Genomic DNA, 104,538 nt, shown 5'->3' on the forward strand with positions numbered 1-104,538 from the left:
CCCTAGATCTTCCTACAGCTTGCAGGTGCCACCTAGAGGCCCAACTGCAGAATGTACTGAAACAAGGGAATCCATTTGGAATGGAACACTGAGCGTGATTTCGTTTGAAATGTACTTAAATCTTTGTTTAAAATTCACCACTTGCCTCAATTTTGTTTTTTTTCAAAATACCTATTAAATGAAACAAAAATAATTTATGCAAAATATTTCACACTGTAAATTCATGTCAGTTTCCATTTTATTTCAGCAAGCACCTAAATCTTACCAGTTCATATGCCAATTTTATTTGGGTTAGTAAAAGTAAAATTTTTCCTACTAATGTTGGTTTTCAAAGTGGTTATGGTCCAATAGAGAACTTGGATGAGGAGGCAAGGGTAATGGAAAAATTTAGTGAAATCTCACCATGTTAACAGAACATATGTAATGGCATGAGTTATAACTAACTTCATAATGGCCTAAATCACTGGCATGCTGTGTCTCTAACTGCTCAGTAGTTATTCACCAAAACTAAAATTATGAAAGTGGTTGATATTTGGCTTTTACTCTTCAGTTTCGTCTGCAAGCAGTTAGTAATTCAGTGCTACACGAGACATAGCAGGGAGGCAGCTTCCAGGATAAATTCCTCTGATATCTTCCCATCTAAGCCCAAATAAGTCTAATAGGCCAGGGGTCCAAGCATAGGCCAGAAATGCAGTAGCAGGCAAAGATGTGCCAACATCTCAAAATGGAGGTCTGGACTCCATTTGCATGACTATAACTACACACGAACACCAGGACCTTGTTCCCTTCAAGGCTTTGTATTTGAAAAGGCTTTAAACACAAATACAGAAGCACTTGGTGATAATCCTATTTCATTCACTAGTTTGGACTGATTCTCTCTTCATTCTCTTCTATCCAACAACAACAAAAAATCTTAACACATAAGGTATACTGATTGTTCTCAAATGAATTTTCATAGCCTCAGATTTTAAAAGAATTTGCAATACATTGAGTAATATTATTTTCCCATCTTCCCCTTCTTCATGAACTATCATAATAGCAAGCAAATGGATGATATTTTTATTATTATATATTGATATCTTCAACAGTACAATATTAAATAAACATTATTTGCTTTAACTTAGAACAAGTACATTATATAGAGTTTGTATAATTATTGTAGGCCACAGGAAAACAGAATCATCCCCACGTGTATCTCTGTAGTTGTTAGCTAGAAATGAAAATAAAACTATATCTTGGTTTCTGTGCATTTCCTTAATTCCCATTCTTTCTCCATCATTAAGTATTTGGTGTTCTGAAGTCAGTTTGCTTGACCTGTCATAATGAATGTGATCATTTTCCTTATTCCATTAAGGAAAAAAACCTCCTAATACTCTGTACATAAATATGTAGCTCTTTCCTTTTTACATTTCCTTTCACTCTGTCCTGCACCTTAAAAGTGGAGATTTACTAAGATGAGAGAAACTGGGGAAATGAAAGAAGGAATCACTTCAAATTGTAGATATGCATAAGAAATTTATGTCAACAAGCCAAAATTTTGATGACAAAACTTCTAGAAAACGAATGCAAAGTGGGACAGAATCTATCTGCAGAAACAGGATGCTCAGTGTGGAGCAGAGCTAGGAAGGAAATATAAAGCAGACAGTTTAGTTAGATGGGTCAGATCCAAGGGACCTGCAAGACTTCTGTGATTCTGTATCTCTGAGAATGGCCCATACACAAAAATGTGCTCCATTCTACTAGGGTTTTCTCTCTTAGATACCAGTTTTGGAACGGATCCAGTCCCGGAAAGCAGTCACTCTAGTGTAAACACCGGGCTTATTAGGTTGTGCACATTCATCTCCCCAGCTCACTATTCCAGCAAGGTACCAGATATCTCTAGCATCTGGACTAACCAGTGGTCCTCCGGAGTCACCCTACAGGAGAAGGGAGAGATTAGTAATTAATAATTCAGTTCATTAAAGCAGTATTCTTTATTTTTCTAACGAGTTTAATGAAAGGGGTGGTATTCAAAAGTTTTCAGTGTTCTCAAATGCAGAAGAAATTCTCCATGTCAGGAATTCACATAAGGGAGAAGGTCCACTACCTGGAGTATTGGCTTACATTCATAGGTCAGTACACTGAGATTAGAGGCACCATGTCTTTGGATAACAATACTCTTATCTGGTATATCTGAGAAGATAATTCCTCATATTCCTTATCAGTGTGACATAGCTCCCAAAAGAATGGTGAGTCTGTTACTGATAAAAAGTGTGACATAGCTCCCAAAAGAATGGTGAGCCTATTACTGATAAAAAGCACAGACACTACAGTCAGACACCTGGGTTTAAATCTCCAGTCTGTCTCTTCCAGCTGGCTAAGACCTTTAATTTACATATTTAATTGTCTTAATAATACCTATCTCCAGTGATAATTTTGAAGATTATGTAAGACAGTAAGTATAAAGTGCTTAGCATGGAGCCTGGCATAAATCAGAACTTAGTAAATACATATTTAAAACCAGAAATTCCAATTGTTTAAGCCTTGTTAACTCTAAAGAGCTGTTTCTTTATACAGGTCATAAAAACAAGGTACAGGTTGATTTTTCCTCAAAATCCTGGGATCTCTAATATTGACCACCCATTAAATGTTCAGCACTCTATGGAGCTCTTAATTAATTACATATTATCTCATTAACTCATGTAATTCTGGCAACAAAATGTGAAGTTTCATTTTCTCCATTTTAGCAATAAGGAAACCAAAACTCACAGAAATTAAGTAATTTGCCTGATGGTACATGTTATTCAGGGGCAGAAATGAATTTGAATCCAGAGCAATCTAACTCAAAAGCCCAGATTTCTTCCCCTGCATTACATTAACTTCCTTGTGCAATTTCTTTTGTTCATGTAAAAATATTAAGTAATACTAATGGTAACTGAATTTGTAATAATGTGTCTGTAATTTTTAAATCAATTAACAATAAGTGTTTACCCATACCCTCAAACTCATAGGAGATGTCAAAAGAGTGTAAATACATGGGCCTTGCCCTCAGGTAGCACACAAATAAATCATTTTGATAATTGAAGCCCAAAGCTATATGAAAGCAGAGCAGATTAGGATGAAGAAATAGAAGATTCCAGAGATCACAAAATTTAAATCTATTTAAGAGAAAGGTGCAAATGAGTCTGAGAAAAAAGTAATTAAGGAAAAAAGATAGCAGTGTACTTAACAACCTTGCAAGTTGCATCAGGTGATGTCCACCAACAAGTATCAAAAGATAGTCTGTCCTGCTAAAACTAGTTAGCTTACACATGATTGGTGAATGGGGGAGTTATATCAGTATAAGCTAGAGATTGTGATGGTTTATATGTGTTTTGTCTTCAGCAGGGAAGCCAGAATAATGAGAGTAGAATTATAATCTTCAGAAGAAGAGGAAAAAGCTCTCACCTGAGCTGTTGCACAGGCAGAGGTCCTTGGGGCTCCCCCCCCTTTTTTTTTAAGATTTTGTTTACTTAGTTGAGAGAGTGAGTGAGAGAGAGCACAAGCTGGAGGAGGGGCAGAGAGAGAGGGAGGAGCAGACCTCCCACTAAATAGGGAGCCTTGGGGTTCTACTTAAAGAAAGTATTTAAAAAGTGCCTGTGCCCTGGACTTCCCCTGCCAGAGAAGCACACCACAGCCTCATTCCATTCAAGGATCCTGGCAGGTTGCACTTTCTCCTCTGCTCAGGGTTACCCTTTCATGTTCATTGTCTCAGCCCCAGCAAGCTGGTACTTCCACTCTGTCATTTCTGTGCATTTTTTAACAAACCCTAAGTCAGCCACCAGCCACCCTGGGCATTCTGCCTGCCCACACTCTCCAAGCTATTTTTCAAGATACAATTTTGCTGCTGTTGTTAATTCTCTGGGTACAAAGTTGCAGAGACTTTGAGGGATCTGTTGGTCTGTCTCTAGCCCTATTTTTCCATAAATCCTGTTCTTTTTAGTGAGTGGTTTAGTGAGAAACAGGAAGTTTAATCAAGAATGTACATATCATAACAGAAACTTTTGAAACTAGAAGCCAAACCAGGAAGCAAATTTAGTGATTAAGATATGAAGTAATGAAGGAATAGACTAGGGTGTTAAACAGAAAGAATGGGGACAGAGATACATTTGAAAGACATGGTAAAGGGGAAAAATATCTCCTAAGACTTAATTGATTATATGTGAAGAAGATCTAAAAGTAAAAGAAGACTTCAACAATAATGAAACCCAGTAACATAAAGGAGAAACTTGAAAATGGAAAAACAGATACAGACATACCTCACTTTATTATGCTTTCTTTTTTTTTTTTAAGATTTTATTTATTTATTTGAGAGAGAATGAGAGAGAGAGAGAGAGAGCATGAGAGGAGGGAGGGTCAGAGGGGGAAGCAGACTCCCCGCTGAGCAGGGAGCCCAATGTGGGACTCGATCCCGGGACTCCAGGATCATGACCTGAGCCGAAGGCAGTCGCTTAACCAACTGAGCCACCCAGGCACCCCTATTATGCTTTCTATATTGCACTTTACAGATACTGTATTTTTTACAAATAGAAAGTTTGTGGCAATCCTTTGTCGAGCAACTCTATTGGTGCCATTTTTCCATTTTGTGTCTCTGTGTCACAGTTCAGTAATTCTCACGATATTTTTAACTTTTTCATCATTATTATATTTACTGTGGTGATCTGTCATCAATGATCTTTGATATTACTATTGTAATTGTTTTGGGGTGCTATGAACTGTGCCCATAAAAGAGGGGAAACTAAATAAATGTGTGTGTTCTGACTGCTCCACCAACCAGACATTCCCCCATCTCTCTTCTTCTCTTTAGGCCTCCCTACTCCCAAAAACACAACAATATTGAAATTAAGCCAATTAATAACTCTACAACGGCCTCTAAATGTTCAAGTGAAAGGAAAGTTGTGTGTTTCTCACTCTAAACCAAAAGCTAAAAATAATTAAGCTTAATGAGGAAGCATGTCAAAAGCTGAGATAGGCTGAAAGCTAGGCCTCTTGATTCAAACATCCAAGTTACTAATGCAAATGAAAAGTTCTTGAAGGAAATTAAAATGGCCACTCCAGTGAATACATGAATGATAAGAAACCAAACAGACTTACTTTTGATACGGAGAGAGTTTTAGTGGTCTGGATAGAAGAAGAAACAAGTCACAACATTTCCTTAAGCCAAAACCTAATCCAGAACAAGGCTCTAACTCTCTTCAATTCTGTGAAGGCTGCAAAAGCTCGGAAAGCTGCAGAAGGAAAGGTCAAAGCTGGCAGAGATTGGTTCATGAGATTTAAAGAAAGGAGTTGTAACCATAACACCAAAGTGCAAGGTGACAAGGTAGCTGCTGATGTAGAATTTGCACCAAAGTTATCCAGAAGATGTAGCTAAGATAATTCATGAAGATGGCTTCACTAAACAACATATTTTCTATTTTTTTTAAGATTTTCATTTATTTATTTGACAGAGAAAAACCCTGAGAGAGCACAGGCAGGGGGAGCAGCAGAGGGAGAAGGAAAAGGAGAAGCAGGCTCCCTGCTCCCTGCTGAGCAGGGAGCCCGATGTGGGGCTCTATCTCAGGACCCTGGGATCATGACCTGAGCCAAAGGCAGACCCTTAACCAACTGAGCCACCCAGGTACCCCACACAGATTTTCAATGTAGATGAAACAGCTTTTTTATTGGAAGAAGATCCTATCTAAGACTTTCATAGCTAAAGAGGAGAAGTCAATGCCTGGCCTCAAAGCTTCAAGAACAGGCTGACTCTCTTGTTAGGGGCTTATGCAGCTGGTGACTTTAAGTTGAAGCCAATGCTCACATACCATTCTGAAAAATCCTAGGAACCTTAAGAATTATGATAGATCTACTCTTCCTGTGTTCTAGAAATAGAACAACAAGGCCCAGATGACAGCACGTCTGTTTACAACATGCTTTACAAAATATTTGTAAGTCTACTGTCAAGAAAAACTGCTCAGAAAAAATAATCTCTTTCAAAATATTACTGCTCATTGTCAATACAACTGGTTCTCCAAGAGCTCTGATAGAGATGTACAGAAAGATTAATGTTGTTTTCATGCCTGCTAACATATGGTTCAAGGGGTAATTTTGATTTTCAAGTCTTACTGTTTAAGAAATACATTTTGTAAGGCTATTGCTGCATGGATAGTGATTCCTCCGATGAATCTGGAAAGTAAATTGAAAATCTTCAGGAAAGAAATCACCATTCTAGATGCCTTTAAGAACATTTATGATTCATGGGAAGAGGCCAAAATATCAACATTAAATGGAATTTGGAAGAAGGTGATTTCGACCCTTATGGATGACTTTGGTGTTTGAGACTTCAGTGGATGAAGTCACTGCAGATGTGGTGCAAATAGCAAAGGTGGAGCCTGAAGATGGGACTGAATTGCTACAATTTCATGATAAAACTTGAATGGACAAGGAATTGCCTCTTATGGATGAACAAAAAAAGTGGTTTCTTGAGATGGAATCTACTCCCAGTGAAGATGTTGTAAAGATTGTTGAAATTACAACAAAGGTTTTAGAATATTATATAAACTTAGTTGGTAAGGCAGTGGCAGAGTTTGAGATGACTGACTCCAATTTGAGATAAGTTCTACTGTGGATAAAATGCTATCAAACAGCACCTCATGCTATAGAGAAATCATTCATGAAAGGAAAATCTAAGTGGCAAACTTCATTATTGTCTTACTTTGAGAAATTAACTCAGCCACCCCAACCTTGAACAACCACCACCCTGATCAGTCAGCAGCCATCAACACTGAGGCAATATCCTCCAGAAGCAAAAAGATTACAACTCACTGAAAGCTCAGATGATGATTAGCAACTTTTAGCAATAAAGTACTTTTAAATTATGGTATGTGCATTGGTTATTTTAAACAATGTTATTGCATACTTAATAGACTATAGTCTAGTGTAAACATAACTTTTATATATACTGAGAAACCAAAAAATTCATTTGACTCAATTTATTGTGGTAGTCTGGAATGGAACCCACAATATCTTCAAAGGATGCCTATAATGTTTCATAATGCCTGTTGAGTTTGACATGGCACATACACAGATTTTAGTCTTATACTAAACATTAAAACTTGTAAATGAAAATGGTTTCGGAGTAGGTGGAAGTGTGAGACTGAATTGGGCAAGAGTTTAATTCTGATTATGTAGTTTTGGAAGTCATTAAAGGGAAAGCTGAGTTCAGAGAAAAGATCGTTTCTTTCAGGGAGTATATAGAGAAGAGAGAAAAATTTCACCTAAGACCTGAGTCTTGATGGATAGTGAGTCTTAAGGTGGGGGGGGGGGGGAGAAAAAGAAACCAAAATAAGGAACCAGAAATAAGTGATGGGAGAAAGAGGAGGGGAAATCAGCATATTTCAGGATCATAGAACCCAAAGAAGAATCATATTTTAAGAAAGAGGAAATAGCCAAATGGCACTGAGGTGAGAAAGAGTAGGAGATCCAAGGAAAGATTTTTGCATATGATGTTACTGATGATTTTTGAGATCTTTAAAATATATGGAACTGGTCAAGTGTCAAAAATTGTGGACACTATGGGGCGCCTGGGTGGCTCAGATGGTTAAGGGTCTGCCTTCGGCTCAGGTCATGATCCCAGGGTCCTGGGATCGAGTCCCGCATCGGGCTCCCTGCTAGGCTCTCTGCCTCTGGCTCTCTCTCTCTCTCTGACTCTTATGAATAAATAAATAAAACATTTTTAAAAAATTGTGGACACTAGACATATAATGGGGAAAAAAACTGGTACCAGAGAGAGGAAAAAAATGGTTTCCAGAGATAGGAAAGCATGGTTTTGTAATCACAGAGTTAAACTTAGTTCCTTCTCTTTAATTCCCCAAATGTATAAGGAACATTAACATCTAATACCATCATAGAGGTGGCATTGTACAGTAGAGGACATATTTGCAGATGAAATTATATGACATCTGGGATTTACTTCAAAAAAGATCTGAAAAAATAGGGTGGGGAAGGAAGTGTTGAGAGGATTGTGTTAAGATATATAAGGATAAAGTAAAATTGGCCATGAGCTGGTAATTGTTGAAGCTAGGTTATGAGTACATAGGGGTTCATTATACAGCTCTCTCTACTTATGCATACATTTGAAATTTTCTGTAATAAAAAATTTAGAATACTAAAGAGGCATATAGCTGTATGTTTAATGTGCACTCCTCTCAGACTTTTAGGAAGGAAGTTGCCATAAATAGAAACTGAGATATTTGAATGGAGATCATAAATGATGATCACAAATGCAAAATCACAAGTTTTAGTAAAGTTAGAGGCAAATGTGATGAAGGAGATTAAGACAACAGAAGATCTAGAATATCTAAACTATGATTCTATGACTGTCAAGAAGCCAAATAAAATACAACTGATTCTTGCTATTCACGGCAGTTGTTTTTTATGAAGTAGCCATAAACCCAGAATTAGTGAATGCTGAATCATTGCCTCCTGGGGGAAATAAAGGGTTTGATTTCCATGAGTCTCTGGTCATATTTTCATCAACTGATCAACACATAACCATATTTTATGCATGTTTCTGTTTAAAGACACATTATTTAAGATATATTATTAATTCATCAATGTTGAACTCATAGCCAACAGCCCTGTAACTCATGCCTGAATGATGCTTACCTAACACACATATTTTCTCAATGAGTCACATCACTACCTTCTTGTACTTTACTTCGGCACTATACTTGGGGACTATTTTAAACAGCAAAGCCACCAACAAAAAGCACAAAAATGAGGAAAATGTGGCATTAGATGGAACAAAAAAGGGACACAAGTTTATGGTGTGAAAGCTGAAACAAGAAGGCAGTCCATCTCCTTTTTTGACCTCAGGTGGGAAGATGCGCATTGGGTGACTCAAATTTTTTGCCACTCTGCATATGTTCATGAATGATCACAAAAGTGCCTTGATGATTGATTTGGGGTTTACAAACAAATTTTAGCAAATAGGTGAATTCATAAGTACAGTATCTGCAAATAATGAAGATTATGTGTATATTTTCAAGTGACTTTTATTAAATTGGTTTTATTTTAGTATTTTATTCACAGGATCAACTTGAGTTTTCTGTAGAATTTTGTAATGGGACCAATCTATATTGTTCCATGTTTTCCTCCAGGAATAATCAAGGCTTCAGAGGAGACAAAGAAACACAATGAGTTAAGACTAATCTTGAGTGTTTGCCAGGAGTGTGGAGAAAGGTCAACTGGGTGAAAGAGTTTAATATAGCAGATTGAAAAATGCTGGATTGACTGACCCAGAGGTGAAGGTTGGGAATGGACAATGGTGAAGTCGGTCATGGATTAAGTGAAGTAAAACCAATGAAAGCAAACAACAACCACAACAAACAAACAAACAAAAAATAGGTTCAGTGTGTATATGAGAGAGAAAAAACATGAAAAACTGAAAAAAATTCTTAGAAATGATACCATACCACTGTATGGACCTAGATTGGAAAACATACAGAATAACATGTAATTTCAAAAACCAGTTTGAAGCTCAGAGGAGTGCACATTAAACATAAGATCTGTCAAATCACGAAATTAAAATTATAGGAGTATTTACAGGTGTACCCAAGGAATCAGTATTGGCCTTGATTCTATCAGCAATGTGGATGAAGACGTAGAGGTCATAGCTGTCATAGTGGGCAAAGTCACGTTGATGGTGCTAGCCTATATACTGGAAAGCAAAAGCAGGATTCAAAATGATGTCTATGCTCTGGACCAAGATAAAATAGAATTACTTATTTTTTTACCCAAACTAAATTTAAAAGATAATAACTAATTAATTTTTTAAAAACTGGACTTTAGAAATAAATATAAAAAATTCTGAAAGGTAGATAGAAGAAGCCAGGAAAGCTAGGAACCTTAGGACTCAAGGAATGACACAACAGTGAGGTCCCTGAATTTACTTTTTTGCTCCACTTATCCTGAACAGAGAGCTTAAAAAAATGTCAATCTAGCAACCTGCCAACAGATACAGATGAAAAAGAAGCCTCAAGAAAAGCTTTCTCTCTCCAGTCAAAGAAACAAAAAAGGGGCAAACTATGGAGAATAAAAAACTTTTAGATAATATCTGCTCTACTTCAGCCAAACACAGAAAAAACTGTGGCCCCATCCCAACCCCATCAGCAAAGGCAAAGTAGGGAGCCTAGACTTCTATCCATACCAGGCTGTAAGAAGGCCCACTTCCCAACCAGAGAAGGCTGAGTTGGAAACCAGACTTTCATTTCTGCCAGGTAATAATGAAACTCTTCTCTCTCTTTCTTGTGGGGACCAGCTGGGGAGCATAGGTTACAACCCAGGGTAAATGAGACCTACCTCTCTCACTCAGTTAGGGTGATGTCAAAGGAGACCTAGTGGAAAGTCAGGCTTTACCCACTGCCAACAGTAATGAGGCCACTACCCCATGATGTCTGTAGAGGCCACAAAGGGAGCAGTAACAAGGTTCTCCCAGCCAGAGTGATATCAGAAAAGCTTAATACAGAGCCTAAAATTCTACCTCCATCCAGCAGTAAAAAAGCTCTTCTCCCCTACCTGGGTATCAAAGGAGGATGAGTAGGAAATGAGATAGCATCTACCTACTCCATCCAGTGTTATGTCAGAGGAAGCATGCTAAAACAGAAGAATTTAAATAAGATCCAGAGTCTTATAATACTCAAAATGTCCAAGATATACCTGGAAATCACTTATTATACAAAGAACTAGGAAAATCTCAACTTGAATGAGAAAAGACAATCAACAGACACTGACACTGAGATGACACAGATATTGGAATTTTCTGACAAAATTTTAGAGCAGCCATGACAAAAATGTCTTAATGAGCAATTACCACTATGCTTGAAACAAATTAAAAAATAAGACATTTCAGCAAAGAAATAGCAGATATACAGAAAGATCAAATGAATATATTAGACTGAAAAATGCAATAATCAAAAAACTGATTGGATGGGCTCAATGGGACAAAGATGACAGAAGAGAGAATCAGTGATCTTGAAGATAGAATAATAGAAATTATCCAGTCTGGGGGTGCCTGGGTGGCTCAGTCATTAAGCGTCTGTCTTCGGCTTAGGTCATGATCCCAGGGTCCTGGGATCGAGCCCCGCATCAGGCTCCCTGCTCCACGGGAAGCCTGCTTCTCCCTTTCCTACTCCCCCTGCTTGTGTTCCCTCTCTCACTGTCTCTCTCTCTCTGTCAAAAAATTAAATAAATAAATCTTAAAAAAAAAAAAAGAAATTATCCAGTCTGAGCAATAGAATCAGGAATGGGGGAGAAAAATAAACAAAAGCTCAGGGACCTCTGAGCCTGTAACAAAAGAACTAACATTCTTATTATTTGACTCCCAGGAGGATACAAAAAAGAGAGTGGGGCTGGGAAAGCATTCAAAGAAATAATGGCTGAAAATTTCCCAAATTTGTCAATGGACATAAATCCGCACATCCAAAAAGCTGAGTAAAGATATTTTATTTATTGATAAAAATTTTTAAAAATTAAATAAAAAATAAGTAAAAAAGCTGAGTAAACCCCAAACAGGATAACCCAAAGAAATCCATGCCAAGACACATAATCAAACTTCTGATAACTAAAGACAAAGAAAAATCTTGAACACAACAATACAGAAATGGCAGCTCATCTACAGGGAAAAAACAATTCTAGTAATAGCACATTTCTCACCAGAAATCACAGAGGCCATGATCTAAATGCTGAAAGAAAAGAACTGCCAATCTCAAATTCTATACCTGACAAAATTATGCTTCAGGAATGAATAAGAAATAAAGAATTTGAACACAGAAAATCTGAGGGAATTTGTCATCAGCAGATCTACACTAAAAAAAAAAAGGCTAAAGGAAGTTTCTAAAACAGAAAAGGAATGATAAAAAATATCTTAGAAAATGGGGAAGGAATAAAGAACAAAATTATGAATAAATAAACTTGCCTTCTACTCTTGAGTTTCTAAATTATGTTTGGAACTTGAAGCAAAAACTTTATCTAATGCGGTTCTCAATGTGATGTAGAGGAAATATTAAAATTTACATCAATATTATCATTATAAATGGGGAAAGGTAAAGAGGTTTAAGGGGAGGTAAGTTTTCTATTCTATGCTCCATTCGAACTAGTAAAATCTCAACACCAGTAGATTGTGTTAAGTTATGTATATACAACTTAAAGGAACCACAAAAATTTTTCCACAGATAGCCTAGTCAAAAATACTAATAAATAAATCAAAATGAAATTCTTTAAAAAGCTACATAAGTATGATTCTATTTATATAACACTCCCAAAATTACAAAATTGTAGAGATGGAAAACAGATTCATGATTGGCAGGTATTAGTCATGAAAGAGTGATACAGGATTGACATCGGCCATAGCGACTGCTTTCTAGATATGTCTCTAGAGGCAAGGAAAGCAAAAGCAAAAATAAACTATTAGGACTTCATCAATTATTCAACAATAAAAATCTTCTGCACAATGAAGGAAACAATCAACAAAACTACAAGGCAACCTACAGAATGGAAGAAGATTTTTGCAAATGACATATCTGATAAGGGGTTAGTATCCAAAATATATAAAGAACTTATAAAATTCAAGGCCCCAAAAATGAATAATCCGATTTAAAAATGTGCAGAGGACATGAATGGACATTTTCCCAAAGAAGACATACAGGTAGCCAATAGACATGAAAAGATGCTCAACATCACTCATCATCAGGTATATGCATGTCAAAACCACAGTGAGATATCACCTCACACCTGTCTGAATGAGTAAAATCAACAATACAAGAAACAACAGGTGCTGGCGAGGATGTGGAGGAAAGGAGAACCCTCCTACACTGTTTGTGGGAACAAAGCTGGTGCAGCCACTCTGGAAAACATTATGGAGGTCCCTCAAAATGTTAAAAATAGAACTACCCTATGATCCAGCAATTGCACTATGAGGTATTTAACCAAAGAATACAAAAAATACAAAACTTAAGAAAAAAAAGAAAGTGATAGAGAAGTAAGTGTTACTATAAAGGAGATCTTTGTGGTGATGGAACAGTTCTCAATTGCAGTGATGGTTACACAACTCTGCACATGTAACAAAATGCCATTGAACTAGAAGCACACATTGCACCAATGTCAATTTCCTAACTTTTATATTGTACTATAGGAATGTGAGATGTCATGTTTGGGGGAAATGAGGTGAAGAATATATGAGAACTCTCTGTAAACTTTCTATAAATCTATAATGTTTTCAAAATAAAAAGTGAACAAAAAATTCTGCAGCATACTAATAGGTCAAACCATGTACCTGGCACGCATCTCTTTTTCCTTTCAAGAAGCCAGCACATAACATTCTAGGAGTTATGGCACCATTGTAAGACTGGGGTTCGTTACAGGTTTGAGTGTCTATGAGATCCACTTGTACTTGCCAAAGATGATTTTGACTACCACCTAAAGGAAGAAAATAGTCTTTATATTTGCATATATACGTATATTCTATAAACTTAAGAAAATCATAATTATTGGATGAGATGGCAATTTAGGATATGTCTTTTTTTCAGGTACAGTCATATTTTGGGGAAAAAAATTTCCTAACTACTTTAAATGAAAACATAGGTACCTATTAGAGAATCTCAAGTTGTTTAAGTGATTTCCATCCCATGGCAAATCTGAGAATGTAATTTCAGTAGGGAGAATGGTGACCTTATGATTCTCGCATCTTCACAATTGGGTATATTAATGATCCCCAATCTCTTATGTGGTTAATTCCCTAGTAAAACGGTCAGCCATATTTACTATTTCAGACACCTTACCAAACACCATTACTACAATAGTAGGGAGGCACTTGATAGAGTAAACTAAAGCAATGAAGGAATGTATGTGTCTTCTAAATGACCTAGTTCACAAATAGTGTCTGACTTGCCCAGGTCCATATGACCAACTGACCAACATATTTTAGCATAATGACATTCCATTCTTTAAATACCTTAGAATACCAAATTGGGTTACTATGGTTTGATTTCTCTTCAGATGCTCACCATCATTTTGCAGTGCTCCAAATCCTGTCACAAACATCTCATTGCCTGGGTGGAACTCATAGGATGCATCAGGGAGACAAATCCTATGTACTGCATTTGTGTAGGGAACAGGGCTAGAAAGCTCTGCAACTGAAATATCGTAGTCATGTGATGGGTACTTATATTTTTCATGGACAAATATCCTTCGAAGGCCTTGCTTCATCTTTGGAGGCTTTATTGTTACTCCAAAGGAAACAGTCCATCTGTCTGGGTCCTTATACCTGAGGAAAAAGTACGAAGAATAAATTTCACTTTACCATACTACCACTGTAATGACTTATATTAAACAATTTAGGTTGCTGGTGTCAATATAAGTTTTCTTTTTAAAATGACAGTTTCTATATAAAGAAACAAACTCTAATCTGAGAATCAGGCTCGGGAGTAACATCAGGTAGAAAAACCACAGTGGCATGTTTTTTAGGAGACACATGCCACTCTGCATCTGAGTTGCTCACCCCAGATCCTAGGGCTTTTTGACATTTCTAGGAATCAGTGACTCCAAGAGACATATGGAAAGCATATTTTATACAGAATGAAAGAACTAAATGTATTCTACGCACCATGTTCCCTACCCACAAACATACACATTTCTCTGAAAACTGAAAAAGCTACACATAAATATAACTAAACATAACTATCCTGTGTACATAGTCATTTTGCATTGGGTTGAAAGGTCTCTATTCTTTGGAATACAACTAGTCAACTTACTCAGCTGAATTTGTTACTACCAAATTTCTTCATACTTAATTCTTTCTTGCCATGTGAAATTTCCCCACTGAGATCAAACCTTCCATCTCCCATCCCCATCTCTGATAAATATAAAGCAGAGAGATATGGCTCTTTGACATCAAGCTCAAAGTCAAAAAATGATTTTAAAACTTCTTTAAAACTCCTGCTTCCTTTGACAAATTATTATTTATTTATCAATGGATAATTTATCTCCGTGTACTTTGATGCCATTTCCATTTCCAGGCTATTAAACCTCTTATTAAGGTTTATGAGTGTCCCACTCTTTGTGATGTATATTTTATCTTTATATTAAACTCATCTCTTTCCAACTTCATGAGGTATTTCCTTCCTGCCAAGCCCCAATGTACTTTGCTTACAAGTCATTCACAAGCCAGTCATTCACAAGCCAGTCATTCAGGACTTACATTCTAAAGCAGTGAGCAGCACTCACAAGCCATGTGCTATTAATTAAAGTTGCTCCACAGCGATGGATTCCATCCCACTGCAGACTAGCTTGCCATGGCCATTCACCTTCTTCTACCTGTGTCCCACCGACGATCCTGAGACTCTGACTTGTAGTTTTACTCCTTCGTGTCCCACAGCCTGCCAAAGAGAAATGATGCCTTACCTAACAGTTACTTTTAAGTATCAAATTGTGTCACTATCTCAAATTTCTTTTGAACTTTGTGCTCCAATAGTATCAGATATTTTCTCTTGTTCTTACTGTTTCTTCAACTATAGCGGTTCACTAATTTAACAACTATTCATCTTGTAAGATTGAAGTCAATCATTACGTCCTCTAGGATGCCTTCTCTAACAGTTGCTCTGCCCACAAACTGGATTAGTTATTTAATTTAATTTTATTATGTTATGTTAGTCACCATACAGTACATCATTAATTTTTGATGTAATGATCCACGATTCATTGTTTTGGTATAACACCCAGTGCTCCATGCAGTACATGCCCTCTTTAATACCCATCACTGGGCTAACCCATCCGCCCACTCTCCTCCCCTTTAAAACCCTGTTTGTTTCTCAGAGTCCAGAGTCTCTCATGGTTCGTCTCCCCCTCTGATTCCCCCCCTTCATTTTTCCCTTCCTTCTCCTAATGTCCTCCACGCTATTCCTTATGTTCCACAAATAAGTGAAACTGTATGATAATTGACTTTCTCTGCTTGACTTATTTCACTTAGCATAATCTCCTCCAGTCCCATCCATGTTGATGTAAAAGTTGGATATTCATCCTTTCTGATGGCTGAGTAATATTCCATTGTATATATGGACCACATCTTCTTTATCCATTCATCTGTTGAAGGGCATCTTGGCTCTTTCTACAGTTTGGCTATTCCGAACACTGCTGCTATGAACATTGGGGTGCATATGGCCCTTCTTTTCACTACATCTCCGTCTTTGTGGTAAATACCCAGTAGTGCAATTGCTGGGTCATAGGGTAGCTCTATTTTTAAATTTTCTGAGGCACCTCCACACTGTTTTCCAAAGTGGTTGTACCAACTTGCATTCCCAATTCCCACCTTCAGTGTAAGAGGGTTCTTACACAACCTCTCCAACATTTGTTGTTTCTTGCCTTGTCAATTTTTGCCATTCTAACTGGTGTAAGGTGGTATCTCAATGTGGTTTTGATTTGAATTTCCCTGATGGCTAATGACGATGAACATTTTTTCATGTGTCTGTTAGCCATTTGTATGTCTTCTTTGGAGAAGTGTCTGTTCATGTCTTCTGCCCATTTTTTGACTTATTTGTTTTTTGGGTGTTGAGTTTGAGAAGTTCTTTATAGATCTTGGAAATCAGCACTTTGTAGTGTCATTTGCAAATATCTTCTCCCATTCTGTGGGTTCCCTCTTCGTCTTCATCATAATCATCATCTCTCTCTCTATATGTGTGTATATATATACATAGCTATATATGTCTGTCTCTATTTGCATGTATATATGCTAATATAGTTACCAGTACTAATTATATTTATACTAGTTATACATATTATATATACACTATTTAAATATATTATTTATATATAAACATTGTTTATAACAGGTTTATATATATATACACACTAATATAGTGTATATACACTAATTATAATATAGCATATATATACATATATACCTTGATTTTATATATACATATATTACATATTTATATATATATATAGTTTATAACAGGGTTTCTCAACCTTGACACTATTGACATTTTGAGATAGATAATTCTTTGTTGTGGATGACTGTGCTGTGCATCACAGGATATTTAGAAGAATCCCTGGCCTATACATATTAGGTGCCAGTAGCATCCCCCCTGCAATCATGATAACCAAAATGTCACAGTGGAGCATGACCCTGTGGGGGTCAAAATTACCCCTGTTTGAGAACTACTGCTTTAGAATTATGTGTTCATGCATTAGTCTCATACATCTAGTCTCAGAGTATGAGCTGCTTTAGGCAGGGATTATATCTCATCCATTTTATATCCCTTTTGCCTAACACACCACTAGCACACAACAGTTTCACAATAAATATTGGTGGCAAGAATATACACCATTGAGGTAACAATTATTCTTTGGTCTCATGTTTAATCAAGTTTGTGAATTAACCAATATTCTAAGCTGGTGAGTAGCGTAATTCCTTTCATCTTTTAAGACAAATATATTATGTACTAATTCCATAATTATCAAATGTATTCTCTAAATCACGGTCGGGTACTCTACTGTAGAGGAAGGGAAATACTAGGCCTAGAGTCAGTACTTTTAAAATATAGGTGAAGATATTATCTGGGCCTTCAGTAATTTTATTGATATACACCCCAGCACCATAATTGCCTGAAATTTCCATAGTATGGGATTAGTAACATCATGAAGATTTTATTTAGTGTAGAGTAACAGTAAGTTTCTGCCTGTAGCTAAAAAATACCAACATATAGATTATTTTTATATAATCTTTAGGAAACGTTTGTGAGAATGTATTGTAGATATCTGCAGTTAGAACATTGAGTCTTTTCTCCCTTCTTTAACACTTATACAACTCACTTCCACTGCACATCTTCTATAGGCACCTATATATCCACTCCATAGTTCTCCCAATTTTTTTTGTTCTTTAGTAATAAAATGTGCCTCAAAGATAAGATAAAGCATCCTGAGCTGTACATAGACCAATCCAATTTTATTCTGACCCTATAATATCACACAAAGTAAGCCTAAGTGATCTAGTGTTAACTTTTTTACATTCAGGTAATGCAATTTTAATGAATATATCACACTTACAATTGTTCAGAAAGTTGTCTGTTTCTGTCTTGTTGATTTCTGAAATACACAGAAATGGTGAATAGAACAGGGCCAGCACATCAGAATTTCATAATGCCTCTGAATACTTCAAACAGGAAAGGCTGGTTAATTCCATTATAATACAGAACCTCTAGGTTGTAAATAAATAAATAAATAAATAAAGCAACACTGTTACATTATCATAGAGCATGTTCATTGCCTTGGGAAAAGGGAGATCTGAATAGTGTTTCTTTAACTTTAGCATGGATAATAGTCACATAAGGAGCATCTTTATACTGTCAATTCCTGTTTCTCTTCCCAGTAATTCTCACTAAGTAGTTTTGTAATGAAACCCAGGAATCTGAGTTTCGTACCAGAAAATAAGATGCAGTATTTCCCCCTCTTGTGGAAATACTATTCTAAATCATAGTATTGATTCCCTAAATGCGATGATATTTTTACTATTATTTCAGGTTTTTTCTTTTACTAAATTCATAGGAATAGTCCCATTTGTATAACAAACATGAGTGGCAGGTCCATAAATCTGTCCCTCATTTAAAAATAATGTTACCCCTTTCTAATCTTTCCTTCTGCTGAAATTTAGAAAGACAATTTGCCCTCTTTTCTACTCTAGCCCATGGCTCCTTAGCTTATTGACTTCTAAGCAGTCAGGCCCTAACCCTATGGAAACACTAAGCCAACCAACAGATACATAAAACTCTAAGTATTTGGGCATCTGGGTGGCTCAGACAGTTAAGAATCTGCCTTCGGCTCAGGTCATGATCCCGGGGTCCTGGGATCGAGCCCCGCATCGGGCTCCCTGCTCAGCGGGGAGCCTGCTTCTCCGTCTCCCTCTGCCTAACCTCTTGCTTGTGCTCTCTCTCTCTCTCTCTCTCTGTCAAATAATTAAACAAAATCTTTGGGAGAAAAAAAAATTCTAAGCATTTAATGTCTTGATTCAGTAGATTTCCAAAGACCAAAACTGTTCTCTTTGAATATGGCATAATAGGAGTTCTAAATACAAAAATTTTATTGTTAATTTTTCTTTTAGTATTTAATAGTATTGATATGCTAGAAATCTATATTCTAGAAATGCTTCTTTTTGACCTTCTCCATTCTGGCTCTTTTTGGGGAAAATGGCTCAAATAAGGAAGTGACCATTTTTCTCAGTAAATATTAAATACCATCACCACGGATCTCTCTGTTTCAAATATCCTGTTCTTCCCTATCTCAACCTCTTCCTAGAGAAAGTTCTGGCTTTGCATGTTGATGCTACGCACAGGGCCAGCTTAATGGATGTATGTCTACATTGGGTCCTGGACTCAGCATGACTTTCCACTTGGCTTAATGCTTACTGTCTTGAAGTTCCTGATATTTTTTTAATTTCATAACTTGTGCTTTAAAAATTAAGTCTATAGAATAATGGGGCATGGCATGAGCAGAGGAGATACACACAACATATGTGTCCATGGATTCTTGGCACCCCATTTGCATACATCATTTGTGATACCCTATAGATATCTTGGAACTCAAGAATTCCAGGGGACCACAATGTTCAGCAAACTCAAATGATAAGATAAGTGTGTGATGTCTACCACTAAGGAACCAGGGAGCACTGACAGTCCCAGGAAGCCATGTTTTCTGTTTGAAGCAGAGCTTGCTTAGAACACAGAAAGAAGGCAATAGCATTCTACTAGACATAATTATTGGATGACCTTATTATATCCTCTCATTCTCCCATTTCTTCTTTATAGTAGCCAATAGCTTCTGCTGAAAATAATGGCATAGAAGGACTTTTCAGTTCTTCTTCGCTTAAACTGAAGGTAGAGAGCAATGGTAAAATGTGCACATATCAACAAAGGAAATAAAAATTGTCAAGCTAGCCTTGTATGGTGTTTCCATTGATCTGGGAAGAGTCAAATTCATGCATGTGTGAGCTGGGAAATACAGTTGTAAAATTTTCATAATTCCACATACTTAAATGCTTTTATATTTACTTTTGAAATTAGTATTTTACAATACGAAGATGAATAATACAACTCTTGCTAGTAATTTAAAATTTTAATTTTTTCACTTAGGATGGCATTAATTAGCAAACAAAAATACCATGACAAGTCAAGAAAGACTGTAGAAGAAAGAAAAGTCATATTTTAATACTCTTAATCGCACATTTTTGTTGCTTTTTGAAATGAGTCCAACATTTTGCACTAGGCAACATAAATTATGTAGCTGGTTCTAATTACTCAAGCCTTTCTTCCTAAGCAAGCAGGGTAGGTGATCAACAGGTCAGGCCTTTAGTTAGGTCTATCACCTTTTATGTTAGTACCCTATGTTACACTTTCTATTTGTTCCATATCCAATACTGTGTCCACGAGCCACATGTGCCTAGTGAGCTCTTGAAATGTGACTAGTCTAAACTGAAATGTGCTATAAATATAAAATATACACTAGATTTCAAAGCCTTAGTACAAAAAAGAAAGAATATAAAATATCTTAGGAATAATTTTTCTATTGACTACTTGTTGAAATAATACTTTGATATATTGGGTTAAATACCAAATTATTTAAATAATGAATTTCACATGTTTACTTTTGCTTTTTTAATGTGGCTACTAGAAAATTTAAGATCATATGATTGGCCCACATGATATTTTTATAGCATTGTTCTATAGCACACAACTTGACTCTTAACCAAACTTTTACCTCCACTGAGGATCTCCTATGTTTCTTTTTTTTTTGCTTTAATCTCCTGTTTCTTACTTTCTAGTAATGAGGACCTATCCCTGCTTATTTAGTTCCCCTACACCCAACAACAACAAAAAACTCAGACTTTTAAAATTAGTTGTAATTTATATTACAAATAAATAAATAAAACAAGTATAAATAAATTATAAATTTTTCATTGGCAAATGGGCTAAGGGAAGAAGTTATAACAAGGTATATCAATGAAACTTGAAAGCAAATATGTGGATGGCATGAACCTTTTCACATATCATACTCTCAGAACATAAAATGGAAGCAAAAAGAAGAATATACAAAGCCATTTTCTTCATTTATAATTGGCTCCTGTAGCTGAAGTGTAAGGCCCAATAAAGGAAAAGAACTCAGGCCTGGAGGTAATGACAGACTTGCATAGGAGACCTAAGTTCAGGGTAGTATTAAAAATAAAATACTTCATTACGACCAATTTATCCCAAAGAAATCCTCCGTTGGTGGCAAGACTCCATAATTAAAGGACATCCAAAACAATTTTTAAAAATCAGTGCCTAGGGGGCACCTGGGTGGCTCAGTCATTTGAGCTTCTGACTCTTGATTTCGGCTCAGGTCATGATCTCGGGTCACGAGATCAAGCCCCACATAGGGCTCCATGCTGGGTGTGGAGCCTGCTTGAGATTCTCTCTCTCTCTCTGTCCCTCCCCACCTTGCCCCACAAAAAAATCAGTGCCCAAGACCAAAATTAACATGAAGCTGTTCTATGTAAGAGAATTAAACTAAATAAGAGACATAAACTTACTTTTAATTTCAACTGATTCAGGATCTAATTTAGGGGGTCCTACAGCATCTTGCAGCTTTTCAGGTAGAACACGTTGAAGAATTTTGTCAGTGGTTGCAGGATCCTCAGTAGAGCGAAATCTAAAAATCAGCAGCATATGAGCCAACACTCCATGTTCCTCTTGACTGTGGGCCAAAAAGATAAAAAGAAAAATATGGCTTTAAAAGATATAGTTTGGAATTAGATTTATGGTAATATCACAATCTATTTTTTTCTTGATCATCCATTTGAAACTCATACATAAAACAAATCCATGATGTAATTTAAAAGATCCAATTTGGGGCACCCGTGTGGCTCAGTCGGTTAAGCGTCTGCAGTCGGCTCAGGTCATGATCCCAGGGTCCTGGGATTGAGCCACACATGGGACTTCCTGCTCAGCGGGAAGCCTGCTTCTCCCTCTCCCTCTGCCTGGTGCTCTGCCTGCTTGTGCTCTCTCTCTCTCTCTCTCTCTCTCTCTCTCAAATAAATAAATAAATAAATATTTTTTAAAAAGATGTAAAATTATTTTAAAAAATCAAAATAAAAGATCCAATTTATTTTCTTCTATATTCCTATTGTTTACCACATATAAAACTTCCAACTCAGCCTCCCTGCTAGTAAGCTAGTACACTCATGGTCTCCCTTAACATCAAAATATCTACTTATTAATATAAAAAGACACTCTATTGTCAACCATTTAATACTATCAAATATAACGTGTGGCCAATATGAAGTCAACTCTGGCTTTGGTTTTTCAGGCTTAATTCCCAGTGACTTAAATCCAATGATATCTCCTAAGCGACATCATGCTCTCCTAAACAACTTCTAATCCTAAGGATATTAGAAAGCTTAACCAAATCATCTTGACGTCATGTGATTATATTTTCAAGATAGAGCATTAATCAGCCTTAATGTGGTTAGAATGAATTATTTCTTGGCATCATCCTTGACTTCTCTTTCTCATTCTCAGTCAGCTACTCTATCCCCTTTTCTTCACGTACAATCAGTTCTCAGAGAATCTTACTTCTCACTATACAATGTATTGACTCCTTATATAAACTGTAAAAGGGAATATAAATTAGAGCCTTATTTTTAGAGGTCGGTTTTATCGGTTATACATTTGATGATCCATTCTCTCTGATACAGCACTCTCTTCAAATATACTCTTGCATGTGCAAAGAGATTTATACATATGTTTATCATAATTTTGTTTTTAAATCAGAAAAAATATGTAACAACTCAAGTGTCCATCAAAAGGGCATTGGCTAAAACAACCCTGACACATACTTGTAGTGAAATACTATACAACGAATTGTTGAGAAGATGTGTTATTTGTGGGAGTGGAATTGCTGGAGAGGGAGTTTTGTTTTCTATTCTATGGAATAGTATGTTATTTGAATTTTATATAATTTTGTATTACTTTTGTAATCTGAAAAAACAAACTGACTTTAATGAGATTATTGTTATATATCTCACCACCTTTCACTCACTCAGCAACCCTGTACAACAATTATTTATTTTGTCTTCTTTCTCTTAAACTATTCCTATACTGGCTGACTAATAGAAATAAAAACAAACAAAACCCTCTTTCTACCCCAGTTATTCAGTTTATCTCTCACCTTCTTATCACAGCAAACCTTCTTGAAAGGATAAATTACACTGCCTCATATTTACTTTCTTGCAGTCTGCTTCCTCCCCTGAATCTTTTCTCTACACTAAGTGACTTCCTTATTGACATAGCTAATGAATTCTTTCCAGTCATATTATTTGGTCTCTCAGGAGTATTTTTTCAATGCTAAAACTTTTTGTCTTTCATGTGAATGGTGCCTTTCTCATGATTTCTCTTTTTTCCTTTCCTTCCCTATATATTTCCTAGGCTCCTATTTTTTCCCCATCTCCTTAAGTATCATTTTCTTCAGGCTTTTTTCATCATTTTTTTCTTTGCATTATCCTTTTTCTCAGAAATTCCACTTACATCCACCTGTTCCAGTACTTTGAGTTGATAATGAACAAAGGCACATCTTCAACTCTGTTCCTTTTTCCTCCCCTGAGTAAGACCCATATTTCAGGCTCATGTAGTCCCCTAGTATCTCAGCTCAACATCTTTAAGACTGACTTCATCTTTCCTACAAACTTGCATTTCTTCCTATTGATTTCAGAAGAAATACTGTTGAGTAGGAGGATAACTAGGATGAAGACGTAAACAAACTGGAAAGTGATTTGGAAGGTAAAACTGGTAGAACTTAGTTATTCATAAAATGTGAGGGGCCCAGGAAACGGAAGAGTGTAGGATGATGTCCAAGTTTCCCATTACTGTGATTGGGTTTTACATGAGTTAGAGAATTTTCTGTGGAATTTCCATGTGGAGATGTGCATAGGCAGCTATATAGTTCTAGGAATCAGAAAGACAGTTTAGATTGGAAATAGAAATTTGGATTTCAATAACATATGAAGTCATGTAGGTGCATGAAATCCCCTTGAGAGATTGAAAATTTAAGGGTTGGAGAAGTAGATACAGATCCAAGAGAGAATAGTATTTCAAATGCCAGAGAATAGATGTCAGCTAAGTGATAGACTAAGAAGGAACTCTTGGGGTTTTTGTCATTGAAATAATACTGGAAACAGCTCTCATTCTATTTTTGAAAAATACAAATAATTTGTATTAAGACAATATATTATTTAAGATCCTCACATGGCTTAAAATGTTCTGCTCTGAACTTCTATTTATTGATGGTTGATTATTAGATCTGGAATTTTCTTAGGTAAATATTTGGAGCAGAAAGGGGTAGAGAAGAAAAAAGTAAAGAAAACTGATAAAGAGAAAAACCAAGAGGTTAAGACAAACCTCATCTACTACACTATTTTACATAGGGGACAATTGGCTATTAAACCAAGGGATATGACTTAGGTCCCTATTTATGCTAATTAGTTTCCAAAAACACAATTCGATAATATAGCCATCAATAATACCTCTGTCTCTTGAAATCAATCACCATGCAAATGCTTTCTTATAGATTTAGAGAATGAGTAAAGCAAATTATAACCCATCGCTTAGAACAGTTGTCAAATGAATGTTGGTTTAATTGAGTTATATATCATTAACATTTCAAACAATATTTATTACTGACTAAGTTCACAAATTTAGTTTTAAATTATATTCAGAAGTCAGCATTTTAGATCTACATACCTGAACCTGATAATCTGAGACTTGACAAATTCTTCCCTCAATGGAGATTTATGAAAAGCATCTTTCACCTGTTCCAAAATTATTCAAAATGTCAGCAAGAATAATTTTCTGAAAGTCAATTTAAAGCTCTATGGAAAATTTAAAAACAAAACGAAGCAAAACAGAAAGCATTAACCAACATTTCACAATGCATTCAACTTGAAGAATCTAGAAGAATCTTTTCTGGTATTCTACTTAGTGATTTTAACTGAACTCTGCCTTAGGAGTTATAGTATCTGGGAGCCATGGTAGTGGAGCCAAGAATGACATCTGCTGTGTTACACTCAGAAAGATACTAAAAAGAATAAACACACTGTTTTTTTTAAAGGAAGAGTAAATATTCATACCCTGAGATACAGACTTCTACTGTAGGTAAACAAAGGAAATGAAATAATTCTGCCAACTGATGGTTGGGTCATAGATATGAGTGTGTCACAGAGTCACATCGTTCTTAAAACTGGTGAAAAAGTTGCCAAATATCCTGGCATAATCTGCACCCAGTTCAGAATTCAAAATGCTCTTAGAAAGGCCCATGTGAACTAGGCTATTTAGCTTACCTAATATGTTCTGTTAGGTTTACTTCAATAAGGTAGAAGAATGTATCTTGTGGAGATATTTCTTGCTACTATAATTAAGAATTCTAACCAACTTAAATTTTTAAGTTAGGAGCCAAGGTAAACATGTCAAGTATTTCTTGGTTTCAGTGTGTGAATATTGACCAACCACAGTTACGGCAAGCTAGTGATTGGCTGACAGAACAATGAACCTTTTTATTCTTTCACATCTTTTGGTGACTCCTCTGTCTTTGTTACCAAGGTCGGTTACTTCAATTATGAGACAGATCAGCAGAGTACAAGTGAGTACCCTACTGACCACATTCACTTGGATTTTTTTATTTAAGGGCTTATATTTATTTTTTTTAAAGATTTTATTTATTTATTTGACAGAGAGAGAGACACAGCGAGAGAGGGAACCACAAGCAGGGGGAGTGGGAGAGGGAGAAGCAGGCTTCCCGCTGAGCAGGGAGCCCGATGCGGGGCTCGATCCCAGGACCCTGGGATCATGACCTGAGCTGAAGGCAGACGCTTAATGATTGAGCCACCCAGGTGCCCCTAAGGGCTTATATTTAATCAAATAATTTCATAATTTTTATTAATTTTGAAGGTGTTAAAAAGTCCCATCTAGGGGCGCCTGGGTGGCTCAGTTGGTTAAGCGACGGCCTTCGGCTCGGGTCATGATCCCGGAGTCCCAAGATCGAGCCCCTCATCGGGCTCCCTGCTTAGCGGGGAGTCTGCTTCTCCCTCTGACCCTCCCCCCTCCCAGGCTCTCATTCTCTCTCTCAAATAAATAAATAAAATCTTAAAAAAAAAAAAGTCCCATCTATATTTCTTCATATGTAAATCGTTCTGGATGTTATAAAATTTATTTTAGTGAATGACATAAAAAACAAGGAAAGTTTTTGCATCTTTTCTTGACCATTTTAGTTCCATTTTCTTTCCTTTATTTTATTTATAGCTTTAGAAAAGAGCTTATTCAGATATTTCCCTGATTCAGTGTTTACAAGTACAAATTCAACCAGAATTTGACCTCCTCTTACCAAGGTATTAAAACCCTCAGCCTTCTAGTGTATCAGGTAGTTTCTAGGTTGGTAACTGCCATTATGTTCTTACTCAGGATATAAGAAATGGAAGACAATTTTGAAATTATCAGTCTAATGCCTTAATTTTCACATAAGGAAATTTGTCCAGAATGAAAATTGGTAGTAGATGGTTCTAAAACTAGGCATCTCAACTTCTAGGTTAGGGTATTTTCCATCACATCATACCACTAACTACCTCACAGACTGTCAGGAAAAGTCCAAAAAGAAGTCCAGGCTATTGCTCTCTTGGCCTATACTGAAAATTTTTCCACTCTTTAAAAACATTTGATTCATCTCTGAGGATGAATGTTGAGGCCTTAAAAATAGAGATGAGTATCCATGTGTCTCCTATAGGTTTATGTACCCCAAACTAGTCCAAGGTCAGATATTTTTGAATATGAAAATACTATTCAAGTATGTGTCTGAATAGTTTTAATCTTGTAGTCTTTTGATCATGGTGTCTTCTATAGGACACAGCAGTCATATTCTGGGTCATCCTCACAGTCCCAGAATTTCTGGACTCTGCTGATCAAGACTGTAGCACTAACTATAGAAGAGTGAGTGGGAGGGACATGAAGGAAGGGCTAAAGCTCATTTGCTTCAGCCCTGCAAGGCATACCCTCCCAAGTCATGTATTGTCAGTTTTGTTTTACGTCTTTCTGACAGGGCTGCTTCCCATTTTTCAAAGATATGCAAGATCAGTTGAATGGATGTTATGGAAGCTAGGTACCAATAAATGAATATAAAGTGAAAGCAAATGTCCTAGAAATGGAGGGGAAAGTGCTTACCATTGATTCAATTTTCTGGCTCATTTCTGTGAAATTTTTAGAACCCTCTCTTCCAAAGTCGCCATACAGTTTGTTACTTGTAAATGACAATGTGCTATAGTAATTGTAGGTCTTCCTTTGATCTGTGAAGAGAGAGGGGAAAAAAAACTCATCATCTTTTTGTCCGATGTATGTAAAGCATCATTATTTACATGTTTGCTGGTTGCTAGAAAGACTGAGACCAGAGAGAATGGCCCTACCCCAGGTCATCATCTCTATCATCTTGCCCTGAGCTTCATGGTTATCTCAGAATAAAAGACAACAACATTTATCATCGTTAAGATTTAGAGTATAAAAGCCATAAGAAATGCTTGGTGTTCCTGTGGGCTAATTAGTTATCTGTTATCCATTCCTGAATTAGCCACGAGAGACAGCAAGTCACGCCATCTGAGCATACAAACAAGAATGGACTTGGAAGTTTCCCAAGAGTAAATGCACTTTTATATTCCAAAAGTAGATTTCTCCCAATTCAGTAAACTACGTATCAGTTTTGGCCACAAGCACTGTAGTGTAAGAAAAATTTATTTGGGGTAGAGAAGATGAAGGTAGGGATGAAAATGCTTGCGGTTTAGTTAGGGAGCTAGAGCTGCCATCTGGCATAACCTTCCAGGGACACTTATTTTCACCTGACTCCCTTGTCACTCCATTTATTTTCTCCCCCCAACCACAGGGTTTGTCTTGTCTTGCCATTGTATGCACTTTCTGCATCCAGTTTAAGCAGCCCACATTTTTGGCCCACTGAAAATTAATATAGCATTCGTCTACCCTTCTATATATGAAGCAAGCACGAACCCTAAGAAGATTCATTCATTCAACAAATATTAATGCTGCCTACCTTTTCTATGAAAGACTCTGTGTTGAGTATTAGGAATATTATGGTGATCAAGACAGTTGTGTGAGGTTATTGTAGGATAATGGAGTGTGTTTCACCCAACCTCAATTTCTCTCCTCTTCTTCTCTCCTGCTTCTCATTCTTTCCTTCTTCATTTGAACCCCAGAGGAAAAGGAAACTAACATTGGGCACCTGAGTCCCAAGCATATTCACGTATCTCATTTCATTTACCATAACTCCCACGGGAAGGCAGTATTGTCCACATTTAACAGATAAAGACTACAGTCTCAGAAATGTAAATTAAAAAAAAAAACTACTGGTAAATTTCAGGGTGCCTGGGTGGCTCAGGTCATGATCCCAGGGTCCTGGGATTGAGCCCCGAATCGGGATCCCTCCTCCACAGGAAGCCTGCTTCTCCCTCTCCCACTCCCCCTGCTTGTGTTCCCTCTCTCACTGTGCCTCTCTCTGTCAAATAAATAAATAAAATCTTAAAAAAAAAAACTACTGGTAAATTTCAAAAGAACATCCCAGCTGTCCCAAGGATTTGGTTGGATTGACAAGGCTAAGGAACAGCCAGTGATGCAAAAAGAGATGGAGGGCAGCCTGAAAGGTTAGGACCTTCTGGGAATTAGCACCAAAGTGAGGGGCTAGGGAGGTTTTGCCTTTCTCGCATTTTCCTTACCTCCCTTTCACTGAATGGCCTTGACCTGAATGGCCAGAGTGACCTGAAATGCAGGCAGGTCCCTGGAAATATACATAATCTCAAGTAAGGTTTTTAATTTATTGAAATATTAGACATTGGGTCTAAATTGGGCCTAAGAATCTGCATTTCTATCAAACTCCCTTATGTGATACTGCAGGTGGTGGGACCTAACCTCTCATTGAAAAGTTAGTGTCTAGAGAGGAGAACTGACTCTTCTACATATTAGTCCTATTCTTTTTTAAATTATTAGATTGAGGGTGCTTCGGTGGCTCAGTCGGTTAAGCATCTGCTTTCTGCTCAGGTCATGATCCCAGGGTCCTGGAATTGAGCCCCGCATCGGGCTCCCTGCTTAGTAGGTAATCTACTTCTGACTCTGCCCCTCCCTTCTGCTCATGCTCTCTCTCTGGCTCTCTCTCTCTCTCAAACAATTGAAATCTTTAAACAATTATTAAATTAATAAATTTGAAACTGCCATTTGTAGAAGTCAAAAACCAACAATTTTGTATGCTTCAACTAAATGAACAACTTGTCTGTAGTTAATATTTTACTTTACTCAATAGATTCAAACAGGTCACTAAGTGTCAAAACATATTTCCCAGTTGCCAGAATTATATGGCATGTGTACTTGTTGGAAAATATTATTGGGGAATATTAACAGAAAAGTAAGAAAAATAAGGATGAACATTAGTTTGCTGATAATTTTCTAAAAAGTTTGTGAATCTGTAACCTACAAGGATGTTGCTTATAATAGAGTCACCTTCTGTCATTCAATTCACAGAGGGACAGAAATGAGCCCCAAAGGTCCCTGAATACCAGCTGCACACACAATGCTGTGCCATCCTGGGCTTTATGCCAAAGTGAGTTACCTCCATCTTAATCTTTCTGTTTCTGTAACTATTTCGTTTAGTTTGGTTATTTAAGTATGCCAACTCCTAAAAGCTCATGTGCTATATCCACTCTGTCCTTTGTTTCTATATCCAAACAGAGGGCAGGTCACACATGTAAGACAGTAACCCATATCACAACAATCACTGTTTATTCAGGTGTGTTGTGTGGGCAGTGGAAGTTGGGTGTTCCATATTACTACACTGATCATTCAAACAATAGGACCCAGGAGCAGGTTACTGGAAAAATCTTGCCAGGTTTTCATTGTATGCATGGGAGCAGATGGCCTGGGAAGAGGCAAAGGGAGAAGCAGTAAGAAACATTTTCTCTCACTGAGGTAATGAGACCTCTAGCTATAGTAGGAATTCTTTATGATGCCAGACAAACCGAAGTATGCCCCCATGAAAATATCATAGGTATGATTCACTAATCTTTATCATTCAGTATTCAATAAATATTAATTATTTAATATGTGCCAAGATCCTGCTAAGTTCTGGGAATACAAAAATTAACAAAACAAAGTGCTAGGCATCTGTGGAGAAGAATAAGGATGCTTACAATATAATGAACTTGATATATTCATAACAGAACTGTAGAATTATAAAGTTATTTTAGCCATTCTTTTTTTTTCTTTTTAATTAAAAACATGCTCCAGACAAATAACCAAAATGTAGATACTCCAAAACTTAAAGACTTGTGTGTGGGTAAACTCTACCAAAAAAAGTCTTTACTTTATATTTTTTTTTCTTTAAACTGCCCAGGAATGATCTACCTTGCTTTAGAAATTGAGATGGGATTTGAGATTGGAATTGAGATTATGTCTGTCAGTGGAGGAAGACCACCAATTTACAGATCACCATGTCTCTTTACAGGAAAGCAACTTGTGCGAATTCCCAATTAAATTAGAATCAAGAAATTAGCTTCTTTGGTTACAGTGTCTTGAACATCAAAGCATTAGCTAGTCACTAAGGGAGATAATAAGCCAATAGGTCATAGTGGAGTCGACTGATTATAACTTGAGGCAGAGTAGAGGGAAACTTTAGAAGGGTTGTTATACCCTGGAAGAACAGTCCTAAAGTACCCTGGGGATCTTTTTACCACTCTAAAATAACAGAGCAGACTCATGGTTCATCTGACTGCGAGATACCTGATTACCAGAGTGAACCTCTTTATAATCAACCTTCTCTGCATATCCTATCCTCTTTAATCACATGTAATACATCCCAAGATGAGATTAAAAATAACAGAAATAGGCACTTACTAAACAATATATAACTATGAGCATTTTCCAGGTTACTAGTACAGAATAGAGCCAGCTTCCCTATGATCCTTGATTATGTAATTAATTTTTGGGCTCTCAAGATGTCAATAAGTTGGAATAATTTTAAATCAAGGTGATTGCTCTACGTCCTCAAACAACTCAACACGTTCGACTTTAGCTCTCCTATGATCTTCCCCTGTTTAATATTTGATTATCATTTATTAATGAATATAAAAACTAGCATGCTATTCCCAGCAGGAAGCATTGCTACATCAAAGATAAAAGAAAGACTCCTCCTTGCCTTGGGAGGATTAAGTGAGAGAGACAAGGCAGGTAAAGATTTCTTTGTACCAGCTATGCAAATGAGTTGCAGTCATGAATGACTAAACCTGAGGCAAATCAAAACCAGAGTGCACACGAGGAAATATGCTGGGCTAAGTCACATGATGCCAGGGCAGCCCATACTTACTGTATCTCACATAATGAACAGTAAGTCCAATGCACACTGCCAGGACAATCAGGGAGATAAAGGTGATGAGGCCAATAACCCAGGGCTCCAAACAAACTCTCTTCCTGTTCTTCACCACAGCAGGCCTGAGAAAGAAAGTAAATAAATGGCTTATATCACAGGGTGCACCACACCCACTCCTTAGGTAAAGCAGGTATTTGTGGGGCATTCAGGACCCTCAGGTGGTAGAGTACTGTTTTGGTTTAGAACACATCCTGGCTGCTGAAGCCATTCCTGGCTCTGGTTGCCTGACCTTAGGCAAGTCATTTGACATCTCTCTGCTTGTTTCCTCATCCATAAAGTGAAGATGATAATGATAGTGCCTATCTCATAGGATTGTAATAAGGATTAAATGAATTACTATATATATAAATTGCCTACAACAGTGCCTGGCATGTAGAAGTTACTTAGGAAGTGTTAGCTATGATTTACTGAGCTGGCTATGTCCAAAATACTGAGTTAGGCACAATTGGAGCTATGTAAATGTTTAAAGCCTGATTTTACCACTAAAATCTAAAATCTTAAATGCCTATGAACTATGTTACAGCTTGATCCATACTGTTCCAGATAGAATTTCTATTTCTACTCGATTTTTCTGATTTATTTCCAAACAAATTTTGACGATACATATAAGAGATAACCAGAATTCCCTTCTAGAGAACCTGAGTGCTTGCACTCTAAACTTCAGTAACACTACAGGAAATCCCTTCTGCATAAGATTCTCTCAATGTCTCCCATTTATTCTGCCTTCAAAAACATGTTACTGAAAAATATTGGTCAGTCGGGTTTTTGTTTAATTAGTACAGTTGCTGTTTCCTTGTGTTATAATAGTTGCTAAGCAAACTCCACAACTAGAGAAAATAAAATAATAAGTCAGAGTTGGCTAAGGAGTTTGAAAATGAAGCTGTTATTTTAAATTTCTTGAGGTATTTATCATGCTGGTAGAATCGTTGGCAAGTATGCTGATCTCCAGAGCGCTGTCTGGTATGTGAGGACTGCAAGTGTGGCATGATGCTGGAGGAGCACAGGGAGTTCAATCACAGTAAGGAGGATTCTGAATCCAGCTCTTCCCTTAGCAACTTGGACAAATCATTTAAACTCTGGGCTAAGTTCTTCATCTGTCAATAAGGGGCAGGATAGCCATTCAGTCTAAAGCACGTGGTTGATTGTGGGATCCTGAATGAGATCATGAATGGGAAAACTTCTTGCAAAATGCAGTTATTTTTGCAACAAATAATATGTGCTTACAGGAATCAAGGGGACTCTGTTTCCAGTTATGTAGGACCAAGATGTGATATCATCTTGGGACCTATCACATCATAACCTGGCTCTGCCTCGGTGTTTTCTTCTGTTAGAACATTGTCACAGAAGTCAATACTGTCATCATTGCTACATGACTCTGCCCATCCTGAAGGCACTGAGATATAGTGAAAGGCTCTAGAGACTCTACTAGGTCTTCTCCCTTGTTCCTGTGATTTTCCTATGGGACTATAGCCAAGGACACTTCATCTTCCTCTCCCCAATCTCTTCAATGTCCCTTGAGTGATATGCCAAACACCTGATCCTACAACGGCAATTACTGCAAGATAAAAAGATTGCTCCATGAGAAGGTTGTTAATTTTTTATGTGCAAATGTGCCTAAGAAACCTAAAAATTGATCCCTGTTCCTTCATCTCTGAATGTGTGCTATTCACCTGTTGCAGAAGAAAGGAGATGTGTATAGCAGACGTAAGCAAAACTTTGGGGGAAATATGGGGAGGGAAGGGCTTTCAGCTAATGTCAAAACATGCCAGATGAAGAATATGAATTTGTAATTGTAGCAAATGTGCTATAATTATCGAAAATATATGATCACTATGTAGAGTTGTGAAATATGGCAGAAGTTCTAATTGTTCTGTAACTCTTAATCAAGACAGAAAAGTAAAACAATGCAGCCATTAAATTGATGGGGTAAATCTAGAAGTAGTAACATGGAAATAGTCAATGATATATTTTAGGGAAAAAATGTTGCAGAAAAATATGCATTTTTTTAAAATAACTTTTAAAGATTTTATTTATTTATTTGAGAAAGAGGGAGCAAGCACGAGTGAGGGTAGGGGCAGTGGGAGAAGCAGACTCCCCACTGAGCAGGGAGCCCAACACGGGGCTCGATCTCAGAACCCTGAGACCATGACCTGAGCCGAAGGCAGATGCTTAACTGACTGAGCTGCCCGGGTACCCCCATCAAAAACACTTTGAATAAATAATTAGGAGAGTCTGATTCTGAGTCCTGCCACCAACTTATTTATTGTATAATCTTGTACCAGTAGATTCAATTCTCTCTTTTTTTCTCCATGTCAAAACCAGAGATAATAATTTCAGACCGCACCTAACATGATGAGCTATGTAGAGATAAAAAGAGTAAAGATTTTTGGTACTTTGAGTTCACAAGCAGAAAATCATCAGCAAGGACTATTATTATTATCGTCATTATTTTAATTATTAATAATAATGGTAATGACCACATTACTGAGATGTTTGTCATTTGAAACATTATTTCTTCCCTTCCTAGTCTGTATGGCATTGCTTTGCAAACTGATTCACCCTGCTTCTTAATTACTTTTTTTGTTGCTCTCTCAGCAAGAAATTAAATACTGAATTACTCCAAATTACATGTGGTAGAAGTGTGCTCAAAAAATAGGTAAAATGGAGGAATAAATCCATTTTACATATCAATAGACAATTATGTAATTAACCTCTCCTGTACATAAATCTTTGTCATTATTGTGGCCTTTTGAACCTTATCTGAACCTTTCCAGGTAAAATCACCTTCAGACAGACTGGATAAATTCTAATAGCTTCAGTGGTGTCAAATTTCTTTCTTTCTATGATTTTTCCTTTCAATTTGAGGAGATGTCTGATTAGATGATGAATATAGCAGTTAAAATATGGGTACATTTTTATAAGCCTAAAATTGCCAGAAGACAAGTAATATGTCCAGAGTTGTATTATCATTATCACTTCTTAATATGTCATTTTAAGAATAGTACTAAAAAGGAAAAGCAGCATCAGCAACAAAAAGGCAAGGGCAAGAAAAAGATACTAATGCAAATAAACCTCATGGCAAGCACTGGAGAGTAAGTCAGGGCTCACAGTACTTCAGAGGAAAGTTTATCAGAACAAACCCCACAGTACACCACCATTGTAGACTGATTACCAGTGGATCTCAAACTCTTTGCTCATTCTCTGTAATGGTAAGCAGCAATGATATTCTTAGTCTACATGTTTCACCAGCCCAGTCCAGCTGAGATGTTTTAAATAAATATATGCACAGTATCTATAAAGCTGGTGGTTCCAAAGCATTATTATCAACTACTTAAACCAGAGGTCAGCAAACTCTTCCGTAAAGTTCCAGATAGAAACTATTTTAGGCTTTCTGGGTCACATATTCTCTGTTGCAACTACTTAGCTGGGCCCTTGTAGCCATAAAGCAGCCATAGAAAATACACAAATGCTCATGGCTGTGTTCCAATAAAACTTTATTTCTGTGCACTGAAATTTGAATTTCATATAATTTTCACATGAATAGTTTTCTTCTTTTGATTTGTTTCTAACCACAAAAGTATAAAATCATTCTTAGCTGAAGCACTGTACAAAAACAGGTGGTGGGCCATAGTTTACTGATGGTTGACTTAGGAAATAGCCTACAAGTCATTGCTATTTGTGTTGGGAACTATAAGAATCTTTTCACTTTCTAGTCTCATCTGCATGGCAAATTTAATGTAGTCTGTCTCCAATCCCATTGCCACTGACTTTATTCTGGAATTCTCACTAAAATGCATCCTGTAGCTTAATAACAGGTTTTTCTTCTGCCCTCTCAATCTCTGAATTATTCTCCATTCCAGTAAGCTGTCTTTCTAGAAGTGATGTAGCCAATGGCTGAGACTACTAGAAACCCAAGTTGGCCTTAGTTAGTCTGGCATTCCTCTTTTCCCCATGAACTTTCAGGCTCTTTGTCTTCGCTTCTGCTTGCCTCCTATGTGGAGAAACAGAGTTTATGCTTTGCTTGCATCTTAAAAGCTTATCTGTATTTAAGAGCCTGTTCGAAAAGTCCTCTCCACTTCAGTTAGTTCTACCCTGAGCATCACATTGAAGTACATATTTTGAGCTCCTTAAGGATAGGGACTGCGCCCTTATCTCTATATTCTCCGATTACATGCTTGAGATAGGTTCACAGAAGGAATTGAATTGAAGTTGACTAAACCAGATTAAACTGACCATTTGTCAATACTATATTATGGGTTTCTGTCTCTCTCAAAGCACTTCTGGTTTGCCTTAGTCTTAGAAAAGAACTTGGCATATTACATACAAAGAAAAACAGGTCAGACATTGTGGAGAATAACTACTATTTAAGTAAAGCCTGATTTCCATAAAACACTTTATATAATGATCAAGATTTGTGATTAATATTTCTATATCACCTGGGTTTAAAATACATGATTTTCCAACTGTAATTTGATCTATCCACTGTAAAGTCTTATTATAGGATAGAAAATGACATATGCAAATGAGGGGACATTAACTTCAGGAAACACATTATTTGGGGCTATTGAATGTCTGTATATTACAATATCAAAACAAAAGCATAAAAAAAGATACCACAATGAAGTAAAAACCTAGTATCTTATGACATTGCTAAGCCCCTAAATCAGTGCTTAGGATTTCAAGTATCAGTTAGTAAGTATTTATTCAACTTTTATTATGTTTTTGGCACCAGCTTATTTCTTTAGCTTATTGAGTTGTGCCTGCTTGTCCTATCCACACAAATACTTCCAGTGCTTTCTTCTCTGTGGAAGATTTATACCAGCAGGCATTGGAGAGATCTTTAATCTTTCTTATACCTTGTCGAGTAAGACTATAAAAATATACAGGGTGGAACTAAAGTTTGTATATGTGTGCATGGATCATATATTTTCATTGCTTTTTCTTAAAAAAAAAAGAATTATAAACTACTTCTTCTAAAATTGCAAAGAACTTATTTCTGTCTTGTTAACTGTTGCACAAACATATCCATAAAGTACCTAATAATATCAGCCAGGCCCTTGGACTGAATTATGTGTGCATTCTCAAGAATGATAACTATGAATAGTTCTTACAGAGAAGTTACAATTACAACAAGGTGGGAGTCTAATTACCAGAAAAGAGTTTCCATTTTCTCTTTACAGAACTAAGATAAATGGTGAGAAGTTCATTGTTTTTATTATAAATGTTTTAGTTTATATTCCACCTTGTTCTAGATTAGCTTAAGGTAACTTATAAGGATATATATATAGATAGATAGATAGATGTAGATATGCAGAGTAATATACATATATAAATATATATGAATAATACTAAGACAACATTAATTCCCATCTAGACATTTCCTTAAGTCAGGCCACAAAATTTGTAGCTTTCCAGCAGCCAACTCAAAAACAAAAATAAAAAAACAAAGCAAACAAGCAAACCCTGTTCAGATACCCTTTTCATGGCAACCATAGGATAAACACTGAGCAATTATTTATTAACAATACAATTCTTTTCCTCATAAAAAATTACTATGTAATGTAATGACATATTCTCCACAATATTCCTAGCATTGAAACAAAAATTAGTTTTATAATACTCTTAGTGTTTCCTTCAATATTGGCAAATGTTATAAATTACTATTTAGTAAAAGCAGTTTGATGGTGTGGGGGAAGGGAGCAGTATGAATCATTCATACCAAGCTCTTTGATAATTTTTTTAAATGTCTGACAACACTTCCTTAACTATTACTGAAATGGCTCTGTAATGGGATTCACACATTATAAAGTATCTAAAGATTACTGAAATTGTAGGCATAAAAACATAGTATTATTTAGTACAGTAGTAAGTACTGTACTTAATACAGTAGTAAGTTTTTAATAAACATTGTGAATAAGCATTGTGACAGAAAACCCCACCACTCATTAACTGTTAACTTAAGCAAAACCATAGCTTAACCATTCCTATATTTAACCAACCATAACATTCGTGATAATATCTTTCCTCCCACCTACTTTAAAAGGAAGTTGTGAAGATCACATATGCGATCATCAGACTTTGTTAAATACATGTATTATATTACTGGCAAGTATTAGTGGCAACTCAGCAGTAAGGAATGTCTCTGATCTCCACTGTGTGGTGACCAAGGTATTTATTAAGTTCCCAGCCAGATTTGGTGCAGCACAGGAAACTACAAACCGAGATTCAGGTTGACACTTTGACCCTAGAAATGTGTAATCACAGGTAGATGTGGTACAACAAAATTTAAAGATATTATAAGTAATTAGGTATGGGTTTATAGACTTATAAATTGAGCTATTTGCATCTTTAATCTACTAATATATTTGCTTTCTTTTCCTCAAACTCTTTCTACTTCAAGATAATAAATTGCCATGATCTGAGTAAAGAACTTTAAAAGCAACAGTTTCCCACAGAAATGTTGGCAAGGGATGACATTGCAGCTAGTCATAGGGAATTGTACACACTTAAAAATGTGTAAGAAAAGTAAGAATTAACAGGGAGTATGTAAGTACGTGGTGGCAGGTGTTATCAGAAGAAAAGTAGTTGAGAGACCTAAGCTTAGAGACACTTTCAAGGCTGCTAATACATAGCATAGACTTTCAGAAACTTTTTGTAATGTTAGATGTCTTCCTACCAAATCTCTCTCATGCCTTTGTTTAGATACCTCCTAAGAGAGTTGACATGATAGAGTAGAAATAGCTCTGAACTGTAAGACCAGTGATCTGCATCTTAGTCCTAAAGTTTTGGCTTAAGGATTAAGTCCTTTCATCTAAGTCTGAAGTTTCTGAGATGAGAAATCTGAAAGCATATTCAACAACACATAAGTTCCAGTATCCCTTAATCCCAAACTTGTGTGATGTTGAGTGTGCCCTCATTTTCTTCATCTGTTAAAAAACAATGAGGACTTTAACTGATCTAGACGCTTTTTAATTTCCACCAAAGTTAGTGTTCCATGTGTCACATTACTTTAAAACGTTTAATATATTATAATTAAAATTCAGCATTTACTAAACAATTAGCTTTAACATAATTTTTCAAATGTGTCATTTTTCTGGTTGCCATATACCAGATAACTGGAACAAAGTAAGGAACAGCAAGTGATTTTAAATAATCCAAGTTTCAGATGAGGAACTCATAAATTTTATTTATGCCTCCTTTATTTTATTGCCTCCTAAGCCAGTTTTAAAATCCCTAGACCCATGAAATTTCATTTTATGTAAAACAATGATGGCCCTTAAAATTGGAATGTGTCAGTTGAAGGACACCCTAAGACACTACGGTGTTCTCCAGATTGCTGTTTTCCTGGCAAACACTGTAAGCCACGCACAAAGAATCCCTCCAATAGTCTAGAAATTCCTTTCTAAAATAAAACCCTATCTGGATTAATTTATCAATGAAAGGCAGTTGGAAAATGCATGGATTCTGTTAATGTTTAAATTCTTCTTCCAGAAGTGAGATTTCTTGATTAATGAATTTCCTGCCCCAGTTGTTGACCTTTACTATATGGAAGTATTGAGTCTTAACTTTTGAGTGGAACACCGAATTAATACCATAAAATCATAAGAAAGGTATCATTTTATTCAAAAGAATAAAATTTTTTCAGTTACCAATGCCCATAGCCTTAATTCATATCTATATGCTGATGGCTACCAGATCCATAATTGCAGCTCAGTTCACTTAGCTAATCTTCAGACCTACATATCTACTGCCTACTGTTCATCACAATAGGATATACCTCTCATCATTCAAACTTAACATGTCTGTAGTAGATAGTTGCAGGTGCCTACCCCAAATATTTTTTTCCTTAATAATACAATCTCTGATATTTGGTTGAGTACATGGCCATCTTGGAAAATAGAATAGTGTCCCTTGTCCATAGGAGTCACCATGTGAATAAGTTCCCACTAATGTAGTCTCTATTCCAGGGGTTAGAATCCTGATGGGCATTTCACAGCTAGAATGCATATGTGGTAGTTGGAGTTCAGACAATCATTTTGGACCATGACTTGGAAGACATATATTCATTGCTGGTGGGACAGCACAACAGCAGAAGCCTAGATTTACATTGTGAGTCTCCCTACAGGCCTATCTGCCTGCCTCCAGACTTGTTTATATTAATTCCATTTTTTATAAGCCTCTGTTACCCTAAATTTCTTGTCCCTCATATATACCTAAATCTGATGCTATTACAATATGTGAAACAGATTAGTTGCAATCAAGGTAAGTTGCCACTTTTTTGTAATTATCTTCGGGGAAAAATTATCTTTGGGAAACTAATTTTTTATAGTTTCTGTATATATGGAAAAGATGATAAAATATTTTTACTTAATATTCTCTAGCAGCTGGTTTTAAGATACTTTTGACTATTCTCTATGACTTTAAGCAAATGATTTCCATTTCTTACTTAGTGGATCAAGGTCTGGGCTTTGACATCAAACAGTTTGGATTTAGTTCTGGCTCTGCCTCTCATTCACTAGGTGTTTCTGAAATTACTCACTCTCTCTGATTCTACATTTCCCCACCTATAAATGGGGCTAATGATAGGACCTAAGCATAGGGTTCTTCTGAGGGTTAAGTGAAATAACACCCATAAAGCAATTGGCATCGGGCCAGGCACACAGTCAATGTTCAACAAATGTTGCCTGTTGTCATTGTTTCCTCCTTCATAATGAGAAATTAATTTGTTCTCAAAGTTGGTTGAAAAATCCTTCAAATTGCCTCCTGTGTGCCTAAGGGGATAAGGAGAAGACAGAACAATGAGGCTCCCAAGCTTAGTGCCACTTCACTCATAGCAACTCTTCTCCATGCGTCAAGGGTTTGCATTAGGCCTTATGTGTAAAACGGAATTCAACTGAGAAAGATGTTATGTTCCAACTCCAGCTCTACCAATCACTTACTCAGAGATTTAGAAATCTCTGTCTTCCTAATCTTTGGTTTCCCTACCTGTAAATTCATGATAATGTTAAAATTATCTACCTTACAGTGTTGTTGCTAAGTACCAAATAAGAAAATAAATGGTGGAATCATCTCTACAGGATATACACTTGTTTTTTCCTGCCATATGTATCCTTTCTGGATTTTGCTAAATGCAACCTGACATGTCAGCTTTTAAAATGAACAATTAATTTTTAAAAGGCCACATATTTCTATATATATTCAAATGTAATAGTGATAACAATAACAATAGTATTTCCTGAGTCATGCAGACACCTGTGTTAATTTAACTCTTCTACTTGACCGTATTGAATTAGGTTTACCAGTGAACAGGAAGAACAGATTCTATCTAGTGTTGACTGACTCACCCATTCCTGTAACCACATGCAAATTACCTAATCTTTGAAGGTTGTATCCCCTACTTTATAAAGACAGATAGCAATTCTTCCTGTCTACTGGCCTTGGAGATCGATTGTGAAGACTATCCATTGAACAATAGCATCGTCCCTTGGAAATACAACTTTTATATCTTTTGGCACAATGAGATAGTTAAATCATCCTAGCAGTAAACCACCAAAGTGGATACAGGAGACAGGAGAATGGTACACCACTGTAGTCAAGAGCATAGGTTTGGAGTCAGATGGACCTAGATTAATTCCCAGTTTTGCCATGTGTTGCCTCTGAGCAAATAATGTTATCAACTGAAACTCAACTTCCTCATATATAAAATGGGTATAATAATATAACCATAGGTTGTTTTAAAGACTAAACACTCATGATGTTTTAGAACAGTAGTTGGCACATAGAACATGTAAAACAAATGACGGCAATTATTATTTTGTTCTGCACTGACTCACAGTTTGACTTTAAACAAAGTGCTAAATTCTTCTATATCTGCTTTTGCAACTTTGAAAAAGAGATATCATCTGACATCTTCAGATAAAAGATTTCAGGATAGAATTTAGTCGTGATACTACTTTGGATTCCCTTAAGCTTAGTCCTATTATCTGAGAATTACTATTCTAAAAATATCAAATTGCCCAACCATGCAGACCATGTATGTAAGTAGGAGAAGTTTTGGCTTGCAGATTCTGGCATGACTTGGTGTCCCTATACCCATTTTATTTTCTCAACCTCTTAAAACTTTCCTATTCTCTAATCCATTCATTTCAAACGTATGCTTGAAACTGTGAGAGCATTCTTCCTAATTCTCACCCACCATCTTCGATGAAAATATGTCTGAAGGAGTGTGTTTTGAAGAAGTTCTTTGTGCAGTTCCTGTAAAACCTAATGCTGACCAAGCCATGAAAGGCAGCCAGAGTACCCATTTCACCACCTTCCATCTTAGAAGACCTGCTCCACAGCTGCCCAACTCACCCCATTCTCAAGTACTAAAGCCACCAGGCATACTTATGAATCTCAATGCTGATATTGAAGCACATGATGTTGCCTCTTTTCTTGAATGTTTCTATTTATTCCCTCCTTGTATTGAAGCAATTTTTGGAGGAAAGCAGACAACAATGAAAAAATAACAATAAGGTCCATCAAGACAGTTACAGTTACTACAGACTGATGAATCCTTCCATGATATGCTGCACTCAGTGAACTCGATTTTCACGCAATAGCAAATGATCCTTTTTAGAAAACGGTGATGATGCAATTGAGGTGCTATACTCTCAGTCACTGATCACCTTTGAGATAGTGTAGAGAAGTTAGGTCACATTTTCACCTTGTTTAAATATAAAGACAGTTTTAAGACAATTAAAAAAGGGCAGTCCATGCATTCTTTAAAATGTTTCTAAAAACCCATCAATAAATGTAAAATTATACCACCACCCTTCCTCCCTCAGCATGTACATACATTATTTCACATCAATCTGTATATGATCTGTTTCTTTGCCTAGACACTGTATAGCCATCTATGCCTACACATACATACGCAATTTCTCCAGGTCTGTATCTGTGTGTGTGTGTGTGTGTGTGTGTGTGTGTGTTTTCCTTTTCTCTGTCAGAATGTAAACTTTCCAAAGACTCTTCCTTTAGCTCCCCACCCATGATAGACAATGTGTTCCAGTAGCAAGACCATAGACGTTAGAGCCAGAAAGGCCAAGATCAGATTCTAAGATTCAACACTTACTAACGCTGGACAGCCTGAGCTGCACTGATTTCATCTTTTAAAGGAGCGATCGCAATAAGTGTTTCTCAAGGTATTTCCAAAATTAAATGAGATAGCATTTTACAAAATGTACAATACATAATAGGTGCTCAACAAGTAGTTTTCTTACACACAGAATTTAATATACAATGAGAACTCACTAAAAGTTGTTACATGGACCAGGACAGATCATAGCTGATGGAAGTGAGGCCTTCTCAAAACTTGGAGCAAGATCCCATAGCAGCTCTGGTCCTAAACCTCAATATGATGACCCTTTAGTATCACTACTGACTCACTTCAAGTGGGGGCGGGTAGGGGGTATATGCTTGATTGGTTTTATATTAAGGTTTCCCTGTAAATGGATTTTTAATCTAAAACAAGACCTTCCCTGTTAGACATAAACTCCCCAAATCATGTTTTATCCTCCCTTTTGTTTCCCATACCTCCTGAAGTTATCTACTCTTCCTTAATCATCACTACAATGCAAAATGAATGCTCTTCTCCCTTGGAGGGAAAGGTGACTAGGGAGAGATCACCACCCATTAAGATATAATTATACCAATTTAAATAAAACAAAGGGCTTCTCTTTTAAAAGCTGACCTATTTCTTTTCTGCTTTAATTCCTTTCTGTCTTACATGTTCCTTTCTTTTTTATGGCTTTACACTGTGTCAGTTCTTCTCAAACTTTAGTGTGACTAAGAATTACCTGTGTAACTTTTAAAAATATGATTCCCATGACTCAACCAAAGATTCATGAGAATTTCTGGGATGAGAACTAAACTTTTCCATTTTTAATAAGCACCCAGTGAATCTAATGGAGGGGGTCCATGGGCCACACACAGACTGAGATGTAGCTCTGACCCTACTGAGTAAAAATTAAAGTTGTCCATTTTTAAAAATTTGAATATTACTCATTTCATCTTTGTGTATCTAAATTTGTGTAGATATTGTCTACAAGTTCAGTCTGCTCATCCTTAATTCTTGTCAGTGGTTCCTGGTGACTACAGTCAGCATATATACCCATCACCAATAAATATTTATTTAATAAATATATTCTTCTCTTCCCAAATCTCTTTCCTATAAACTTATTCTTGATAAAGTTTTCTTTAACCTCTGCTCTGTGTGTGTCTTTTTATAAACTCCATGTGTTACTCTCTTTGTGCTGAAAGAATAGTAAAAAATAAGAGTTTGGGGGGAATGGTAGCATATGAAGAATAATATTTACCTGGTCCAAATTTCTTCTTACCTTTAAATTCTAAAATGGTGGGTTCTCATTTAGAACAGGTGAAGTGAGGGAGAGGGCTCTTGGAAATTTGGCTAAAGAGGAAGGAATGTGCCATTTGATAAACCGCCCCGCAGTGTTTCTTATATATCTTCCCAGTTATGAGCAATGTCCTTAAAAAGAAATAGTCTACATATTTCAATTATACCTCTTTCTTCAAAGCATTCCAGTTGGTGCACTTGGTCCTGCAAATGTGCATAGTAAATTTAATCCCTTTCCACTCTAGCCCATTCTCTTAACATCTCCTAGGTTGACAAACATAGATATGCTCCACTTTTTGTACAGTTTTAGATCAGGAAGGAGTTTTTTGTTTGTGTATTATTTTTTTCCTTGAGAAGTATCTTCCTTCTACTCTGAAGTAGGACCAAAAAATAGGTACATCTTTTGCTTCACATTAGAGAGTACACTCAGAAAAATGCATTCCAATACCCCCACATAATAACTACTCTACACAAATTCTAGACTCACTCATATCTAGCATAGACAAAATCTGAAATCCATTTAGTATCTTGAGGTTGATAGAGATTATATGTCTAAATAAAATCATTCTTTTCTATAGTACTATTCTTAAAAGATAATGTAGTAACAAAGGATAGGACAGAAAAAGCATCACAGACTATGGAGAAGTGCTCACAAAAGGCAAAGACCCTTGAGAAGTCTGACTAAATTTGTTATGTTGGCAGCTCTTAGTTGCTTCATTAACATGTACAGAAGAGTATTAAACTCTTCATAACAAGTATATGGAACTTTCTATCAATGACAGAGCCTGAGTGCTTTTCACTATTAAGATTCCACTGGAACTTTTACATTTTCCAAACTATTTTCTTCTCAAACTAGAAGTTTTAAAAAAATGATATGCCAGAATATGAATTAGAGAAAATAGAATTTTAATCTGAAGATAAAATTATTTTTCACAGCCCAAACTAGGACATGGAAACCTTATTACTGCTTAGTTTCTAACTTTGAATGAAAACAACCTCAAAATAATTATGACTTATCTGTTAGAGAAGTGACTGTGGCCAGGTACATCATTGGGTTTATTTTTTAAATCAACTATAATAATTTAATCATACTATCTTCTTAAATTATTTCTTACTCTTTCAAAACATCTATAGTTTTTAAAATTTAACTATTTAAACAGAAGTGAATGTAATTTTGATCTGCATGACCTCAGACTTATTTTTTTCTCATGTATACCTCTGAAAATAAGAGTATTTTCCCAATAAAACAAAGTCCAAGCTAAAAACACATTCTATTCTTGAAACTAACTAGCTAACTAAAAGACAGCTGTCAAACCTGATGTACCTTTATCTTTTGTTGAACGCATCTGAAAGTATATAAAAAAATATTTTGGGATGAAACCTAAGATGACAGGAAACACTAATATAGAAAGAAGAGAAATGTTATTTCTTAACATAATTTCATGTTAAATATCAAAAGTATGTTTCTATATTAAACAAATAGTAAATTAAAGATCTACAGATGCCTTGGTGTGGTTCATGCCATTTTAAACTACAAGTACACTTAAGACAAAAGAAAAGGGAACTCACGGATACATTGCTGACCAGCAGGGAAGAGTCCTGTGGAGACAAATGTCTGCAGTCAAGTGTGTGCATCCAGACTATATCAGCAATTTTGTGGGCTGGATTAAGGTGAAGAAAGAAGTCTCTAATGATCTAAATGGAACCAGTCTGACAAGTCTTGACTAGTGTAGTGGGAACTGTGTGTGTGACTCTTAGGACAAAGTCAAATTTTATACAGAGCAGGAGAACATAAATAATTTATACGCACTTTCTAGGAGTGGGAACTTAAAAGCTATTGCCTTAAGATTATGCTAGCTTAAAAGTGTTCATGTAAACCAGAAATTTTATAAAAGTCAGATGTTTAAATCTAGAAAGAAATCTTAAAATCATATTGCTTAACTTCCTTATGTTTTCAGTGAAGAAACAGATTTAAGTTAAATGATGGTCAAAATCATATAGTTTATGACCCACCAAACCAATAGTAATACCTATATTTTTTAAATTTGTCTAACATTCCCTCTACTCTACCCTGCATATAATGAAAGTTTTCCTTTGGTATTGACTATAAGTCAGCAGCTGAAAATACAATAAAGACTAGAAAAGTATTAATATCTTAAAATTATGTGACATCATTCTTCTGGGAAAGTCAAGTAGTTTATAAATATTAACCCCCAATTGAGACAGTATATTTCTTTCATTATACTGGAGACAAGCATATCAGCCAACACTGAGTCATTACTGTCTTACTTCTGAAGAGTAAAAATGTGTGTTCATACATGCATATGCAGATATCTGTGTCTCTGTGTCAGGCACAATCCTCAAATCACCGTCCTTAATCCCCATAAATGATATTAGGTGTTTCTCCTCTGGGCTCTCATGGTATCATAACCCTTACTGCATTGAAGTAGAATTTTTTGTTTACTTGTATCTCAACTCTACTAGACTGAATTCTTAGCAGACAGTAACCCTATTCTTAGTATATATGGGACGACAAAAATATGCATGGAAAGAAAACAAGAAGGAAGGAGGAAGTGGATACATGTGACCAGTTCTAAAAATCACCATAAAGAAGACAGATTGGTACTCATTTATTTATTTATTTGTTCCTTCATTCATTCATTCATTCATTTTTTGGAACTGTTGAATATTACCGTACTGTTGAATATCCATTTAGCCAATGGCTCATCTAAACAGATGCTGAAGTTGGGACCCATGGTAAGTGTGCGGTTAGGCTACCAAGAATTAGAATCACTCTCTGGCAGTAACCAAGAAGCCTGTATGTTGGGACACACTGTTCTTGGGACTAGAGAGGGCATCAAATGTACCCTTTTTAATTTGGCCAATAGATCACTTGAGATTGAAGAATAAATAGCATGTACATTTACTTGAAGTTATCAAAACATATAGTATCAGGTTTCTTTCTACTAACTTGAAAGTACAATTTAGCCAAAAATAAAAAGGCAACAATAGTGAAGTAAAAACTTCCAGGTTATGAGGTTAAATTGTTCCTATTATACAGCCTTTAAAAAGTGAAAGCCTCACTAATAAAATGTTAATACTGGCTTAATAATGCTATATTCTATTTTATCTCACATTTAATGAAAATATTGATTGTATTCTTGTTTTCAAGGAAAAACAGATCCCTCTTCAGTGTAACTTTGGGCCAAAACCTGGTCAGACTCATTTTAACAGAATCTCATGACTTTTTTCTTTACTAAAATCCAGATTCCAAACTCAAGTAAATTCCTTATACAGTCCTATGGTTGTGTATACTTAAGGTTATGTACACCTAAAGTTGTAGATGCAGAAAATGAGAGGGCTTTCATGATTTTTTAAAATCCTTGTGGATATATGCTAGAATTATAGAAAACCAGAGATTAAGGATATGCTAATAGAGGATGAGTGAATGTCAACCAAAAGATAATCAATCCTAAATACATCCTTCTTATGTTAATGGCCTTCATTCAGGCTACTCAAAGAGCATTTGTGTGTGTTATCAAATTTCATGATATTACTTATACTTTAGTAGACACTTGAAGAATAGAGAAAGAAGGAAGAATCAAACATTAGACTAGGACACCTGGGTGGCTCATTTGGTTGGGCGACTGCCTTTGGCTCAGGTTATGATCCTGGAGTCCCGCGTCGGGCTCCCTGCTCAGCGGGGAGTCGGCTTCTCCCTCTGACCCTCTTCCCTCCATGCTCTCTATCTCTCATTCTCTCTCTCTCAAATAAATAAATAAAATCTTTAAAAAAAAAACATTAGACTAAATTATCCACCAAATGGAGCATTTCATGCATTTAGGTATTTCTTTAACAGTTATTCTTAGTGTTGTGGGACACAAAAACAAAGTCAATCATTTTTAAGTTTATTGATCTCTAAGAGGGAAAAGAGGACTTTAGAACAGAAGTTTTTCTTTCATTCAAATATTTATTTTCTTGATTGCTGTTTTTTCTAAAATCATATATTTTATTTTGTAATCCTTTTGCCCTAAACTGGTGTAAAGAAAATGTATTCAAAGAGTTATCTTCCTCTTCATGACTGAGATCAGGGCAGTCTGTCTTCCCTGTGTCCTTCCGTGCGATGTGGAAGCAGAGTCAGGCGGAATATATTTGTGGACTTGAGTCTCTTGGAAACCCACAGTAGATACGTTACATTGCATAACTAGTAAAATAACAAGTTGACCACAGATATTTTTACTAGCCAACAAACTATTCCACAGTCCTTCCTATAGCAACGTCATAGCAATGAGGCATCTGATGGCCGTAAGTATGAGTGTGCTAAAGAAGGAGAGTGCCAGTGTGGCTAGTCATGGATGATTTTTATCATTGTTTAAATATCCCCTAGTTTGAATCAAGTTCCTTTATGCCTGATAATATATGGATGCCTATGCAAAATAATATAATTAATTTATGGAAGCCCTCAAAGTTATACCTAGGGTATGTAATGCTAAAACAATCCTTTTATTGGTCAGTTTATTGGGTAGTGCTTTCCAGACTGACCAAAGTTAAACCAGTGAATGAGCGAGTTATCAGAGTAGACACAGCTATTGTCATCTGTGGCTCCATTTCCTCCTATCATGTATTGTTTTGAAGGTACTCATGCACCTTAATTTTTTCAAGCTGAGAAAACAAAGAACATCCATATAATTAACCTTTGGACTCTATCCAGTAGGAAGAGATCATGTAAGAATGTTGCTGGAGAACCAGCCATCCACTGACTCTCCTTTCCTCTGTCTTACTTTCTTAGCCAAAATGTGATTTATTTTTCCCTAACCTATTGGCACCTGTCTCTGAAACCCTTCCTTTTGCCCCTGTAAGCCTTTTCTATTGAGTGTCATCATGCTGTAGTTGTTTCTCAGCCCATCTCATCCACTACATTTTCACTGGAGAAAACTACATCAGCTAGCGCAGCCTTGTCTTTTAACCCAGTATTGCACTCAGTAGGGTTCCTGGTATTGCTGCTAGGCTGCAGCCACAGGTAGAGGGAAGAGGCAAATGAGAATAGATGACTTCCTGCACTTTCAACCAGTTTGGAGAGTGCCACTCCCACTCTGAACATCCGGCCTTTCTCTGCAAAGGGTGCACTGTACTTGAAGCAAAGCAGTCAAACACAAATGCTATAGAAGGAACTGTTCACCAGAGAAATTTCTGGTCCTTCCCTTTCCCTTAACTGCATCAGGGAAGAATCCTTATCTCTAACTTGTTTTTTTGAAGTGTTTTTGAGTAAGGGGATGGGGACAAGAAATCTGTCAGGTAGTTAAGTAGGCAAGAAATCTTATTAATCCAGTTTTGTTCAAGAGTTGCTTATCCAGATGATTTTTTTAAAGTCACATTAGTTTCACAAAATCCTTTTTTTTCTTAAATTACTTGAATAGGAGAGAATTTTATATAACGATTTTTATAAGAGCATAACTTTGAAGCTAATGTTGGTGATGGATTTTTTAGGAGATATGTTTATGTGATCAAGAATGTATACTTCCACTTGTCTAGCTTGATCCACAGCAGAACTCAAAGTACCAACAGTGTAAGAGGGTTCCCTTTCTCCACAACCTTGCCAACATTTGTTGTTCCTTGCCTTGTCAATTTTTGCCATTCTAACTGGCAAAACCCTTTTACGCTGTTGGTGGGAATGCAAGTTGGTACAACCACTTTGGAAAACAGTGTGGAGGTGCCTCAGAAAATTTAAAAATAGAGCTACCCTATGACCCAGCAATTGCACTACTGGGTATTTACCACAAAGACGGAGATGTAGTGAAAAGAAGGGCCATATGCACCCCAATGTTCATAGCAGCAGTGTTCGGAATAGCCAAACTGTAGAAAGAGCCAAGATGCCCTTCAACAGATGAATGGATAAAGAAGATGTGGTCCATATATACAATGGAATATTACTCAGCCATCAGAAAGGATGAATATCCAACTTTTACATCAACATGGATGGGACTGGAGGAGATTATGCTAAGTGAAATAAGTCAAGCAGAGAAAGTCAATTATCATACAGTTTCACTTATTTGTGGAACATAAGGAATAGCACGGAGGACATTAGGGGAAGGAAGGGAAAAATGAAGGGGGGGAAATCAGAGGGGGAGATGAACCATGAGAGACAATGGACTCCGAGAAACAAACTGAGGGTTTTAGAGGGGTGGGGAGTGGGGGGGTTAGCCCGGTGATGGGTATTAAAGAGGGCACATACTGCATGGAGCACTGGGTGTTATACAAAAACAATGAAGTGTGCTTCACTACATCAAAAATTAATGAGGTATTGTATGGTGACTAACACAACATAATAAAATAAAATTTAAAAAAAAAAGAACTAAAAGTACCTAGTTAGAGGTACCCATGTTCCCTAGATGAATTTTCTGAAATACCACTTCTCTCAGAGGACTTTTAAATGAATAGAATAGGAAATAGTCTGAGTTCATAGTCTTGACAAAGGCCTGGGGAGTTAGTATTATATGTTGCTGATTGAGGGAAGATCACATTTACTTTGTTAAACCAAAAAGGCATTTGACAGAATAAATGCTTTATCAAAACTGAGAAGCTGGGGACACATGGGTGGCTCAATGGGTTAGACAATCAACTCTTGATTTCAGCTCAGGTCATGATCTTGGGGTTGTGAGATCAAGCCCTACATCAGGCTTCACACTGGGCAAGGAGCATGCTTGAGATTCTGTCTCCCTGCCTGCCTTCCCCCCCGCCCCCCCCCACTCTCTTGCTCTCTCTCTCCCTAAAATCAATCAGTCAATCAATCAATCAATCAATCTTTTAAAAAACTGAGGAGCTGGATGAAATTTTACATTTAAATTTTTTTTTTAATTCCATGAGATTATGCTTTTAGATTAGTGCATTTGACTCCTTAGTAGATCCAGTGTGGTTTGTATTATGTTTTATTGGTTGGCTACTTGTGTTATGTATCTCAACAGGAGCATAAATGCAAAATAGTTTTTATTTTTACTTCAATCAAAGCTTCCAACCATAATGTGTTGAATCTCCTGTTCGTAAGCCTTCATAAAATCTTGGCACATTGTAGTTTTCTACTAATTTCAGTTATTAGAATTTTTGTCTAGTTTATAACTTCAATTGTGAATCTGATGTAAATAAGATCACCTTCTTTTTCCCCCTCAACATAAGGTTAAAGTGTGATTCTGGCTGCTTGGAGTAGAGAAGTTGGAGGGTCTGGCTCCTCTCTCCTCACTACTTAATTCTAGTTTTGGGGTCAGAGAGGGAAGATAGGGGTAAGAAATCTATGTAGTCAGCCATGTTTTGGTATGCAACAGTGTCCCAGGTCCTTCCCTGGTTCAATCCAGTTTTGTCTATGGTTAATAGATTCTAATACTGAGAGCTCTGTGCTGGTGATGTGCTTGGTTTTCTTTGGATGGTGTTCAGCTTTACCCTAGCTCTCTCGGTCATTGAGGAATTCATCAGGGAGAATCAATGATGTCCACTTCGGGTTCTGACACCAGTTCTGACTCTAACTCCTTCTCTAGCTGGAGTTTTCCTTAACTTAGAAGCTATCTTGCCTCTTTCCTTTCCTTCCTGTTGCTCTGCATATAGCTATGGTAACCACTGAGATCACTTTCTGAACCTTCAAGAACCACAGAATACCAGGGTTGGGTAGAGTAAGCTATTTATTCCCTGCCAGTAACAAATTCTAGACTACAGTCCCTTCCTACTCTGTTAGTGTTAGTTACTCTGGTGAGCTCCTCTTCAAAAATCTATGACTAAAAGTGAACAGCCCTGCTTGGTTCACAATTGGCTCCCCAACTTCAGGAGGCAAGTGCTTAACTTCTCCAAGAAGACTCTTACCAAACGACTCTGCCATAGCAGCTCCAGGTACACTTGTGTGTTCAGTAGCTTATCATCCATCCAGCTGAGGAAGGAGAGGCCAGTCTTTCCTCTTACACACACACACACGGACACGTGATCTTTACACATGATTCTCCCAATGGACTTCCATCATTTGGCTTCAGGAAGAGAAAAAATAATCTCTCTTTTTCCCTGGATAAGAGGAATATCCTTTTCCTATGAACACTGTGCTCTCTGGGAATTTGCTGTCTTTCACACTCTTCCCTAGTTTTCTCTCTATATATATTGACAGCTAGGCACTGGGTGCTATTAGGAGGACAAGTTATTTCCCCTCACTGTGTGCCTACCCTTCGTGGGGGCCAGTATCTGGCCCCAATTTTTGACATCTCTTCAGAGTTTCTCATAGGGAGGGTGTTACTTAACTCTTCTTTTCTGTTATGAACAGAAAAAGTCCTTCTATTCAATATGCTAAAGACTTTCTTACAAGTATATGTAATTATGGTCCGTAATTTCCATAAGATTTTATACTTCCTGGAGTATTTTTTATTTATTTTATTTTTTATAGGCACTATATTTTTTTTTTATTTAAATTTTAGGTAGTTAACATATAATGCAATATTGGTTTCTGGAGTAGAATTCAGTGATTCATCACTTACATACAACACCCAGTGCTCATCACAAGTGCCCTCCTTAATACCCATCACCCATCTAGCTCATCCCCTGCCCACCTCCCTCTATCAACCCTCAGTTTGTTCTCTATCATTAAGAGTCTCTATGACTTTTCCCTCTCCTTTTTTTCTCTTCCCCTTCCCATATGCTCATCTGCTTGCTTTCTTAAATTCCACATGTAAGTGAGATCATATGGTATTTTTCTTTCTCTGACTGCCTTATTTCACTTAGCATAATACACTCTAGCTCCATCCATGTCGTTGCAAATGGCAAGATTTCATTCTTTTCCATGGTTGAGTAATATTCTTATATAGAGAGAGAGGTATGTATATATTACACACACACACACACACACACACACACACCACCTCTTCTTTACCTATCCATCAGTCCATGAACATTTGAGCTCTCTCTAGTTTGGCTATTGTTGATAATGCTGCTATAAACATCAGGGTGCATGTACCCCTTTGAATCTGTATTTTTGTATCCTTTGGGTAAATAACTAGTAGTGCAATTGCTGGATCATAAGGTAGTTCAGTTTTTAACATTTTGAGGAACCTTCATACTGTTCTCCAGAGTGGCTGCACCAGTTTGCATTCCCACCAACAGTGCAAGAGGGTTCCTTTTTCTCCACATCCTTACCAATACCTGTTGTTTCTTGTGTTGTTAATTTTAGCCATCCTGACAGGTGTGAGATGGTATCTCACTGTGGTTTTGATGTGTATTTCTCTGATGATGAGTGCTGTTGAGCATCTTTTCCTGTGTCTGTTAGTTATCTGGATGTCTTTTGCGGAAATGTGTCTATTCATGTCTTCTGCCCATTTCTTAACTGGGTTATTTGTTTTTTTGGGTGTTGAGTTTGATAAGTTCTTTGTAGATTTTGAATACCAAACCTTTATCAGATATGTCGTCTGCAAATATCTTCTCCCATTCCACAGTCTGCCTTTTAGTTTTGTTGATTGTTTCTTTTGCTATGTAGAAGATTTTTATCTTGATGAAGTCCTAACAGTTCATTTTTGCTTTTGTTTCCCTTCCCTGCGGTAATGTTTCTAGTAAGAAGTTGCTATGGCCAAGGTCAAAGAGGTTTCTGTCTGTGTTCTCTTCTAGAATTGTGATGGTTTCTTCTCATTTAGGTTTTCATTCATTTTTTTTTTTTTTAGTTTTCATTCATTTTGAATTTATTTTTGTATATGGTGTGAGACAGTGGTCCGGTTTCATTCTTCTGCATGTGGCTGTCCAGTTTCCCAACACCATTTGTTGGAGACTGTCTTTTTTCCATTGGATATTCTTTCCTACTTTGTCAGAGATTAGTTGACCATATAGCTGTGAGTCCATTTCTGGGTTCTCTATTCTGTTCCACTGATCCACGTGTCTGTTTTTGTGCCAGTACCATACTGTCTTGATCACTACCACTTGGTAATATAGCTTGAAATCCGGAATCGTGATGTTTCCAGTTTTGTTTTTCTTTTTCAAAATTGCTTTGGCTATCCAGGGTCTTTTGTGGTTCTGTACAAATTTTAGGATTATTTGTTCTAGCTCTGTGCAAAATGCTGGTGGTATTTTGATAGGGATTGCATTAAATGTGCAGATTGCTTTGGGTAGCATAGACATTTTAACAATGTTTTTTCTTTTTTTAAATAATAGCCATCCTGACATGTGTGAAGTGATATCTCATTCTGGTTTTGATTTGCATTTCCCTGATAGTTAGTGATATAGAGTTTTGTTTTGTGGTGTTTTTTTTTTTTTTTTTTTGGTCATCCGTATATCTTCTTTGGAGAAATGTCTATTCAAATTCTTAGCCCATTTTAAAAAATCAGGTTATTAGTGTTTTTGCTTGAGTTATAGGAGTTCTTTATATATTTTGAAGATTAACCCTATATCAGATAAGTGGTTTACAAATATTTTCTCCTATTTCATAAGTTGCTATTTGACTCTATTGATGATTTCCTTTGCTTTGTAGAAGCTTTTTAGTTTGATATAGTTCCTTTTTTTTGTTATTGTTGTTGCTGTTGTTTTGTTTTCTTTTGTTTTTAAAGATTTTATTTATTTGACAGAGAGAGACACAGCGAGAGAGGGAACACAAGCAGGGGGAGTGGGGGAGGAAGAAGCAGGCCTCCCGCAGAGCAGGGAGCCCGAAGTGGGGCTCAATCCCAGGACCCTGGGATCATGACCCGAGCCGAAGGCAGATGCCCAACAACTGAGCCACCCAGGCGCCCCTGGTTTTTTTTTTTTTTTTTTTTTTTTGCCAAGAATTATGTAACTCAACCTAGGTGACATACTGGTAAGTGTCTAAGCTGGAATTTGAGCCCAATCTGTCTAGTACTAGGTTATAGGCTGGGTGGTTAACTACCATAATTTAGTAGTGCATTTTTAACTTCTAGGTTGGTGGTTTTCCAGCATTAAAATACTCTTTTTTTAAAATATTTTATGTATTTATTTGTCAGAAAGAGAGAGAGAGAACACAAGCAGGGGTAGTGGCAGGCAGAGGGAGAAGCAAGGTCCCACTGAGCAAGGAGTCCGATGTGGGACTCGATCCCAGGTCATGACCTGAGCTGAAGGCAGATGCTTAATGACTGAGCCACCCAGGCATCCCAGCATTAAAGTATTCTTGATAAATCATTAAACTAAAGACCCGAAAGACTGGCTTTCTTGAATCTATAAGGCTAACCAGAAGGAGAATATATGTAAATTATCTCAATTGTCTGAGAAAAGGCACTCACTACTCAACATCCAGTCAAAAATACAATGTCATAGTTGGTTTCTTTTTAAAACTTACCTACCTGTATTTTTATGAAATGCCTCATTCTAAAAAAAAGAGATAGGACTGAATATTTAACAATATTAATGATTTGGTGGATGATAATGTAAAAGACATCTTTTTTAACATTTTAAATTTAAATTCAATTAACTAATATATAATGTATTATTTGTTTCAGGGGTAGAAGTCTGTGATCTGTCAGTCTTATATAATACCTAGTGCTCATTACAACACATACCCTCCCCTAAAAGACATCTAATACCAGAAGTTACCAAGTTAAATGAGCTTAAGTGGTGCTAAATTAATTGAAATTGAACTGCAGAGGGACACCTGGGTGTTTCAGTCGGTTAAGCGTCTGCCTCCAGCTCAGGTCGTGATCCCAGGGTCCTGGGATCCAGTTCTGCATTAAGGCTCCTTGCTCAGTGGGGAACCAGCTTCTCCTTCTGCCTGCTACTCCCTCTGTTTGTGTGCTTTCTCTCTCTCTCTGAAAAATAAATAAATAAAATCTTAAAAAAAAAAAAGAAATTGAACTGCAGAACCTAACAACGACTATTTAAATAAGTTCTACCAAGTTGTGTTTGGCACGTATGTCTCTGTTTGGAAATTACAAAATTATTTTAATTATAATGATGGAAAAGGCTAACTTCTCTTTTAAGGAAATAACTTTGTTTTTATTCATCTTTTATTCCTCAAAACATCTAGCATAACGCCTAGAACAGCAGACTCACCCAAAAGCATTTATAGAATGACCAGAAATATTATTGTAAAATATGTTGTTCTGCTTGTTTAAAACCGGACCTAAGTGAACAACACTTTTGGTTTCCCCCTAACATCACAAACAAGGCTATTTTGATCTCTGGAAGCCACAATTTCCTGTTACCAACCCAAATCCAATATACTACAGTAATATGTTTTTCTACCTATTGGTGAATCTTTGTTTGGGCCTAATAAAGTTAAAATAAAATACACAAGTGATAATGAGATCCTGCCCTATGTGTGGAATATCTGGAAGTGTGGGATATAAATTATTAAAAATGGAACCCCCAAACAGGCTGTCAGAATGGATGTGCCATTTCTTCGTGGTCTGAAAATATTTAAGGAGAATATCCAATGTCACGAGTCACCTTATAACATTTTTGTGCCCGATATATACGTGAAATGAAAGAGAAAGGAGGGCTAAGGTTGGAAAAGAAAATAGATATCAAACAGTCTTTTGTTTAAGTAACTTGAGGTACAGGACTATATATCCATAGAAGGGCACGGAAAGGGTAGGTACAGGCCTTTCTTCATCACTTTTCTTACTCAGTTCCATTATTCAGCCCTGATCAACTGTGTGTGGACGAGGCCTCTCTCTCTCCACCTTAAAGGAGTTCACCATTGATTGGGTGTGTTGGTTACTGAATTACTCAATAGGAAATGAGTCTCATATCATACTCACCTAATCAAGACAATTTCAGAACAAATGCCAATATAAAAACCACCATTACCTCATTCTTTTATTGAGAAAAAAGAAAGGGAAAATAAACCTACATTTTCTGAATACTGAAATAGTATAGACTTTTAATGATAAGGTAATCAAAATAATTAGCTGATTATGAAAATAAAATTAAATTTGAATACATTTAATTCATATATTTGTTAAAATATCTACTGTATATAAGTGTTATACTGAGTTCTGAGGTTAGAAGATGGAATGATTCATTGCTTTCCACTAGCAGGAAGTCATAGCAGGAGAGGCAGATGTAGATGCTCCTTAAGTGGTATGGAAACAAAGAGCTAAGGGAAGAGAGACAATAGGAGTAATTGATTCTGCTTGGCAGAGATTTTACAGAAGGCCAAGAACTCACAAATAATTAAGATCTCACCACAATGGGGCGCCTGGGTGGCTCAGTCGGTTAAGCGACTGCCTTTGGCTCAGGTCATGATCCTGGAGTCCCGGGATCGAGTCCCGCATCAGGCTCCCTGCTCAGCAGGGAGTCTGCTTCTCCCTCTGACCTTCTTCCCTCTCATGCTCTCTTTCTACCATTCTCTCTCTCTCTCAATAAATAAATAAAAATCTTTATTAAAAAAAAAGATTTCACCACGATAAAGAAATTTCATTCCAGGAAGAAGCAGCAGCATAAGCAAAAGTACTGAGACTTGAATAGAATACACAATACATTTGTAAGATGTTCACCAAAAAACCTCAGTCTGAAAGAAATACAATTTTTTTTTCTAATCCACACCCCTAAGTAATCAAACTCTTTGTGCTAGTCCCTTCTTGATGGATCAATGTAATAAGCAACCTGGAAATAAGTTCCCATACTGAGTGCTTTTGGGACAATCCCTTTACTTCTTTTTTTTTTTTTAAACATTTTATTTATTTATTTGACACAGAGAGAGAGCACAGCAGGGGGAGTGGCAGGCAGAGGGAGAGGGAGAAGCAGGCTCCCCGCTGATCAGGGAGCCCAATGTGGGACTCCATCCCAGGTCCCTGGGATCATGACCTGAGCCGAAGGCAGACGCTTAACCGTCTCAGCCACCCAGGCTCCCCTCCCTTTACTTCTAAGAAACCATTCTGCATGGTTGAACAGGATTAAGTTTTCATTCAAATATAGAAATTACCACCAGGCCACTCCTTCCTTGTCTTTCCTGTCATTATACTGTATCACACTCTTGGAAGGCATTCCTGAGCCACTTCAAGGACCCTGCTCTGTGCTTTGTAAGACACAGTACTTCACATAATATTGCATTTCTTAGCCCATTTTTATAATTGTCTGTACATTTGTGTCCCTCATGACAGTGTAGGCTCCTTAAAGACAGGATTATGTCCTTCTTTTTAACCATAGTATTGCCAAGGCCTGCCCAACTGCCAGACCCATAGTTGGCACTCAGTAAAAATCTATTAAATAAATGAATGTGTGCATGCTTGTTGTTTTAGGGGTCTGAGATCCTCTTGTGGGGTACTGGGTCAGGCCTGGCCAAGACAAGGATCAGTAGGGCTGGCAACTGAGGATTAGTTCCTAGGGTAGGACACACTAACTGAGGAGGTCTGTGGTAGAAAAACAAGAGGACTGAATTTAAGCCAAAGTCCTTTAAAAGAATGGAGTTTCAAAGTCAAGAAAACAAAATCAAATGGCAGAATCAGAGTCTTAAATGAGAAGAAAGCCTAGGCTGTGCTTTTCAAGCAGGGGATCTTGTGTTCACAGGAGTATTTGTCAGGGTGCCTTGGAGGACAGGAAGCCATAAAACCAACGTGGACCAGCTTCCTACAATGTCAGATTTATTCAATGGTGGGTAATTTAAAACATTCTATTTCTACTAAACATGGAGTGAAATTAAAATTTTCACGTATTTTAAAAATAAAAATGAGTTTCAAAATAACTAGCTTTCAGTGAACCACTTCATTTGTATGCCCAAGTCCCTAGAGGCATGTGCTTTTCCCCCTGATATTAGGGACTCTGCAGCACAAATTTCTGAGAAGCATAGGTAGGGTAAGAAGCTGAACAAAACCAAACTTTCAAAGAAATACATTGAGCACAATTCAAGAGGAATTTTTTAAAAAGATTTTATTTACTTATCCATTTTAGAGAGAGTGTGTGTGAATGGGGGTAGAAGCAGAGGGAGAGGGAAAAAGAATCCAATGCACACTCCAGGCTGAGCAGGGAACCTGATGTAGGGCTCCTCTGCGGGCTCAACGTGGGGTTCAATCCCATGACCGCAAGACCATGACCTGAGTCAAAACTAGGAGTCAGACTCAACTGACTGAGCCACCCAGGCACCTCTCAAGAAGGATCTTAAACAACTTACAAGAACAATATTGGGCCGTCCTTAGCTTAATTTTACTGATTTGCATAAAGGTGAGTTCTATGGATTAGAGAAAATGTTAAGTAGGTGAGTAGGTCTTAACTTTTTTTTTTACAAACAATTACAAAAAATGTATAAAACAAGATTTGGCACAAATTGATCATTGTTGAAGCTAGGCAATGGATACTTGAGGCTTCATTATACTATTCCCTTTATTTATTTTTTATTTATGTGAAAGTTTTCATACTGAAAGTTTAAAGAGACAAAAACAATGTGTGCTTAATTATAAAATAATGTTACATGCGGGTAAGCAAAAGGAAGAAAATGTGCAAGAAACGTAATTCCATCACCCAGATACCACCATTTTGTAGTATTACTTTCCAAGACTACTTGTAGATAGCAATAGATAATTTTTTTAAATCTAAAAGAAGTATAATTCCATTGCCCAGACACTATAATATTGTAGGGTTAATTTTCTAGTCTACCCATAGATAGAGATTAGATAGATATTTTAAAAGTTGTGTTTGACTCTCTAAACACATTCTACCTTACTCTGTATTGAGTCAAGCACTGCACTCTGACTATACTCTAGTAAATTTGACTGCCACTTCCCTGGTTATGTGCCTTTAATTTGAGGTTGCTCTCCAAAATCTCAAACACTCATGTTATTTTTTATTTCATCATATGAAATAAATAAAGACAGGTTATAAATAAAAAAAAAAGACAGGTTAACTTATGTCCTATTTGTAATACTTTGTTCTAATAAAATAGTGCTGCTGAATTGGCAATGGTCCTAATTCAGAATACTTTATGAATAGAAAATTAATTGGCATAAAATAGAACCACAGTGGATATTCACTACAATGTACTCTCCAATTGCCTAGCACATATCCAAAGACGTACTATAGCTCCAAAAATATCCTCACCACGGATAACCCATGTGCCACCAAAAACACCCACCTCCTTCCCAGATGGGAAATTATACCAAGTCATGTCTATTAGACCTTCACAATGTCCTGTGGTAAGTGTTCTTCAAGTCCAAGCTTTCTGTACAATCTCCTTCAGTACTGTTGAGTCAGACTCTAATGTGAGAGTTTCAAAATCCCAGTCTTGGGTTAGAGGATGAGTTTCACTATTCTTCAGTCAGGGTCCCATAAAGAAATAGATGGCACAACTAAATAGGTTAACTTCAAGGAGGAACTGTTTACAAAGGGACTATTTACTAAGTAGTGGGGGTGGGAATTACAAGGTAGAATGCAGGAACGCAGGGTTTTGTAGCAGTTGAGCTATTGCCCCTAGGACAGAAGTTACCAAAGGAGGGAGAGAGTCATACAGAGTGATTTGGCTTGAGTAGATCAGTGACCTTCAGTGAAGGACACAGAGGCAAACTTGCAAGGAGGGAGCCAGGAGATAAATGTTATGACTTTATCCTCTCCCCTCCCTATGATTCTCTTTAGACGAGTTAGGCTCACTCATTAAGCTAAGCTCAATTTCCCAAACCAGAGTGCGGCTATTTAATGGAGAATAAGGTGGAATGTATTTGGAGAGTCAAACACAATTTTTAAAATGTCTACCTAATTTCTATCTATGACTAGACTAGAAAATTAATCGTACAGTATTATAGTATCTAGGCAATGGAATTAGGTTTCTTATGGATTTTATTATATATATATATATAATTTTGGATGCTTATAATAAGAGATTACTTTCTTCCATTTCTTCTCTCTAAATGAGATATTTTATTATAGTTACTCTGCCTATGGTGTGCATTTATTTTCCCCTCTGAATCCACTGTCCTCCTTCTACCTTTCTCTACCCTAGTCTCTGTCCTGGGAGGCTGACCTGTATGGAACACCATTAATGCATTCTTACATTCTCTGGCTTCCAGTTGTTCTAAGCCAATGAGGAAGCACAGCAGTAATCTGTGAGGCATAAGTTGGTTTGGGGGTATGCTGAGGACAAAAGTAGGTCTGACCAATGTGTCAAAATTTTAAAAAATCTCTCTATCAGGTATGAGGATAAGGAACAAGTATGAAATTAGTTAAAAGAATGGAGAAAGGACCAATGATGCAGCAAGGCAGCATTCCTGAGAACCATGGGGGATCAGGGTAAGAGGTCTAAGTAAAAGAGAAGCATGATTAAACTCAGATTTGTATGTAAGAAAAAGGTATAAGTCCCACCAAACAAAGACATTCTATAAATGCTCACGGAGCCATAATAACAGTGAGTGGTCCCTTCTATAAACCAAGATGAGAAATGAAGACCTTTCCTTAGGCTATTTATCAAAATATTCAAGACACAAAAAATACAAGTCCCTAAGAATTTTTTTCCTGGAATTCCCTATGTGTATTCTCCATATTCCACATTGTTTGTCAGTTTTTTGATAGCAAACCTAAAAAAAGCTCATTTTTCTTGCCAGTAGTAGACATTTTGTTTAAGGCATTATATACTTAAGGATTTAAGACAGTCAGTGAGATGATAAAAGTTTTCATTTTTCATCACTTTGAGAGGTTAAAGAATTAGAGCTGTACTATAGCAAGATACGTGGGTGCAGAGTAATAGCTATGAGGGTAGGCATTGTACGAATATTGTTATTTTAAAAAAAAAGCCGCTTCCAGTCAAACACAGATTCAGTTAATAAAAACTCAAAATACATGCATATACAGAGTTTATTTCTTATTTACTTTTGATATTTAAGAATGGACAGGAACCGAGAAAAAATTTCACAAATGCAGGAGCAAATCAACAGAGTTGAACAGAGCTAAACTCTCTATGCCAAATAACTACAGTTAAAAAGAAGCATTCTAATAATGAGTCCATTCTATTAGTAACTTTCAAAATACTATTTTTGGAAACAAGGAAAACTTTGCCTCTCAGGACTTCTTTTGCATGAAGAAAACTATTCCTTCCCCTAAACCCTAATATTTAGACATTAGGAAAAAAAAAAGAAATAGTATTATCAAGTTGTAAATAAGTAACTTAAAAACATAACCTTATTAGTCATGACAGTGGAATCAAGATGGGTGAAACATTCATTTTGATTTTAAGTTATGTGATTAACATAATAAAATTAAAAAAAAATCAGTTGTTCTAATATATCAACCATACCTTCTTGATTTGCCTTCATTACTTCTTCATCATTACTTGATGAAGAATTATATTTTCAGGGGCGCCTGGGTGGCTCAGTTGGTTAAGCGACTGCCTTCGGCTCAGGTCATGATCCTGGAGTCCCGGGATCGAGTCCCGCATCAGGCTCCCTCTGACCCTCCCCCCCCATGTGCTCTCTCTCTCTCTCTCTCTCTCTCTCATTCTAGCTCTCTCAAATAAATAAATAAATAAAATCTTTAAGAAAAAAAGGAATTATATTTTCAAACTACAGTTAAATCTACCTGTAATATATATATGCTTATGCTAAGTGTATGATATGCATGTGTATGTTTTGGGGGAAAATGAACAGAGATGGGGAATAAGGACTGAGGTAAATTTGTAAGGAATAAAAATGAAACACAATGAAATTATCTAATTTTTTAAAGGTTGTGCTTTTTTTTCAGATAATTCCATGGATAATTATTTGACCATATTATAAAACACACATATTAATGAGAAAAGGGTGGAGGGCAGACTTCCAGTTTCAAAATGGCAAACATTTGAGGTAATCTCCCCTCCTACACTAAATTCATAGAAATGCAGGAAAATGTATTTTTTATTTTTTTTTAAGATTTTATTTATTTATTTGACAGAGAGAGAGAGAGCACAAGCAACCCATGGGAGAGGGAGAAGCAGACTCCCTGCTGAGCAGGGAGCCCAACACAGGTCTTGATCCCAGGGCCTGGGGATCATGACCCAAGCCGAAGGCAGACACTCAACCGACTGAGCCACCCAGGTGCCCCTGGAAAATGTATTTTGAAAATAAAAACAGCCATAGTAAAAAACAAACAAACATAAGTCATAAGAATAAAAGGCATAGCATAAGAAATATAATCAATGATATTGTAATAATGATATAACAGAACATGGTAGCTACACTTGTGGTGAACATAGCATAATGTATAAACTTGTCAAGTCACTAAGTCATATATATACCTGAAATTATTGTAACATTGTGTGTCAACTATAGTCAAAAATAATAAAATAAAATTTATAACCACCACCAACAGAAAAACAAGAACTTATAGAACTACAAAAAGAGTCACTGACCTTTGAAAAATACAAACAGGTATGAGAGAGGTCACAGATTCCCTTGGGAAAGTTCTGACCTAGGAGGTAAGACCGGCAACACTAATGCTCCATGCCTAGAGATGATGAAATCCCGGAGAGGAGCTAGACCCAGAAGCAATTGGCAGGATGATTAGTTAGAGTACCACAAAGGGAGAAGCCAGGCAGGACAAACCTTGCATATCTCCTTCCTCCCGCTCTTGCAAGACAAATAGCCTTATCTACCTCCAGGCAAGAAAGATGAATATGGGCACTTATTGCAGAGAAATAGGACAACAATGTCGGTGAGGGTTAGTGGCAGTAAGAGGAATGGGGAACACTCAAACCCAGACCAGTCATTAAGTTACCCTGCCAGGCATGACATCCTTCATTAGATTTAGACAGGAAGGAGTAGAAGACATATTTCAGGGGATAATTGCCTAGAATTTTCCAGAACTGCACAAAGACATGAAACCTCACAAAGGGTCAGCAAGGGCCATGCAAAATAAAAACACAGAGAAGAGATGGTGAAATCTTAGAATATCAAGTTAAAGAAGAGAATCCTGAGGCCACTTGAGAGAAAAGATGGATTCCTTACAGACAGTAAAAACTGACTTTTCACTGGCATACTGCTTACAATGAAACACGTGAACAAAATATTGAGTGAAAAGCCTTTGAACCTGAAACTCTCTACCTAGTCAAATTATCAAATAAACGAAATCATTTTCAGAGAAAACAGTAACTGGGAATTTGATGGCCTCCTTTTCTAGTTCTGAATGAATTTAGCTTAATGTTAAGTATCAAAATAAGCTTTAAACATATTTCAGATATAATATGCAGCTGATCCTGCCCTTAGGCCCCCTGCCGATTGCCTACTATTGATGAATGCAATTGTTAGTTTCTCTTCAACGAAATCTATTCTTTGGAACTACGCTCAGTTTGTTCCTTTGTAACACACTTACTTTCTACTCATCGTCCTATACCTCGCCACTACGTCACTAAGAATGTAGGTTTTACATTTATGTGGCGCCTTGTGTCTTTGCCCTGATTCCTCTATCTCTAAAGCCCATCCTTCTACAACCGTACATGTCTACCAGACTTGAATCATGGCCTATCCCAATCTGGCTCATCCAAATACCACTTAAGCCTCGGTTAGGGCAAATTAAGACTTTTAGTAACATACGAGATTATAGGGCGCCTGGGTGGCTCAGTTGGTTAAGCGACTGCCTTCAGCTCAGGTCATGATCCTGGAGTCCCAGGATCGAGTCCCCCATCGGGCTCCCTGCTTGACAGGGAGTCTGCTGCTCCCTCTGATCCTCCCCCATCTTGTGCTCTCTCTCTTTCATTCTGTCTCTCAAATAAATAAATAAAATCTTAAAAAAAAAAACATACGAGATTATATGTTATGTTAGAGCTTGAGGCTACAATGAGTCCATAATGAATCAGAAGAAATAGAAGAGTCCTCTAGCCTCTTTAAATTTAAATCTTAATCCTGCAATTTACTAGCTGTGTGACCCACGGTCAGTCTTACTAAACATGCTTAAACCTATTTTTATAAATGAGGAGAATACCCTTTTTACCTCAGGGTTATTGTGCAAAAAAAATGACATAATATATTTAAGAACCCCCAAACAATAAGTAGACTATCCATAGATGGGAGTTTTCTCCATTTCTTCCTCTTAACAGCAGGGCAAATTCTGCTGATAAAGAAATGTAAATTCATTTAACCCTGAAAAATAATTTGAGAAGTAAAAATAAAAATTCATTTTTCCAGTCCACGAATAAAGAAAAGTTAAAAATGAGTTGAATGCACCAGGTGATATTTTAATTTACCATGTTGCTATCTGTGAATTCCTATTTAAAGTCAAGTTACCAAATATTTGAGGATGTAAAATACACAAAGCACTCCCAATGTGTTTATAGCATGTAGTTATATATTTGTGTCACCAAAGCATACAAACCAGAAAATTTGTATGTTAATTTGCAATGAGAAATGCTGTCAGTCTAGCTAAGTGGACCATCATTTTCGGTTTGGCCTCACCAGCACATTCTTTTCTGGTAGGCAAGTCTACTGGGAAAATCAAATTATCAGAATATTCTCTAGTGAGCATACAATCAGAATAGACATTAGTTAGATAATTCCAGTGTGGCTGATGCATCTTCTCCACAATGGATATCTATCTGCTGGGTTACCCAAAAACTAGATGTGGCCTCTTACCCTCTCCCAGTGGGATGCTGTTTCTTACTACTGATAATGGACCTTGGGACGCTGCTTGTTTCAGCTTCTGTGGCTGAATTGTTCTTCCTTTAAATTTGCTTTGCCTTCAATTGGGGTTCCTGAACCATCTAGCTAGTGGAAAGTGAACTTTAAATTTTGAAGCAGGAGAAGTTTCCAAGGAGAAAGTGACATACAGTTTTCCTGCATGGTGTGGAAATGAAGTAGGCCTTTTACACTTGTGCACAAGTAGCTCTCCATTATTCTTGAGGAGAGTCCCGAATATAGGGAAGAAGTCCCCAGGCAAAGAGGCCTGACATTGGGCTGGAGTGTTCTACTCAGTCATAGCAATTTGATTTACTAGCAAGGCTGTAACCACAGAGCTGAAGACAGGTTCTCTTAAATATGGATTTGGTCTGCTCTCTACCTAAAATTACTATTTCATTCCTGGACGCTGGGTTTATAATCTTTATTCAAGAATTTGCTCCCAGGAGGGTAAGAGATGAAATTGTATTATATGTGCAGATGGAACTTCTCCTTGCCTCATCCTGAAGGCAAGACTAAAAGCAAACTATTGAATTTGGTGCAGTGGCATCTGAACTATAATATAACTCTTTCCTATAAAGTGTTATTTGAGATGGGCTTGGGAAAAGCATGTGACTGTTTTAAGTAGTTAGTTGAGCCAGAGTCCATTAGTGGAAAGGATGTGGGTTTTCCCCTGATAAGCATGGGCTTCTCCCTCACATGCACTGTGTGTGTGTGTGCATGTGTGTGTGTGTGTTGGCTCGTGCTATGTAGAAGTCTTATGGTTGCTATGCAGGGACTTGGAAGTATAGTTGGGCTATGGGTTCTAAGAGTAGCTACTTGTAATAGTAGCTGTTAGTCAAAGATAGAAACTAGTAGCCCACAGTCCCATTGAGGCCCCCAGAAATGTTTGGTTTGGCCATGGCAATACCATTTAAAAAATGAAAGAATCAGGTGCCACACTGCTCAGAAGTAAAGTTCTGCTTAAGAATATTAACTTCAGACCTCTTGCAAAATCAGGTCTGGCAAACCTAGGTCTTTGTTCCCACAGGTCAACTTTGTTCCCAGCAGCTTCTCTCTTTCAATGGAGCATGTGCTAGCCAGTTCACCACCACTCTCACGTTGTCTCTTATTGGGTGACATTCAAGCCAAATGTCATGGCCACTTTTCTTACAGCATTTAGCCTTCACACTTCCCCATTACCAGCCAAACCTCTGTTGACATTCAAGTTTGTAATTCCTATGCCTCCCAGAGCTTGCAAAGGTCCTAGCAGGGTCTCACACATCTTATGGAGAATCACCAAAACAGTGTCACCACTCAGGAGCTGGGCAGGCAATGCCCGTGGTAGTTAGAGGCAGAATGGCAGGCTGATAAACATCAATAGCAGCAAAGGTAGCAAACATCCCGTCAGCCAGCAGGATGGGAAGGCTGCAGGGAAGAACCTGGCTGTAGCAGAGCTCCCAGCCACAGGCAAGGCGAGACCCTGCAAACTCTCCAAACAGGTGCCGATATCTGATGATCAGATAGAGTCTTTAAGCATCATTATCTAGACACAAAAATGAAACGTCACCTCAGTTTGTAGTGACAAGCTAATGAAGCTGGAGACGTGGGTTGCACAAGTTCTGGAAGGTCATCTCAGGGTCACCTCTTCACTTTCTCATTTGTTCTCCACTGTCTTACCTGCATGTGAAGGCATGCTTTGGCTTCAAATAGAACAAAAATTAAGCAATTTTCCTTTGGAAACAGTAAATGGGGGGAGTGACCTGTTTTTTTAATGGCTATGGAATAGCACTGATTTAAATGTGGGTCGCACCTTCTCATAGGGAGCACGTCTTAAACCTTATACTCTCCCCTGTGGTCACAAATGTTTAATTCATTTGAATATTTTCAGTAGATGGATAATAGAATTATATATAATTCTGTATTTTGAAGAACTGACAATACGTAATGTGTGCTGTCACATTTGCGTTTGGAAGGATCTGCTGTGCTGCAGTTCAAGCCTGAGAATTTTGACAGAAGTTGAAATACTTGAGATCAGATGTACTGTGGGAGTGGGGTAGGTATCTTCTTTTTGGAAGGAAACTTGTAAAGAAAAGAGTCAAGCTCCAACTGAGCATCATTATCCAAGGAATAGCTTTTTAATTCACTTTAGTGAATTTAAGTACCTACACACAATGTCCATTAATTATAAATTTTATATAATCTATATAATATGTTATAAATGATAGAGAAGTATGTGAAACAAATGCAGAGAAACAAGAATTCTTTTTTTTCTGGTTTGTTTTTTGTTGGTGGTGAGTTTTTGTTTTGTTTTGTTTGTTTTTGTTTTGTTTTGTTTGAGAAACAAGAGTTTTTATAAGTACAAACCGTCTCAGTTTGTAACGGGAAATAGCTGGATAATAGGGAGTCTCCATCTGCAACTTTGCAAAATATTGCCAAATTGTCTCCCAATGTCATTTACCAATTTACACTCCCATGACAGTATGTGAGAGTTCCCGTGTCCATCCATGGTTATTTCTGTCATTATATCTCAAGTACCTACACACAGTAGGAATATGAATGATGTTTGATGAATGAACAGATGAATGAGAGCCAGGATTGTTTTTAACCAGGGGGACAGTCCAAAACACAGGTCCAGCACCAGCCCTTCCTAAAGGCGCGTAAGGTCAGAGCTGGCATTGCATGAGAGTCTGCTCAGAGAAGCAAAGTAGAACACACTACATGGAAAGAATAGTGACAAAGAAACAATCAAATCCCAGGTGAGAAAAATGTAACAGAAGGTGGATAGGACATGGCAGGAAGGCAGTGTTCCAGTAGGGCAATACACAGACATCCAGGCAGCATTGATTATCAGTGAATTTTCAGCTAGTGTGAACTCTAGCTCTGAGGGCAAGACCCCAGTTTCTGGAAAGGAGTGTCAGAGAAACTATTGCCTTTATGGAGAGAAAGACAGTGGTAGGTACAAAGGACCTTAAGGAGGGTGGGAATTGAGTGGAAACTAGAGAAAACTCCAGAGCTAGAAATCAGAGTAGGCCTGTCAAACTGTACCTATGTCTTTAATTTCCACTCTAGACCCCCCAGTGTTCATAGATATCGATATATTTTGGGCTGTAGTTCAGGGTCCATGGTGTCAGTTTGCAAACAGATTTCCTCCTTTCCTTAGTTCCTTTTACCCTGCCCTCCTCCTCCCCACTGGCCATCACCTGGGTTTCATTCTTCACACTGTGTGGTCTTACAGGCTCATTATTAAAGACACAGTCATTACTCCTGGTTGCCATCCTTTAATACTAAATCATGACTTCCCGAGTTTAGTTCAGTTTTCTGATGGGATTATTTCAAATTAATCTGCTAGTATTAAAAAGTTCAAGGGGTGCCTGGGTGGCTCAGTTGGTTGAGTCCAACTCTGGATTTCGGCTCAGGTCATGATCTGAGGGTTGTGAGATCAAACCCTGCGTCGGGCTCCGTGCTTCAGATTCTCTCTCCCTTTTCCTCTGTCCCTCCCCCACCTTTCTGTCTCTCTCAAAAAAAAAAAAAAAAGTTCAAGGAGTGTGCAGTGAAGAACCATACCTAATAGATACATAAGTATCCAATAATGAAGGAAAAATGTTACTTATTTCCGGAAACACTGCTGGTAAGTCTGAATCTGAGAGACTTGAACTTCAGCTCTCACATTGCAAAAGGATAAATATTTCAAGGCAAAAGAGAGTATCTACTTTCTATAATGCCTGTATACAGTCCTCCTAGAAAAGAAAGCTGAGACATTTGGGAGGGATCTTTCTACTAAATTATGGCCAATGGTAAATGTAAGGAAGAAATAATCAGTAAGGTTTGTAACATGTTTCTCTTTTTTTTTGCCTCCTGGTCTTGAAATTAATGAAAACTTTTCCTTTGATTAGACCCCTCAGTTCAATATTTATTGTTTGTATTTATTGCTCTACTATTGAAAAATTATATGCATAAGACTTTATGCTACAAGGTACCATAGAAAATGCAAAGATGAAAAATAAACAGAAGCCATTCCTCATAAACTAGCACTTGAAAGTTGGAGTTTCTATAAATTTTGCAAATCAGAGTGGCAGATTTTCTCTATATTAACATCCCTCATTGGGGAGAAAAAAAGCCTTAACTTATACCACTTGAGTGCTACAAGTAAGGCATGATTTTTCACTGAAGCAATACTGCATCTTCGGTGGAGACATGAGAGTACGTCATCCAGACTACAACTTGGAGAGTTCAGAAGTCAGATGTCATTTAAGAATCCAGGGCAATTAGGAGTAGAAAAATAGAATCGACAGATTCCTATAGAAAAGTTGGGATCTTGCCATGCTTGCTTTTCTTAGAAGGAAATACATTTCCTGTACTTCTGTAAATGTCACTGAGGCAAAAAGGGTTAGCATATAAGTCCCTTCAACCTCGGGGTTCATAGCTAACCTTTAGTTTTCCATTTCTGATATTGAGTTCCTCATCCTGACAACCACATATATGTTTATAGATTTTTGGTTGAATAATAGAAGATTGAAAGAAAACCCTTCCTCCTATTTTTCTTTTAAGATTTATTTATTTGAGAGAGAGAGAGAGAGAGAGAGAGAGAGAGAGCATGGGGGGGGCGGTCAGAGGGAGAAGCAGACTCCTTGCTGAGCAGGGAACCTGAGGCGGGACTTGATCCCGGGACTCCAGGATCATGACCTGAGCCGAAGGCAGTGGTTTAACCAACTGAGCCACCCAGGTGCCCCCTTCCTCCTATTTTTAAAACTCCTTGATTATTGTCTTTCCAAGCTCTCCTTTCTTTTCTACACCATGTCAAGGCCAAATGCTTTCCACCTGGAGACCCTTGTGAACATCCTCATAATTCCAGGGAGAGGTTCCTGCTTATCTGAATCCCAGCATGACAAGGAAGAAGACACAGCCCATAATAACCCAACCCAACTGCAGTTCAAAAGTAGAAGGATAGTCAGGTTAAGAGGAAAGACAGTGCTCTGCAGCAGATTCACCTTGCAAGGAGGCAGGAGTGTGGAGCATGCACAAAGCACCACACCCACATAAACAAAACTCCAAAGTGTTCGCTCATCAGCTAAGGAGTCTCTGCAGCCAACATCTGTCATGACACCTATGTTTATAGCCAAGTAACTGCACCATGTCAAAAGGATTATTTCACTGTCACAATTCATGAAGGGCAAGCCTTGTTATGAGAAAATTTAGGCTTGGAGTTTTTTTGTTTTTTTTTTTCCAGCTTTATTGAGGTATAAAAATCATCTCGCATAACTGAAAAGTAAGGAATGCTTCACAAATTTGTGTGTCATCCTTGGCAGGGCTCATGTTAATCTCTGCATGGATCTAATGTTTGTATATATGCTGCAGAAACAAGCAGTAGGCTTGTTTGGACTTTTATTTGGGGTGTTGTATTTTTTCAGTTATTATTTTGACATTCCTTAGATCTGAAAAATCATCAAATCCCAAATTAATAAACTAATATGTTCTTTGAGAAAAATAGATTTTCACATCATTTTAATAGTACCTTTACACTGAACAGAGTTGATTTTTTTCTTAAAACAGTGTGTGCTGTTTTAATTATTGCATAATTATTATTTTTAAATTTCTGGCAATACTAGTTCTCTGTTCTAATTCTCTTCTTCAAATATTTCTCAGCAATTACCATCTATATATTCTTTCAGATAAAACTTTGAATCATTTCATCACATCCCTCCCTTAGGAAAAAACCTCTCATTTATGTCTTTTACCAAAATATATTCCAGATAGTCTTGAGTTAAATATAAATATGCAAACCAGCACCAGAAACAATTAGAAGGAAATAATTGTCTCTTACCTCTAGGCAGAGAACTTTCTAGGCATAAAGAGCAAAGGAAGAAACACAAAATGAAAAGATTGATGGAATAGATCTCCGGATTCTTGGACTTCTCGAACCCTTTCCCTGGATTAGTTTTACTAGCTGGGTAATCTTGGACAAGATACTCACCCTTTCTGTGTCCTTTGTGTCCACATCTTTGTAGTTGAGAAATGAACTCAGTCATGGTGAGTTTATGGAACACCCACTGCAAGGAATATCAGGCAGGCATTTAAAAACATACTGAAGCATGGGGATAAAAAAACACTTACATAATCTTTAGAAGTAATGTGGTATAATCATAAGAATAGACTTTGGCATTGGACAAACCTGGCTTGTAATTTCTGCTTTTGCCACTTTAGTAGATCTGTGACTTACAAATAGGATGACAGCAGTTTAAAGGGTTGTTTTGAGAGTTAAAAATAGTAGAGGCTAAAGTACCAAAATCATAATTTCATTGTCCAAAACAGTAAGCCAATCATCCAAATTCTAATGCAATCCAAAGACCACCATTCCTGTCCCTAACTCAATCAGTTCCTCCCAGATCAATCATGTCTTTAATTTCTCCTCATAACAAGGTTATTAGCATCACAATCTACTCCTAAAAACACGTAAACCAGATACGAAAGCAACGTACAAAGGAGAATATTTGCAATGCGTATGACCAAGTGTTAACACCTTTTATATTAAAAAAGTCTTCTAAAAATCAAAATAAAAGATGAGCATGTTCAATAGAAAAAAATGAGTAAGGAACTAGCAATTCATAGAAGATATACAAAGGATGGAGAGAAAGATGTTAGTTTCATTTGTAATTTAAAAATGCAAATTTGGGACACCTGGGTGGCTCAGTCCTTTAAGCGGCTGCCTTCAGGTCAGGTCAGGATCTCAGGGTCCTGGGATTGAGCCCCAGATCAGGCTCTCTGCTCAGCGGGGAGTCTGCTTCACCCTCTCCCTCTGCCCTTCCCTCCACCTGGTGCTCTCGTGCTTGCTCTCTCTCAAATAAATTAATAAAATCTTTAGAAAAAGATGCAAATTAAATTAAGAATGTACTATTGTTTACCAATCAGCACCAGGTATTAAAAAGACTGATAGTACTCAGTGTTGCAGACAGGAGGGTATATCGGTGAATGTTGGTGAGTTTCTAAATTGGTACATTTTTAGAAGGCAATTTGATGATATATTCAAAAATCTATCTTAAAAACTTAAATTGTCTTTAGCCATACCACTTATAGGAATTTGACCTAAAAATATCAGAGAGAAACATAAATATTTATGTATATGAATGTTCATCAAAGCATTATTTTGTAATAAAACAAAAAATAAACTAAATTTCTGTCACTTGGGTGAATGGCTAGATAAATATGTAATTTCCATCTGTTTGACTCTAATACCACTACTAAAAATCATGACCTTGAGAGCCATTTAAAGAACGAAGAAATTCTTGTAACTAAGCCTTCGATGGAATAGAAAGGATATAAACTGTATTTCTTATGCTATTCCAATCCTGAAAACAAACCACTCACTACATACACACACACACACAGAAAAGCAAAAAACAAACACAATAAAGTAATGTACATGAACTTCAGATTTTTCTCACTTCTTTTTGATTATCAATATTGTCTAAAGTTTCTGCAATGAGAATTTATTTACAATTTATAGGTTAAGAACAAAGTTTCTTCTTCTTCCAAAAAAATGATTATTTCATATACAAATGATTTTTTCTTCTTTCTATTTTAAGTCATTTTAATTTATTGTTTCCACATGTTTACAATCAATCAATTGATAAATAAATGATAATTCTTTTATTTCTAAAAAGACCTGGTGATGAAACTGTCCATTTTTATAGTCTGAGTGCTGGAGTGTATATAAAGACAGAATTTAGGACATGAGCACAATAAAAGGGCTTAATAACGAATCAACAAATGCCAAAATATTATACCAACAATACAGATTAGTGATCTGGTTCCAGCTGGGTAAGCTTTTGTTTAGACTCAGGCTCAGGCAAATTCAACACTCTTACTAAAGTAGGCTGATGTACCAAGTCCTATCCTCCACCTGTCCAGAAAAACAGACAGATAAAAAAGGGTATGGAATGGAAAGAACAAGCCCAATTTATTCATAGTACCAAGTACTATTCAGTGAACTGTCTGATCATTTAAATAATGCTAATTTGAGTTAGAAATTGAGACCCCCCCCCCCCCCCCCCCCCCCCCCCCGCAGAGGGCCTAGGAATAACTGAAGGAAATGTACAAGCCCTACAAAACCAGGATGTGCAAGCATTTCACCTCCCGGACCAAATAGTGAAATCACTAGTAAAATCAATATATCTATGGTTTTTCTCAATTCTAATAGTCTATGATGTTATATGTTATTTCATAATAAATGAATTTGCATATACCCAGGAAATTCCTGTCTTCTCATTTCATTCTGAAAAATATTTGACCAAAGTGAAATTAATAGAGAAAAAGATTGTGGATGACTAATTATCATATAAAGACAGCAAAAGAGCTACCAGATTGTAATTTTAGCTGTGGTTCTTACAGGAAAAATTTACTGTTACCCCAAAATACTGCATGATGTTCTTTATGAGGGAAAACCCCAAAGCGGGCAGCATTCAGCTCAGGCAACAACACTCTCAAATCCCTTTATTTTAGTTCTCAAGTGCTGAATCAGCAGCCTCCTGTTGGTAAAAGCTTCAAATTTGGTCTATTGGTCCCAGCGTAACAGCATGCAAACATTTTTAACAATGTTCACATTAATAACTGTGGTCACCTGCATAATTTCTCTAGGAGTTTGCATACTAATCCTACCCTCTCTGAAGCAGTTGTGAAACTGTTGGTGTGTGTAGTTATTTTTTCAAAGCCACAAGAGAGTAATCATAATATAAGGAGGGGTGGGTGCATATAATTTGGGAATTTTAACTCAGAGATACCTATCTAGAAATTCCCTGATGATGAAACTTCGTCAGAGAGACAAGTGCTCGCACATAATACAGGAGAGATTCCAATAGCTGGGGAAGAGAGGTTGTAGTCACCTCAAAAAGAAGCAGGGTGGTGCTTAGGCTGCAAAGCCCTGAGGCAGATGCTGAAAACTGATATTCCTCTTTGGCTTTCCTTCCTTTGTTTTTAGCCTTCTAAATGTTGTACACACTCATTCATAGTAAAGCCCGAAAATTTGAAATTCCCTGGGAATGAAATTGAAAAATTAATAGTTACTATTAAGTTGAGCAAGTTTTAGAACTAGTAATGATGTGGTTTGAAGTGGTGGGGCTCGGAGCCAATGGCCAAGAAAGAATTCTTGAGACATCTTCGGTGCAATAAGGTGGTTTTATTAAAGCACGGGGAGAGGACCCATAGACCGAAAGAGCTGCATTGTAAGTGTGAGGGGTGACTGAGTATATCTCTCAGAGTTGGGGGAAGTAAAGACAAGGCAAATTTCCAAAAGGACTTTCATATGGTAAAGAAGACTCACAGGATCCTGGAGGCCTAGCTATTATCAAGCTAAGGTTGTTTTTTCCACTAGCAAAGCGTTAAACTTAAGACAGTTGGGCGTTTCCTGGAGAACTATTATACTCTGCCTGCCTGTATTTGTCATTGGGCTGCAGGTTACAAGGACATTTAATTTCATCTACATTTCCTTCTGCCTTTGTTTCCCATATCAGTAACATGGAGAGAAAATTTCTAAAGTGTGAGTCAATCCTCTTTTTTGCTCGGAATGGGATTTAAACTGTGTAACTAACATAAGTGCAATCTAACACAAGGGAGAGTGAAACAAACTGGCTTTACAGACAAGTAGTAAGCATTTAACTGGATAGAATAGAGCTTCTTCTAGTCAGATGTAACTAACAGGTAGAAATACCCTAACAGGTAGAAAACTCATTTGGAATGGAGCCATCCTTTGAATGATGAGATTATGAGATTATGCTAAAGGATTCATCCAGACCAGGATTTATCCAGACTTCACCCTTTAAAAACTGATACAGTCCGTAAAGTTCCTCAAATACAATTTGATACTAATCTCTTCCCCTTGGTCTGTAGAGCCCAGCTCTTTGGAGGTTCTACTCCACCCTGCTGACTAAATTAGAGTTTTCCTTCTCCTTGCTCCCAGAGTACATCATAGATTCTTCTATTATAATCATAGTTAATACATACAGTGCTTACTATGTGCTAAGCATTATCCTAGGTTCTTTAGATATATTAATTCATTTAAACTTCAAAGTAACTTTATGAGGAAGGCTCTACTATTATCCCTGTTGAGCACACAAATGTTAGGTAACATTTCTGTTACTTCAAATGTCATTCACCTTGTAAATTAAATAGCTGGGGTTTAAAAATTTTTTTTTTTTAAAGATTTTGTTTATTTATTTGACTGAGAGAGACACGGCGAGAGAGGGAACACAAGCAGGGGCAGTGGGAGAGGGAGAAGCAGGCTTCCCGCAGAGTAGGGAGCCCGATGCAGGGCCCGATCCCAGGACCCTGGGATCATGACCTGAGCCGAAGGCAGACGCTTAACGACTGAGCCACCCAGGCGCCCCGAAATGGCTGGTTTTGAACCCAGGCAAATCTGGCTTAAATATCCAAGCTCTTAACCATCACTGGATTATAACAGTATTTTTACATACTTAGGTCATTGTGATGTAATTCATAATAAGAAGTGTATATTTGGTCTTCTTCCTGTTCCGGGCACAGAGCTCCTAAAACACTTGGAATTTCCTAAGTGACTGAGAGCCATAAAGGTGTCTTCTATTACGTTAACGAAGTGACTTTTGGAAAGCCCTCAGGTCACCTAAGGGTGGAGCTGGTTGTCAGGGGAACCAACCCTGTGATTAGAGGTTTAGACCTTCAGTCCTTCATGGCCTTCACGGAGGGGAGAGGGGCTGAAGATTGAGTCTAGCCACTAATGGCTAGGGATTTAATCAGTCATGCTAAGTAATGAAACCTTTATTAAAACCCAAAAGAGTTGAGAGAGTTTCCAAGTTGCTGAACCAGTATATTTCCATGTCGACTGTGCCTGGCTCCAAACTCCCCAAGGACAGAAGCTACTTTGTTCGGGACCTTGCCCTATGTATCTCTTCTTCTGGCTATTATCCTTTGTAATAAACCACTAATCTAGTGACTAAATTGGTTTCCTGAGTTCTGAGAGCAGCTCTAGCAAATTAATCAAACCCGAGGAGAGGATCATGGGAATCTCTGATCTACAGCCAGTCGGTCAGAAGCACAGGTAACAACTTAGACTTGTGATTAGCATCTGAAGTGAAAGGCAGTCTTGTGGGACTGAGCCCTTAACCTGGAGAATCTGATGCTATCTCTGAGTAGATAGTGTCAGAATTAAGTTGAATTGTAGGACACCCAGCTGGTGTCTGAGAACTGCTCGGTGGTATGTGGACTCAGGGAAGTTCCACTCTCAGATTCTTTTCTTACAGCCACGGGACAATGGAGAATATATGAAAGATAGTGAAGGACTTTTAAGAAGCCAGGTCTGGGAAGTGACACAAATGGCTTCTGTCCATGTTCTATTTACCACCTCATACGGCTGCAATCTAGCTGATCTAATTCCAAGAGACACTCTGAACTGTAGCCTTCCCATATGCCCAAAAGAAGGAAACAAGATTAATGAGCATCTAGCCAGTCCTCCTTTCTGGCTACTTATTATCCCTTCATTCATCGTCCCACACATGAAACACAGTCACTTCCGTCACTAACTCAAAACCTTTAATCACTAACTGTATCAACGCAAAATCCAGGCTCTCCACTCGCCGTGCAGTCCTGCCCATCTGATCAAGATGTGATGCCCCAGGCTCTGGAGACCTATGAACTAAAAAGACAAGGAAGTGACCTTCACCCAAACGCATATCTAATTACAATGGTGGAGTCGGGACAAGATAACCACAATCAACACTTCCATTTAGGAGAAGAAGAAACACAGCAGTTACTGGTTTGAACCAATTTTGAAATCCCACTGAGCAGGGGAAAAATCTTGATTAGGTTCAGTTATGTTTTCTGGGGAGAATTCCCATTATCCAATGTTCTCAACCTCTGGAAGGCTCTTCCTTGTCCATTATTTCCTTGACTACATCTGGTGTGGGTATTGGGCAGTAAGCCCTTTTTAGGGGATGTATAGATTGAACAGCCTGCCTACTGCTGCAAGGTTGAGGATCTGCAAGTTGTTTTAAATCCTAACATCACAAACGTTTTTTATTGTACTTTCTTAGGTTCATTGGGAAAAACAGTTCTTCAAAAGTTTACTAGTTTTCGATCTGTGTCTAATCAATTCCATATGCCAGTAGTCACAACAGTAGTCTTTTTCTAAACATGATTCTGCAGTCTGATTTGTGCTGTGGCTTCACCCTATGATTTCCTTTTTACTTAACGGCAGCTACCTTGAATCATCTATCTTGAGCAAATTGAGGACATACTCATAATCGGATCCTTTCCATGCGTCCCTTTATCCAACCATCAAGTTGTACTTAACTTCTTCATTCACAGCTTTTAGTAAGTCTATCTCTGATTGTTTAAGATTTAGACATTATGATATGACTTTTAAGCTGGCAAGGCGCTGAATTTCTGTTCTCTCTCTCTCTGTCTTTATCATTTCTACTTTTCAGTTGGCCAGTTTTCTCCTGGAATCATCTCTTTTTTAAACTATACGTTGCCAAATGAGCAAATAGTCCTAAAAAACACTGCTAATATTTGGTTTTCCAACTCTTCCTATAGAGTTTACAAGCCCAATTGGCACATGGTCTGCATTGTAAGGAAAAGCAGGTAACAAATTTACTAAAAATGTTGCTACCATATAACATAGCTATCCAGTAACCATTTCTTCACTCTCCAGAGCCAATAGCTGAGTTAATCCCACATATTTCAGGTTTTTGTTATGGCAGTACCTCACTTCTGTTACCAATTACTATGTGAAAAGGAGTATAGATCACTAGCAGCTTTAGCAATAAACCCACAAATCAGAGGAGCATAATACAACAGAAGTTTGTCTCCAGTTCATAATGTAGCCCAGGTAGCTTTTTCAGGTGACATCCCTCACACTTTAACCACTTGAACAGAAAAAGAATTTGAGATAATAGAAAATACACATATTGGACTCCGCCCCCAGTTCTTGGCAAAGAGCTCCGAAAACCCTTGTAATTTCCTAAGTGATAAGAATACTAGGAGCATTTTTTGTTCTAATGAGGCAACTCTGAGTGGACTCCTAGATGGCTTCCGGATGGTGGCTGATCACGGGGAAGACCATGCCATGATTAGAAGCTTAGAATTTTCAGTTCCATCTCCTCCTGCACCCTCTTGCCATCTTCAGAGAGGGGAGAGGGGCTGGAAATGGAGTTAATGATTGGCCACGCCTATGTGAGGAAGCCTCCAGAAAACTCTAATAGTGTGGGGTTCAGAAAGCTTCCATGCTGGCAAAAAACCACATGGGGGAGTGATACACCCCAACTCCATGGGGATAGAAGCTCCTGTGCTCAGACATTCTCATACCTCACCCTATGTATCTCTTCATCTGACTATTTATCCCTTTATCATATCCTTTAATAAATTGGTAAACATAAGGAAGTGTTTCTCTGAGTTCTGTGAACCGTGCTAGCAAATTAATCAAACCCAAAGAGAAGGTTGTTGGGATCTCTGATCCATAGTGGGTTGGTCAGAAGCACAGGTTATAACCTGGGCTTACAACTGGTATCTGAAAGGGTGGGCCGGGGGTGGGGGGCAGTCTTATGGGACTGAGCCCTTAGCTTGTGGAATCTAATGCTGTCTTCATATAGATAGAGTCAGAATTGAGTTAAATTGTAAGACACTTAGCTGGTGTCTCAGAAAATTTGCTTGGTATTGGGAACTCTGCCCATTTGGTGACCAGAAGTGTCACAAGTGAATTGTTCTATGTGAATAATAAAGGAGACTCATAAAAAAGAAACACACAATAGGGAAGAAATGGATTTTTCCTTACATATGGGTAAAAAAAAAAAAAAAATCCCTGAGATTTCCCCTTTAGAGAGTATGTACAAGATTGAGGAGATATTTTAGTGGTTAGCACTGGAAGTGGTAAACATCACACTCACTCATTGTCCATAAACCAGTCACTTGGCCCCAGACTAATGACAAGAGAGGCTGTGAAATGTAAGCTTCCTGCGTGCTTAGTAAAATGAAAAAGTATTGTTCAGCATGTAGCTGATAGATCTTCGCCACACTATGATAGGTAGAAAAAGCCCCAGACTTAGAGCAGTTATATTTGAATCCTGACTCCTAGTTCTTACTAAATGTTTGATCTCAGCCAAGTTAATTAATGTCTCATAATCTGTGTTTCCTAATATGTAAACACTATTCATAAAACCTAGTTTTATAAGGTTATAGAGATATGCAATTCAATTCTATATTTTATTGGTCAGGGTTATTAATACAAGGAACAGAAGCCAACTGCAATTTAGGCAAAAAAGTAATTTATTGAAAGGATTTTATGTAACTAAGAGAATTGCCAGGAAAGCTGAAGAACCATGTTCTGAAACGGGGAAAGCACAAAATGATTCTACACAACAGACCACAACTGAGACCATGGACCTTGGGCTGTGAGGGTCCTGTTCCCACCATTGGTGAATGTTGGATGCCACCATTTGCACAGCCACCCACCTCTGGCACTGGATACCATCTGCCACACTAGTTCTATTTCCACCAGTGCCACGGAACACGTCATTGCTCGTGTACTTATTTCCACAATCACAGTAGATTCTTCACCACTCCTGCTCTTTTGTATCACTAGCTTCCGATGCAAAGTCAAGTGGGTGCAGCTAATCAGTCGAGCCCAGATCATCATGTTCCTGTGCCCTAGCTGAAAAGGAAGATGGGATATAGAGTACATGGGCTTTACGGCTTCTGTCAAAGAGGCATATGGTGAAGAATTCCATAAGTATAAAAAGGGAATTTGCACTTGGGGCAAAGAGAACAGCAAAAGATAAATATTTACTTCAGACACTTATTGAGCTATATCTTGCGATTTCTGGGTTCAAGAGATAAAAGTCAATGAAATAGTTCCTGCCTCTAAAAAGCTGTATATGAAAGTATTTTATGAATTGGAAAGCTCTCAGAAATTGAAGATCCTGATGTTATTGTAATAATTTTAATATCCATATTATACTAATAGATTCTGGACATATTTTTATAGAGTTATGTTGAAGTGTCCATCTAATTTCAACATTACCTTAATCTATTCAATGATACAAGAGCCTCAAAATTTGACTTCATATGTACAATGCTATTTTTAACTAATAGCTTTTGATGATTAGCTGATAACAACTCCAAAGTTAAAAAATACAGTATATGTGAATGAGTTCTATGATTTCTCTTTATCCAATGAAGCTGCAGTTCCTGATCTAGCAGAAGAATTGCCTTTATTTATATGGAGTCATGTCAACCAACTTAGGGGAAAAAAGGCAAACAAAATAAAAACTAATGTTGCTTGTCTTCTATTGTAAATAGAGATTTGGGAATTTCAGATGTTTCATTAAAGAACATTTTACCTTTTCTACATTGCGATATAAAAGAACTGTGGATCTCTGGAGTATTTCTCCCTACAGAGAACAAAGGAAATGTCCCTCTCCCAGAGCTAAATTAGTAATTAGCATTCAGTGAGTTGAATGAACTTCTAAAAGAAAGGGCTGCAGGTCATTCTTCGTTACCTTGCTTATTGTGGCAACGAACTAAGGGGTTTGTGATTTAGCCTGACCCAGAGGGATGGATCAAAATGGGGGGGTGAACCAAATCTCACAAATCCTACTTCTTTGGGAAACAAATCATAAGGAGGAGGTAACAACAATCAGCAACCAGCAGGCAAACGCTAAGCAAAATAAGCAGGAGCTTATAGGTCCAACATTATCAGGTCTGAAAGGATTAGCTAGTTCATCTGTCTTTGGATTTCAAAATAATCATTTTTGCAAATGTAAAATCATTTCAAAATACAATATGGATTAAAATTCCCATGAAATAACCAGAAAAAATAAACACCAATAATGATGAAAATAGAGAGGAAAACAGCGGCAGTATCACCCTTTACAGAGCGATGACAAACCAATTTACAATAATAATCCGTTTCATTAGGTCATGTTTCCGAATATATTCCTGCTCAATCCACCTAGTCAAAGAAATAACTAACCAAACCTTGTTCACTAGTCAGAAGATGAAAGAAACAGATGACAACGGAATTGTGATCATCACCGAGTCATACGATAAGCTTTTTCAGTCTCAAATAGTAATGTCTGTATTTCCTCATCCCCCAAAACAAGCACACACACACCCTTTTTTCTTTTTTTAACTTCTTGAAGCGCCTTAATTGGCAGCCAAAGACATTCTTTAGATTCCCTTAGGTGCAAATTTGGCATTTTCCCCCAGTAAGGAAACAGAGGATAGGGTGAGTGCAAGATAAATAATTGTGAGAGGCACAGAGCTCCACACATCACCTTCCGGGTTATTGGAATGGTTCGAGAAAGATAAAATGATAGCTTTGACTGCAATAACTCCCAATGACAACACATGAAAATCCATGAATGCAATATTAAGCCTCACTTCTACCAATTAACAAGATAACTGCAAAGGAAATTCCACTGGACCAAAAAAATCACCGTGTTTGTAATGGTAAAAGATGAGGATTACGATGAATATGGTACATCATTTCTTTTTCTTTTTTGTTTTTAGATTTTATTTATTTGAGAGAGAGAGAGCGCGTGAGCAGGGGGAGGGGCAGAGGGAGAGGCCTAAGAATTAAAGGTGTTCATTCTCAGCACTGGTTTTCATATTCTCTCTCAAAATACTCTAGTCCTCATACCCCATGTTCTACTGTATCATTATTTTTAGACTCTCAGGTTGACAGAATGGAATTAATCACACTCTCCATTTCATTGCACATCATCAGCATCTGTATAATGCCTTTTTTTTTTTTTACTATTCTTTTCCTTTCATCTACCATCTTCATCTCTCTGCCACCTTGTGTATTTAATACATGCCTTTCCAGTCGGTCGCTTCTGTTTAGACACATGCATATCCTTAAAAATAAATGCAATGTTGTTTTCTGGGTGTGTGTTTTTGCTCTCCTTAAAGATATCCCCTTATAAATCTCATATTGTTTTTTTTTTTTCCCACTTGCCATGATATTTGAAGATTCACCTAGCTGTATGTTAATATAGAACACTAATTCTGAGTACTGCATATAACTTAATTATATGTCTATTTCTCATTTTACTTCCCATTCCTTTCCTGATAGACATCCAGGCTTCCTCTGTTCTTATTACCACAAACAGTGCTGTAAAAAGTATTCTTAGTGACAGGTGCAAGAGACCTGGGATATAACTGCTACATCATATAGAGTGTGTAAGTGTGGTTAATTTACCAAGTACTTCCACGTTGCTCTCTGGCATGACTGCACCACTTTACTCTCCCTAAAGCTGTAGGGGAGGTTTCTTATTTCCCAACATCCTCACCATGACTTAATATTATCAGACTTTCTAATTAGTGTTCTAATTTGCATTTTTGTAATTCGTAGTAAGGGCAAATAACTCTTCAGTTGCTTATTAGCCATTTGGGTTTTCCTGTTTATTTTTGTATATTGTGTTTTGACAGTAGAATGCAAACTTTATGGGTGCTGTTATTTATTTGCATCTTCTTTCCTTTCCTGATTAGTTTGATCAGAAACTTATCTAATTAATCTTTTAAAAGAAAAACCAGCTCTGGATTTTTATAGCAATGCCTAGCTCATAGATGCTTAATATATATCGAATGAATGATGAATGAAGGAATACATGACAAACGAATGTCTTTTGCTGGAGAGTAAACACCTGCATGGCTCAGTGACACAACACGGGTGTGCAGACTAGTCGGCTGAAGTCGTGGCTCTGCTGAGATCTACTGGGCTCAGCTCCAGCCTGCAGTTCGGTTAGAGGGCTGTGATGAGAGGCAACTATCCTTTTGATTTTAAAAATACTTTGTTTTGGGGCGCCTGGGTGGATCAGCCATTAAGAGTCTGCCTTCCGCTCAGGTCATGATCCCAGGGTCCTGGGATGGAGCCCCACATCGGGCTCCCTGCTCGGCGGGAAGCCTGCTTCTCCCTCTCCCACTCCCCCTGCTTGTGTTCCTACTCTCGCTAACTTTCTCTCTGTCAAATAAATAAAAATAAAATCTTTAAAAATACTTTGTTTAATAAGTTCCATGTTTTAAATTACCTTTCTTTAAAATATAGGAGAGAAATGGTACAGAACATTTACAACCCAGGAAGCCTAACAAAACACCTTGCAAGCTGACTTGTCAGGAAAACATCTTGAATAAGATCATATTTGATTATTTTCTCTTCTTTATTATAACTTAATATCCTCTACTTATAGAGTCTGACTTCCAATGTGAAGAAGACACTCCAATATGCCAAATTGTTTTACTATAGACTGTCTTAATCTCTCAGGAATATAACAGCTACCCAAGGTGGGTCACAAAAAAAGGAAACAAACAAAGCAGGTTTCAGAAATTTGTGTGAAATTCATCATATGTGAAGGCATATTGCCACTCTGCCACCATCCATGACCATACCAATTGTTAACATTTTGATGCAACTCTGTATCCATTGGTAAATCGTCTCTACCTGGAGCCCCTCCCCGCTACCTCTCCACTGCCCCACTCTATCCCAAATATATTCACAATCCCCGTAGGGAAAACGCAGCGAGAGCCTCCCAGAACCTGCTCCAGCACTTTAGCTGGTGTCTGCTCTGATTGGTCAGTGCCCCATGCTCTGCTAGATATATTTTAAATATCACCTCCAATGGTAGGAAATAGTGCATATTCACACGTACAACTTGAATTGTAAATAAAGTCATGGTAGGGCTTTTTTGGCCTTTGTTCCTCCAGTAAATACACAGATATACATACGACACATATGACACACATGCTTACTCTATAAAATCTCTGGGGCAAAGAAAGCGGTCCAGTCTTGTTTTACCCTAAAGCTATTTGTATTAAAGATGCCTCCAGCAGTTTCTGTTCCAAACACAATGCAAAGCTTTGCTTCTTCCCTACTTTCCACTCCCAGTTACCTCCTGAATTCATTCCTTTTCTTGATCGAACACTTCCTCCCAGTGTTTTCAAATATCTTTGTGCGTCCGCCTTCTGAGGCCTTGTATGTCTTAAAATAACTTATTCAGCCTTACATATAATTAATTAGATAACAAATTCTAGCTTCTAAGTTCTCTTATATTAACACTTTCTCTGTGCTCTTTCCATCTAGATCCTAATAGTATTCTTTAATCTTTCCAAATTCATGTCACTATGTCTTAACTTTTCTGCTCTTTTAGTACAACTTTGTAACTTCCTAACTCCTTCTGGAGATGTTCACTGACCCGGTATTACAGTTTACTAATTTGTTTTCCAAGTGTCTTCACTCTGATAAACAGCATCCACAAAACAGTAATAAGGTGTAGCTGATACTGTACTTACCGTGTTATTTCATCTAGTAGGTTTTTCATATTCAGTATTTCCAATTAGTGCTTCATAACTGGTTTTCCTGAGGCATGTTTCCAATTTTTTTCCTTTAGTTCCCTAATATTATTTTTTTTAAAGATTTTATTTATCTATTTGAGAGAGCGAGAATGAGAGATAGAGAGCACGAGAGGGAAGAGGGTCAGAGGGAGAAGCAGACTCCCCGCTGAGCAGGGAGCCCGATGCCTCGGGACCCGATCCCGGGACTCCAGGATCATGACCCGAGCCGAAGGCAGTCGCCCAACCAATGAGCCACCCAGGCGCCCCCTAGTATTATTTCTTATTCTTTTTAAAAATCCTTGTTGGGTCTGGTCCATTCATTTGGTTTCCTCTTTTAAAGATTTTTCAGTTTGCTTACTTTCTTTTCATAGTACTTTCATTCCTTCTTTGTTATTTTTTTTCCTGTGTCTCTTAGGATCTGGAGTAATATCTAAATGATTTAATAACCAGATAGCATGGACACCAACTAATCCTAATAGAATGTTGAGCATACTGGAATGGATAGATGCCCATGTAACTACCTGATAGTAGTTTGCTGAATGACAGCCCAGTTTGGGACTATCAGCTATCTTTGCTAGTTATACGTGCCATCATATCCTGATTAATACCTCTAAAATGCAAACTTCTTATACCAAAAATCTCTGCCCAGTGACCCAGTTCTGATGTTGATCTGTTATAAACTGGTTGGCAACGTATTTTTGAAATCTTCTCTCTGCAACAATTGAAATATAATTCACATTTTATTATGAACAATATGATTTTTAAAATTATAAAATGTTTAAGATGTTAAAAGTTAAAATAAAACAATTTCAAGAAAAGCCTGTAGTTACGAATATTCTGTTTATCATCCAGGGTATTCTTTTTATTTCCAAATTAGATGACCTGACACAATATCAAATTATAATCATGGATTATTTTACATAGAGTTTTTTTTTTAAAGATTTTATTTATTTATTTGACAGAGAGAGAGAGAGAGAGCACAAGCAGACAGAGTGGCAGGCACAGGGAGAGGGAGAAGCCGGCTCTCTGCTGAGCAGGGAGCCGGTCTTGCAGCTCAATCCCAAGACCCCAGGATCATGACCCGAGCCAAAGGCAGCCACCTAACCGACCGAGCCACCAAGGCGCCCCTACATAGAGTTTTTATATCAAAATTTATCAAAACAGTTGTGAGCTTTTTTTGATACTACAGTACTTCCTGTTCTCTTTTGGCTCTAGCATTCAAGTATCAGAGTATCTCTTCCTAGGAACTTGCTTTGAATTATCCTATCTTGCCACTAGATGGAGACTGATGACTGTGTACAGTCTTGTAACCAATCAGTCTTTAAAGATAGCTGTTTAAGGGTAATGCTTATGTTTGGGGCCTTGTCTTCATCTAGCAAAAGATTAATATTCTTCTTTCAAAGGTGAATTTAGACAAGTTTTTTCCCCTCTAACTCACTAAATATGAATAAAACAAGGCTTCTTTTTAATTCCTCCTCTAAATCTCCCCATATTTATTTGAGAAAAGTAAGGGAGAATTGTTAGCTCCAGGAACAGTAAGTAAGTGATCAATTGGTCCATGCATCAGTGAATCTCTTAACATTTCAGTCTAGGTGCTGAACATGCTGCCTGCTAGAAGAAACAGATGTACAAACTGTTGTACTGACAGGCTGAGGGTTCCCCAGAATTCACCCAGCCACATTAATCAGGAAAGGATAGAGATTCCATCAGCAGATTGCAGCCAATGGAATGACAGCTGTCTGTTTGGACCTTTCAAACCTCCCTGAACCAAAGAGCTCTTTCGTACAGAGCTTCTCTCCTTCCAGGGTTCTTACTGTGAGTGGCAAGACATTCAGAGGCTGGACCCATGCACAAGTAACCCACAGACCTCATAAAACTATACTGATAGATATTCAGACATTTACAATTCACGCCTAGTATTTGCACCCCAATTGAAGTGGCAGCCTCATAATCAAGTTACATAATCTTACTTTTAACTTAAAGCCTACAGGCTTGACTAAATTTAATTTTAGAGACAGTAAAAGAAGAAAGTTTCCTTAATACTTATTTGAAAGACATACTATTTATCTACCAATACAGGGCTATAGTAAGAGGCCACTAGATCTTAAAGGTACTTATTTAACTAGCAATGAATACATGTGGATGAACAAAACAATTGTTATATTTCTCATCATTTGAGATAACGAATAAATGCATTGTTGAGAAAGACTGGGGGAATAGGTAAAGACTTGACTGTAATTCACCTATGGTAAGAATTAAAATATTCAAACTCACTAGCAAAAAAAAAATTCTTAGGGTTTTCGTGTGTGTGTGTGTGTGTGTGTGTGTGTGTGTGTGTATGTGTGTGTTTTAAGTAAATTCTACTCCCAGTGTGGGCCTCCAATTCATGACCTCAAGATCAAGAGTCATATGCTCCATCTACTGAGCCAGCCACATGCTGCTGAAATTCTTAGTTTTTTTTTTATAAAATATTTTACTTATTTATTTGTCAGAGAGAGAGAGCACGCACACAAGTGGGGGGGGGGAGTGGCAGGCAGAGAAAGAAGCAGGCTCCCCGCTGAGCAGGGAGCCTGACATGGGGCTTGATCCCAGGACCCTGGGATCATGACCTGAGCTGAAGGCAAACGCTTAATGGACTGAACCACCCAGGTGTCTTGGAAATTCTTAGTTTTGTTTTGTTTTTTTTAAGATTTTTTAATTTATTCATTTGAAACACAGAGATACAGAGAGAGAGTGAATACAAGCAGGGGGAAAGGCAGAGGGAGAGGGAGAAGCAGGCTCCCCACTGAGCTAGGAGCCCGATGTGGGGCTCGATCCCAGGACCCTGGGATCATGACCTGAGCCAAAGGCAGATGCTTAACCATCTGAGCCACCTAGAAGCCCCAGAAATTCTTAGTTTTATAAATGATGTGTCATTTTCCTTTTTCTTTTTTTTTTTTTTTTGGAAAGAGAGAGAGTGGGGGGGGAGAAGGAGATGCAGAAGGAGAGAGAGGAAGAGACTCTCAAGCAGGCTCCGTGCTCAATGCAGAGCCCTACATGGGGCTCAATCTCATAACCCTGAGATCATGACCTGAGCTGAAATCAAGAGTCAGACGCTGAACCAACTGAGCCATCCAGGTGTCCCGTGTCATTTTCCTTTTTAAAAGTACAAATGAGGGACACCTGTTTGGCTCATATAGTTAGGCCCTCAGGCTCCCTGCTCAGCAGGGAGTCTGCTTGAGATTCTCTCCCTCTCCCTCTCCCTCTGCCCCTCCCGGCGCGCGTGCTCTCTCTCTCTCTCTCTCTCTCTCTCTCTCTGTCTCTGTCTCTGTCTCTCTGTCTCAAATAAATAAATCTTAAAATAAAAGAAAAATACAAATGCATGAATCATGATTGACAATATGGAACATCAACTTATAAGTTTCCGAAGGGCAATTTTGCAATGATTATAAAAAATTTGAACAGAATTCATATTGTTTGACTCAGAGATTTCACTTATAGGAATTATAGGAATTCAATTTATAGGAATTTCACTTATAGGAATATAGGATTTCACTTATAGGAATTTATTTATCAAAGGGAAAAATACGTATCAATCTAAAATCAAAATTCAAAGAATGGTTAAATAAGTTATGATTCAATGCTCGACTTCCGTATCAGTCTATTTCTAATATTCTTCCTGTGCCTTTGAGGTTGGAAGGTAAAAACTACATATCCCAGATGCCTTCACCGTTAGGGTGTTGGATGGGTTTGTGTTCCCCCAGTCAGGGACACTGGGTCCATGGAGGCAGGACTCACAGCAGGGGCTGTTTGTGGTACTGCAAACCCAGTGGAGCCGGCATTGTTCTGTTGGTCACCACTCTGTGGTTTGATGACTTCCCAGAGGCAGTCCTGCCTCCAGAAAGCAGAATTAGCAAGCCAAGTGGAAGCTACCAGAAGTTCACTTAGTTCCTGCCATTCCAAAGAGTTTAAGCCATCAAATACCCAGTAATAAATTTTTGCTTAAACTCAGGAGGACAGTCTACAAGTGCACCCCATATCCAATAACTCATCTCATATGATGGAATATGACACATTAATTTAAAAATCACATTGTTGCAGGATCCTTGAGCTCAAGGTGGTCAAGAAAGAACTCTTGAGACATTTTACAGCGCAACTTAGTATCTTTAAGCAACACCAGACTGGACCGGATCCATGGGTAGAAAGGGCTGCACTTTTGCTATATGAAGCCGGTGATTATATGCTTAGTGTTCAAGGGGGAGGGGACACGCTGGGAATATTAGACCATAAGTGTTTGCTTCAAATTTCTATTTGTAAAACTACTTTCGAGAGATTTTTCTGGTGCTTGTCATTCAGCTCCGTATTAGCTATCAGTGAGATGTACAGACAGTCATGAGACCCTTTAAGAATGTAGCAACCGGCACGTATTTGATCCTTATCGGAATTATGCAGGCTATAGGTCAGCCTTCTGGGCTAAAGGTGACATTTTTCTGCTTCTATTCTTCACCAACACTGTCAAAATTAAGATTTGATGATATACAAGTAAATTGCTAACTTTTTTTTTACTGGGTCAATTTATTTTCCACTGGTTTATAATTTATCCATCATTACTTATGCCAAAAACTGTTTTCTTAAAGGGCCTTTATGTCTTTAAGAGCAAACACTTAAATACATGTAATAAGTTCAGTCTGGTTGTAGGGAAAATTACAAATGATTTTTTTTTAACGCAGAGCACTAAAAAGATTTCCTTTCTGCTGTTCACCTTAAGCCAAGATTGCTGTTCTTCCCAGTTTCCCTCAAAAGCATTTGTTTTTAGGAGTAATGTAGTTAATTATTATCCTGTTCTTCAATATTCAAACAAATTTGGCTCAAACTCACATAAATGGTATAAGTCCTGCATATCTCCTGCTTCCAACTGTTCAGCTAATTCTTGAGAAGAGATAGAGGGTGGGAGGGTTGCTTCATTTTGCTTTTGTTTTTTTTTCCGAACAGTTAATCTAGTGGTCTTCTGCTTGTTGTCCCCAGAGGGTAAGGGAAGAGTACAGAAATGTCTTTCCCTCTGATGTGAATTACACTACTTCCCTTACCTGTGTCAAATTAGTTCAAGAGGCGGTTAGCCTGAGGTGGCTCTAAATGCCCTGTCGGCCCAGGTAAGAAAAACCAAACCTTAAGCTTGTAAATGCTTCAATGTTACTACATCAAAAGCTAACAACAACCAACCACAAACAGCTAAGTAGGATTTAAACCATAGCCACTCAATAATTTCCTTACTTTGCTTCAGCTTTTTCTCTATAAAACTCTCTCCCCAGCTCCTAACTACTTCTGGTTTGGCACTACCCAATTTGCATTGATTTTTGCTCAGATAAACTCAGAATTTTTAATATGGCTCAATTTATCTTTTTAATAGCAGATGGAAGAAACCCAGTCCATTCTAGTTTTAAATATGTTTCCTACCTCCATTCTACAGGATGACTCAGTCATCATATTTTCGTTTGAAAAACATGTAAACCTGAGACCACTCCAGTATGTTCTGCATATGTTTGTAGACACCTTTGGGATAAAGACTATACAATGTAGATCAAAGGTAAAGTCAATCACTCAGAGGAAGGACTACAAGACAGTTTCTAAAAAATGCCACTTTTTTTTTTTCTTCAACCTCTAGAACTGACTGGAGTTAAGAACTGTTTGTATGAGTCTTCCTGTTACCCTACTTGGTCTTTCCAGGCTGCCATGGCTAGGAGGCAGTTTGGTAAGCAGGCTCACGTAGGATTTAAGATTGGCTAGTTCTGGGCTCAAGTTTGCATTCTTCTACATACTTTTGTTTGGCCAAATAAGTTAACCTGTTTCAGTGTCTTCATCTTTAAAAATGGGAATTATAAGAATACCTTCCTCACAAGGTTATTATGCAGATTCAGTGAGATAATGTATGCAATTAAATTTTAGCATTTAAGAGTATAAGGTCCTGGGGTTGTCTAAGTGGTGAAGAAAATGACCCAAACTGGACTATAGTTCTGATTCTTCTTTTATAACCCTTATCTCCGCTAATACATCTTTTAGATGCTTGTCAAGAACAGGTATTATTTCCTTCTCTGAGCTAGGTATAATTTTGGTTCTTTTAAAATAAGTAATGAGAAGAAAATTTCAGAGCAGCAATAATGGTAGAACATGTTACATAGGGATTAAATAAATGCGTGGAAAGTGTAAAATAAACTAATAGTAACAAAATAAATCTCTGCCTATTTCTAGATAATAGAAGCAGCCAGAACTCTTCTCTTTTTTGAACTAATTAAGTATCCAGTCATGTCCCAAGAGCTTGACCACAAATTGTGGGGAAAATTTCATGTCCTACTCCTCTTCCCTCAAAAAAAACAAAGCATGGTAAAACTGCCACCAGTAATAACTGCAAGAACAGCACCCCCAGCGGTGCCTTCGGCTCAGGTCATGATCCCTAGGGTCCTGGGATCAAGCCCTGCATGGGGCTTCCTGCTCAGCGGGGAGCCTGCTTCTCCCTCTCCCTCTGCTACTCCCCCTGCTTGTGTGCACTCTCTCTCTCTCTCTCTGTCAAATAAATAAAATCTTAAAAAAAAAAAAAACACCACCACCACCAGTAATACTAACACTAACTTCCATCTTTTGAGCACTCACTGCAGTGTGCCAGATACTACACGTGCTTTACTTGCTAAACTTGCACAGTCACTCTCTGAGCTATGTATTATGATCTGCATGTACCCTCAGAGATTAAGACACAGAGTAGAAAGAGGTTAATTTGGCCAATAGCTTCTAAATGGCAGAGTTTAGATTAGAATAGAGAGCCTGATTCCAGTGTTCCTAAAGAGAAATCAAAATCTGCATAGTTGGGATGCCCACAAACCAAATTAACTAGATGCATAGAAGCTGATAGACTTATTTTAAAATGTAAATCCAATCATGTTATTCTTTTGAATCACTTGAGATGCCAGTTAAAAGGGCAGATTACCAGGCCTATATCAAGGCCCTGAATCTGATCTCTAGGATTAAGACTAAGAATCTGAATTTTCAATAAATTTTCCTTAGGAATTTATGCACAATACAAGATTTGACTTTGGAAACTCCAGATCAAGAGGATCAAGTTCAAACTTTATTTTGGCACAAAAACCAGTATCTTGAGCAGTGTCTACCGCAAAACAGATGTTCAATAAATACTTGTGGAGGAAAAAAAAAAAAAAAAACCAAGGAGTCAGGAAGGGGAAGGGGGGGAGTAAGGTAGGTCTTGCTGCTTAAATTTTAGATAAAATTAAGGCTTAAGACAGAAATAAGGAGAATAGACTAGATATCCTACAGAAATTCTGCACATATTAATTCCATTCCACTTTCTGCTTTGTTTTTCTTTCCCCAAAAGGTTACATAGCCCTTGAAAAACGAATGCATTGATTAACTGTCAATTTAACTATTTCACTTTTTATTTTTATATTTTAAAAGATTTTATTTATTTATTTGAAAGAAAGAGTGAGAGAGAAAGAACACAAGCAGGCAGGAGGGGTAGAGGGAGAAGCAGACTTCCACGGAGCAGGGAGCCTGATGCCAGATTGGATCCCAGGACCCTGGGATCATGACCTGAGCCACCCAGGTGTCTGTTAACTATTTCACTTTTTAATGCCTTTCATTCTTTCTCTCTTTTTATTATACCTTTCTCTGTTTACATTGGCATGTGAACTGGTTGTTCTGGTCAATCAGTCTGGATGGAAGCATTAATTTACTTGCACTGAGGTCCTTCATAGCCATGCACAGCCACACATGAACAAAAGTAGTGGCTGCACATTCCAGTTAGCCCACAGCAATTTTTAGATGTTTCTGAAAATTTGGCCTGAACGCTGCTTCAGAAAGACTGACACAATTTAAATCCAAACTTACCCAAGTAAAAAGTCTCCTAATGATGGTTTTGAAGAGCAGTTTTAGACTCACCGTAAAATTGTAAGGAGGGTACAGAGATTTCCCATGTACCCCCTGCCCCTACACATGCAGAGCCTTCCTCATCAGCATCCCCCACCAGAGTGGTACATTTGTTACAACTGATGAACTATGTTGACATTATCACACAGAGTCCATAGTTAAGATTAGGGTTCACTTTTGGTATCGTACATTCTATGGGTTTGGACAAATGTATTTATCATTATAGTATCATATGGAGTGGTTTCACTGCCTTAAAAATCCCGTGCCTTACCCATTCATCCTTCTCCCGCCTCTAACCCTTGGCAACCATGGACATCCAGATGGCTACCAGACCCATGAAAAGATGCTCAACATCACTCATCATCAGGGAAAAGCAAATCAAAACTACAATGAGCTAACACCTCACACCTGTCAGAATGGCTAAAATTAACCACACAGGAAACAACAGATGTTGGCAAGGATGTGGAGAAAGGGGAAGCCTCTTACACTATTGGTGGGGATGCAAATTGGTGCAACCACTCTGGAAGACAGTATGGAGGTTCCTCAAAAAGTTAACAATACAACTACCCTATGATCCAGCAATTATACTACTACATATTTATCCAAAGGATACAAAAACACTGATTCGAAGGGATGCATGCCCCCCGATGTTTATAGCAGCATTATCTACAATAGCTAAATTATGTAAAGAGCCCAAATGTCCATTGGCCAATGAATGAATAAAGAAGAGATGGTATATACATATTATGGAATATTACTCAGCCATAAAAAAGAATGAAATCTTGCCATTTGCAATGATGTGCTTCATCTATTCATCCTTCTCCCACCTGTAACCCCTGGCAACCATGGATCTTTTTACTGTCTTCATAGTTTTGCCTTTTCCAGATGTCTTCTTTGGAAAAATGTCTATTCATGTCTTCTGCCCATTTTTTAACCAGATTACTTGTTTTTTTTGAGTGTTGAGTTTTAGTTCTTTGTAGATTTTGGATACCAACCCTTTCTCAGATACATCGTTTGCAAATCTCCCATTCCCAAAGTTGCCTTTTAGTTTTGTTGATTGTATCCTTCATTGTGCAGAAGATTTTTATCTTGATGAAGTCCCTATGGTTCATTTTTGCTTCTTTCCCTTGCCTCAGGAGATATATCTAGAAAGAAGTTGCTATGGCTGATGTCAAAGAGGTTACTGTCTATGGTCTCCTCCAGGATTTTGATGGTTTCCTTTCTCACATTTAGGTCTTTCATCCATTCTGAATTTATTTTTGTGTATAGTATAAGAAAGTGGTCCAATTTCATTCTTCTGCATGTGGCTGTCCAGTTTTCCCAACACCATTTGTTGAAGAGACTGTCTTTTTCCCATTGGAAATTCCCTCCTGTTTTGTTGAAGATTAATTGACCATATAGTTATGGGTCCATTTCTGGGTTTTCTATTCTGTTCCTTTGATCTATGTGTCTGTTTTTGTGCCAGTACCATACTGTCTTGATGACCACAGTTTTGTAATATAACATGAAGTCCAGAATCATAATATCTCCAGCTTTGCTTTTCTTTTTCAGCATTGCTTTGGCTATTCAGGGTCTTTTGTGGTTCCATACAAATTTTAGGATCGTTTGTTCTAGCTCTGTGCAAAATGCTGGTGGTATTTTGATAGGGATTTCACTAAATATGTAGATTGCTTTGAGTAGTATAGATACTTCAACAATATTTGTTCTTCCAATCTATGAACATGGAATGTTTTTCCATTTCTTGTGTCTTCTTCAACTTCTTTCATCAGTGTTCTATAGTTTTCAGAGTACAGATTTTGACCTCTTTTTTAGGTTTATTCCTAGGTATCTTATTATTTTTGGTGCAATTGTAAATGGGATCAATTCCTTGATTTCTCTTTCTGCTGTTTCATTATTGGTATATAGAAATGCAACAGGGTGCCTGGGTGGCTCAGTCAGCTAAACGTCTGCCTTTGGCTCAGGTCATGATCTCGGGATCCTGGGATTGAGCCCTGCATTGGGGGGGGCTTCCTGCTCAGCAGGGAGTCTGCCTCTCCCTCTCCCTCCATGATCTCTCTCGCTCTCACTCAAATAACAAAAATAAAATCTTAAAACAAAAGAAATGCAACAGATTTCTGTACATTGATTTTGTATCCTGAGACTGCTGAATTCATGCATCAGTTCCAGCAATATTTTGGTGGAGCCTTTTGGATTTTCTTTTGGATTTTCTCCATTGAGTATCAAATTGTCTGCAAAAAGTGGACTTCTTTTTTGCCAATTTGGATGCCTTTTATTTCCTTTTGTTGTCTGGTTGCTGAGGCAAGGACTTCCAATTCTAGGTTAAGTAACAGTGGTGAGAGTGGACATCTCTGTCATGTTCTTGACCTTAGGGGAAATGTTCTCAGGTTTTCCTCATTGAGGATGATGGATCTTTTGTATATGGACTCTATGATGTCGAGGTATTTTCCCTCTATCCCAACTTTGTTGAGGGATTTTATCAAGGATGGATGCTGTATTTTGTCAAATGCTTTTTCTGCATCTATTGAGAGGATCATATGGTTCTTACCTTTTATTAATGTGACGTATCACACTGATTGATTTGCAAATATTGAAACACCTCTTAAGCCCAGGAATAAATCCCACTTGATTGTGCTGAATGATTCTTTTAATGTACTGTTGGATTTGATTTGCTAGCATCTTGTTGAGAACTTTTACATCCAGGTTCATTGGGGATATTGGCCTGTAATTCTCTTTTTTAGTGGGTTCGTTGGTTTTGGAATCAAGGTAATGCTGGGAGTTTGGAAGTTTTCCTTCCATTTCTATTTTTGAGAAGAATAGTTTGAGAAGAATAAGTATTAACTATTTTTTTTAAGATTTTATTTGTTTATGTATGTATGTATGTATGTATGTATGTATTTCAGAGGGAGAGAGAGAGAGCTTGTGAGCAGGGGGAGGAGAGGGGGAAGGAAAGAATCTCAAGCAAACACCCCACTGAGCATGGAGACCAACGAAGGGCTTGATCTCACAACCCTGAGATCATGACCTGAGCCAAAATCAAGAGCTGGAGGTTTAACCAACTGAGCTATACAGACTTCCCAGTATTAACTCTTTTTAAATGCTTGGTAGAATTCCCCTGTGAAGCCATCTGGCCCTGGACTTTTATTTCTTGGGAGATTTTTTTTTTTATTACTGATTAAATTTCTTTGCTGGTGATTGGTCTGTTCAAGTTTTCTATTTCTTTCCGTTTCAGTTTTGGTAGTTTATATGTTTCTAGGAATTTATCCATTTCTTCCAGATTGCCCAGTTTGTTGGCATATAATTTTTCATAGTATTCTCTTATAATTGTTTGTATTTCTGCAGTGTTTTTTGTGATCTCTCTTTTCATTCATGATTTATTTGGATCCTTTCTCTTTTCTTCTGGATAAGTCTGGCTAGGGGCTTATCAATTTTATTAATTTCTTCAAAGAACCAGCTCCTGGTTTCATTGATCTGTTCTACTGGGTTTTCTTTGGTTGTTGTTGTTGTTTCTATATCATTTATTTCTGTTCTGATCTCTATTATTTCCCTTCTTCGGCTGGCTTTAGGCTTCATTTGCTGCTCTTTTTCTAGCTCCTTTACGTGTAAGATTAGGTTGCATATTTGAGACTTTTCTTGCTTCTTGCGGTAGGCCTGTATTGCCATATACTTCACTCTTATGACTGCTTTTGCTCCATTCCAAAGGTTTTGGACCATCATGTTTTCATCTGATCTGCTGCTTGGTCCACTTTATGGCCAAAAAATTATTAGCTTTAAATATTCATTTGTTACTTATAGCTTCAGCCACACAGAGAAAATGATTCCCAGTCTGACTCCTGAATTCCAAGTTCTGGGGGAAGTGACTTGGAACTTATTCCTATTCCTACATCACTCACCTTAGTTGTAGTCAGAAGATAACTATAACATTATAGAAAAATAACTAACAATAGCTGTGTATCTGAGAGGCAGTTAAGGGCAATAGAGTGCTGGAGCAGTCATAATGACCTACAAGAGCCAATTGTTAGATTTTCAGAAATTCTGGAAGCTGGTTATTTAAACACAGGGATTATTAAAAATTAAATTTATGTAAAGTGATAGTTAAGTATATTATATTAAAAACAAAAGTAACAAATTTCAAAACTGATCGCTTCCTAATTTTTTCAACTAAAATTTAACATGTATGTTCTTGAGTTTATCTGCATTTATATCTATTACATCTGCAGAGTGGAAATAATATATATGTTACTGCATACTTCTCAACTCTGCATCCAGTAATGTGATGTCACATTCGTAGCTTGAAATAGGTCATGGTAGGAGTATTTACACCAGAGAAATTGGCAAACACTACAAAGAAGGTTTGTTTTTTTTTTCCTTCTGGAGAGCTGGTTGTTAAATATTTACCAGCTCATCATTGGTTAAAGGAGTCAAAATACCCTTTACTATTTCTTACTTCTACTGTACTAGAAGGTAAAGTTCCTTCAAACTGGCTATAACACAGTTGATTCTAATACAATAGTTTCTTCCATGATTTTTGATATTCTAAACAAGTTCTAAGAAAACTGAGTATGTACCCCAGTTAGCATGATTTGAATTTGCTTATGAAGCTTCAAACACACCCACATCCAAATGTATTCTTTATGGTAGAATTTGTTCTTCAAATGATTGACTTATAACATTTTTCTAATCTTATCATCAGTGGCAGTAAAGGATAGAGGTTAAGGGCAGAGATCCTGGAATCAGAAAAGGCAGGTTCAGACTAGTTCTGCAATACACTAGCCATGAGCTTCTCTCTAGCAATCTGTAAAATAAAGGTTAAATGAGAGTGCACATGAAGCACTTTTTATAGTGCTTGACACCTAATCATTACTCAGTAAATTTTGAATTGTTATCTTAGGACATTATTGTTCATGTATCAACTGCCTTCATCTCTAGTTTCCCTAACTCTCCCAACACATGTGTACATGTATAAAACTCTCACCCATGTACTACCCATAGCCTCGGTATGTTGGACCTGTACTCAATTTAGATTTTCAAGTTAGAATCTCACTTATTGAAAAAAAGAGCACTTTTTAATTCATTTTCATATTTGCTTTCAACAAATAATGGTTGAACAACTTCTTGTTTAGTACTATGGGAGGGTAAAGCTGTAGACAGCATAAGAATTATACATTTCTAATTTTTCAAAGGATTTTAAAAATTGTTTACCATTTATTTTCATAAACACTTTATAGAGAACTATACCATTCTGGCACTCAAATTATATGCATCCCAATTTTGGTTCAAAAAATAAGATGGTGGTTTTAAGACTAAATTACTGCTCCCTGAGAGGTGACAGTGCATTTGGAGAGCCAGGTGTACAAGTAGCATCAAGTGTTATGGGACTACAGAGCAGGCAGTGGTCACTTGAGGCAAACTGGGTGACAGCTCAAAAAAAAATAATACTAAATAATTTTCATGGTATACATACTTAAAGAACACTGATTAAAATTAAATAAAAGTAGAAAGAATATGTCACAGTTAGAAAGCATGTTGGATTCCTCATACAGAGCACGGAGATACCCAATACACAGCCTTTTAGGCAAGTGCCACAAAAAATAAACAACTGGAACATAATTTAGGATACAAAAAATAGCTCCGATTGTTTCACAGGTTTTACTGACTTAATTACATTTCTAGCAAATACCTCTCAGAAGTGGGAATTACTTGTTTCCTTCTAGAATCAATCCATCATTATGGGGAGTTAGGGTTAAATTTGTTTCTTTACTTTGACTACTCTTTATGCCACAAACAGCACTTTAGTCTTCTGTTTTTGACCCTGTGGATTTTTTTTTTTTTTTAATTCACAGCCTCTGGCTTATCTATCTGTTTCTGCCTACTTTGCTGTTTTCTTTTAATTGAGATATAATTGACATTATAACACTGTATTAGTTTTTTTTTTAAAGATTTTATTTATTTGACAGAGAGAGACACAGCAAGAGAGGGAACACAAGCAGGGGGAGCGGGAGAGGGAGAAGCAGGCTTCCCAGTGAGCAGGGAGCCCGATGCGGGGCTCGATTCCAGGACCCTGGGATCATGACCTGAGCCGAAGGCAGACGCTTAACGACTGAGCCACCCAGGCGCCCCAACACTGTATTAGTTTTAGGTATACAACATATGATTTGATATATCGATATATTATGAAATGATTACCACAATAAATTTAGTTAACATCCATTATCACACATAGTTACAATTTTTTTCCTTGTGATGAGAACTTTTAAGCTTTACTCTCTCAGTAATTTTTAAAAATGCAATACAATATTATTAAATATAGTCACCCGATGTATATTACATCCCCAGGATTTATCTTCCGACTGGAAGTTTGTACCTTTTAACCACCTATCCTTATTTTGCCCACCCTCCCACTCCTTGCCTTTGGCTACCATCAATCTGTTCTCTATATTTATAAATTCAGCTTTAAATTTTTAAATTTTATTTTTATTTATTTTTTATTTTTTTAAGTAGGCCCCATTTCCAGTGTGGAGCCCAACACAGGGCTTGAATTCATGACCCTGAGATCAAGACCTGAACTGAGATCAAGAGTCAGATGCTTAACTTAATGAGCCCCCCAAGTGCCTGTGGTTTCTTTAGGTTCCATATATAAATGATATCATATAGTATTTGTCTTTCTCTCTCTGACTTATTTTATTTTAATTAGCATAATGTCCCAAAAGTCCAACCATGTTGTTGTAAACAGCAGGATTTTCTTTTTTACAACTGAATAATATTCCACTGTGTGTGTGCGCGCATGTGTGCACACACATACAAACACACACACACACCCCATATTTTCTTTATCCATTCATTGATCCATGGACACTTTGGATGTTTTTCTACCTTGGCTATTATGAATAATGCTGCAATGAACATGGAGGTGCAGATATCTTTTCAGAATAATGTTTTTTCATTTTCTTCAGATAGACACCTAGAAGTGGAATTGCTGGATCATATGGTAATATTAATTTAATTTTTTGAGGAACCTTCATACTGTTTTCCATGGTGGCTGCACCAGTTTGCATTCCCACCAACAGTGCACAGGGGTTCCCTTCTCTCCACATCTACCCAATACTTGTTATTTCTTTCTTTTGGTAATAGCCATTCTAACAGGTGTGAGGTGATACCTCATTGTAGTTTTGACTTCCTTTCCTAATGATCAGTGATGCTGAACACATTTTCATGTACCTGTTGGCTACTTTTACATCTTCTTTTGGAAAAATGTCTGTTCAGTTCCTCTGCCTATTTTTAATTGGACTGGGTTTTCTTTCTTTGTTTCTTTCTTTCTTTCTTTCTTTGTTTCTTTCTTTCTTTCTTTCTTTGTTTCTTTCTTTCTTTCTTTCTTTCTTTCTTTCTTTCTTTCTTTCTTTCCTTTTCTTTTTCTTTTTTTCTTTTTCTTTTCTTTCTTTTTTTCTTTCTTTCTTTCTTTCTCTCTCTCTCTCTCTCTCTCTCTCTCTCTCTCTCCCTCCCTCCCTCCCTTCTTTCCTTCCCTCCTTCCTTCCTTTTCTGCTCTTGAGTTGTATGGGCTTTTTAAAAAATATTTTTTGAACATTAACTCCTTATCAGATATATGATTTCCCCATTCCATAGGTTACCTTTTCATTTTGTTGATAGTTTCCTTTACCGTATAGAAGCTTTTTTTAGTTTGATGTAGTCCCACTTGTTTTTTTGCTGCCAAATCCAAAAAGTCAATGAATGAATGAATGAATGAATGAATGAATGAATGTCAAGGAGTTTACCCCTATGTTTTCTTCTAGGAGTTTTATGGTTCAGATCTTACATTCGAGTCTTCAATCCATTTTGAGTTGATTTTTGTGTACGGTGTAAGATAGGTGCCCAGTTTCATTCTTTGGCATGTGGATATCCAGTTTCCCTAGCACCATATATTAAAGACAGTCTCCTTTCCCTTTTTGTTGTTGGTGTTGTTTTGTTTTGTTTTTGTTTCTTTTTTTAAGAGTAACAAATGTTTATTCAGAAATGGGTAAGTAACACAAAGTCTCCTTCCTTATTGCCTAACTCTCCTTTTGAGCAAAAGAGACACAGATGGGGAATGTAGGAGAGTGAGAGATAGAGAGGGACACAAGAGAGACCACATTCTCTTCTGTTTCCCATGATGACATCCTATTGAGCAGAGGAGAAAAACAGGCTTCAGCCCTCAATGTATCATATGGCTATCCAGAGGACAATGTCCAGATGGCCAGGCAGCTGCAGCTGGGCTCAATGAAACTCTGTAATAACCAGAGCAGCCTGGCATGAGAATAGGGTGGGGAGGGGAGGGTAAACCATGCAGGCAATGTGTTCACTGTCCCCCCTTGAAACAGGATCCAAGCAGTGATCCAACTGCCCCCAACACCTGAGAGACCAGGTCCAACTGTTTTGTGGGTGCTCTCTTTGGCCAAGAGGGGGAAAGGGTAGGAGGAATGTCTTCCAGCTGCTGAACAGAACTAAATTTGTACCCATTCAAAGAGGAAGAAGGGAACAAAAGGGGCTTTTTTTTTTTTTAAATAACTAAAAGGTAGAGCACCATCAGGCACATTCCTTGGATTTTTGAGACCTGGGCAACTCAGAGCTGGAGGACTGAGCTGGGATCAAACCCTGGGTCTTTTCTGCTTCACAGAGTTAATTCTAGATTTTTCTTCTTTGCTGGGCTAGCCCAAACAGGTCATGAGAGGCTCTTAGTACCTCAAGTCCCTTTGACTTTTAGGCTTGTGTCTTTCACAGCACTTGCTACTGGTTTTGTAGAGCTCCCTGAATCCTGCTACCCAACTTGCTCCAGGTCTGCCAGCCTGGATTCCCATTAGAGCACCAACAAACAAGCAGGAGACTGAGAATGACACTGGAGCAAGGACACTGGTATTCAGGGGCTGTCCTTGGGTTCTATAGGCTCTATCTCCAAATACACTCATTGAAGCATTTGGGCTTCAACATAGGAATTTGGGTGAACACAGTTCTATCCATAGCACTACACTAGGCTAGAATGAGCAAATTAAGGGTGGGATTACCAGAATCCAGATAGGATAGCTGTATAGTGTTGACTGCTAGGAATTGGGCCATGGATAGAGGGACAGAGCCAACCTCTGGTAACCCTACAGAGAGGGAATCACGAAAATCAACAGTTAACACTCACTTTCCTCCTACTTTCAGATCTGCTTATGCCTCCCATTTTTTGAACTCAACCAAAGCCATGGAAGGGAACCAATTGGGCAGTCCACATGGATCAGCTTTCAAAAGTACAGAGCAGGGTGGAGAGTATGAAAAATGTGTCAAGGCAGCCAGAGATATATAGCACATTCATATACCAAGATGCTATCAAGAGAAGGAAAAGAGGGGGAAAAAATTAAAAAAAAAAACAACCCTAAAAGACTAAGCATTTACTTAAAAGAAACTTACCTACTCAGTAAAATAAAGATAACAATAATGCCTCATGGGCTTGTTAGATGCATTAATGAGATAAAATATAGCCAGTATTCAGAGCATTCAGATGGATTAAGTGAGGTAAAATATAGCCAGCATTCAGAGTACTTGCACAGAGTCAGTACTCAGTAAATGCCAGCTACTGATATCATTGAGAAGTAAGTAGAACAACTTTGGAAGCCCAGAATTTTTTAAATATCCTAGGAGTAGATAACTATTTTTTAAGCTATGCAAAACTCTGGGGTTTTTTTAATACTTATATTTTGAAAATCTGTTTCTTATTTTGAGAAATAAACCGGTATAATTTTTGTTAAAGTAGGCAAGGCTGCCTTCCGTGGTACACACAAAAACTAAAGGAAACTTGATGTTGGTATCTTGATGCAGAAGAAAAGGTTCAGGTACCTGGTTTCAAATCAGAAGATTAATACATTTCCAAATGTAAGGATACCTGGTAATATTTAAATAGTATTCTTATTTTTATTGACTTTTTTAATTTAAAAACTTACTTGTTGTTATAATAAATATTTAACTCACAAGCTGAGTGTGCAGTTTAAATGAGGTAATATATGTGAAAGAGAAGTTCTAAGTAAATGTGCCAGTCAAATGTTATTTTAAGATTAAGTAATATGCTAAATTGTGCAAGCAGGAACTCAGTGCTATACCAAGTACTCTGCTACATTACATTCAGTAGTTCAGCAATATTTACTGTGGTATAGTTAATGTGCTCCTTCCTCATTCTTTGGCAGTTCTGGAAAAGTTTCAAGCAATTTGTTACCAGAAAGGACCTAGTCTTACTAGGAACCAGACATGAATTCAGTCAGATTCCAGAAGGTGGTGCAGAATACATATTTAAATATGTTTAATGATTCCTATCAAGGTATTTTTAAATCTTTATAAACCTACTTCAGATGGGTTCAGGACATTCCTTCTCCAACCTCTTGATTGTGTTATTTTATAAAACGATCTCATCCTTAGGAGGCATGAGTGAAGATTATTTTCAGTTACTGCTTAGCTCTGATAGGATAATCATGGGTTAGGGAAAATGGCATTTTGATATCACCTCAATTTTTTTTTTTGGCTGTTTCTCTTGCTCTTTCTTTAAAATTATTAAAGAAAATCTCGAATATATTTTTAAGAAAGTAGAGAGGAGAGTCTGTCTGTCCATGTAGGCATTACCCATTTTGAACACATAAGGAGGCGTGTTTCATAGCTAACCCCCACTATAACCCCGGCTCTTATCTAGTTTATTTTGAAGAAAACCTAGATACCGTTTCATTTCATTTGCAAATATTTTAGTATGTGCCATGAAATTATAAGAATTCTTTTTTAAACATAACTTACAACTAAAAAAAGTCAACAGCAAGTTTTTTAAAATCATCATTCACTCAGTTTTTGAAGTTTGTTGATATGTATGAGTATGTGTTTGTGTGTGTACTCGTGTATTCAAAACAGTATCTAAATAAGGTCCAAGGTACCAGCTTCATAGAGCTGTTGTAACAAAGTACAGCAGCTGACTTAAAGCAATGGAAATTTATTCTCATTGTTCTGGAGGCTAGAAGTCTGAAATCAAGGGGTGGACAGGGTCATGCTCCTTTTGAAATCTGTAGGGAAGAATCTTTCTTTGGCTCTCTTAGCTTCTGGTTTTTGCCTATTATCCTTGAAGTTCCTTGGCTACATCATCAACCCCCGTCTTTGTTGTCACAACTTTCCTTTTGTGCCTCTATCACTATGTCTCTTTTCCTCTCATAAGAACATCAAGTCATATTGGGTTAAGGGCACACCCTACTTCACTATTACCTCATCTTAATGAATTACGTATGAAACAACCCTATATCCAAATAAGATTACATTCTGAGGTACTTCGGGTTAGGTCTTCAACATATTATTTTGGGGGACACAATTAACCTATAACATCCACAGCTCATATTTTTTTACATTTCTCATGCGTTACTTTAATGTATAGATTACTTACTCCTGTAAAGTTTCCTATTGCCTGAATTTTGCTAATGGTATTTGTATGGATTGCTTAAAGTATTCACTGTGCTTTTCCTATTCCCTAGAGGGATTTTTCAGCATGAGCACTACTGGCATTTGGGTAGGACAGTTCTTTGTTAGTGGATAGGGGTGTATGTGTGTGTTGGGGGGGTAGTTTTACAGGTTTGTGTGCCTTATAGGATGTTTAACATCATCCCTAGCCTCTACCCACTATGAGGTACTAGTTCTTCTGTTGGGCCAACTATAAATTTCTCCAAAAATTGCCAAATGTTCCCTGGGCGCAGAATTAGCCCTGGTTGATAACCACTGACAAATGTTTTCCTGGGTTTAGTGTTTTGGTAAGATTATTTCATAGATAATGTTATGATTTCCATCAAGAGGCACATAAAATCTGATTGTCTTTCAGCCTTTAATAATCATTGCCTT

General features: G+C 37.4%; 1 protein-coding gene and 1 pseudogene across 1 annotated transcript; both read right to left on the bottom strand.

Moving 5' to 3' along the window:
* Positions 1 to 1,754: 1,754 nt before the first annotated feature.
* On the bottom strand, positions 1,755 to 79,954 carry LOC113925569 (transmembrane protease serine 11E-like). The gene is made up of 12 exons (XM_027600105.2): positions 79,891 to 79,954; positions 76,987 to 77,077; positions 66,733 to 66,930; positions 31,471 to 31,595; positions 27,282 to 27,403; positions 24,816 to 24,883; positions 21,611 to 21,774; positions 18,097 to 18,135; positions 15,251 to 15,428; positions 14,058 to 14,317; positions 13,328 to 13,470; positions 1,755 to 1,916 (listed from the first exon to the last, which is right to left on the bottom strand). The coding sequence occupies exons 1-12, from the start codon at positions 79,952 to 79,954 to the stop codon at positions 1,755 to 1,757; spliced, it is 1,614 nt and encodes a 537-aa protein (XP_027455906.1).
* LOC113926103 lies at positions 70,684 to 70,782 on the bottom strand (annotated as a pseudogene).
* Positions 79,955 to 104,538: the final 24,584 nt, after the last annotated feature.

Source organism: Zalophus californianus, chromosome 2 (assembly GCF_009762305.2).
Source record: "Zalophus californianus isolate mZalCal1 chromosome 2, mZalCal1.pri.v2, whole genome shotgun sequence".
NCBI lineage: Eukaryota > Metazoa > Chordata > Mammalia > Carnivora > Otariidae > Zalophus > Zalophus californianus.

Excerpts from the sequence above, each read along its gene's own strand:
- LOC113925569 (XM_027600105.2), bottom strand. The coding sequence starts at position 79,954 with ATGACGTGTTCCGTGGCACTGGTGGAAATAGAACTAGTGTGGCAGATG. Across the intron at positions 21,775-24,815 it reads TCTCAGATTATCAGGTTCAG|TCAAGAGGAACATGGAGTGT; the intron begins GTATGTAGATCT and ends TTTGGCCCACAG. Across the intron at positions 13,471-14,057 it reads TGGAGCACTGCAAAATGATG|GTGGTAGTCAAAATCATCTT; the intron begins GTGAGCATCTGA and ends TTCTTCCTTTAG.